We start from the raw sequence: 144,179 nt of genomic DNA, 5'->3' as shown, positions 1-144,179 counted from the left end.
CTTAGAAAGAAGCAAGAAGAAAAAGAGCAAAACAGATGAGCAATTGTCTCCAGCCTGGTCTTATAATGGGAATTGATTCATTAAATATTTCTGAGTATGGCAGAGTCATCTAAGTCAACAGGACTTCCTAGATGGCTTTCCTGACATGTAAATCATCGATGAGCAAAGAAACCTACAGTGGAGCTGAAATTTACCAGCATAGGACCTGGCCCAAACTGGGTTGGTTCTCTTCCAAGTGATAAACCCTGCCAAACGCTTAAACACCTGCTTCAGTTATCAGTACACATATTCCCTAAGACAACTGAGAAACCATTCCTTGGATAAACCAATAAGTAAAACCACATGCCAAATGTCCCCTCAGCAGAGACTGATAAAATAAAACATTTAAATAAATTTAACTGAATACTTCCAAATGGCACACCTGACAATGAAAGAATACACAGCAGTCGAAGTCATATAGAGAAAAGCAATATTGAGCAATTTTTCTATAATTCTAGAAAGCCAAACCTACATCTAACCTCACCCTCATCATCTATAGATAATATGACTTCCTACATTGAAGAAAAATAAAACAATAGCAACAACAACAAGAATAAACCTTGGAATTATACGGTGCAAGGAACTCGAAATAAGGAACACTGACTGTCCTCCCTTATTTATTTAGGTGCAAAATGAAGCTTGTTTCATTTACTTGTTATTTTCTTTTTTTCCCTTCAGTATATATTTAACACCTGTATGAAAGTCCCTGACTTAAGAGGTAGGGCTTAGCTAATGAGGTGTGTCAACACAATTGGAAACCCATTTCTAAATGAAAATTGCACTGTGCTGTGAGCACAAACTCTCCAGGTTGAAGAGAGCATTTATAAAGCAGCAGGGGTGGTAGCTGGTGCTTTCTCTGTGAGAAGGGCCTGTAGGGTTACCACAGATGGGGAAGAGAACGGCTGACCTAGAGTGATGGGCTAACATGGTAATTCTCCCCCAAATTAGTCATAGTTCTCCAGGTTACCTTGGTAGTCAGTAAAGGCAGATATAATCCCTCTCCTAATTGTAAACCAGCACCAGCCTAATTATATTCCCATTTACCCCAGATACTCTAAAATCATAGGGCTTTCTGTTTGCTAATTCCTCTTATTCATGGTTTTATGACTCCAGAGGAGGCTTCGGGGAGTATGAATTGAAAAACAGTGTGGTGAGTTAGTTCCACATAGACATTAACTATGAAAAAGTAATGGAATGGAGCAGAAAAAGGGATAGGAGGGAAAAAAGCGTCATATTTAGTTTAGACTCATTTTAATCAAGGCTGAACATAAGCCTGTTGCAAGGGGGGGGGGTCAAAGTCATAGATACAAGAGGACAAAGCAGAGTTATAACCATCACACCTGTAATCCTTATCTACTAGAGACATTCGTGATAAATTCTGCTCCCTTTGCCTTAGAATGTGTTTTATCTTTATCCTACGTGATATTTAAGATCTGTGTAATTGTATTTTTGTGTCAACTTATTGACATTAGCCTTGGGAGGAACTCACGCACCCAAGCTCCTGGGGTGATGCTGAGAAGTCTAACATCTTAGGAGCCGACAAGTAAGACAAAGGGAGAAGGTCGCAGTGGTGAATAAATTGATTCAAATCTTTCAAGATAATGTTATCTCCGTGTTCTTTTCCCAAATCTTCAACCCACATGGTATGTGTGGTTCTAGTCTGCGTTAGGGGAATGATGAAAATCAGATTACGTAACGGTATGCTAGAAGAAGGGAGTGTATGTGCATGCATGTGCATGGGTGTGTGCGTGCACATGAAGGAGAGAAAGAGATCAAGGTACAGAATACTTGATTGAAAATGAACACTCTTAAAACAGGCTTTATTCTTCTGTGGCTTTCTGATACAGGTTAAAACAGCAAAAGCTTTTTCAAGTTCTTGCAAAGATCACACAATCTTTGTCTCTTAAGTTTTCGAAAAAGGAGCTAATGGCACAAATATTATGGTACCACTATCATGAAAGACCAGGTATTATCTTAGTCTTTAGTTGCAGAAATGTTCATTGCTGGTTCCCCAGGTCAATACTAGTTTATAGGGTAGAGAAGGTGCAGGAATTAAAGTTGAACAGGACCAAAGGAGCAAATTCTCTAAAAGGGAAAATTTATGTATTTCCTGGAAAATGGGGGCATTTAAGGTGGAGACATATTACTCCTAGGCAATATGCCTCCAGTAGTTGATCCTCCACTGGTACAGGTCAAAGAATTTAATGGTCAGCAACCGCAGATGGTAAGGCTCACTTTGATACCAAAAGCATAGTCTGGCCCTCACAGCTTTGTAAGTAAGCTAAGACAGGGATGATGTTCCACCCCACAGCCTGAAAGAATTCCTTGTATAGAGTAAGTGCTCAACAGCATTTTTTGAATTGATAAAAGAAAATTCAATAGTTTTCCATGAAAATTCTGCTTTAAAGTAGACAGGTTGTTTGTGTTTTTGGTTTTTTGTTTCTTGGTGCTTTCTTAGTCGGGTCAGAAAACACTGAGAAATTGGATTTAAATTCTAAGGTTGCTTGGTAAATGTGGAGTCAGAGAAATGGAAATTGCATGGCCTCAAGAGATGATATTTTCATCAAGCTATGAAGACTAGTGAGTCATTCCTCTCCACTGAAGAGTTATGTTTGCCAATCTAATCATATATCTGTGTTCCCTAGTCATGTTACCCTCTCTTTTGAATGCCACGCTTTCCCTGCAGACACATTCATTTTTACCCTATTTTCCCCCAGATTTTATAAGAACTTTATGTTTGTATTTATTATCACAGGTTCCCCAATTTTATTTAGTCATCATTTTTTTCCTGTCTCTGGGATGTTCTCCCAATTAACTTGTGGATTTTTAACATCTAGCTTAGTACCTTTCTTTCCTCACCTACCCTGCTGACATTTCCAGGGACTTCAATATCTGATTCAATTTGATACAAGAACACCACAGGTAAGGCAATGGATTAAGTGCTGAGTGAACATAAATATTGATAAGATATGGTTCTTGATTTCATCATCTAGTATCAAATTCACATTGATGAGCCTGTTAGGCTGCTTTGAGACCACAGGGTAGAGTGGCCATGTGCACGGGCTCTGGAAGTAGACCGCTTGGATTCACACGCTGCCTTGACGTCTCCTAATTGTGTGATCTTTAATATCACATTGCTTCATCTACAAAAATAAGACAGTTGCTTCATCTACAAAAATAAGACAGTTAATAACAGCTTCCACTTTGTGGGGTTGTAGTGCGAGTTAAATGAGTTAAGATGGTTAAATTTCTTGGAACAATCCCTGGCAAGCAAATAAACAAAAACAATGTGCTTGTTATTATCATACACTGCTTTCTCAACTGTTCATGTTCATTTCTTTTTATCTACTCATAGGCACAGAGACACTTCGCATATTATCATCATGTGGTGCCTTTTTGTCACCTCATTTTCTGACTCTGTTAGTCATGGAGACATGAATGGGCAATAATACCTCCTTATGTTCATTCACTAAACAAATATTTATTGAAGACCTACACTGTGTAAGGCTCTTTTAACATTGGAGATGCAAAGAGAAACAAGATAGGAATAAGGCATCTGGCTTTATGAAGCTCTTAGAAAAGAGGCTTATACAAATGAAATAATAAAGAAACAAGATGATTACAAGAAATTGTGATATAAGAGCTATGAAGAAAATGAAAGGGGTATTGTGACTGCAAATCACAGTAGGGAGGTCATTTGTGAACACAAATTTGTGACACATAGTGAGCTAGGAGAGATATTTCAGGCCAATGAGACTAGTGAAAAGGCCCAAGAAAGAAAACAACAAAGACAGAAGCAAAAAAGGATTTTATGTTTTGAGAAATAAAATGAAATTTTATTTGCGGCTGTTACAGACTGAGGTGGGAGATATGATAGGAATCTATGAACGGGAGGCCTTGGAGACCATGGTTAGAAGTTTGAGTTTTACTCTAATCAAAACAGGAATCAATGAAGTGTTCTAAATGTGTCTCTGTTTTGAAAGAAGAACATTGTAGGGGGACAAAAATGAAAGTTAGAGTCCTATCAGGAACTCACTTAGCCATTGCCAATGCCATGTAGATGATGAAAGGTGGAAAATTTAAGGTATATTTTAGAAGTAAAGCAGACAGTACACCTTCCAAGTAAATGTTGGTGAGTAGCATAAAATGAGAAGCTGTCTTCTCAGTGAGCCAAAAAGTGAGGCAGATTGATGAGATTTCCATGGGGATGGGGGAGTAGGGTGCTTGGAACCAATCTGTTTATTTAAATTATAAAGTAAATGACTTAAGAGAAAAAAAATTGGATCCCAAATTTAAATTTACTTACAAATGATTATACATGATCTAAATGGCCTTTTCTAGACAAAATTATACAGCAGGTAATGTTTTTCTTTGGCATCACAATCCACACTTTAAAAATATTATTAATAATTTTTGAGAGCTTACTATAAACTAAGTACCCTTCATCCACTTTCTCATTTAATTCACACAACAGCTCTACAAGCATTTACCATAATTATGCCCAATCTTACAGATGCGGTGAAATTGGATCTCAGTGAAGTAATTTTTCCAAGGTGATAGAGCCAGGGAACACAGATAGGATCAAACACAGGTGACAGACACAAGAGCCTGAGCTCTTAACCACTAAACAGAACCACTATTTTACACCTCTGAGGGCATGGCATCCCCTAGTACTCTCTCCCTCCCTCCCACCTCAACCTCTCCTACACACACACACGCACACCTCTCTTTACAATAAAAAAATCTACCCTCAGGGAGAATCTATTACTCTCAGTCTCTCCAAACCCACTAATGACCTACTGAGTTTTGATGAATTACATCTTTCATTTCAATAGTAGAACCACTAATTCTGAAAATCAAGCTTGAGCAAGCCAGTACAAGAGATACTTCCTAAGACAGAGCCACCTTACTGATACCCCTGAACGCACATCAGAGCCAGCCCTGTGGATAAATGTGGCCTTAGCCAGGAAAGGATAAATGATAGATGATTTGGAATAAATAAATGACAGGAGTGTTAAAATGTTTTAGGGCAAGGGACATTCAAATAAATGCTATTGGATGATTTATTTTCCAAAAGGTATTATATTCACTGCTGAAACACACATACATGTCTGCCAGAAATGTGACCATAAAAAATCTATGTGTATAAAAATTTCACACTGTAGCAAGCTGACCTCAACCTTTTATTTACGAAAGCCTCCATCTTAACTCCAACTCCCTCCTAGGCTTTGACACCTGGATGTCTCTCAGCACCTCAAGCAGAATGTATTAAAAATTCAGTTCATTACCTTCTATCCAAACATTTAATATTTGAAAGCTCAGTTAATGCATCATTTCAGTAGTTGTCAATGCTATAATCTTCCAAGTTTTCATAATTGCCTTCCTTATCCTTACTCAGGCCTCCAATTCCAATCCAATGCAAAAGCAAATATGGAAATTTCGTCCCCCTAATTATTACTATCTCACACATCTACCCCTCTTTACCATCTGCAATGTGACTCATGTAGTTCAGGTCTTCAACATGTCTCAAGTACAATATCGTAGCCCAGGCTTTCTAAAATCAGAGTATAAGGCAAAGCATAAGTGCTAACGTTTGAGTGAGGGGAAAGGAAAAGTGAGAAAAGAAGAAAAAGCAAATATAGATGATCTGTTATTGAATTACCACAGCTTCTCAAAGAAATCCACCCAATTCCTCAGTTCCACAGGGCACTACTAGGAAGAATCTAACCCTTGGAGTTTTAACTTCCCTACACTTCCACCTGGTTGCTGGGTCCCTCTGGGTAGCCACTGGAGAAGGTGGAGCCCCCAGGTGCCAAATCAATATCTGTATATCATGTACCAGAGGCTATGTTGATCGGCTGCAGGAAAAAATCTACATACGGCAGAGCTGTTGCATTGGGGTTCCAAGTTGATGGCGATCTTGTCATAATCTATCAAGTTATTGCAGAGGCCAGGCAGGTGAATTGAGCAAGGATATAATGGAAACCAATATCCTTGCATTTTTCACCTGTTTAATGAAAGTTTTCATCTCTGCAATCTTTCCTGAATCAAAATGCATGTCGTGCGGAGTGGCAGGCGGGGTCTCTGGTCCCGCTCCCCACATAAGATCGCAGGACATGGTGAGGCCAAAAAGAAACACCCACGGTGCCATAGGTAGGGGAGTCATATCACTATATTCTCACCGGTGGCGTCTGCCTCTCTGCAATCTGCTCTTGCTAGCCCCCATCTTTTCTGCTAGCGTAGCCACAGCAGTTATATTAGTGGCCAATGGTTTACGGGTTACAGCTGACGGCCAACTAGCCACAGCTGATGGCCATCTGATCACAGTTGATGGCCATTTACTACCTGAAGCAGCACCTTTCTATGTGAGGCCAAGAGCCTACAAACTGCTTTTTGGGGCTTTGTCCCCACAATGCAATATTGCTTTTGATTCACTATGTTGTCCAAGGGGTGGAGGCAGTTACAGGGACTTCCATTTGGCCTTTCTATTATAATGGACCTTCCACAGGTCAGAGAACCAATGAGAGGATTCTGCTAGCAGCTAACCATATCTCTCCCAATTATACCTTCAGGGAATAGGGAAATAACCACAGGTTGGATCCATGGACTCACAGGACCTACCCTGAAGCCAGCAATACGTTTATCATCTGCCTTCCATAAGCCCCTCTTCTAACCAAAGGACAACAAGGCAACTTCACATCAAATCACAAACTTAATATTCTTGAATAAGTTTTGTTCTCTGGTAAATGGGCACATGACCTTTTCTGAAGGTTCAGAGAAGTATTTACTGGATATACCTGTGGTGGTGTTGTGGGGTCTTTCCTCACAGGGATTCAGCCTCCCTTTCAATCAGTGTGACCTATGTCTGCAAACTGACTTAGAACTGGAAACTGAATGAGGGGCTCCAGTTTTCCATTATAGCAACTACCTTTTACTTACCAGCTCTATTTTCATTTTTTAAAATTACATAAATTGAACAATACCATAGTTAGCTGTTTCTATATCTCCCTCTCAGGAATACCACGATTTATTGGTCTTTGCCACAGATTCCCGCAGGTAAACAAACCCTAATTGTCATAGATGATGTGCTACTTTTACTTCCTATTCTGTAATTAAATCCATCTTATCTTTGATAGTTAAGTGCTGTCACCTGGTCCTGACATTCTGGAATCTCAACATCATGACAGATAATAGGGTCTTTAATTCCCTGGCATATTTTACTGTCAACCCCAGCCTGCAGAAAACAGCCGCCAGAAAGTTTCTCTAAGATTTTGGTGTCCTCCTCTTCAGTGAATTCCTTATTGCCTCAGTGAAGAAAGATCCTCTTACTTGTAGCATAGGCCCTCTCAGGGTCCATAATCAAATAGTGAGTCATACTTAACAAAAGCACTCTAACTGTCCCACCTCCCTGAGCCTTCTCTCACTTTACTCACAATGCCAGGGGAGTTCTGGAATCTTTACCTAATCTATCCACTTACCCTAATCTTTCTTTTTTTTCCCCTAACCTACTGTCCTTCCCCTTTCCTATATTTAAGCGAAAGATATATTGTTCCTTCTACCTGGAATTCCTTCCCCTCACCAATCTGTCTATGTCTGATAGACTCCAACTCTTTGAGCAAGGACCCTAACAAGTGATAGCTTCTCAATAAAAACTTCTAAGACACCCAGGCAGAAGACATTTCTTCTTCCTCAGAACTTTGCATAAACAACACAGACTTTAGACCCAAGTTAAAATGACATGTACTCCGAAAATGCAGCTATACTGTGCAAACAGCACAGACCTGAGTGCTCTCGGCATCTGAATTCGTCCACTGGGTGCTTGAAAAACAGAAATTTATTGTCTGACAGTTCTGGAAAACAGAAGTTCCAAAACAAGATGTCGGCAGAGTTGGTTCCTTTTGAAAACTGTAAGGAAGAATCTGTGCCGTTCTTCTCCCCTTGTTTCTGGTGGTTTGCTTCCAATCTTTGGAATCCCTTGCCTGTAGAAGCATCACTCTGCATTCTGCCTTTCTCCTCACATGATGTTCTCCTTGTGTGTGCGTGTCTGTCTCTAAATTTCCAGTCATGTTGGATCAGGGGTCCATCCCACTGTAGTATCAACTTCTCTCATCTCAACTAACTACATCTGCAACAACCTTATTTCCAAATAAGGTGATCATCTAAAGTACTAAGAGTTAGAACTGCAGCATATTAATTTGGGGATGTGTGTGGGGGAGTCACACACATTTCAACCTGTAATCCCAGAATCCCAGTAACTTTGGGGAAGTCTCATAAATTTTCTGGGCCTCATTCTTACCAGAAAAAACGGGAATAATAATACAGATATAAAGCCTATGTTAACGGAAGATCAATAGCAATATTTTAAAGCTGCAAGATGGAATGGCAAAGAAAGAAAAGGGATCAAAACAAAAAGAAGCTTGTCTATTAGATGAGAGTGTCTGCAACTGAACACATCACTATTTTAGAGTAGGATCTGAGTTTACAGGTGGCCAGAGAAAAGATTAGAGTGTGAAATATATGAAGAGAACAGAGTAACGAGTTCTTCATTCATGAGGAGTTTTTCTTAAATGATGAGGAGAGAGAGAAAGAGCAAAAGCTAGAGCCAGAAAGAAAATTAGAGCATTTTATAAGATTGTTCTAGACCTCCTTTTCCACATCAGAAAAAATGTTCACCTCTTACAGGTATGAGAAGAACTCCCCGAGTGGTAAACCAGCTATAACTGGAAACATATTAGCAAAGGTAGACTAGCATCATTTATTTGAATGTATGTGCTGTTCTATTTCATATGCATGTTTCTTTTTATTTTGTTTATACTTATCTTTCATAATATAAGTATCTAATTCAGATTTTCTACCTATATCCACAAATATTCTGCTCCACTCCTAAATAATTTTCTTTAAAAGTATATAGCATTTCTTTATAAAACAATTTTATGCAAGTAGGGGACAAAAATCTTTATGGTCAAATTGTTGTCAGAAATTGTTGGCATTGAGAATACTTTGTATTCATCCATTGAAACTGTTGGAAAAAAATGTGCATTGGAATCTCAACAGAGGCATTTTGCATTATTCAAAATGTTTAAATGAGGCTGTCAATCTCATTATAAAATAAATAAAGAGGATATAATGGTTTTGCATAGTCACAGTTATTAATGCTTTTAGCAGAGACTTCCTAATCTTGATTTAAATATGTAGAACACACACGAGAGAGAGAGAGAGAGAGAGAGAGAGAGAGAGAGAGAGAGAGAGAGAGAGAGAGAGAGAATAAGAGAGTGAGAGAGAGAGAGAGATTCTTCAATCAGTCCTCCAGAAGATCACAACTCAACATCTCTCCTATACTTTATTTCTGCCTTGGATTTTTCAAGTTTCTCACTATCAATTCCAAAAAGCATTCAATTTTCTTCTTTGTGGCTGTTATTTATGATCTTACATTATGCTAGTTGCTGTAAGAGTAGTAAAATGAAAGGCAAAAAATTGAATGTAATAGGAATCTATTGTAATCAAGGAGGTTGAAAATATATATGTACATAAAAAATTATGAGATAGAAGACACCATAGAGAGAAGTAAATTACAGTGTATATTGAGGTGAGAAACAAATCTCACTGTGGATGGTCGTGAAGGAGAACCAGGAAGACCTTCCTAAAAGAGCAATATTAGAAAAGGGCTTTTAGCAATGAGCAGCATTTTTGAAAAAGACAGATAGACAATAAAGGAATCAGGTTTTACTAAAGCTGAATGTATTTGTGGAGCAGAGAGACAAAGTTATGTGTTTGAAACATACAAAAATGCCAATTTTGTAGGTTAAAATTGTATGTTGAGGCTAACTAGTATAAGATCTCAAAAGTCACAATAAGGAGTCTGGGTTTATTTTCTTTAAAAATTGGAGACCTTTGAGAGGAGGGAATAAAAGGCTACATTTTGAAGAAGATTGACTTGATATTTATGAGTTCAGGCTGAAAACAGGTATTGCCATTGGGAAGCTCTTGCAAAACTGGGTACCAACCAAATCCCCAAAGCTCTACCAGACTTTATACCATTCAACAACTCTCCTCTGCCCTGCTCCCGTACGTTTCTATTTATTCACCCCCCTTGACCAATTCCTTTGGCCTCATCTGCTATCCCTGTCTAGTCATGGGATTCTTGCCTTTCCATCTGCATAGGCAAAGCCCAGCTCAGCAGGGAGATGCGGTCAGTCAGTCTAAACTTGTAATAACAGCTTTTGTGGTGCTTACTCCCTTTTACTGTAATGTTTGTTTGCATGTCTCCCTCTTTCCCATCTGACCATGTTCTTCTAAAGGGCAGTAATAACACTTGATATGTGCCTTGGGCCTAGCAGGGCACCTGGCACATACCAGGTGCTTGATAAGTATTAGTTCAGTGAGTAAAACCCCCACCATATCAACTCAGGAACAAAAATACAGTGTGATTGTTCTGTTAAAATTTTCCCTGACCTCCTCCTACTCAATATTCAGAATAGCATGCAGTTAGGAAACCTATGGCTCAGGATATCTGGGAAAACAATCTAAGCTGGTTTATAATTATCTAAAATAAATTTAAAAATCCAATCCCTATGATATCGTTTCATAGAGCCATATATAATGCATCTTTGGAATTTTCCTTTGGGCCTGTCATGCACAATTCTGGTCACCTATAGGTGCTCAATAAATGTTTATTGATTGATTAGATAAGTATTTCAGAAATATTAATTACCAGTCACTCAGAAACATAATATTAATCTAACATGTAGTCATTGGACACCTACCATGTGTGACACTGTACTAGGTGCCAAGGAAGCCTTGGATGGTCTATAGACTGTGCCAGAATCCTAAAAGAAATTCCTATTGCATCAGCCTATTCATACCACTAGCCAAATAAAACTTGAAAATTGACCTAATGAGGTGAGCTAAAAGTCTCTTACGGCTCATAATTTTCCAAGGCTCATTATACAATTTCACATTAGCGTTTTCAGCTCTTTAGATCAAAAAGTGATAGACCCAAAACAAACTAAGAATATAAGCAATATTTAAACCACTGTAGGAAGACTCACCCACCTCAGCCAACTGAACCAGAAAGTCTAATTAGTGCTACAATCACTTCATACTGGAAAGCATTCACTGTACATTAGAACAATCTAAGTTAATCAACATTGTACATTAAACCTAGATCGTGTTCACTAGGAAGAAAATCATTTTTAATGGAAAGAATTCGGTTTTAATGTTTTATAATGGGTCATTTATTAGTATACAAGAGGGTCAGAAGAACTAATTAGAGACTATTTGAGCAAGTGTAAGTAATATGGTTTTCCCAGGTTGCCAATTGGAACTGCAAATCCCAGAGCAGAATACTTAGATGCAGATAGAGTATCAGATTTTACATGCTTGTGGGATTATGTGAGTGCCCCAAAGCTCAATTTAAATGCCAAGTTGTGAAAATTTGCTTCAGTAAAGCAAGTTTAAGTCACATTCGTCCTTTTGATTTTTATGGGATCTGAGCAGCTAAAAGCCCACTTAGTTTTTAAAAAATTAGCTCCATGGCATTCTTTTTTTTTTCCATTTTATGTACTTCAGTGTAAACATTAAAAAGTAAAATCTTTTCCCTTTTTCACAAGGTCCAGCATTCATGACAGTAATTACCTGAATTGCTTAATTCCCGCTATCTTCCTGTTTGCATGTAAGGCACTTTACCCAAATTCCTCAATGTGAGATTTCCTAACAGTTTCTTTTTTCAGCAGTTGTGAGGAAAGCTGTCTGAGGAGAGGGAGTAATTTTGGAATTTGATAGCAAGGCCCCTGAGGATATGAAAACTCCCTCAAAAAACATTGTACAATTGCCGTAGGCAAGTAAGGTATACCCAAGCTATGAACATCTGGCATGCAACTATTATTTACATAATGAACTCATTCTTTCCCACCCTCAGTATTTACCAGAGAGTCCTCTGCTCACTCCCTGGGGGAGTGCTCCAGAATTCAGCAGAGCCATCCTAAAACAATCTAGGTCAGCTGGTAGCCACCATGGCCTTCACTTCCTTGTTTCCCTCTGTAAGATCAGGCACACACTTTGCTCCTCACACTTATCTTTTATGACTTGTACTTTCGTTGTTTCCATCTAAGATTATATTTTTCTTTTCTGAATGTATGAATTTATCCCGTAAGCAACAACAAAAGTCTCTTCTTCTGCTTTTTCTTTTTTTACAATTACTTACCAATTACCTCTTTATTTTCTCTGTTTAATTTTTGAACAGAAATTACAGCCCATATTAAAAAAAAAAGTATAAAAATCAGGCTTATGATAAACTTATACAGAAGAAATATGTTTAAGTAAACCTCAAAAACAAATAAAGAACTAAAGCCAAAAATTCTCCCCCAGATTAATCTATAAAAACAATGGAATCTGCAAATAACATGGTAGAACATGACAATCTGATTCTGCAGGTAAAACAGATTAGCAAATAACAGGATTATCCAAGGTAATCTTCCATAAGAAAAATAGGAGATTTGTCCTATCTGACACCAACATTTTTATTAAAACTATAATAGGACAGTGTGGCATTCGCGTGGGGTTAGATTAACAGAATAATGAAAAAGATGGATACTTAAAATTATCTCACACAAATAATACGAAGCAAGAATTAGAGATCAATGGGTGGTGGGGGTTGGGGGAAGAGGGAAATAAGTTATTCAATCACTGGGACTGGGACAATTGGTTATCTATAAGGAAATTAATTAAATTTAATTATTAACCCATATCACATCCAAACATCAGTTACTACTTGTAGATTTAAGACAATATGAAAGGTAAAACTATAGAATTTCTTAAATAATAATAAAACCTGTACACCATAAAGTAAAAAATAGTATTATCACTACATTAAAACTAAAATCTTGCATTCATCAAAAGACATAAAGAGTTAAAAAGACAAATCACAGTGACAGGTTTTTACTATACATATTTTTAACAAAATGCAGAATCCATAAGAAAAAGAAAACTCAACAGAAAAATGAGCAAGAATGTGAATGGGCATTTCAGAGCAAAGGCAATACAAATAGCCTTAAGCATATAAAAAGATGCCTATCCTCATTGGTAATCAGAAAAATGCAAACTAAAACCACAGTGAAATATGAATAATTAATTGTGTGACAATTAAAATGATGATAAACGAAAAATTAAAATTCGATCAAAAACAAGGTAAGAGTGTCTAACACAGTGCTAGTGATAATTCAAATTGTTACAGCCACTTGGTAAAAAGTGTATCCTGACAATTCTGAGGAAAATTAAGAACTAAAATAAATTTTGAAAAACTACATAATGAGGTTTGATTAAGTTCTTGACCAACACCTTCTGTTTCTCCAGCCTGTATTTGTTGTTAATTGTGGAAGCTTTTTTTAGGGGCGAGGTGAGGAGTTGAAAGGGAGTGGTCATGTTTCCAGGGACAAATATGAGGGTATCTGTATGTGACATCCTCCTCTGTGTGTGTATGTCTGAAAACTTTCTCTGTATGTCTCCTCTAAGCATGAATCAGCACTGATTGATTTAAATACCTTTGTGTGTTTCAGCCACTTGCATGCTTTGAACTTAGGGCTTGAATAGGGTTGACAGAGGTAGCACTAATTAATTAATGCTACTTTATTTGCATACCTGGAGTAGGGTCTCTTTGATATTAATGCAGATTTATGTAAAAATAACCAAATTAATACTGCTGTGATGCTTCTTTAATGGGACCACAGATGAGTTCTAGATAGAAACAAGTTACAGTAAACGTCGCCTTTAGAAATTATTTTTCTTCAACCAGGGTTGATTTTGATGTGTCACAGAGTTATCGTTTTTAAAAAATTAGAAACCTCTTAAAATAAAATATGTGAGTTAAATGCTAAGGCAACAGATTTTTGTTGTTGTTTTTTTGGAACAAATCAGAGAGCAAAAAAAAGTTGAATTCTTTTCACTGAATCATAACTTAGCTTGAAATACAACCTAGAAATCTTTGTCGCCATCAACTTTTTTATAGCTAATCTGCTGAAGACTACAATCCGGCGCAAAGCAGATCACTCTTCTCTAGGTTTCCTAAAGGACTTTGATCAAGCTGGCTTCTTGTAGGTAGCAAGAAATCTATCAGGTGGTGTGAGGCTAGGACCCTCCTCCTCAACCCCCATACCACACCCACATCCTAAATCCAAATATTCCACTGCTTTTTATTACCTAGGCAACAAAGCAGGATTTACAGTAATACAAAACAAATATGAGGGTATCTGTATGTGACATCCTCCTCTGTGTGTGTATGTCTGAAAAGCTTCAAGGACCTCAGAAATATGCCTGGAGGATCATGAAAGCTTGGGGGGCTGGATCCTGTCAAATGGCATAAGGTCTCTCTCAGTTTTTGGCTCAACATTCCTTCCTACGCCCAATACTCACACACACACACACACACACACACACACACACACACACACACTTTGCTTACTCTGAGAACTTAATATTATTGACCAATTAATTTTAAACAAGAGGTGAAAAAAAGGCTTCCATAACATATAACTTTTTGGTATGATACATTTACATACTATTGACATGAACAGGCAAGATTGAGGTGCCCCAAATAATACTGAGTATAGAGAGATGCATTGGAAAAAACATTTAAAGGGCTTTATAGGTCAAGAGGGAGATATTAAAGGGATGTGACTGATCACTAAGTGGATAATAATACCAGCAGTAGCAGTAGTATCTTGAATTTATGTGGAACATTCTATTTAATGTCATTTGTGGTAATTTATTAATAATTGAATATAAAGTGTAACTTGATTTCTTATCTCTATAAAATACATGTTGAATTCATCCCTGATGTTCATCTACATTTTCCAACACAACTTCATTGATTTGTGTAGAACAGTCTTCTTAGCAAAAGAGACAGGGTAAAGAAATCAAAATTTAATTGTCACCATTTTCCAAAACACATTATAGACATTATTTCATTTAATCCCCACTACAATCACATGAGTATTATATTACTAATCCCAATTTATAAATGGGAAATCAGAGATTTAGAAAGGCAAATCACTTTTTTAATATTTCACAGCTAAAAGGTGGGAGAATCAGTATTTGAATGGACGTCCATCCGTTTCAAATCCCAGCAAGCTTTCTTTGCCCTGTGTTAAAATCCTCCCTAATGAATGTAGTAGGTAACTGTGAAGAGGTAGAATGGGAAAAAGTTCCTCTATGTCCACAATCTAATTTCAAGGATTACCTTAATGGAGAACTAACATCAAGCCTCATAGCAAAGCCTGCTAGTACCGTGTTTCCCTGAAAATAAGACCTAGCCGGACCATCAACTGTAAAGCATCTTTTGGAGCAGAAATTAATATAAGACCCGATATTATATTATATTATTTATATTATATTATATTTATTATATTATATTATATTACATTACATTACATTACATTACATTACATTACATTACATTACATTACATTATATTATATTATATTATATTATATTATATTATTATACCAGGTCTTATAGTAAAATAAGACCAGGCCTTATATTAATTTTTGCTCCAAAAGACACCTTAGAGCTGATGGTCCAGCTAGGTCTTATTTTCGGGGAAACACAGTGGTGAAAGCCTTTTGGGAAACTTCTTGGAATACCAATCCCTTTAGGTAGTTAGGCAACATGGCCTTGCCTCCTACTACTAAATCATGCACAGGCTAAGCCTTTCACTAAAATGCTGCTGATTGCAAGTGACTTCCGAAGCCAAACAAGCATTTTAGGTCTATTTAATAGATCAATACGGTAATTCGCTGCTGGGCCCCTGAAATCATTTGTTTGGACCTGATGTCTTTATAGTCAGAATGAGGTGTACACATTAGCATGTGCAGTGAATTACACAAATAACTTGCATTGAAAGATGTTAAACCAATTTAGATTGTGTGAAGGAGGTAGTATTTAACTCATTTCCAAGTGAGTGGGATTAAATGGGTCATTATAAAGGCAATGCCTTCAAGGACCATCACAAAGGAAAATAAACCAAAAGCCCAAAGGATATACTCTCTCATGTGTAGATGCTTCGAAATTCAACTGAGCAGAGGCTAGAAAGTAAACCTAATATAAGTTTTAGTGTTTTTCTTCTTCTTCTTCTTCTTCTTTTTAATCACTTTTATTTGACAGTGAAAGAATCTCCCAAAGGAAATAGTAGAGAACCTGTTGCTCAATTCACTTAAACTCAGTGGACAAAACACCAGAGGGGAACAATTTTGCCTTAACTCCCCAGAGGAACAGGGTCTATGTGGAACTAATAATAATTTTCCATCTCTAATTTTGATGACACTAAAACCAGAGTTATGTGCTTATTTGATCCAGTGTTGAATTGGATTCTAGCAACAACATTTCATACCAACTGAAGACTGTTAATTATGTGTGCTGGGACACCAGCCAAAAGACCATGACAATAGTCTGAAGGGGATAAAATAAAAAGTTTTAACACGCATCCTTCCATCAGAAACAGAGAATTGGCAGAAGGAAAATTTCATTACAGCTGAGGTGTGACTCATTTGTCAGGTGTGGAATAAAAGAAGATTCTCCATAAGAGAAACAAAAGAGAAACTTTAAAAAAAAAAAAAGATTTAACGGAAGTCCTTTGCTGACCAATGAATGACTTACATGTGCCCATCAGTGTGACGCTGATAACAGTAAAGTCATATAAACATTCATTCATGTATTCAATCATTCAACAAACAGTTGTTTTTGTAACCAAGTACTTTGCCAGATGCTGTCAATTTGAAGAGGAGTAAGACTCCATCCATGTCTGCAAGATGGAAGGGCAAACTGGGGAAAAGAGATATAAATGGTAATTATAATGTAATACCTCGAAGCACAGTGTTATAGAAGCATGGACAAAGAACACATCACCTATCATGGACTACAGCATGGGGACATCTTCCGAGAGGACAGGAAACCTGAAATAAATCTTGAAATATGAATAAAAGCCGAAGAGAAAGAATAGTATTCATGAAATAGACAGCACGGGCTAAGGAAAAGAAACTAAGGCCAGAGTTGTGCTGGGAGCTGCAAGTAGTTCAGTGCTGAAACAGAGCAAGTGCTGCAGGATGAAAACCAGGGGGAGGCCAGATTATGAGAGCAATGTTAGCCTTCTCAAGGAGCAAGTACTTCCTTTCAGAGAGTAACATGGTACATAGAGGACAATGGCGGCTGAATAGAGAAGGGATTGTAATATCAACAAAGTGAAGACAGGGTCATCAGTAGGAAGTCTCTTACAATTACTTATGGCAAGGGATGATGAGGGCCTGAAAAAGGAACACCCAGAGTAGAAAAGAGAAGACAATCTGTAAAAATATCTGAAGACAAAATGGGTCTAGCCTGATGAGTGTCTGGATGTGGAGGACAGTGAAAGAAAATAAATAGCTGAAACCTCAGAAGTTTAAATGAGAAAGGAGGAGGGAGGTCATAAAAGGTAACAACTCTGAGCCATGGGGCCAGGGCATAAGCTAAAAGAAAACATGATAAAGACATGTAGAAAGAGAGACTGAGTAACCCTGGTAAATCATCTCATTTCCCTGGGTTAATGTCCTAATTTGTACTTGGAGTACTAGTTTTGAGGCCATCTAATAACATATCCAGGTCTATTATATTTTTTTTTCTGGTTTATTGTTTTGTGTTTTTTTTACTAGAAAATATATATCTGTACGCTACAAATAAAAGTACCTAAGCACATTTTGGTTGATTGAATGTGACTCTAAATCTGCTAGAACTTACTGTGCCATGCCTTCTTTACAGTCCAATGCCAAGCTAGTTCTGTAATGCTCTCTTAGGCCCATCATTTCCTTCTCTTTTCTTTATTTCTCTATCAGTATCTCCAACAGATGGAGACACAACTGAAAGTTTCTATCAAATCTGATCATCCTGCAGCGCAATTCTGATCTGAATCAGCATTTTCGTTACATAAATCTCAATTTTCAGTTCAAACTACCAGTATATAAGGCATTACATTTCTTGCCATTTAGAATCTCTGATTCATCCAGAGTTGACCTGCATGTATGAATTAGGAAATGATAAAAATCAAAACATAATTTTGGTAGCTATTTGGACAGATGGAACATCAACATGGCCTTTCTATTCTAATTTTTACTAATCTTCCCTGACATATAATATTTTTATTCATTTAACAAGTATTCATTGAACATTATTTTGAGGCCTTTGGATGTTTCTGTCAGAGGAAAAAACAGCAAAAATTCCTGCTGTTATGGAACTTAATTCAACAAAAGGGAAATGTTCAATTAAATGTGTGTGTGTGTGTGTGTGTGTGTGTGTGTGTGTGTGTGTGGATGGATGGATGAATAGATAGATAGATAGATAGATAGATAGATAGATAGATAGATAGATAGATAGATAGATAGATGGATAGATAGATAGATAGAATAAAATAAAAAAAAACTTAGAGTAAGGGATATTGGACTGAGAAAGTTCCTGAGATGTGGGACTTGCAGGGTTAAAACCAGGGAAGTCCCAGGTAAACCAGGATAGGTTGGTCACCCTAGAGTATGGACTGAGGACACAGTAAAAATTTTAAAGAAGTTCAGTGTAGGTCTAATTGAGAAGATAGTATCTGAGCAAAGTCTTGATGGAGGTGGACATGAGGATATCTGGGGGGAAAGCATTCTAGACAGAGGAAAGAGCTTAGGAAAAGTGCCTACATTGGGGACACGTTTGGTATGTATGGACATAGTGAAAATAAATATCACAGATAGACTACACCTATAAGACAACAAAATTAAAAGAGTGAGGTTTGAGTCAGAAGAGCAGTGTTCAAATCCAGGATCTTCTACTTCTTAATACTCTGATACTGGACCTCCCCAAACTCTCTAGGGGAATAACTGTACATTATGAGATATATAAAAACAGTAGGTTTAAATGGTTAGTGAATGGATAAAATTGTATTATTTGTACTGAATCAGCAAACCAGAATTTGGACCCCAAATTCATTGTAGCTATTCTTTAATATCCCTTGAGTCATTTACACTTTGTCAATATAAATAAACCCAACATAAATCCAACATGAAATCAGTCAGTATAATTTTTCTTCTACGTATTTCTGCTTTTTGCCATAACAATAAAATGAGTGAGGAAATCATAAAACGTTTCATAAATATCTGGCATGATCAGAGTAACCCCAGCTTTACATAATCTGTACCAAAACTAAGTCAGCATTTCACACACACACACACACACACACACACACACACACACACACACACACCAGAAACTTGCATTTTCTAATTATTTTAGTTCTTGTTGACAGCTTATCTGAATAATTCAGTGAAAAAAATCTTTAGCTGTAGAGGGCTTTATATGAATTAGTTAGAACTATTGTTTCAGCAAACCACGCAATTATATTAAATTTCATACTCATTTTGCCTATTATGAGCAGCATTTACCTGTTCAGTTAGAGTGAATACTTCTAATAAAACCATATTTACAGAGCTCCAAATCTTTCCTCCCTGGTCATTTTCTACTCAAGGATATATTTTGGCCTAACATGGACCAAATCACAACAGAAGTCCCTTTCTTTTCATTTTTACCACATCCTAAGCAATTTCTCCAAGGACTTCCTCCGAGTTATCTGCAGATGGGAAAAGCAATTCACAATGCAATAAAATTTATAGCTCATAAAATTATGAATAAGCCAAACGTTAAAAAAGAAAAGTTAAACTAGGTTTAAAATGATTTTTATAATATCAACCACATGAGTTGACACAGAAAATGAATTGCAAATGTAAGGGAATGCAACAACTAAATGCTCTGTGCTCTCTGGTTGTTAAATGGAGACTGTCAGCACAGCACAAAAAAGATTCAGGAAATAGTCATTGATTTCTCTCGGTAGAGGTGGCCAAAGCAAGGCCCGAAGCAGATTTTTTTTTTTTTAAAGCAGATTAACTGGGTATGACTATAAGTACACAAGCCAAAAAAGGAGGTGTTTGGAAATTATGTGATAAAGTGAGTCAACCCAAATCTTCAATGTTTTTTGTTTGCTTGTTTGTTTTTTGTTTAAAAGAATAAGTATACAAGCAAATAATGAACTAAATAATCCAAAATTTACTTTCTCTCAGGAGTAGAAGTTTGTTTTTTTTTTTTTTTAAGGAAAATATTAGAATACTTAGCAATATTAGAATAACCTCAATTTTCCACTTCACTTACCTACTTACCATGGATACCCCTTGGAGACAATGACTTCAGAATCTAGAAGGGTGATTGATGAAAACAGATATTATAAATATCTAATCCAGAATTCTCGAGTCCTCCACAGAGTTGTGCTTTTGGTGATCTCCTTTCCTTACTATACACACTTCCCCTGATGACCTCATATATTCTATTGGCTCTAGTAATTATACATTGATGAATCCCAATCAACATCATTATGGCTCATAGTCTTGTTCCCCAGGCCTATATTTCTATCAATATCTGAATGTGTCCAAGTCACTTCAGTCATATGCCTAAATTCAAGCTAAATATCTAACCCCAATCTGTTTTTTCTTCTATAATCTCCATCCCAGTTAAACATCATTCATGAGAATGTGCGTGGGTACCTGGGGGAAGGGGAATGAAGTAACCTTTTATATATCCTTCTGGAGCCAATATCTTTGGCCCATTCCAACCAAATCAGCATATTAAGGCATCAATACCTATGACATGTCTACTGAATTTATTTCTTTCTGTCCATTTCCAGTATTACTTTCTCTCAGGCCCATTCCCACCCTTCTGTTTACTTTGCTCTATATAACTGGAGACTGACTTCTGGAAACTCTGTTTCTGAAACTCCCTTACCAAATGGCTTTTACTTCAATTTGATTTATGGGGCAGTGGAGTGGGAGAACATGTTAAATTGGAGGCTTGGAGTGGGGAGGGGGTTGGTTATTTCCAGCCACACAGCAACTCAAATATTCCATGTTTCTCAGTCTGCAAGGTTTTGCTCATACTGTTTATCTAAATAGAATTCGCTTTTTCACATTTTCAAAAACAAGGCAAATTCTCACTTTCTTTAGGGCCTGCTCAAGTATCATCTGAATGTCCTCCTCACCTCAGGGGAAATAATCCCTCCCTCTCATACAGATATCAAGCAGCATGTTCTGAGTGCTATCAAGACATCTTCAGTATAGCTCTTAATGTGCTAAAGAAATTGGTCCCTCATCAAAAATATCAATATCTTGTTTTTTATTAAATCACATGGATACATTTTATTTCTTATCTAACTTGACATTTGAATGCTCAGTTCTTCCTAAATCTACCAGGCAATTCCACCCCCACCGCCACTCCCATTTTCTTCCTATATTCTCAAATAAGCAACTCTTTCTCTATCTGAAATATTGAAATCCTACCAGATGTCTTGTTTTGCCTTTGTGTTACTCTCCCCACCCTCCTTGAATGGCTTCAACTACTCTTATGATTTCATATAGTATCAGTAAACCGATGACTCTTAATCTATAGCTCTGGTGTAGGTTTGTCTCGTCAACTTCAGATATGAATATTATGGACATCTCTTTCTGTATGTCCCACAGCCTTCTCAAAAGCAATATATCAAAACTTAGTTCATTCTCTCCGTTACCCTCATCAAGTTCCTCACTACCAACACCCTCTCCTAACATGGGTCTCAGGCAATAAATAGTGCTGTGAAATTTCTCCAGCCAGAAACCTGGGAGTCAAGATTGATTTGCCCTTCCCTATCACAGATATTTAAATCAGCCAGAAATTTTTGTAAACTTCCCTCTTTAATGACCCTCTAATCTGTACTGCTTTGTATCCTCATTAAGACACCCATAAACAGATTCTTATCACTTATCACCCAGATTACTTCTATACTTGCCAGTTTCTATGGCCTCCCGTCCATTTTCCCCAGTGTTGCTAGAAAAATCCTCCTCATTGCTCTCTAAAATATAGTTCTGACTCTAGCAGTCCACAGGTGGAAACTTTTGATGGCTTTCTACTGAGTTCAGAATAAAATCTAAACTATCATGACACAAGACTCTCCACAATTTTGCCCCATCTAACTCATCTCTCTCACCACTCCTTCTCTTTACACTGTGTTCTAGTACTAACAAAATATCTGCAGTTCTCAGATCTGTATTTGATTTCACATATCATTGCCTGTGGCCTACTTCTCCCTTTTCCTGGAATGTACCCTCTTTCCTTCATGGCCTGGATAATCCTTTGCTCCTCATCAAGATTTCACTCAGGCATTACCTCCTCCAGAAAGTCTTTTCTGTACAATCTCATTAAGGTACACTGTTGTCTCATAGTGCCCTGTGTGTGCTTCTATGGGTACAAACGTCACTGTTTTCTAATTATATATTTATTTCAGTCCCTACTACCAGACTATGAATTCCTTGAAATCCAAAATCTGTGTCTTTTTCTCTGGGTCCTCCCTATTTATCACAGTTTTCTAGCACACAACAAACAAATACTTCTTGAATGAATGCAGTAATCTTACAGTTTAGGTGTCTATATGGCATATCTAAAATATATAATATATTTAATGGAGGAAAGTTAAAGATCAGACCTTATTCACCTTTGAATCTCTTGTATCAAGCAGAGTGCCTGTCATACAACAAGTGCTCAATAAATGTTGAATTTTTATTGGTCCCAAATAGTCTAGATTGAGTTGATTTGGTGTCTGAGTTCACTGGAAAACCATGCCAGCCCTCTGTTCTCTCGTTCTATGCCAATCTGTCAAGTACGCTCATCTACCATTTGAGGACCTATATTGGGCAGAGCATTGTGAAAAGTTTAGAAAGACTGGTCTTTGTTCACTTACAATTTTACCATCTAAATATATAACATACATAGAGACACACACATAAATGTAACATCAGATGCCATCACATGGACAAGAGAGAAAGGATCTTACTAGCCCTATAAACACTTCTTCTGCCTTCCATGGATTCAGAGATAACATTGTCCCCATCTTATTATGCTGTTTTACAATACAAAAAATTTTCTAAAATCCAAGTCAAGAACCAGGAAATTAGTCACAAAAAGATAGCTTACTCTCTGATAACTCACTCTAATTTCCTCATTAGTGAAAATGACATCATCATAAAGAATATCTGCCAACAATCTGATATAAAAATGTACATGCATCATGAAAAATAATTACTGTTCAATTACTACTGAATTATAAAGCCTTCGTACAGGTGCAATAATGCAAGAAGAGCCTTGAAAGTATGAAAAACTGCTTAGCTTAGGTAATTACATGTGTTTGAATAAAGTCCCCAGAATAAAATTTGCAGAGTTTGAAGAAACAGTGAAATCAAAACCAAAGTGCTATTTATAACTATATATTCTTAAATTTTGTGTTTTTCCTCCAATATAAATTTTGAAAGGCCAGGGATAATTTTTTAACTCTTGGGTCCAAGGAGGGAGAACACAGTATCTCTTCCTCTGCTTTCTACCTTCCCCACCTCTCAAATTGGATCCACAGGGACAGTACTGCAAAGATAGAAATTTAGCCAAAACCATGGTAATTGCATCTTTTAAAATAGTTCAATCTTACTTACACTGTCTGCATAGTTTACATATATGAAAAGCAGAATTCATAGGAAGACAATTCTATTACTACTGTGAAAAGGATATAATTCTTGTAAATTTCCAGGGTCTTTAGCAAGGGAAATTAGAAGCAGAGAACTAGAAAGTGCCTTAAATGTCATCTAATGCAAAGCCCTTAGTTACTGTATAAGAAACCTGAGGTCCTAAATATTTATTAAGTTCATTGTACAAATTTGTGTAGATAATAGAACTAGGTCTAAAAGCATTTCTACAATATTATGGATTTGACTAAGCATAATAAGCTCTGTTGGTCCAGGTGAACTTCTAATTTTCAAGACACTCAAACTTAAAAGTTCTAAGACAGATTTTTACCCAACTACAATGTTATAGAAATAAAATTAGGCTGGCAGCAGAGGGGCATAAATATTACTGCAGCACGAGCTATTAACTAGTTAAGTTAGCTTAGACCAGTCACTTCAACTCTCAGACCTTCAGTTGCAAAACACTGTAAACTAAGGAATATGGCCAAAATGCCTTCTTTCAGATCTAAAATTGTATCATTTTGAAATTAATAGATAGTTGGTCTAAAATTATGAATTTTTTAAATCAAGTGCCATTTTTCTACCTGTGTATCCACCATCTTCAATGTTCTCTCCCTTTATGGTAAGATGCCTTCCTTAAGGAAGCCATCATTCCTTCAAACGGTGTCTGTTACCTTACGATCAAGTTCATATTCTAAGGAAATAATTGGTTTAAAAGTGGGGGCCTCAACATTCATCGATATTTTAAGTTTTTAAGGCTAGTGCTATACAGGTTAATTATTTCCACCTACACATCTTCCCTAACATTTGTGCAGGCAAAACCCAAATCTGAAATGAATGACAAGGAATTAGTTTTACCTTCACATCAACATAGAACATGTTCCAACTGCTTACAGTTTCCCTTTATGAAAATATAATCCAGTGTTAAAATCACAGCCAAACTGTTTAGTCTACTCTAAGAAATAAAAGTTCAAATTAAAATTGAAGTAGATTAGTATTTTGTAATTAATTTCAAAATAACTAAAATATCCATTTTGCTGTTTTAATAAAAACTCTAACTTTTTCTCCAAAAAAAAAAAAAAGTTTATTGTTCCACAGTTTATGTTTAGCACTCGCTGTAATCTCCTACAGCTTTGCATAGGAACAGCATAGAGTCCCCATAAATTCTCATGAAATCCGAATGATACTAACAGGGGTGATTAAATGGTAATGTTCTAAGCTGTCTTTTCGTTGATAACGCTTCCCATTGTCACACACAGTGTCATTGGAGGTTATGCTTCACCTCCACTCAAAGAAAGAACTCTTCCCCCATACACACAAAAGGGAATTTGATTTCCCTCTTTCATCACCTGTTGGATATGCCATAGGTGTCTCAGACTCAGTATGTCAAATAGTAATCTTCCTTTATCCCAGATCTGTTCCTTTGTACTGAATAAGCACAACTATCCACTGAGATGTCTCTGCTAGAAATGTGCACGTCATCCTTGAAGCCCTCCCTCACTTCCTCATGCCACACATCCAATTAGTCCTAAAAATTCTGTGTCCAATTTTCTACCAAATCCTGGTACTTCTTTTTTCCACAAATTTTTGCATAGATTATTATACTAGTACTCTAGGTGATGGTGGCAGTAAAATAAGTGGCTAAGGATTATTGAGTCTTGTCAAAAGCTCTTAACTGGTGCTCATACTTCTGATCTTGACTATAAAAAAAATAACTTGTTATGAAATATTTTAGTCCTTTATACCCTGCTTTAGTGTCGAAATTCATTCTATGTGGACAGGTCCAGCATATAAAAGAGGAATGATTTCAAGAACCAATCAAAATTCTGCCTTATGAAGCTATTTGTGATCTGTTTTATTTTTTTCTATTCAGCTTCATCACTCATTTCTCCCCACATCCATGAAGCTCCCTGATCTTGGCCTTCTAAATCTGCTCCTTGAACCAGTAAAAACAACTTGTTTAGGTGCTTCAAGAAGAAATTGTTCTGTATTTTGGGGAGCATGCTCTCTGTTAAGTACAGCCTTTGTGTTCCAAAAACAACACGGGCATTCCAATTAAAAAATAAAACTGTGTGAAGTTTGTATTCTAATTTGACATTAAATACTAAGACACCTGAAATCTTTCCCACGCTTTAACCCAGTAATATGTTTCTGAAAAACTAGCCTAACAATATAGTGTGAGCATGGGAGAAGCTTTATGCACAAATACTCATTCTTGCATTGTTAATAAAGGTGTTTTTTTCTTTTAAATGTGGGTTCATGGTCAAAAGCTAAAGAAAGACTCCTTATAAATGATCTGAGACTAATGTAACCAAAAGTGGAGGAATAATGCAGTGAATGATGTGTCTATTAATGTAACCATAAAAATTTATGTTTACAAAGAGTTCATAATGGCATGTTAACGTGCTTATAACATTACCTACCAAAAAGGTAGAAAATGTATTATACAGTAATGGTATACAACTATACAATTTAAATATTTAAAACCTACTAATAAAAAAGTAATGGACGGAAAACTATCAAAAGAAATGCTCCCCAAAATTTCACTATTTTTCTCTTTTGTATCTATTTTTAGATATTCTAAATAGTTTCTAATGTACATTCATCACTTCTATAATGGAGGAGCATTATTCTACATTATTGAGGGGTGTAAAGCAGGAAGGGAGAGGGACAGAGAATAAGTCTAGGGGTGAGGAGAGTTGTACAAAACTAAAGTATGCGTAAATTCCCACTCAAGCTCAAACTTGTTGATAAAGAGGATGATATTCAATGTTCCCTGCCAGTGTTATCCTCAAGTGGAGCTGGTATTTGTCCTTCAAGCTCACTCTGAGCTTAGTATTGAGAAACACCATTAAGAAAAAGGTGTCTACCCTATTGTTTCAACTCTACTTGGAAAATCCTGCTTTCTCCCTAATTCAGCTACTCCCAAACCACAGGTTCCCACCCATGTGGCCTGTTCTTGGGCAAAAGAGCCAAAGAATTCACAAATGAGCCAAAGAGTTCAGACATAACCATCATCAGGCCCTGGGAGGGTTCACTCCCTTTATCGTGAAATAACACTCCAGGAGTTCTTTGTTAGGCACTGGAGAAAGACTGTCCCTTGCATCTGGGTCAAACACTTAAGATTTCTGTAAGCCACAGAAACCAAATGAGGTTAACTTAATCAAATCAAAGTTGACTGGAAATTGAGTCCTTTACAGAAGGAAAAACAAATCCTATCTCATGGAGGATAACAAATAAGGAGTCACTGAGTTTTCCATCAGTCTCAGGGGCAATCACTTTTTGGGTACTGCCATCTGAATGACTCAGCTTCCACTATGTCCATTCTTGAGTCTTGCACTCATGATTAAGATTCCTGGGCAGAAAAACTAAAAGGACTGTCTTTGACCATGTGTTGATCTCCGTGATAGGAAGAAAAGAGATACCCTGATTAACAGCCCCACCAGGGCCTCATGTAATAGATGGGATTCTTTCCCCAAAGGCAGGATGACCACATGTTGGGGTTTGCCCTAGACAGTCCCAATTTATAGTTGTTTTTCAGGAATAACTATAAATAGGATCACTTTCACTCACAAAAGTGTCCAAGTTTGGATAATAAATTGCATTATCACTCTACACAAAGGAAAAATAGGGCATTGTTACCAAAGAGGGGGGAAGTGATGCTGAGCAGATGAAAATAGCTACCAGGACAATGAGACTATTAGCAGGGGTCAAAACAAAGTGTTTTGCTCCCAATCTTTCAGGTCAAAAGATAAGAATCAGAGTCAAAAGCCCTTATCAGTCTTTTGCTTCTGACTCCAACATGAAAACAACATTCTTATCCTCACTCTCTATGTCGAATTATGACTTTGACCCAATAGTTCCATTTCCTTGTCTTTGTATGTCCTTGCAGCTAAACCCCTAAATGTTAAAGTGTTCTCTTTTACTGCTGCTTTTTTAGCTTAATTGGTGCCCTCCTGCTTTCCAAAATAGAATGCTAACATCCATTCACCCAGTTGAAGGGTCAGGGTGAAACCAGATCCAATATTCCCCAAAGCATGTGTAGGATGATTGCTATACCCCTGCTGCTGACGAGCAACACAGCGTCAGATGGCGCCTTTTGATTCTGATTTCCTCCGAGAGGCGGCTCTACAAGCATGGGGTCAACTTAAAGGAAGAGGGTTTTTGTTTAATATGTTTGCCTTTCATTAGTGCACTTCAATTACTTTCTTGCAAACTCTGCTTCTTACCTAAATGTACTAGCACTTTTGTTACTTAATTAGCTTTCTTATCAGAATTCCAACCAAAAATAACAAGAAATGTAATAATGATAAGGTATCCTGCCCCCTGAAAACAGATTTCCTTTCACGCTTTATCTCTCGGTTCTGTTCTGCCTTGTTTAATTAAAGTATCAGAAAATATTAGACTCAAATTATTTCTTGATCTGGTGCTCAAATTCTCCTGTACAACTGCTTCTTGTGCCTCAGGATTTAAACCTTTGTCAGTGTGAGGCAGATGAGTTTCTACACATATGCAAGTGGATTCATGTAATTCAATATAATTTTGGAGGAAGAGCCTAATTTAGCCTCTAAGTAATTAGACAAATCAGATTTGGCTACTCTGGGCTATCATGACCATTTAAATACTCCTGTCTCCTCTCCTGTGCTCCTCTATCGTCAAAATGAACAACAGTAATGTGCAAAAAGCCTGATGAAACTTTAGCACGGAGTTGTGAAATTCAAAGCAAAGATCTTATTTATTTTTTTTATTAGAGGGGTAGGGGTAAAAAAAAAGAATCACCAAGTTCAAACCACTAACATAAGTTGTAGTCAAAGAGGGTAGTCATGTCTGTTATAGACTTGAAAATAACTGAGGAGGAAGTATCCTTACATCACAGCATCAAGAAGGAGAAAACTGGAAGACATACTGGTTACTTCAATTCATCATACTCAGTGAAAAAAATTCGGGTTGGAATCTGTTTGCTTCTGGTGGAGCTGTGTGAGAAGTTCACTTTCTTTGAAGTCATCTGCAATATGATCCCCTTTTCCACTGTCAGGCTTGGCTACTGCAATTACAAGGCAGCCATTCTGAACTTGTGTTTTATCGGAACTTCAATACTTACCCCTGTGTTTGCGGGATGGTTTGCTGATGTTTGTCTAGAAAGAAACACACTGGTATACATGTGCTTATTTCTACATTTACTAGGTGAGTGTCCTCCTCTTACTGGGTTGTTTTGCAAAGATTTTTGTTAGAATTTTTAGTTTATTATTACTTCTACCTTATCCTTAGCATAAAATGCAATAAATGAAGTAAGGATGTTTTTTCAATTTATTTCACTTCTGTATTATTTGAGGGATGCTAATAAATGTGTGTGTGTGTTAGAGCATGCTTTGAAATCTAGATTTTTGCACTGATTATAATTTAGAATACTTTACATTTCGGTCTTCTGTACTCCTTAGAATGACCTCGTTTCCCCCTTCCTACCCCAAGACCAAATTCATGACAAATGCTATGTGAAACATGAAATTCATTTGCTTCACAACTAAGATGAAATGTGCTAAAAAGGTTTTTGAAGTTCATGTAGAATACTTGAGGAATGTTTTCATCAAATAGTGGTCTTTTAATGTCATAATAATTAAAATTGCTTATGAAGACATGCTTTCTATATTGTGACCTATGACTATATGCTAAAAAATCAGTGAATTAAAACACTATACTGTGCTCCTTTACATAGAGAGTAATTAATATATCTAGAAAAGTTTGGGAATGAAGAGATTACAAGAAATGTTGGGGAAATACCAAAATTGATAAGGTAAGCAAGTCGATTAACAGTCTAGTATTTTAGACCAAAAAGTTCAAGTTGTTCTTCTAGGCAACAAAGAGTCACTGAAGATAATGAAAATATTTGGGAAATACTTTTCTTCAATAAACAGGATGGGCAATCACAGTGAGAGGTTAAACACAGAGGAGAAAATCTCAGGATGATGGTCTCGGCAATGGAGAAGTGTCAATCCAGGAGAGAACATATGAAAAACCATAAAAATTAGGCAACTAAATAAGGACACAAATATGATGGAGGAACAAAAATCAGCTCCAAGCTTCTGAGCTGAAGAACTCAGGAAAGTAGTGTGCTGTTCATCAATATGGAGAAGTACAAGAAAAATGCAGGTCTGGGGGGATAGACAGGGAGATACATGAGGAAGGGATGGGTATCAGATATTCAGCATACTCTGCAATTTCAGACACATGGTCAATTACCATTCCCTGAATCGATTAGAGTGTAATACAAGCTTGTAAGCTTCTTCACTGCTTCAATTCTTTGAAATAAAAACCAAGTCATTGCATGGCAAATATTCATTGAATACTCAACAAATATTTCTCATTGACTACTCTGTCCCAGGCATTGTTCTAGGATATGGGAATGCAACAGAGAAGAAAGTCCAAAGTGGTGAGAAAATAAGTAAATAGATGCTATGTCAGGTGTTAATGAGTGTCATGATGAAAAGTATGCTGGGTAAGGGGACAGGACGGACTAGAGAGTGACATGGTTGCTGTTCTGTATCAGGGGATGTTTTCTGATAAGGAGACATTTAAGAAAGGGCCTGAGTGATTTACTCTTTTTAACTTGGTAACAAGCCATATCAGTAGCACTTGGTAACTTCTTAACATGGTAATTTCTATTAGTCTAAAAACCTGTGTGAATCATCAGACTAGGACTGAAGTTCAAATTTTATAATTTGGCAAGCAAAACACCTAAGTCAAACTCCATGCCCATTCTTTTTTTCTTTTTTTTTTTTTAACTAAGAGTTATTTCCTTGTGTCTTCCACTTACAGCTGCCATCAATTTCCAACCAGTCACTACATATCAGAGGTTCTATCAAAAAATGTGTCTTCTGTCTGAATTGTTAAAACCTTAGCTCAAAAAGGCTTCTTAACCATCACATGGCCTATTTACTGATCTCAGCCATCAGTGTGACTCCAGTCCATACACCTTTCTACCAACAACATTTACTTCCTAAAAGACTAAATCTATATATACTGGCTCTCTTATTTAAAAAACAGAATTTAATTTCATACGTAAGAACCTTTACAATCTGTCCCAAATTTACCTCTCCAGACTTCTGTCTCAATACACAACTTCAACCACAGAAAATGTCTCCTTGCCTATTTCCCTACTTTTCTAATCTTACATATGCTCTTTTCTGTGCCTGAAATTGTTAACCTGCCTTTATTCTTTCACCCCATACCCAAGACTTGAAAACTCTTGTTTTTCCTTCAAGAACCATGTAGTGTTTACTGCTCACTTCTCTGGGCTCAACAACACACTGATCATACCTCTATGACTGTATTTACATCGAACTATAACTGTCCACCTGCATGTCTGCCCTCTCTTGCACTCATTAGCTCCTGGAGAGAAGAGCCTGCAGACTCCCACCACCTAATAGGGGACATGGCACATCCTGGCGCTTTATACAAGGCTATCAAGTCCGAGTGTGCTGATTACGCACTGCACAATAGCACACATCAAAAAGACACTTTTAAAATCAGAGATGTTATTGATTTGCATTTTCATTACATCAAGTTTAAGCAGATAGAAATAAAGTTTTGATCTAATGAAATTAGTATATTATGACATGTTCTCAAAAGACGGAAGTGAAGTGCCTTTGTAACTTACACAATGGTACCACTAAAAGTGTTGTCTTTAAATAAATGGTTGCTGCAAGAACTAACTCCTCCGCCCATCTGCTTTGGATAACCTTACCTTGCCAGGTATCACCCTTCCAGAGATGAGCACTGAGTAGCAGAGACAGTAATTTGTTTTATGTCTGGCTAACCCCAATAGGGAACACTACAAACTCAATAATTTAAAGGGCCTGTCCTCATGGTAAATCAATCTGTTACCAAATAACTATCGTGTGTGAAAACCACTGTAAGGGAGACAGAGACATTAGACAAATATTTTGCCTTTAAGGAGCTTGTAGTCTAATTGTAATCATATAAAAATTTATACCAAAAATATAAATGTTAAATTAATAAAATGGAGGACAAAAACTAACATGGAGAAGCCATTTTCTCTAATTAAACTGACAAAAAAAATTGATGATTTGACAACTTGACAGGAATTCCAAGAAAAGGGAGATTATATCTGAGTTACCCAGTAACACAGGGCAAATCACTTAACCTTACTGAACCTGTTTCTTTTTTGTTTTCTATTTTGTTCTCTCTTTCTTTCCTTTTTGGCAAAATCAGAATAAGAAAATCTATCCTTTGACATCACAAGTTTTTCCAAGAGGAAACAATGTAATACAGACTATAAAGAGCTTAGCAAAAGTGTGGAATTGAATCATAATTTCTATTAAACAAGGGAAGTCTCCAGGTGTGGTCCCTGCAGGGAATGCTCAATCCTCCATTATCACGACCTGTCCTCCCCTCCTTCAGCTGTGGACGGCATCACCCAGCTCACAACCCTCTCTCCAGCTTTCTTACCTTGGTGTGAAGCAAAGAAGGCTCCACCCCACTGCTTGAGAAATGGAAAAATAAGAAGGGCATTAAAAGGAGAATAGAAGTAGAAAAGGCTAAGAGAGGCTATGTTCTCCTTTAATTACAATAATATTATTCTTAAAACGTTTTATTTAACAGGCTTCTGAGATGTCTGAGATCATCACATTTTCTATCACTTGATTGATGGAAAAAAAATAAACCTTGTTAGTGGTTTTCTCTGGGGGGTGGAGGTGGGATTATAGGCATATTTAGTTTCTTACATGACATGTTTCTGAATTGTTTTAATTTTGTTAAAATGGGCATGATTTTCTTATACACAGCAAGAAAAAAGGATAATTCAGGCTTGAAGGGGAGGGAACTAGAACTCTGGATTAGTTAAAATACATACTGAAAAAAATTTCCACATTTAGAAAAATTATGCTACCTCCAGAAAGGCAGTGATTAACAAACATTTTAATAAGACAATCACAGAGTGATACTACTTTCTGAGGAAAACCCTTATGTGTGATGTGATTTGGCGATTCAATTGGATTATGCCATATTTATTCCCCTTTTTTCTTTGTCTATAGGCACTGCTTTGTTATCTATGGCTGCTTTTCCCTTGGAAGATTTCTATATAGGTACTCACCATAATAGAATACCAAAGAAGGAGCAGAACAGGCTGCTTTACGTAGCACTGTTGGCCATCTGCCTTGGCATGGGAGGAATAAGAGCCATCGTTTTCCCACTGGGTGCCTACAGCCTTCAGGAGTATGGATCACAGAATCAAATGTCTTTTTTTAACTGGTAAGTAGCACTGGTTAGGAGAGAAACAAGGTTGATGACATTCCTCTCCCTTTTGGGATTTCTCATTGTTTGCTCTCTGGCCCCATTTTGATGGTAGTAGTTCAGTCTTCTTTATTGATTGGGATGGGTAATGGACAACACGGCAATGCCTGTGACTGTGATTCAGTCACTAACTGTAGGAGCCTATGAGTCAGGTAAAGACCAACACAACTTATCAGCCCCTTCTCAAAATACATTGATAAATGTATCCTCCAAGTAAATAAGTGTGAAATGGCTTGTCATATTGAATAGAATGTGGCTTTGGAGCCAAATGGGCCTGGGTGGAAATCTCAACTCTCCTTAACACAAGCTACCTGACCTTGACCACGTCATTTATTCTCTATAAGCTTCAGTGTGATTATTTCTGAAAGGTTATAATAATGCCTCTTCTTGGAATTTATTACAGGCAATCAGATCTATATTGCTGGCAGAGAACCTGGCGATCAATTATTGGTAACTATTGATCTATTGGTAGATCTATTATTGGTAGTTATTATATTGGCAACTATTATTGGTAGTTATTATATTGGAGTAGATGAATTTGGCAGGGATTATACAATCACAGGGCAACGCAAAGAGAAAAAGAAAAGAATAGAAGAAGGGTTTTACAATTTGTTAAAACATCAACCAGCACCTGTTTCACATCCACTTTGGCCCCACCATCTGAAAGAGTTTATATTTCCAGAAAACCAAAGAACCTTTCTGTGAATCTTTGCCTCTCCCAATGAGTTCTTATACAGTTCTATGTGTTTTTAAGGAATCAATTTTTATTACCAAATACAAATTTTTAAAAAATTGAAATTTTGATATTAAGTTAGAGTATTTCAGCATTTAATAGAGAATTTTGTTGTTTTTATTGTTATTCATCAGTGATGTCAAACAGATCTGCGATACATTGTTGTTCCCTTTCCTGTGAAGTGGGTTGCCAATATTTTTCTAATATATTCTTTCCAACACTAGCAATGGATAATAGAGCAACAGATAACAGCAATACACAGAGAGCATCAGAGAAAAATGTTTAAAGAAAATTTATATTAAAATTATTAAATAAAAAAGTTTTAGAATAAATGTTATCTAGGTATATGCAGCTATCCAAGACAGTTCCTTTTTCTCTTTCCTTTCCTCTTTTTCTTCCTCCCGCCCCCACCCCTTCTCTGATTATATTAATATTACAAAGCACTCAGGCCTATTTTGGATTAAGTCCAAATGTCAGAGAATAATGCAGTTTCACCAAAGGTGGAAAGGACTCTACTTCTTTATAGCAAATTCTGCCTCCTTGACCTGCCCAAAGGAGAAAGAAAAATCCTTCTTTTTTATTCTATTCGGAAGTTTTAATCCTTAATTAGCAACATCATTTTGATTAAATAAGACTCTGGAGGATTAAGACTGGAGAGCAATCAGTTGTTCTGAAAGATAGCTCTGGAGAATTTATTGTACTGTGGTCTTAGTCATTCAGAGTTGTGTTTAATCAAAGTGACATTTCTCAGTGTTGATTACAAAGGAGACATTATATGAATGAAATATTTCCTTTGGGCAATGGAGGGGACTCCCAATGGGTTTGTGCTTTAGGACTTTGTAGAGGGGGAACAGGAGAGTAGTGAAAATGAATTTCTACACCTGTGAGGAGCCAGACCAAATTTAGGATAAACACATTTCTATTTGGTTACCTATTATTTCCTAACTTCATTAAAATCTTCAATAATAAGAACCATGCAGTATTTTTAAAACCTAAAGTTAAAGCACCTAGAAATGTGTATGAAGAATCAGGGTGTTATTCTTTAATGTGGAAAAGGATTATTTGAATGGTAAGCTCCTTAAAGGCTGAATCTGATTGCTTCTTTTCTTAGAAAAATATTCAGTATAAACCGTGAACTACATGAAAACTTTTATGAACAGCTGCTTATGGCAGTTTATAGAAATGAATGGTAACTCTATTCCTGTCCATACTGCAGGGGTTGGTGGCAAGACTGAAAGAGACCCTACTGTGCAGCCAGACAGCTGTCAGGATCCTGGCTCTGTCACCTAGGAGTTTTATGGTCTTCAGCAAGTGCCTTAACCTCTCAGAGCCTCAGGTCCTTCATCTACAAAATGGGAATATCTTGGAGGGCTGTTGTTTAGCCTATACATAAAGTATCTTAGCACATTACAGATACTCAAATTAGGATAGCTATTACTATTATTATTAAATGACAAGTAAGTCATCAGTTAAAATTATTGTCTAAATTCTGGAAAAGATGGTACCTATTTAACAGGAGGCTATCTTTAAAATAGGCAGCCCATTCACTTATAATCTACTTCTTCAAGTGAAAAATGCCTTTAGAAATTACGAACTTGGCTAATATAAGGAATTTCAGTAGTCTTTAAAAAACAACATACCTCTTGAAGGCCGCATCCAGTTCTATTTTCAGCACAGATGTCAGATGTTCAGTTACAGGACCTTTAATGAGATGTGTCATTGTACCTACTTAGATAATTAGATAAAGCTCCCCAATGATCATGTGAAATGCTGTAGACTGGAAGTTTCAGGCATTGAAAGCACCACTTCAAAGTAGAGCTGCCAAATGTAGGTGAGAAAACCACTCCCAGCCAACATTACCATCTGGTATTGGATCTTCCTCAACGATGTACCTCATTGAAAGACTAAAGCTAAACTCCCAGAAATCAAGAGGTATAATAATCTGCCAACATTCTCACTCCATTATCCAGATCAGAACCTGGCTCTTTCAGCATTTTCCAAAATCTGAGGTATACAATTAAGATTCACCACACTAGAGATCATCTAGGTAAATACACCTGTGCAGAATCTTTTCTGGAAGCCAAAATAAGGTGGATACTTAAAGTCTGTTCATGACCATAATTTTAAACTCTACCACAATTAACCTCAAACCTTTCTTCCACATTTCTCTACTTAATTCACCTGATAATTTACATCATATCTGCATATCATAGTCTGTTACTAACTAGTTACCAGAGTTAATTATATATGATTTAAGCGTTGAATAGAATATTGGTAAAGTACTTGAAAAAGTCTGGAGACTTATTCCATTCCAGAAATTTTGACTATCTAGTACTCAATTGACCTTATAAGATAGCTGTTTTATATTAAAATGTTCTGATTTTAATATTTATTTACTCAAATTGAATGTCTTTTATCTTAGCGAAATAGTTGAGGTAAAAATTAATTATCCCATAGCATTTTTCCAAAAGCTGTTTTAATATTCATTTGAGCATTGTTTGACAGTCTCACTCCCAACCTTTTAGATCACAATTTCCTGGGAACATTGCTAGGGAATGTACATTTTTAGCAACTGCTTCAGAATTTTGAAAACAGTTCCAGAGGCATAAAGAAAGGGGATTCCAAAGGTAATCTAGATATTACCTTTGAAGCAAATGGAACTAAATGATCATTGAAAATCTTTGATGACTCAGCAACTTTCCACCACACTTCAAAATCTACTTGATTGAGAAATTCTACATAATCCTTGAAAAAAGAAACAAAATATGAATCTACATGCATTCTGCAACAGTAAAGTTATAATTTATAAGGTACATTTCAGCCAACAAAATCAATGCAGTTCATGGATTAATCTCATTAATACTTATTAATACTCAAAATATCCTCTGAGTTGCATAACAAGGAACAGCTTTTAAATAGCCTTTTAAAAAAATCACTAGACCTTCCAAAATTCTATTTGCATGGGTTTGAGCCAAATTTAATAAATGCTTCCCACTCACCCTAATTGCAAGAGGCACCTCCTACTTTACCTCTGCCAAAATTGTAAGCCCTCAGGAAATACACTCAGAATTTCTCTCCAACATCTAACTAGAAAACAAAGAATAATTAGGGTGAAGAAAAGATAAATTCCTTTTACTTCTTACTGCTCTTGCTGCCTCCTCCTTTTTCTTAAGCTCTGCTTGGTAGCTTTTAAATTTGGTAGGTGAATGAGTAGGGACTTATTTTCATCAGTAAACATGAGCTGGTTCGAAGCTCTTCATCTCAGAAAGGAGAAAATGATATATACATAAACACGTGTTGAAACTGGTACGTTGGCAAAAGAATGGGGGACAGAGAGAAAGGGAATGAGAGCAAGTTAAAAGTATAAGAAAGACAGGGAGAGCAAGAAAAAGAGAGTGAAACATTCTCCCAAATTTCTTCATTGAAAATATACCTTTTACTTTAATTATGCTGTCTATTCACCAAAATCAATGATCTTCCTTTATTAAACTGCCTTTTATTTAACAATATTATTGAAAAAAATTATAGATAAAAAGTAAGAGCTGTAAAATTTTCATTTGCTCCTTTTTTCTCCAAATTCATGGCTGCCAGAGTATTTTTTGAGGTACTTCAATGAGCCAGTGGTTACACTAAAAGAAGCAATGATTGATAACAGCCATTCACCCAAGTGTTTCACTAACTCTTCTAAACAGCTCAATTTTATCCCACTGAAGAGCTACAAATCCCCTGATGAATTATCTAAGTCCTGTTCAATGCAGAATAAAACATTCACTCTGAACTCTTCAAATTGCCCACTAGTGCTATGAAGACCTGAAAGTCTGCCTCCTTTCTCTGATACTTTTCAGGTTAGGAAAGACCATTTGAAACCATTTCTCCTAAAGTAAGTCTAAAGCATGTCAAAATTGTTTGGACTCGGGAATGACAAAATATTTGAGTGAGTTTAACAATTATTACTAAATAAATTAAGGTAAATATTTAAAATAAATAACATCAAAAATATTGCTGAGTTTTGCAACAAGTTTTTTTTTTCTTATTTGTATTCAACATCATAGAATCATGAAGACAAAAAAAAATTTCCACTTATGTATACTCCTAGTTATTTGCAGTTCCCAGTCTGTATTTAAAAGCAGACTAAAGAAACATAGTTTTACTGCTGCTTTCAATTTTCCTTAATCACTGGTATTTGTTTTGCTTTAGTGCTTTGCTCCCTGACTTTCTGTGTGAAAGGTGCTTTATATATTCAATTTGCTAGTGAGCTATGAGATGAAAGGAGTCTTAATGGTGAGCTTGAAGACTGTAGATTTTTATTTCTTTTACTTTTTTTTACAATTGCTATATGTATAATTTCACCCTTAATTATCTATGGCTCCTCCTGTCTATGGATCAACAAAGACATGTATAAAACATGCCTGTACTGGGTAATTCTTTCAGAAAATTACACAATCAAATAGGTTGGGTGGCATTTGTTCAAATACATTTAGTGCTTTATGTGAAATCTCTTCCTATCAGTTGTTCCTATCAGTTATATGTAGTTAGCCTATAATTCTTTGGTTTCTAGCTACCTTTCACAAGATTTAAGTCTTGGACTAATTGTAATTTTCCTTGATCCTCTTTAGAGAATTCAGTTTACATCACCATGTGGTGTAGTGAAGAGTCACACAATGTCCTCCTGGATTTTCTCAGCAATACTTGACATTAAAAAAATAATTTTCTAAAGATGGAAGGAAATATAACCTTGCTTTCAGCTCCAGCTTCTCTCAGTTGCTACAGCCACAACTCAGATGTGCAATTTGCAACAGCAGGAAAGGAAGCCCCAAGGCTACGCATAGGGACTCTATTCTGTTGTCCTAGAAAATTCTCACTTTGTACCTCACCTATGTTGTAGTAAGTTTCTATTGGTGGATAGAAGCCTGACAATTAAGTTCACGAACTGGTTGCAACGATGTTGCTAAACTTTTTTGATATCAGAGGGATGATTCATTATTAATTTGTACCAACTGGACAAACAGTTAACCAAGTTTACTATTTGGAAGTGCTGAAAAGGCTGCGTGAAAAAGTTAGATGACCTGAACTTTTTGCCAACAATTCGTGGCTCTTGCATCACGACAATGCACCAGCTCACACAGCACTGTCTGTGAGGGAGTTTTTAGCCAGTAAACAAATAACTGTATTGGGACACCCTCCCTACTCACCTGATCTGGCCCCCAGTGACTTCTTTCTCTATCCCAAGATAAAGGAAATATTGAAAGAAAAACATTTTGATGACATTCAGGACATCAGGTTAATATGACAACAGCTCTGATAGCCATTCCAGAAAAAGAGCTCCAAAATTGCTTTGAAGGGTGGACTAGGCACTGGCGTTGGTGCATAGCTTCCCAAGGGGAGCACTTCGAAGGTGACCATAGTGACATTCAGCAATGAGGTCGTAGCATTTTTTCTAGGATGAGTTCGTGAACATAATTGTCCAACCTCATAATAAATCAGTTTCCTCTGTGTTTGATATTTGATTACTTTCCTAGGTCAATTATTGAAAATTTGGGTTTTTTAAAAATGTTGTTTGTTTGACTGACTGAATTTGTAAAAGAGGCATCATGTTATTAATCAATTAGTTATTTACTATCCATTTATTGTGGACCTAGAACTGTGCTAGGTCCCATGGAGGCAAAGAAGTAGAGATAAAGAATAAGGTGTTGCTGTCAGGGAGCTTGACAATCTATAAATGAGAAAATAAAACCGATAAAAGTGAAAATTGAAGAATGAATGTTTGGTTTAGAAGTTCAGGGAAGAGAAGTAGACTATTCAAGAGAGTACTGAATGAAGAAAAAGAGATTTGATAAGGGACTTTGAAAGTGAGAGAGGGCAAGCCAAAGAACATGAAAAGTCACACGGCGAAAAATAAGGATGAATGTTTATAAGACAGTGAGACTTGTCTAACTGGACGTGTCTCCTTCCCAAGTACGTATCACATATCTATTTAATTCTCTCCCTTTCCTTTACTACCACACTCGTCCAGTTCACACTTAGCTCTCATCCAGACTATTACAATAGCTGTGATCGGTTCTTACCAGGCCCTATCTATAAGTCATAGAGCCGACACAATAATCTTTTATTTCTCCATTTAAAACCAGATCATTTCAGTCCCCTGTTCAATTCCCTTCTAATGGTGTCCCAATGTGCTCTAAATAAAACTCAAATTCCCTGCTATGGACTTCAAGGACCTAAACTATCTGGATCACACTGAGCTGCTTGGCCTTCTCCTCTAACACTATCCCTGGCTCACAATGCTCCAACTTCACTGCACATTTTGTACCTGAAATCAAAAAGGGAGAAAAATGAAGGACAGTAAACATTTGTTTGGCACTGTACAGCTACAGTCTGTGTTCTTCTTTCAATCTTTACCAAAATCCTGTCCAGATGGTATGATCCCTATTTTAAAGATAAAGACCCAGAATTCCAGAGCCTAAAATCACAGATCACGTAATTGAGTTGTGATTCAAACGTATATCTTTTGACCACCATTCTAAAGAGAAAGTACAATATTCATAATTAATGATATAGAAAACATGGTAAGAGACATGAGTGAAAGGTATTTTCAAATGTTAAAGCCTGGATTAATGAGGAAATGGTGGTGTCATGAAGTCTATAACTGGAAAGACCTGGAAAGCAGTATAAAAAGGACACCTAGCCCAGTTAGCCTGTGCTTAGAGGCTGTACCAGAATGGCAGCTAGTACTCATGGCTGTGCAAAAACAGAGCTGTAAGATTTTGAATCAGTCAGCTCAGTTCTCCAATGCTTAGATTTTTTTCTCTGAAAAAGAGGGGGAACACTTTGTGACTTGGGTTAGGCAAAGATTTCTGAGATTCAACACTAAAAACTGTAAAAGACAAAAATTGATAATTGGATTTAATAAAAATTAAGAATCTCTGCTCTTCAAAAGACACTGTTAAAGGAATAAAAACACAAGCCACAGACTGAGAGAAAATATTTGCAAATTACATATTTGATAAAGGGCTTGTATCTAGAATATATAAAGAACTTTTAAAACTCAACAATAAGAAAATAAACAACTCCATTTTTTAAAATGGGCAAAAGATTCGAACAGAAATTTCACTAGAGAAGACATACAGATGGCCGAAAGCACATGAAAAGATGCTCCGTATCATTAGTAATTAGGGAAATGCAAAAATAAAACAACGTATCTACTAAAATAGCTAAAATTAAAGACTGATCATACCAAATGTTGCCCAAGATGTGGAGAGATTAGAATTCTCATATACAGGTGGTGGTAATGTAAAATGTTAAAACTGCTTGAAAATCATTTGGAAATTTCTTAAGATGTTAAATACACATCTACTATATCACCCTGCCATTTCACTCCTAAGTTTTTACCCAAGACAAATGGAAGTGTATGTCTATACAGAGACTTATACATGAATGTTCATAACAGCATTATTTGTAATAGCCACAAGCTGAGAAAAATGTCCATCAACAGATAAACGGATAAACAAATTGTGGTGTGTTTATATAAAGGAATACTCCTTGGCAATAAAAAAGAATCAACTACTGATAAACACAGCATGGATCTCAAAATAACTATGCTAAGTGAAAGAAGCCAAATAAAAAGAGTACACACTTGAAAATTACATTTTAAAAAAAAGTCTATCAATTGAAAATTAATCTAAGTGACCGAAAAAAGATCAGTGGTTGCCTGGAGATGGGAAGGGGGTGTCAGGAAGGAGGGATTACCAAGGGCATAAAGAAAAATTTTGGAGTAATGCTATGTACATTATCCCGAATGGGGTGATCATTCATGGGTGCACGCATACTCAAAACTTATCAAATTGCACACTTTAAATACATGCAGTTAATTGTATGCCAGTTACTTCTCGAGAAAGCTGCTTTAAAAAAGAAAAAAAAGCAATAGCAATAAAGACAGTAAGATATTGGCATAAGGATAGATTAGTGGAACAGAATAAAGAATCAGAAAAAAGAATCACATTTATATGGTCAATTGATTTTCAACCAAAATGCCCAAAAAATTCAATGGGAAAAGATCATCTTTTTAATAAATTGTGCTGAAATAACTATATATCACATAGAAAAAAATTACCCATAACATCCTACTGAAAAATTAATTCAAAGTGGATTATTGACCTTACATAAAATTTAAACCATAAAACTGCTAAATAAATAAATAAATAAATAACTTGTTGACAATACCTGCCCCACTTCAAACACTATTGAAAAACTGCCCCTCCCCCACATTGGCTCCATAGTTTCAGCAGCAAACAGGAAACTAATATTTTACACACGCACCCCCCCCAACACACATACACACTCTTGAGCAGAAGCAGGCCAGGGACACTCTACTACCACATCCTGAACAGTGTTGGGAGGGCCACCCGAGGAGCTGGTCTTCTGTTCCCTGCCCAGCAGAAATTGACAGTGCTCTAACCCATTGTCCTGGGTACTGTCAGCTGGGCACAGCAGGGAGCCAAGACTCCACCCCCAGTCAGCAAGTGGAATGAGGTGGGGAAAGGAGGCTGGTCTTTAATTAATTAACCATCTAATTCCATATTCTCATTTGCTCTCTCCTTCAGTTAAACGATGTGCAGGAAATGCCATAGGATGACCTCCAATGTGACCCCTGAGTGTGGGAATAATCTGTGATCTGACTCTGCCCAACAGAATGTGGCAAGATGACAGGATATCACCCACTGATTTTGTTATGTTATATGGCAAAGGTAAAGGTATTTTGCAATGTAATCAAGGTCTAATCAGTTACTTTTGAGTTAATCAAAGGGGAGATTATCCTGGGTGGGCCTGATCTAATCACTTTAAATTTTAGTGACACTGTGTTCTAAAACTTAGATTTATTAGTGTTTGCATAACTGAAACATTTACCAAAACTCATAAAACTATATATTTTAATGGGTACATTTTATCATATTTAATTTTACTTCAACACCTTTTTTAAGTTACTATGAAGACACCCTCCTCTGCAACGGGATTCTAGCAGCAGGATTTAGACCCGATGAAAGGCTGGGAGGTAGAGCTTATTTTCCCAGAACTTGCACATCACACTACTGAGATAGGTACTTATTTGTAATACACAAGGAGAAGACACTGAAAGTTTTATTCAAATGACACTTATTTCTTTGATTTAATGCATGGTCTCGGTATAACCTGAGTATTCCTGAGTTTTCCCCTACTTTGAAAAGTGGAATAAATAAGAAGATTCATTTCCTTAACCGTGTAAACTTTCCAGGTTCATTAGCTGTATTCAGTTGTCTGTGGCTGAGACCACATAGCCTGCAAGCCTAAACTATTTACTGCCAGGCCCTGCAAGGACAATATTTGTCAACGTCTGCTTTAGGTAAAAGAGAACACACTCTCTCTACATCTTCTCTAAATAGGAATGAAACGAAGATAATGGAACTGGTAAGACATAGCTGGTAAGTATAAACTTATTTAGAAATCTAATAAACAATATTTGCAAAGTGTAGTTCAGCTCACGTGCCACTATTTTATAACTTACATTTATGTAAAAGCATTAAAATTAGCAATTGTTATCTGAAATAACTCAATGGTACTTTTATTTTTGTCTCTCTGTGTACCTCAGGTTTTGTTGGATCATGAACCTAAATGCAACTGTTGTCTTGTTGGGAATAGCATACGTTCAGCACCTGGAGTCGTGGGCCCTGGTTTTACTTGTTTGTTTTATGTCTACACTTACGGCTCTGATAACTCTTCATATGATGCATTATAACCTGACTTATCAGCCTGAAAAATGTAAGTAAATCACATGTTACGTTAATTTTGGGGGTTTTCTGGCTTTCTTGACACAGCTCCTTCCTCCTTGATTCCTTATAACTTCTCTTTCAACTCATAGAATTTGTAGATGCTGCTAGTTATTACACTCGGGAGCAACAGAGTCTGCAAGAATATCAATAATCTCTATCTTCTTTTAGTTTTCCCTTGTTAGAAAAAAGTTTTAATAATGGAATATTTCAAACATAAACAAAAAGAGAAAAAAATCATATATGAAACCCATCTATCTATAGCTCTCAGCTTCAGCAATTAAGAACTTATCTCTACTCACTTTTTCCCATCCCCCATGGTAATTTTGAAGCAAAAACTGAATATTATAGCATTTCATTTGTGTGCGTGTGTATTACGTTCATGTTATATATGTTATATACATGTTTATATATATATACACTTTAAAACACATAATCACAATGTCATTACCTCACACACACACACACATACACACACAGAATTTCTTAACATCATCAAATACTTGGTCACTGTTAAAATCTAATTGTTTCCCTTAAAAAATTTTTTTGTTTTGTTTTGTTTTATGCTTTATTCAAATCAAATCCAAATAAGGCCCATATATTCCAAATGGGAGATGTATCTCTTAAATCATATATATTCCCCCTTCATTTCTGTCTCTCTTTTCAATTTTTCATAGAACATTTGCAATAGTCTGGATTTTGCTGATTAGATCCACCTGGTGTGATCCAACAGGTTTTTCTCTTTATTTCCTGTAAATCGTCTAACAAACCTAGGTACTTAACCAAATTCAGATTTTTTGGTCAGGGGGAATTCCTTCATAGATGATGTTATGTGTTTCAATGAAGAGACATAAAGTCTGATTACTCTGTTTTTGCAGTGTCAGCACCCACTGGTGATTTTTGCCTAAATCCATGACTTTATTGGGAGCTGCAGGATGGTGATGTTCTATATTTCTTTCTCTCTTATTAGCTGAAATAATTCCTCAACAACTACTTAATTACACAGAGGTACAGATTATGTAAGAAAAAAAATAAATGTCTAATTATTTCCCCATTTTTAGATTTTGGATTTAATACGTTGAGCTTCATTATCTTCCAAAGATGACCTATTAGTTTTCTTTATTATTATTAATTCATGGACATAAGAATTTCAACGTGTTTCTGTCCACTCCAATTACTGATGCTCACAGTGTTCTGTATTTGGGCCGTGATGTCCTCTCCACTTTAGTGTCTGTGTTCTTCAGACAAGCCTCTATTGTTTTGGGTTGCTCCCTGGCTTTCGGCTATGATAAGATAGTGTACGGTCATCATTTCCTTCCTTGAACTTTGAACCATCTCTTTCTCCAAAAACTGTGTTTCCTTTTTGTATATAAAGGAATGTAGACACTACAATCTTAGCACTAGGGATGCTCACTGCTCCTGAGTCTATCACGGTTGCTAGTCTTTCAGTGCACAAAGCTAGAAAATGTTCTTTTTCTTCTTTCTAAGATAACATACATTTTGGATTATACTAATACCCTAATCAAAACCAGTGCTACAGGATTTTTACTTAACCTTATTAAACTCAGATCTTCTACTTCTTCCCATGCCAAAAATCCCAGTTCTCAATGACAGCAGTGGATTTGCATATTTGCTTCATTTCAAAAGACACACTCAGTAATCTTAGATTAACACTACCACCAACAACATGATTGTTGGAAAGAGTGTTAAGATTCTTCTTGCAGTTTTTTTTTTTTTTTTAACGTCATAAACCCTGGGAATGTCCACTAAAATTATTATGGTTTAAAGTCAATTGGTATAGTTTCTCTTTGGTTATACCACTAAATTTATGTGTATAATTAAGTGCATTAGTTCCATTTTTCTTTATACTTCCAGGCATTTTAAAATTTTTAATTTGTTTTAAATCATGTAAAATTTATGTCCAAAACAAGGTCTATGTATTCCTACATCCCCTCCTATTCCATTAGCTGTCAATTTACCTATTTTAAAAAATTAACATTCATTTTTTTAATTTACAGAAATATTAAAATTGTATATGTGTGTGTGTGTCTCTGTGTATGTATATGTATTCCCCCTTCTTATATAAGCAGTAGCATATTATTCACACTTTTCTCACTCGCTTTTTTCAATTTAACATAACCTAGTGGTTGCTTCATAACTGTTTACAAAAATATGCCCCATTCCTTTTTATAGCTGCATAGTACTCCACTGTATGGTAAACCATTGTTTATTTTACCAGTCTTATGTTGATGCACATTTGGGTTGTTTCTTTACTTTTGCTGTTAAGTAGGTTCTAATGAATAGCTTGGTGTATATCTCTCTTTACATTATCCCCCAGCATATCTTTAGGATAGATCCTACAAGTTTGCTAAATCAAAAAGTAAATCCATAGATAATTTTGCTACATATTGCCAAATTCCCTTCTATAGTTGTTGGAACATGTTGTATGTTTTTCCCAAAATTGTATAAGAATGATTATTCCCACATAGTCTCTCCAACATCGTACATCGTCAAACTTTTGATTTTTGCCAATTTGAGGGAGGGAAATGATATCTCACTTAAGTATTATTTGATATTTCTCTTATTTTGAGAGAAGTTGAACATCTTTTCATTGCTGTGGAGTAATTTGAGTTTTGTTTTGTTTTGTTTTCAGTGATCTACCTGTTCATATATCTAGTCCATTTTTTTCTACGGGATTGTGGACTTTTTCCTTCAATTTTTAGAGAACCTTTCTGTCATCCCTGAATAGCAAAAAAGAAGAAAATGTAAAGTATAAACTTTTATTGAAAGATCACTGACATTTTTTGGAGTGTGTAATTATCAAATAATTCTGTTTTTTATGAATATATATATATATATATATATACACATATATATAATTTTTTAGATTCATATTTTCCAAATAACTATTTAGCATCCATTCATTTGTTTCCCAATCTCCTATTTGAAAATATATTCATCTGAATAAATATGATTTTTAAGTTATCTATGTAATCAACTTTGTGTATTGTCAACCCTATTATAGTAGTCCATAGTTACATTTTTAAAACTGGAATGAAAATGCAACTACTACAGTTAGTAGTAGTCCATATGTTACATTTTTTAACATATGATAAGGTAACCTTTCTTTGGACATTTACAAACAAAACAAATTTACTAGCTGCAAATAAAATTATAATAGAAAATGTCCTCTGGTGGTTTACTTTACGTAATACTTTATAAAATGAGTATTTTGGAGTTGTTTTTGTTTTTGTTTTTATTTTGTTCTGTTTCTATTTCCAAGTTATTAAGATCACCCAACTTGATGAAGTAAAACTCTGTCTTCCCTCTAGCAAAGTATATAATCTTTATTTTGGCTCCTTCCTCTCTGATGACTAAATTGGAAATTCCTCCAAGCTGTAATTCAAAGCCATAGGTGACCTTAAAGAAATGATTTTTTATATGCTACCTTTTATTTTAAGGTAACTTTTCAAATGTGGACCATGCATTCCATTATGTTTAGCTGTCAAGCACGGCCTTCATTTGCATTTTTTCCCACTGCTATAATTTTGAGAACTGGCAGGTGACCAAAGAAGAAAAAAATGTGCATCTACCATCTAGAGTGCAATGTAGGCTTTTTTATTATAATTAAGTAGCATAGATATTCATGATTAGATCAAGGTCAGAGGAGCAGAGCATCAGAGCCAAGGACTTAAAGGTACAAAGAATGGAAAATCGCTTTCCAAAGTTTCTTTTTTTAAATAGTAATGGTGACAGGCTTTAAGTTTTGCAATAAAAAATTTTAAGTAGCTCCTCTGTTGTATTTTAAAATGTACACACCTGGTGTGTTTGCACATTTAAACCGGAATTTGAAGTCTCAGTTGCATTGTCATTCCAGTTTTGTTTTTTTTTCCAACTTCCCATTTCTGCTCCTCGTGCAGAAAAGCAATTTGAGAATTATAATGACAATGGATTCTTTTAAAGGCTGAGTCTACATGACACCCCAAATTATTTGTATAGAAGGCACAAATTTTCTATTAAGTTTAAAGGATTAATCCGAGGAGGTGGCGTGATGTATAGGTGTAGTTTTCAACAAGATATCCTTCCTAACATTCAGTGATAACTGCGGTTTGATGGGACAGGGAGATCACTGTACTGTTCCTTTCCTGCCTTCTCTAACTAGCTTCTTGGCTTCCTCTCAGCCCAGCTGATCAATTTAGGTTTATTACTTCTTCCCTCTGACTTACAACCCATCTAGCACACTGTCCACTCTTCTTCCATCACCTTGGCTAAGTTTTCTCCTCTTAATTGATACAGAGCCCTAGGATTCATTCCAGGGACCCTGGCTCTTCCCTTCCCACCCTCTTTCCTTAAGTAATCTCTAGTTCCACAGTTTTTAATGCCAATTATACACCAAGCACTCGATTTCATACCATGTTTCCCCGAAAATAACACCTAGCTGAACAATCATCTCTAATGTGTCTTTTGGAGCAAAAATCAATATAAGACCCGATCTTATTTTACTATAAGACCGTGTATAATTTAATGTAATGTAATGTAATATAATATAATATAATATAATATAATATAATATAATATAATATAATATAATACCGGGTCTTATATTAATTTTTGCTCCAAAAGACGCATTAGTTTGTCTAGCTAGGTCTTATTTTCGGGGAAACACAGTAGTGACCTCTCTCCTTACCTCTCATATATCCAACTTCCTATTCAACGTTTTGACTTGGTTATCTAATACCGGTCTCAAACTTAACCTGACCAAAACTCAATTTTTGATTCTTCCAATTGCAAACTGACCCCTTTCTTGACTTTCCATATCAATGTAAGTCAACAATAACCAGTTATTTAAGGGAAACAAAAGTAGTCATCCCCAATCTTCTCATTTCTTCAACCCCTCCCCACATCAGAAAATCCTACTGATTGTTCAAAAACAAGTCCCATCCTATTCACTTCTCTTCGTTGCTACTACTAAGTACAAGTCACCACTACTTGCCTGTCTTCCAGCTTCCTCTCTTGTTCCCTAAAATCCAGTATCCATACAGCTACCAGAGCTCAGAGAATATTTTTTAAATTATACAGCATATATCGCTACTCTCTACAAAACTTAACAGTCTCCCATAACACTGAGGACAACATCCAAGTTCCTTCCTTTGCCCTGTGAAGTCTGACCCCTGAACAACTCTTGAACCTCATGGCCTTCCAATCTTCTTCTCACTAACTGAGCTACTGCCCCATTGGCCTTTACTATTCCCGAACGTCTCCTAGCTCATTTCTACCTCATGACATGCCTGGCATATGCTTCCTCCGGATCTCTTTGCCTATTCAATCCTCAGTTCAAATTTCAACTTTTTAAGTCTCCTCTACACCAAACCCTACCATGGGTCTCTATTTTATCAGTCCATTTTATTTTCATCATTGAATTTGCCTAATATTTTCTTGCTTGTTTAGTGTGACCCCCACCAGAAAGAAAACTCAGGGATTTGTAGGTCACGTTTATTGCTATATTCTCAAGGACTAGAAACATTGGTTTAGCATCAATTATGTGTACTCACAGTGCTAGCTAAAACTTTAGACCTCCTTCATGCTTATCCATTTTTTTGTTCTTAACCATTTTGTTTTTGTTGCTTCATATCCCACATCAGGTACAATTTTACTTGTTTAAATAAATTTATTTTTCGAAGTGTTTGTTGGTTTTAAGCCAGTGATACTCAAAGCCTAATCCATGGAGCAGCTTTGGTCAATAAGCTGTTTATTACAGGTATGCAGTAAAATAAATACAGACACAGAAAGAAAACATGTAAAAGTACTTATGGAAAGTTATATTTTATATCCGTTGAATCTAATAATAAAAAAATCAGGACTTATATTTTATATGTTTTTGTTTCTTATTTTATTCTTTTGGAATTTCATTTTTATTGTATTTCACAAATGTATTGACCATGATAGCTGAGAAATTAAAAAAAAAAAAAAAAACTTGTCTGTTAACCCCGCTAATTTAAGATGCATTAATCTAACCTTCAGAAATAATATGATAGTGATATTTAACTGTTTAATAAAATTGCAGGTATCAATTTATCATGTATAAGAACAGATCCAAATTTATCCTGCAACAAACAGTGATTTGTTTATACAAAAAAAAAAAAGAATAATGAGTTTAAAACGTCATATTCAATAAAATCCCTTAATTTGAAACATAGACAGAAAATTGAGGGGAATATCTTTAGAAATAGTATTCCATCCTGGAAATAGCTATCTGTTAATAATAAAGCCTTTTTGAAAGCATAGAGTAAGCTGGATCAATGCCAGTAATAACCTATATAGCAATGTTTTGCAAGAGTTGAGCAGAGAACAGGTTGATGAGCAACAGAGACAAGATAATAAGGAAATGTCAGAAAGTTAAGCCTCCTAGCCCAGACCTGTTCAAATTTGGTCTCTAGGCTGTTCATCAAGACATTCTCAGTTCTCATCTTACTAAAACCTTAAGTAAACTAATTGAAATAGCTAGGAAAGTCTCATAATAGAGCAGTTCTTCCTGCAATAATAAGGAGATGCTCCTATTACTTCTTTCCTAAGAGACACAAACCTTGGTCACTCATAGGTGTTTCTATCCCCTGGGCCTTCTCAGTCCCTGGGCCTCTTATTTGTGTCTGGAAATAGTGACTAAAAAGAGGCAATAGTTACTGTAGATATGAGCCCATCTCCTGTCAGCAATTATCCTAACGTACTTCCACCTGACCTCTACACACTTCACAGAGGCCACCAAAAAGCCACTGCTGTAATCATTCTTGGTCACTACCAATTTGGGCTGGATTTGATTCAGTGACTTAGAGGTGAAAGGCTCCATATCCAATTACTAGGCCCCCAGCTTCCTCAATTAATCAAAGAATGACATAATAGGTCTCTTACAACACTTAAAGGAAAGACCAGATCAAATCAATATAATCACTCTATAACCATAAAAAGAAAGATTAATAAATATTCTTTATTTCAATATAAAATCCAAAATTCTGTGGCATTTAAATGAACTTGTTTAGAATGCATTTCATCTTGAATTTTATAGGAAACTTGAACATAATCAAATGATGACCAAACTATACTTTGAGTTTCTTTAGAGTTTCTTTAAAGAAACTCAAAAAGATTTTCACATTTATTTTACCATTTATCCTGAAACTAGGGTTTAGTGTCTATGTAATTTGTGGAAGGATTATCTGGTCAAAGGGGTTCTATAAAAAAATTGTAACAATCATGATGGTACAACTGAACTGCTAACAAAACAGGGGTCTCTTATCTGTCACTGTATCAGGGAGTCCTAATGGAATCAAAGAAAAGCTGGAATCTGAAAGATCATAAAATAAGCAACAATGACTTTGTAAATCATTAGCAGTAAGTGACTGCAAACATCTACAGCAATAAAATGCTTCTGATGCTAAAGTGACAGCCATGTAAACCCAGAGGAAACTACTGGAAAAGTCAAAAACCAACTAATGCAATCTGAACTTTTAGTGACACTATCAACATGTATAAAGTCTTCTGGAGAGTTCAAAGTTTATGTCTGTAATTCATGGATAAAGTCAAAGCAGAGAACACATTTCCCTTCATCACCATGTCAAAATAAGAAACCACCCTCTACATGACAAGTAAAGTGAAGATTATTTATATAACATTTTATATTAAAAAACAGGACAAGTTCTTTGTGTCAAAGCTGTAAAGGAAAGTTCAGGTTGTCTTATTCATTAATGAGTAAAAGTTAGAGACTTCTGAGAGATTTTATAATTTTTACTTTGGTGTTTTGTCTTCTTTCTTCCCTTTTTAATAGTTCCTCTTGATCTTACCTTTTTCATTTTTTCTATCAGCTGTCAGGCACCACCTTGGGCTGGTCACCAGGAGGCCAGAACTCTTGTCAGAGCTTGTTCCTTTGAATTCAACGCCTTGGGTGCTAAAACATTCTCAGTCACTTTACTGTCCTTCATCCTTATAATTGTCGTCTTCCTGATTGACATCTTGGAAAACTGAAGAGCAATTCCTTTACTAATACCTAATATTTTCAATTACTTGCAGGTTGCACCCTCCTCACAACTTTTGGAGTGTTTGTTAATGCACTGAAAACATGCTGTCTGCAATATTGCCATCTTCGTGGAGATGTGACAAGCTGGTTAGACCAGGCCAAGGAAAAAAATGGTGGCAACTACAGTGAGCTCCAAGTGGAAGACACAAAATTTTTCTTGACCCTTCTCCCTCTTTTCATTTTTCAGCTCCTTTACAAAATGTGCATTATGCAGGTAAGGAAGGGTAATTAATACTACCCCCCAACAATAATAAAATAATTGCATCTGAACATTATAAGTAAATACTTATTTTCATCCCAACAAAAGCTCTTCCCAAACGTTTCATCAGGCAGTTATTCTATAAATGCTTCTAATCATTACAGGCTCGAATTTCAAGAGCTAAGTTGGGTCAGGCAGAGGCAAACCTCAGGAGAATCTGGGTATGCTGTTTCTCCTGTAGAACTATGAATGTCTGTCAGTAGGTGCAGATAATACTTTAGAGTGCATAGTTATAAGGCATAAAAGTAGCCCATGAAAATATGAGATCGATGAGCGATTACCCAACCTCTGTATCGCCAAAGGCTTTGCCTTCCTTCTTCAATAAGCCTTTCAAAACTGGTACTAACATGTAGCTAAATTGATTGATTTGAGGATCACCTCCACAGTACTCTTGAGTATAAGTACTAATGAGCAAGTGACTCTCTCCCCACCCACTCTTAGTTCCTTGGTGAATCATTCCTTATGCTATAGAGAAATCAGAGAAAAAACACCAAGTCCAAAGTATGCTTTATAAATATATGTGATTTAAAAAAAATTTTAATGTGATAATGCTCAAAGACTAACTTACTTATTAAGAAATATAATTTCTTCATATATTCTTCATATATCAAATGATTATAACAGTCTTTGAAGAAATTTGGTATTATCCTCGTTGTTATCCCCCAATTTAGAGTTTAGATGGCTAACGAGTAAGTTGTATTGATATATCATAGAACAAAAGAGCTGAAAAGAAACTTAGAGATTAACTTACTCACTACTTAATTTGTTGAAGAGGACATGAGGCTCAGAAAAATTAAGTGATTTTAGAGGGTAAGGGTAGGTCACACAGTTAACAGTAGTGAAAGGAAAAGCAGAATCTGCCTTTGGATTCTAGTAGAATGTTTGCTTCTCTAAACCTGGAGTCAGCAAATTACAGCCCACAGGCCAAACCTAGCCCACTGCCTTTTTTTGTATGTCCTGCAAAGTAAGAAGGTTTTTACACTTTTATATAGTTGAAAAAAATCAAAAGACAAGCAATTTTGTGGCTCATGAAAATTATATGAAGTTCAAAATTTGGTGTCCATAAAGTTTTATTGGCACACAGCCACTCTTACTTGTTTGTCATACTGTATCTACTTATACATGAAAACAGAAGAACTGAGTAGTTACAATAGCATCCATACATGGAAATATTTTCTATCTGGTCCTTTACAGAGAAGTTTGCTGACCTTTGCTCTAAATAAGGCAGGAAAGCTAGGCTGATTTAGCAGATTCAACCTTCCTCCTGACTCCACAATAATATCTGGCACAAAAACATAAAAATATTACCCACATATATAATTAATATCCTAAAAACATCTTAGAATGAACAAATTAATAATAAGTACAAAATTACTAAGTGGTCCATAGCTAGCCTTGAATCTTCTGTGCAAATAAGCACAAATTACTGATTCTTTGTCTTTATAATGCAGTGACATCTTATATTTCTTTTGACTGAACCTTCTCTGAAAAATGTCATATATTTTTTAATTTGACATAAATTACAATAATTTCTGATAAACTGATTTTTATGCATCTTACTAAATCTAGATGCCCAATTTATTGCAAAGAACAAAAATTAATCCTTATCGATCACTTCTATATGTCCTAGCTTTCAAAAAATGACTTCACAGTATCTAATTTAATCTCTACAGTAAGTCTACATGGCTATTATCATCCTAAAACTTAGCCTCAGAGATATTAAATGACTTGTACTTGCTGGCGATCACCCTGCTAATAATAGTATATGGCAGAGCAGCCATCCCAACTCAGGGCTGGCATCAACACCCATACTTTGCAATTGCCCACAATGCCTCTCTTGCAGCCGGATTAAAAATCCTGATACAGACTACATAGATTCCAAAATTATATACAGTCATGTTTGCCAGAAACTTTAAAGGAAATGGTGAAAAATGTACTTCTCAAGGGAGACAAAGAAAACTTCCATTGGGATAAGCTGGAATTAAATTTTTGCCTCCAGATGAAATAATCACTGGTATAAAGGCAATCAAAGTACCAAGAATGAAATATCATAGAATTCTATATTTTAAATTTAATAGCCATTACTGACCTTCAGTTCCAAGACATACATTTAAAATATGTTGATATTAAGGCCAATGATGTTGCCATTTGACATTACTGGTCATTCAAAGGTGAAAATGAATCTCTATTGACAGCAATTATTTCTGAATACTCAGAGGCTTGTGTGAAATAAAAGTATTTAAAATTTTAAAAGGGGATGATTTCAGAACTTGAGGCAGAAGCAGAAATGATTTCAAGCTTTCAAGACAGTGGAGCCTTTTCTTAGATTAGGCAATATATTAATATTGCTTCACTAAAGATTAATAGTACATTTGCCACATTATTAAGTTAACAGGTTTCCGTGTCTGTGATTCATGCCGATAATAACTTTATTCCTATTAACAATAATTCTCATTTGAAATCAGTAACAGAAACTTCCAAGTTGTGCTGGGAGCCTTTCAGTCTTATAGTAGTTCTGCTGCCAGCACTTTTTTGAAAAAACATTATTCATTCTCCTTTGATTGGGTGATACATGCTTAATTTTATTGAACTAGGGCAGAACTAGCTAATGTTCCCTTCGCTACCTCCATCTGTACCCAACCAAAACAATCCTAGTTTACAATGCCAAGAGTCAAATTAAAGATTGGAGATCAATTATTACCAAGACATATTTTATAGAGATAGGAAAAAACACCTCAGTGAAAATGTGGTTCATTCCTGGGTTTAAGCGGTTAACACAGCACTAGGCTCGTTTTACAATTGGTGGTCTCATTAACAGCTGTACTGACTTATGACTCTGCTTCTCCTACACCCTCTCAGATTACACAATTGATGATACAGAAGAGGTTAGTGAAGGTTTTAAACAAGAAGTTACCCTCTGGATGTTTGAGCAAGGCTGCTGTTCCGGCATGGTGGGAAGGCAGGAATCCTAATGTGGTTAGTGCATATACTGAAAGAAAAACTGGAGAGTTCATTCCTCAAAGGCAAGGCTCGGGTTGACTTTCTCTCTAAGACACTTAGGAGCTTGTGTGCCACTGGGAATTAAAGAAAAACTCTGTGCTGCTAATAATGATTATGATAAAGATGTGATCGTTTCCACAAAGTTCATAAACTAGAAAAGTGAGGAGAGGTCCTCTTTCCGGTGACGATGTGCTTTAGTTCTGATGTTATAACCTAACAAGAGGTTTGGAATGCATGAAGAGGCTCTAAGTTAGGCTTCGAGTATTGAGGTTATTTTAAAAACGAAGAAATTCTAACACAACATTGAAGGTTTGGGGTGGGGCAGAGGATATTTTATTTTCCATTTCTTATCTGCTACTTTATTATGCAAACCTTTTTCATGTAGTTCTCTTTTTGGTCCTCTAGTGCAATGCAATTAATTAAAAGGAGAGTTTAGACACAGATATGTCTTCTCTCCTTTTTCTCATGTTGTTTGGCTCATGTTATAAATGAGGTCAATCCAGGAAGCCCATAAAGATGATCTCCAACAAGTAACGTGTTTCCACCATGGGCCCCTCTTCTTCAGAAAAAATCTCATCACTAAACCAGATGCTTTTTAAAGGATATATTCTAGCCTAAAACTTATTTTCATCAGAGAAAAACAGACATCCTTAATACTTTCCACTGGTTTTTACATTATTGTTCAAAAATAAGTTAAATGCAAAGCTTAAGTCATTTGATATTTTATGTGTCATCCTAAGCACAAAATCAGGGCCACTTTTCACAGGAAAATTAAGAAGATAGACTAGATGACAAAAGATTCCTCCATAAAGAATCAATAGTGTTGTCAGTAGGCTAAATAGAGCTCCTACTGCCCTTTGTCAGCTCACAATTGGGACCTTGAAGACCCAGGGAACATCCAGCTTGTCTGTCACAGAATACATGCAACGGACAAGGCATCTGCAGCACCAAATATTCACCAAAATTAAACTCCTGTCTTAATGCATGATTCCTTTTCCCCTCAAATACCGATTCCTTCAGGATATTACCTGCAGATGATGAAATCCAACCTGAATTTGGATGGGTTTCTTCTGCCCATTGCAGTAATGAATGTCATCAGCATCCTGCCATTGTTAATTCTGGCTCCTTGATGGAATATTTCAGCACTTGCCTATTTCCCTCTAAGAGAGATGGACTATTTCTGTCAGCGTGCATTAGTAAGTACCAGTTACCATCTCAAGTGAATTGGTTGCAACTTTAAAAAAATAAAAGAAAAGAAAAGAAAAAGAAAACCACTCTGCTAACATCTAACCTAAATATATGCTCCAAAAAAAGTCTGATTTTGACAAATTGGGAAGACAGTGAATTTGAGAGTGATAACCTCCAGCTTCTCAAATCTCTATGCAGACATCAGTGTCCCATTTTCTTCCTATTCTTTATGCTTCCTCAGAAGATACACCTGAGATAAAGACATGATGAAACTTCCAGTATCATCAAATGGCCTATCCTCTTCAAGGAAGGTGGTCCTTACTCCTGAGTCAACACTGAATATGTTCTTAAAAATTAACACAGGTAACAAACCTAAAACATAATGCCAGGCTATACTTGGGAGGCATCAATTTCTAAACCACTGGCAAAATTTATTTAAAATTATTACTGTGATTCACAGCTCCACTATAGTACTTCTTCAAATAGTAAAGTACATAGCAATAATTTTCAAACATTTTTTCTAGCTCTGTTGAAATATAATTGACATTTAACATTATGTAATTTTAAGGTGTATAATGTGATGATTTGGTACACATATATATTGTGAAGTGTTTACTGCCATAAGGTTAACACATCCTTTACCTTACATAATTACCATTTTGTTGTTGTTGCTGCTGTTGTTGTTGTTAGGGTGAGGACATTAAAGTTCTACTCTCACTTTTTAGTAAAAAAAAAAAAACATTAAAGGTCTACTCTCACTTTTTTTACTCACTTTTTAGTAAAAAAAAAAAAATAGAGCATCTTACTCAGAACACAATTAATAAACCATAAAATAACTTTTCTCTGATTGACATGGGAGAGAAGGAGCTGAATTCTGATCACACTGTCCTCTACCAAGCGTGGCCCCTTGGGCACTGATGTGAAACAAGAGGACAGTGCTGGTACAATAAAACCAGGCTGACTCTACCAATCAGAGGTCTGGATCTCAGCCTATGCTCTGCCACTGAGGTGCTATTGGGAGACTTCGAAAAGCCACCTAATATTTGTTTTCTTCTAGTCCACTTGCTATTTTCATTGAGGGGCATACCTTAAAACAACTTTGGGTTCCTCCATTTTGTAAGACCTTTGGAATCACTAAGGATGACATCAGTGCCTGGAATATAGTCCTGACATAGAGGGAAAGCTCTATAAATGTTAGCGAGTATTGAGTGAATTATCATTTGCAAGGGAGGGGTCTAACTGTTTGGTGGGCATCAACAGAAAGCAAAGGGAGTTTGAAACTCTTGTGGAATATCATGTAATGGTAACATGATGTCTTATCATCTAGGTGAGAAATGATTCCATTGAAATAGTCAGGGGCAGGCATTTCGAAGAGTCTCTTTCCTTCGTGAACCTATTCTTATTATTAATTCCTCCTTTTTAGAGAACTGTGGAGACCATGTAGTCTTCTAGTGACCCATTATTATATGTTTTGCTATTTATCTGTTTATAGAAGTTACATTTTAGTGTGTGTGCTTCCTGTCATTTACCAAAGCCACAATCACTCCAGATCACATCACAGGGAAGATTTGTTTTGGGGAAGAACTCAAAGTGACTAAACTCACCCTAGTTTATTTTGTCATCTTCAGTTATAGAGGCCTTTACTACATAATCTTTTTTGATTTATTTCTAAAGCCAGTAATCCCGACATTATTTATTGTAATATGTTTAGGAAAACGATAAATATTAATAGGGTTTTGAAAATACTTAAATCTTAAAAAGTGCTTTTTTGTCTGCCAATGTGGAAATCCCAAAACCAGTACTTAGTGAATGTCCAGCATTATTTGAAAACTCAAGAGAAAAGACATTGTACATACCCTCAGTAAGCATATTATTAAAACAGAATGAATGCAGGATAAAAGGGAAGTAAATTTATATTGCAAAATGCCAAAAACTTCTCCAGTCTTGTACAGTAAGTACCATAATAATCCAGTCTGAGCTTCCAAATTACTTAATTACAAAAAATTCCTTAAATTGTACTACTTTAGGAAAATATGCTATTCAACATGGCTGAAAGAACACCATTAGAAATCCTTCCAGAGAATATAAAATCTTCAATTCATTTTACATATAAGACACTTTCTCTTGGACAATTCTCCAATCTTTCATATTTGAAATGATGTCTATTCTTAAAGAAAGGTATGATTTTTTTTCTGGATAGAGGAAAGTTAGACAGCATTATCTAATGTATTGTTTGATGTTAAAGAACTAAATATTCCCCTTCAATATTGGTAACAGACTTGTTGGGCAGCAAAAGGGAAAAACTATACTCATTTTAAAAAACTGAGCTATGTTCTCTGAGTATACAATACTGAATTTAGTTGTTTCTAAACCAGATTTCATTCATTTGTTCATTTACATACTTGTTCATTTTATTTGCATAATGTTTTGCTATGGGAATATAAAAAAGTATGATGATATGCATCTTTTTAACTAGATTTTGCTTAAGTTTCCCACATTCTGCTTAGGATTTTGGAAAACTACATTTTACCAGGACATGTTAGCACAAACTTAGAGTACTTTTTGGTAATAATTTACATAACTGAATGTAACTGAAAATTTCCTTTCACTTTGAACTCGAGTGTCTTGAAAATGTGAGTGATATGTAACTATATAAATTATGAACAAATATTTATGAGTTCTTAATTTGAACCATAGGCACCTTCATATACATATCCCATTAAATCTCAAACATAGTGCCATTTAAATTCATGTTTCCTAATTCTAAGACCATTGCTTATTATTATTATTATTATTATTATCATTATTATTATTCCACTCACCAGTTACACACAGTGGTAGATTACTGAAGTTAAATTATCAGTATTAATTCGGAATCGTTACTTCCAATAAGGCTCTGAAGTTAATGAAAAGATTCTTTGTCACCACCATGAACAGTTACTCCTTAGACTCCCCCACACCCTCCACATTCGGGCATTCCCTTCCAAGGACCACCCTGTTTAAGGAGATAGATGGTGCTGATACTGATGATGTACAGTGTTTGACATGGATAATCACAGCACACGCCAAGAGGCAGATTCGCACAAGGAAATCTCACTCAGCTGGTCAAACTCAAAATTTAATAAAGGAAAAAAGAAACGTATTTTTCTTAACTAGTTCACAAACAGTGCAACACAAGAGAGATTTATGATTCAAGATATGACACTCTTGAGTTTATCCCTAAAGAAATCAAGAAGTATATCACAGTACCAACTATAAAAAGTCTCCAAGTCTTCCAGAACTGTGAAAGGCGAAGGCTTCATGTGCTCAGAGTGTTTTCTCAAAACTGTATTTCCCTCATGTTACATAGAAGTGGATTTATCTATTTAAAAGTTAACCTTAATTACCTAAACTTTAGAATCAGTGATATCATTGTGATTTATCCATATTTCATAATTGGACATACTTCATTTTAGCCTTTATCGGTTCAAAAATGTTTACATCATGGGTATTTCCTTTCTTTAGCATTAATTAAAATCTTGCAGTATGTGGCATTTAGTAGTTAGTGCTGACACACACAAGTATTAATCTGACAAAAATTAGCCTAATTAAGATTGTTATTAAGCCTTACACAAAGCAGAAGTGTACAACACAGTAGGTAGCAATTATCTTGGCTTTTAAATGACATTTAAATTGAAATGCAGATGAAGTACATTCAAATATCTGCCAGACCTTCCTTTTTAAAATAAAAACGTGAAAATTTAAATTCTAACTCAAAGTTCTTTATGATATAGTTCCAATCAAGGTGTTGGTCCCTTTTTATATAACCAGTAATTTCTACTAGTTCTAATGATTGGCAGCGATACAAAGTTTCTTTTTTGGTTGGAACCAAAGTACTTCATAAATTAAAAACCGAGTCAGGGATCTAATTATTTCATTGAAAATAGGATTATTTTGGCAAAACTACTTTTTCTGTATTACAGTTTTAGAACTGACAAATTTTTCCAAGAAATATCATAGTGTATATCCATTGCAAAATGCCTGACAGGAGAAACTGTGTAAACACTAAAAGAAGTAATGTGTAAATATCTAGCCTGAATAACTCATTCAGTTGTTCATTTGTTTAATAAAAGCAAATTAATATTCTCAGTTTCTATTTTTAAAGTTGACATCAACATTGGAATTAAATTTGAGGTGAAGTAGAACATCTAGTACACTATTTAAAGCAATAATTGAGGCTCCATTCTCAGAAATTAAAACACAAACTGAAGCTGAATCTCCTGAAATGAGTTACAATAGTTTAAAGAGAAACAAAAGACAAAATACGGATAGCTCACTTCAAACAGAGGAACACACTACTAATCAGAGATACCATAAAAGTAAAACACAAAATAAAACAAAACATGCCATTCTAATAGCAAGTGAGAAATATCTTCCGCAAAGTCAGCAGATACATGTGACAATAATATTACAGCTGTCTGTATGAGAGAGATTTATGGATACCAGTATGTTCTCACATGAGAAAATTTCCTGTTCTGGGAATTTGCCAAAATCATGGATCCAAGGGCTATTTCTCAAGTATGCAACAGAATTCCATACTTATGGTTGTGTTACGTATCAGAGACTCATACATCAGACCACCCATAAAAATCCATAGCTTTCTCAGTGAGTAAATTTAGCCAATAACTGAAGAATCGTAACATATCTATTGTTTAGTATGAAATTTTGCTTCAGTATGAAATGGCAAGTGCAACCTTAATGTTTGAATAAATTCTGACTTTTATTTCATTGTGGTCAAATTTGGAAAATTATTACATAGTAAGATAATAAACTATAAGAGCTTCAAGAATCATATGGACTTGTCTACAACCATATAGCCAATATTAAAACATATATTATTTATCTAAATATAATATCTCCTTTGGAATCATGTGCTTTATCTTGAAAATACAGGTCTGCTAGAGGTTTAAAATGTGTACGTTCTGATAAACTGCACTCTGCTTTGGATGAGTTATGATCTCATAGAAGTTAAAAATAAAAATGGAGCAAATTAAATTTAGGTTGAAATCAAACTTTGTTTTGAATTTCAAAAAAGTCATTTTTCACTGGTACAAGAGTGCGGTAGCAAATAAAAAGCAAATGTAGTTACCTAGATTCTTCAGGTAAAATATGCATTGCCCTAAAATGTCTGGATAAATGAGTTAAATATTTGGGCTGTGCTTGAAATTCTCCAGAGAACTGTCTTTCGTGGGATTTTTCCTAGATGAGTTCTTAGAGTGCTCTATGCTCCAGTAGTACTTCTCAAAGTTCAAAGTGCACAGGAATCTTCGAGGGATCTTATTTAAATGCAGATCTGATTCAGTCCTCCTAGGGTGGAGCCTGAGATTCTGCCTGGTTAGCAAGCTTCCATGCGATAACCATGCTGCGGGTCAGGGGCTACACTTCAAGAACAGAGGGAGAGGCCAACAGATTATTTTCTCCCATTTCTTACCTGTATACAAGCAGCTGTGGGCCAGGTAAAAGATGTCACAATTTCTCTTCAGATTATTCCCTTGTACCTCTCACTCAACTCAAAATCAAACTAATTTTCTCCATGTCTACTGTGGGTCTTCTTTATACTGTCACTACCATCTTCCCAATGACGGGACTCACGGTCAGCACTGACATCTGCTTCCTCAATCCTTGCTTCAGATGCTACGTTTTTATCAGTGGAATCCATTGCAGCTTGTGCTTCTAGTCTCTATATTTTTTGGAAGTGGGTGCCCTACTTGTAACTGAAGCCCCCATCATATTTTACCTGGATTAGGTTTTAACTTCCTAACTATCTTCCAACCTCCAACATCTCTCCCATTCTATCAATCAGCACATGGCCTTCAGAGTAATAATTTTAAATGACAATCCTAATCATTTCACTTGTGTCTAATATCTTCAATGATTCCATTATCTTCAGAGTAATTTCAAAATTCCTTAAAAATATATGAAATGCCTCTTATGATCTGACCCCAATCTATCTTCTCTCCTGATTCCTAATCACTTGAGTTTCTCACCATTCTGAAAATTTGTCTGACACTTTGTCAACTGTATGCCTTTGCTCATGTGATTTGTGCTGCCTTCAGCTCTTCATATTGAAACCCTTTTCCTTTGAAGCATAAAATGATTTCTCTCACCTCTCCAACTAGAAATAAGTTCCTCTTATATTCCCCAACAGAATATGAGCCTGCAATGACTGAGAACAGATATTTTTCATCTTATATCAGACAACTGCACCTAGCATACTGCCTTGCTTATAGCAGGAATAGAATAAATATTAAATTGAAATGACATATTAGTACCCTTTCTGATGAGTCTATAATGTGACAAGTAATCTAGATAAATGCAATTATGGTTGAGTCTGATTTTAAAGATAGATAATAATGAAATTCATGTTTTTCATGTGAGCTGTTTACAAAACCAAAGTCTCTACTTCCCTGTGAATTGTCCTTAATGGAACTTTAAAATAGTAATAACTAAAGAATCCCTCAAATTTTCTATTATTCAGATTTCCTCCTTTTTCACGCCTTCCGTTTCTTGGGGACTTGGTAAAGACCAAGCTTTACGGATACATTTAAATGCTAAGATATAATCAAAAAATATACCTACCAGTTTCTCTATCAGCCAAAACAAACACTAAGCTATTTAAACATTAGATTGATTTTTCTGAGTTGAAAGATTTGCCTTATCTGAAATTTTATGCAAGTTAGCAAAATGTGACTATCTCTAAATTTCAAGTAAATTCCATCAAGCTAAAGTTTGCCTCTGCTCTAACGATGGGATTAAGTCCAGTAATGTGAATGCTAAATTGAGAAATGGAATGGTTGTGGTAAATATAAACTGTAACAAAACTAACAAAATCCCCACTCATTTTCAATAAAAACTTCCTAGAAAATCCCTTAAAAGTAAAAGGAAGAGAAGAACTGGACCAGTATCTGAATAATGGCTTCCATTTATATTCTTCACTTAGCTAATTCACCTTTAATATTTTTTTTCCTAAACAAAAGTTTCCAGTCTTTAATGCTCTAATAGCAGCTTTACTTTTTCTGTAAAGATTAGAGAATTCTCAGACAACTGAAGACTGATAATGCTTAAGGGTTATTTCAAAATCACTTTTAAAATGATGATTAAAACCTTATGAAGAGAGAATTTTATTTTAAATTTCTCCCATATCATTTTTGATTCCTATACATCTAAAAAAGTTATCAAGAATGACATATCTGAGGATAAAAGTTCAAACGTATTGCTTTATCTTTAATACTAATTGTTACTAATTGCTACCAGGAACTGTTATAATAATACCAGTACATTATTTTATTTAAATCTCATAGCCACCCTACAAAGAAAGCATCATTAACTCTATGTTAGAGTTGAGGAAAGTGATAATGAGGTTAAATAACTTGCCCGAGGCCAGGTAAGTCAGGAAACATGGAGTCAATGCAGCCACAGCCTACCAGAGCCTAAGCACAGTTAAAGGACACCTGGATAGCCTCAGGGCAAAAAATGTTGAGGAAACATTCCCTAGAGTGAATTGTAAGAAATACTATGGGCAATTACACTGATTTGGGCTTTTTCTTTAATTTTTTTCCTTCTTGCATTCTTTTCCTTCAGTTGCTGGAAGTCTTTCTTTCTCCTGCACTGTCTGTGATGGTTTCTGGCTTCTTTGAAACACAGGAAGTACTTTCCTCCAGCAGAACAGCCTCTTTCAGGCCAAGTTCTCCTTGTTTCCTCCATGCCCTGTTTCCACCTCATGCTTCAATACGTTTTACTTGGAGTGGCTAAAACACTGGTCAACTCAGCCTGTGAGTAACAACTGTATCACTTCATGTTAGAACATACTGAGTTTCTATACAGAACACCTTAAATGGGTGATGTGTTCTGTATTCACTCCCTGGAAATTTCCCACATTTCAGAACAAGCCTATTTATCACCCTCATTAAAAAATAATAATAATAATAATAATTTTTCTTCATTTCTCTACCACATACAGAACAATAATTAATTTTGAATGTAGATGGAATGAAAGATTTACTAACCTTGTTAAAGGAAGTAACCATTTGGTCAGATACAAAAGGAGAAAAAAAATTCTCCTAAAATTTAGAAGACAACTCCAATGTATTCAGATGAAAACTCTCCTCTTCTATCTTTCCTCTTTTCACTCATAGATGAAGTCACACACACACACTCCCTGCAAAGATGACATTTGTAATGTACTTTGAGAATCTACAAACATGCAAATGAAATGAAAACTTGGGGCAATTTTCCAGATGACTCAGTGTCTTTAAATTAAATTACAATAAATTGTGATTACTAGTGTTTCATAAGACACTTTCAAAATAACTTTATTAAATATCAAGGGTTTTCTGGCTTGTCTAGATTGCCGATATTAATTAAATTGGTCAATTTAAAATTCATCAAAATATTTCAGTGACTTATTGCAATACATAAAATGTGAAAGGGTGCTTTGAATTGTAAAACCAAGAATTACTCTTCTGGGAGGCAGTATAGCACAGTGGTTAATATCTGGTTTTATCTTCATGACATAATAGTTTTAATGTCAGACAGATCTAAGTTCAAACTCAGCTCTGCCACTGACTAGCTGTGTGTCCTTAGTCCAATTCTGCATTTCTGAGCCTTTCTCATCATCTATAAAATTGGGAAGGTTGCTGTAAGGACTAAATCAAATATTTTATGTAAAGGAAAAAGCAGACTGTCTAGTATGTAGACAGCACAGCTCTCAAGAATTAGCAGCTGTAATGTGTACTGTTGTATCATCGTCATCATCATCATCATCATCATCATCATCATCATCATCTTTCACATCAATTAATAGTGCCAAACTCTGACTCAGGACTCAAGCATAGCTCATTGTTCTTTCTACCAACCTTACCACAACTCAAACGCCAGGATACATGGTAGTGTGAGCAGAATCATGACTTTCTCACATGAGTTATCCCAGATTCCCCCATTCTTCTTATTTCTCATCCCTAATACAACAGCCAGTCTTAGTCTTTACTCTGAAATATCATCTAAATCTGGCTGTCTCACTGTCTCCCTTGCTATGTACCTCGTCTCTAGCCCAAATTCTATCAGAGCCTCCTAACTTGTCTCCCTCTTCCTCTCCTGCTCCATGAATCCATTCTCTTCAAAACAACTACCATGCTTTTCCTAATAAATAAATCCTATCATTTCCCTGCTTAGAATTCCACAGTAGGATTTTGGAGATAAATTCCTTAAATGGTGAATAAGACTACACATGCTTTGGACTCTGTGTACTACTCCAGCTACATTTTATAACATTCTTCCCTTTGACCATTTCACTAGAAATTTGAAAAGGATAAATGAATTGAGACAGTAATCCAGGGAAGACAAACAAGTGTCTCAGACCAGGGAAGTAGTAGAATAGGTAGTGAGAAATGTTCAAAGTTTGTTTATATTTTGAAGATAAAACCAACAGAAAGAGAGAGAGAGAGCGGGAGAGGAAGGGGGAGAGAGAAGTTAATGATGACAATAAAATTTATCACTTGAGCAACTGGAAGGATGAAGTTGAGCAACTGGAAGGATGAAGTTGCCATCTACAGTGTGACAAAGAGCTACAGGTGGAGCATTGGGAGAAGATCATGAGTTTAGTTTTGGACATTTTGAGAATGAGATGTCAAATAGAGATATTAAATAAGGAATGGATATCTAAGTCTGTAATTTGATATTCAAGTAGGGGATAAATGCACATTTGAGAGTCATAAGCATATCAATGGTATTTAAAGCAATGGTACTAGTTGAGATCACCAAGGGAGTTAGGGTAGGTAGAGAGTCAGTGTAGACAAAGAAGCGGATTTAAGAACTGAGTCCTGCAGTACTCCATCATTATGACATTCCAGAGATGAGAAATTTGTAAAGGAGATAGAAATGAAGTGACCACTGAGAAAAGAAGAAAACCAAGACAGCAATATCTTAAAAGTCAAATGAAGAAAAGGTATCAAGAAAGAGAGCAATTAACTGTGTCAAATACTGCTGATAGATCAAACAATATGAGGACTGAGAATTGACCATTGGATTAAGCAATTTGAAGGTTATTGGTGATTTTGACGAGAGCTTTTCCATGTGGGGTTTGGGGATGCACAAAAGTTTGATTAGAATAGGTTGAAGGGATAATGGGAAAAGAATTGGAGACCATTTGAAGAATTCTGCAGCAAAGTGGAACAAAGAAATGGAACAGTAGCTGACAAAGGAATGGGGTTAAAGGTGTTAGGGGTGGGGGACATTGGAGGGTTAAGGAAGGAAAAGTAATGCCACAGTATAGTGGGCACATTCAATAAAGAGGGGAAATTAATAGTATCAGGGAGAGGGGAAATACTGGAGGAAGAGAAGCTGAGATATAACTTACAAGTTGAGAATTTGACTTTAGATAGTTTCATGATAGTTCATCAATGCTAACAGTTTGGATGGCAGAGTATGTGGGTGCAGAAGATCATGGGTGTGGAAATTCTTGTCTAGCTCATTCAATTTTTTCAGTGAAGTAGGATCCCAGCCCATGAGCTGTGAGTGAGGATGGGGAGGACATCTTGGCAGTTTGAGAAGTCTGAAGAGGTGTGAAATTTGTCTAAGACATGGGGGAGTGAATGAACTAGGGGAATATAGAATGTTGTCAGGTAGCATTAGGAGATCACTTGAGGTTGGTGGGCAGGAATTTAAAATGAGTTGGCCAACGTGGTTATGGGTTTTTCTTCCGCTACATTAGGCTGTATGGATATAAGAACAGAGACTGCAGACAGTTAATTGTTTTGTCAGTCAAGTTCCAGAAAGCAAGAGATAGGCAAAGGAAGGAGAGTATGAACAAATATGATTATAACAACTGACTATGAAACTTAACTTGGGTAAAACGAATAGTGAGGATGGGAAGAGCATGAAAAAGGTGAAATAATGAAAGGAGCAATGGAGTGGAGGTCCTGGAGGAATACAAGCATTTGCGTGGTTGAGTATTAGAGAGCAAGCTGGGAAGATAGAAGGCAGTAGTCAAAGGGAGATGCACAAAGATGAGATTATGGAGTGATTACAATTATTGGTCTAAGGCGAGAGTTGGTAAACTTTTTCTGAAAAGTGTCAGATAGTAAATAGGTAGGTTTTGCACACCAGTCTGTTACAACCACTCAACTCTATCTTTGTGGTGTATAAACAGTCATAGACATATAATGAATGGGTGTGACTGTGTTCCAATAAAACTTTATTTATAAATAGATGTAAGGCTGAAACTTACCTGACCATAGTTTGTCAACCCCTGGTCTAGGGTACAAGGTTCAGTGTGTGACCATGGGTACGAATGGCTAAGGTAGAGTGGAGGACAGGACATTGGAGAAGAGGTCAAGGAAGTGAGAAACCAAGACTTGGCAGGATGGAAGGATGATCGATATGCATGTTCAAATTATCAAGAATTAAGGCAGGAGTGGCACTAGAGGGTGTGATGATAAAAGAGGAGGTGATGACTGAATAATAGAGGAAAATGGCCTAGAAACTGGCAGATGACAGCACAAAAGAGAAGTATTAAGGCATATAATCGGATAACAGATTCGAATCAGATGCTTTTTAGACATGAGAAAGGAATAATGAACTGAAAGTGATAATCAGATAAAGTTCCATTTTCTGGGACTGTGGTACTTCTCCTCCACATGTTCAAAATAACTTCTCACCAAGCACAATAAACACTTTTGAACTGCTTAAGAGCAACTGGAGTAATAGAAATTTCCAGCAGTGAGTCCCCAGTACCCAGTGCCTCAGGAAGGTGGTTATGGCCCCACAGTTTGTAGATTCTGAATATGCTGTGATGAGCATCTTTGCAAACACTAACCAGTCTCCACCTGGGGACACATTTCAGCTCTCATTGGCAAGAAGATCTGCTTTCACATGCACTTTGAATATTTTTTTTACTGTGTCTTCATAGTAAAATAAGAATTTTAGAGTAGTGGCAGACTTGTTGATAATATCTATACTATAATGTACTAAAAGGAGTATCATGAAGCCTAAAAAATCGAGTTGATGATCACTAAAGTTGAAAAAGATCAGAACATGCAAGAAGATGCATGAATATGGAGATCCAAAGACTTGAAAAGCTAAGTCCTATGAAAGGGAACCAGAGGCTTTCAAAACGACTAACATGACACCAAAGAGAGATTAACCAGCAGGCAGAGGCTGGCAAAGTGTGTTCATGAATTATATACCGCACCAGAAGTTCTAGCAAGAGAAAAGCACAGGATTAATAATTAACTAGCGAAGTAATAATGGGCTCATACGTTCTGCCTTTTCTCTGTGAAAGAAATCGGTCTACTTCGTCTTTCTGCCCATTGTTTGTCTCCTCATATTTATAGAGAGGAAAGTTCATAAGTCAAATCCTTTTTATAACTGTGAATCATTTCTTCTCAAAACCTCTTCAGTGTTTCCCTCGTACTCTCCTTTGGATCTTCCTGAAAAACCTTGCAGCTTGACTCCAGGCTTCTGCTGGTAATTTGCACTGCACAAGAAAGCCCTTGTCGCCAATATTTGAAGCCCGTCTCCACAGTATTCTATTTATCACTATCATCATCTGCATCTCCAATAAGTATTTGTGGTAGCAAGTGCCTGTTTGCACTGCCCTTCGTATTGTGCATATCTTTGCTCTCTGCCTTCCCAGAGTTTAAAATCCAGGAATCATGTAACAATGCCTTTACCCACCCTCATCCCCAGCACTCGGCACATTTCCTAGGATACATATAAGGACCCCTTTCAATGTTTATTGGAGGATAAATAAAAACTTGTGAAGGAAATACAGAAAGCAAAGCAGAAGGGTTAAACACAGGAAGGAACGTAAATATATTTACATTAGTAAGTTGGTTGAAAAGTGCTCGGCAGATACATTTACTGGGGTAAAGTATGACAGGCAAACTGGGGTGAAATTTTTCTGAAAGGGAAGGGAGGAGACAACATCTCTTTCTTCTTATAGAGAAGGAAATTAAAGGTTTAGTGTTTACAGTATGTCCGTTTTCAATCACCATTTTTCTTTTTTAAATGAGCTTTAATGTATATTTATGATCTCTCATTGTAGAAAAATATGCAAAATACAAAAGAGTAAGGAGAAGAAAAATTAAAACCCAATAATTCAACCACTCAAAGCTAAAACTGTTTCTGTTATTTAATGTGTTTTCTTGCAACTTTTTACCATGCATATACAAAATAGAGAAATTAGTATAATAAACTCCTGTGTACTTGTGTTCCAGCTTCAACAATTTTCAACTCACAGCCAAACTTGTTTCATCTCTGTCTTCATTGGCATGCCTCATCCCTCCTTGCTATATAATTTTGAAGCAAATCCCAGATATCATATTATAATAAATATCGTAAATATTTTAGCAAGTATGCCTAAGATTGCAATGCATATTTTAAAATAGTTATGTTACTATTGTATGTACAAAATCATACATACTTATTTTCATCTATTTCTGATATCAAAAAATTGTTTTAATTTAATTTTTCTATTTTATTGAGGTATAATTGATATATAACATATTTGTTTCAGGTATACAACCTACTGATTCAATATTTGTATACCCTGCAAAATGATCACCACAATAATTCTATTCACCATCAGTCACTACACAAGGTTACAAATTTTGGTGTTTTTTTTTTTTTTATGAGAACTTTTAAGATTTACTTTCTTGACAACTTTCAAATATGTACTACAAAATTACTGACTCTAGTCACCATGCTGTATATTACATACCCATTACTTATTTATTCTATAAGTGGAAGTTTGTGCCTCTTGATAGCCTTCACCTGTTCCACCCAGCTCTCCAACATCCCTATCCCCTCCTTTCCCCCCCACCCCCAAGCAACCAACATTCTGTTCTCTGTATCTATGAGCTTTGTTTTTCAGATTCCACATGTAGTGGAATCATACAGTATTTACCTTTCTCAGTTGGACTTATTTCACTTAGCATGATACCCTTAAGTTCCATCTATGTTGAAACAAATGGCAAAATTCCATTATTTTTTATGGCATACACACACACACACACACATACACACACACACACACACACACACATACAACACCACATTTTCTTCTTTATGCATTCATCCACTGATGGACACTTAAGTTGTTTCCATATATATCTTTTTGAGTTAGTGTTTTCATTTCCTTCAAATTAAATACCCAGAAGTTGAATTGCTGGGTTATAAGGTAGTTCTATTTTTAATTTTTTGAGGAACCTCCATACTGTTTTCCATGGTGATTGCACCAATTTACATTCCCACCAACAGTGCACTAGCGTTCCCTTTTCTCCACATCCTTCCCAACACTTGTTATTTCTTATCTTTTTGACAATAGCTAATCTAGCAGGTGTGAGGTGATATCACATTGTGGTTTTGATTTGCATTTCCCTTTTGATTAATGATGTTGAGCATGTTTTCATGTACCTGTTGGTCATTTATGTCTTCTTTAAAATGTCTAATGAGATCCTCTGCCCATTTTTTAACTGTATTGTTTGGAGGTTTTTTTGGTTGTTTTTTTGTTGTTGTTGTTGTTGTTTGCTATTGAGGTGTATGAGTTCTTTATATGTTTTGGTACTTAACCCTTTATCAGATATATGATTTGCAAATATTTTCTCCCATTCAGTAGTCTACTTTTTCATTTTGTTGGTTTTCTTTGCTGTGCAGAAGCTTTTTAGTTTGATAAAATGACACTTGTTTATTTTTGCTTTGGCTGCCCTTGCTTTTAGAGTTAGATCAAAAAATGATTGGCAAGACCAATTTTAATTGAAAAAAAAAATTCCCCCATGATTTTCTTTCAACTTCTTTCCACCATCATTACTATTACCCCGACAATGACTTGCGATGAAAAATGTAACTATTTTGGAGACCGAGTGCTTAAGCTATTGTCTCTAGGTACCCTCTCCTTAAATGGGATGATTTAAATGCACCTAAAGGGCTTTGCACAGTGTCTTGCACAAGTTAGAGCTATTTAATTTAGTAAAATTAATATTGTTAAAAATAATTAACATTATTTAGTTCCTACAAGTCAGCATTGTAATAAGCACGTTACATATATTATAGCAAGTAAGAATCACAATGCCTCTGTAAATGAGTAATGATGATTCCCATTTTATAGAGAAGGATATTGAGGCTTTAAAAGTTTAAATAACTTACCTCAATTCAGAGAGGTAGTAAATGGTTGACCTGGGGTTTTAGCACAATCTTGTCTAACTTCAGAGCCCATGCTCTTAACTTCCATGCTAATTTTATGTGTTAAAGTCGAGTTTTCCGAAGAGAACCTAATGGTTTACACAGAATCATAGAACTACAGACTATATTGATAGATTGTCATGATATCATCTAGGACAAGCCTCACTTCAATTCAAAATTCATAAGAAATATTCAAGTTGGGATGAAATTTGGGTGAATATATTGGGACACTCAACCACCAAGTGATCAAAATTTTCTGGTAATTGTACAGGATATATTTTGCCATATTTTATTCCTTGTAAATGTCTATAAATTTTAAGATCATAATATATCTTACTATAGTAATTTTAGCAAAGTCCAACCCAAATTTTAACTGTATCAGTAAATTTTCTTTGAGGTATCATCAAGACTAATTTGAATATATCTGTGAAACTATGTTAGAGAGAATGTTCCAAATTTTGATTTTCTCTTTTTCTCTCAGTCTCTGTAATATCATACAGATTTGTTCCAAGTACCATGAGAGGAAACTTTATGAATCTTTTGACACTGTTCATCGGATTTGGCTGTTTCACTGCGGCACTGCTGGTAGAGTTGGTATATCTCATCTCTGAAGGTAAAAATAGGTTTACGGTATGCTTATATATATTGATTTGATGACTAGAGAATTGGGAGACTAAACCTTAAAAAGAGGGGCTTTTCCAGTGTACTCTTTTTTTTTAATTGATCCACTTTTTGCAATTAAGATAGAATTAAGATAGGAAATAGACTCTGCTGTATTCATTAATTTCTGGGAATTGTTTTTCTTTTGATAGGAGGAGGTAATTACAGAATGTCACTACTAATGAGACCCTGCCTGCTGTCTTTCTTTAGTGTATTTTTAAACAAACTAGTCATTATATTCTTATTAGGTCTTTCAGTGAGGCCATATTCAATAATGCCTCATGGCTGGAATAGATGATCCTCAGAAAAGTAAGTCCTGTATAAATATGGGAGAATGAGGTATCTGGATGATCTTTTTTCCTTGTGATTTGCCAGAAATCTTGTCTATGCAACCAAAGAGAAACTGTGTGTTGAAAAACAAATGATTTTGGAAAAATTTCCCCATAGACGTTTTGGTCAGGCGATGCAACCAAACTGAAAAATTCACATGCAAACGTAAAAAGTGCTACTCTTACATGTGCTGGTAGAAAAATCAAACAGGATAACAATAATGATTAGCCTGTGAAATTCACAGTGAAATGTCTTTGGCTGTATTTTAAATCTAGAGGCTTTTTTCCCTTCTTTGTTCTAAGATGGTAATATAGTTTAAAACTTTTTAAAATTTACTTTTGCTTATTTTACGGAGAATACCACAAGCTTATTCCTCTCTACTTTCAAAAATAGTTATAGTTGTACACTTAAAATAATGTAAAGAAAGTGTTGGTTTATGTTCCCTTGAAACCAACAAATTTAATTTATTTACTTACGAACTACAAAAATTCAAGTTTTATGAATGAGAGACACCTTTTAACAGTAGATCTCCATTCTAGAAATATATCAAGGACCCACTCTGTTCCAGGTACCATATGGGCACTGAGGGTACCATGGAAAGCAGAATAAACACTTCCAAACACCCATAAAATTTCCAGGGTCTTAGGGAAGCAATAAAGTTAAGAGTGATAAATGCAATGGTAAGTATACTAGAGTTTTAGGGAACAAATCTACAACCATGATTGATTATTAACAAGATCGAGCCCTGCCTTTTTCTTAGTAAACTGAGCAAGTTAAGCAAAAACATGTATGGATACTTACTTTATGCCAGGCCCTGATCTACACTGAATTAAGTGAGATATAGTGCCAATTCTCAAAGGGCTCAAATCCAAGCTGTCAGAACTAACTGTGTGAACTGTGGCAAGTTGTTGACTTCTCTGGTTGATTAGATTCTTTATATGTAAACAAGGAACAAAGCATTGGTGTAAGGGTCTTATAAGATAGCCTGGAAAAGTTTTATCTATATCTCTACCTAAAATATCTTAGGTGTTGAACATGTTTCTTTTCTTCTCATTACTCAATGAAAATGTTTCTGAAGATTTGCTAAAAACCCAAAGTTCTACAATCAAACCCCATTTGACATAGTCTAGAGGAACTGCAAAGTCAAATATTATTACCAGTTTATTTTTCATATAAATCTAAATGTTTCACACGGGAGCGTAAAGCAACTTCCAAAGTAGGCCAAACCAGTGTCACTGGATAGGTTCTCCACAAGGTTGTTCCTCACATTAGACATCAGCCACAAGTTCGGATGTCCCCAGGACTGTCATCACTTTTGATAAGCTAACTATAAATTTGGAGGTCCCCCGCAGAATTCTTCGGGTTTTATAATTTGCTAGAATGCTCCATAGAACTCAGGAAAACAGAATACTTATGATTACAGCTTTCTGATAGCAAAAGAATATAAAACAAGCTGAAAGGAGAGGCACCTAGAACAAGCTCTCGGAAGGTTCCCAAAGTAAAAGTTCTGTCATCCTCAAAGATGCAGTACCTAACTGGCGCATGAGTGTGTGACAGTATGCGGAGTATGGCCACCGGGGAAACTCATCTGAGCATCAGGGTTTTTACTGAGGCTTTATTATGTGGTAGCATTGATTAAATCATTGGCTATTTGGTTGAACTTAATCCCCAGTATCTCTTCCCTCTCTAGAAATTGAGGTAATATCAAGTCTCAAAGTCTCAATCCTCTAATCACATGGTTTGTCTTCCTGGCTGTCCAGCCCCTATTCTGAATCATTTCTTTAGTATAAATCATCAGGTGGGGCTTAAAGAAGGCTCACCATGAATAACAAAAATATTCCAATCAGGAAATTCAAAGGGTTTAGAATGTTTACCGCCCAGGAACCAGGGACTAGGCCAAGCATTTCTTTATTACACACAACTGTTTCACTCAAAACCTAAATTTTTGAGAATTTGCATAGTATGGTGGAGCTATTACACACATGACTGCATTTACTACAACAACCTTATAAAGGTGATATTATGATCCTTGTTTTTTAAATGTAACAATTAAGGGGAAAGAAAAGAAAGTGAAGGGCTCCAGTCATCACCACTACTATCTGACTTCTCACTGTTCTGAAACCCATATCAACATTGATTTCAACACATCAAACATCTATTAGGGGTCACCCAAAGTAATGGCTTTTGAATAACATTTGTTACTTCTGCAATACAACTTCCTTCGATGGGGGTCTGCATATAAGATGTTATTAATAATATCCTAGATAAACTAAAAGATGGATCAACAAATTTTATATAATTCTAGCAGAGTTTGTTGCCCATGAAAGAAGGTTTACTAAGGACATATAATGAAGACATCTTTGTAAAATGAGATGGGCAGTGGGGCAGTCTCTAAACTTGTATTCAAGAGAGCACCATATAAATTAGCACTAATTAATTTAATATACTTCTTCTTTTAAGGTTTGTTTTTCTTTTCATAATAATACTGTGTTATATCAAATCATATCCCAATAAGCTAGAATCCTACAATTGGATGTTACCTTAGAGGTTGTCTAATCTAACACTGTACCAAAAATTAGTAGATGTACTAGCATCTTCTGGTACCTAGAAAAATTCTCTACTTTGAAATATAACTTGAGTCTGCCCATCTGTTGAGAACAATGTTCCACAAAACAAGTCTAATGTTCTCTCCACATAGCAACTCTTCAAATATTTGATAAATATTTGGAGAAATAATGTGGCAAAGTGTTAAGAGAGTAGGTTCTGGAGTTGAATCCAGGTAGTCTAACTATGTATCCTCAGTTTCCATACCAATAATGCCAATAAATAATCCATCATCTTGTTCCAAGGGTTAACTAATTAATGCACATGGTAAGCGCTCAATAAAGATTGCTGTCATAATTCCTTTCTATTTTATAGACAAACCACCCTGACTTTTTCACATTGCTTGATTACCAGACTTGTCACTCTAAAAGCTCCCTCCATCTATTAAACAAGCAATGATTTGTCAGTATCTTTCTTAAAATATGGTTTCCAGAATCAAACACAATACTCAAGATGGGCACAACCAGAATATATCACTTTTATCAACCTGGTCTCTCCATCTCTTGGTCTCTCGATTTCTCTCTTAGATTCTCTGTCTCTTTCTCTCTCTCTCTGAATTTGAGCAGAGATTATGTTGACTTTTTCAGTAGTTGCATCATATTTATGGTCAATTAAAACCTGAAGCTTTTTCTATTTTTAACAGCTGCTCTTTATTCAGTTCCACTCATTTTATTATAGTTTTTTTTTCTAATTAAATGCAGGAATTTATCTTAACCTTAATAAATGTGAGCCTATCATCCTAAATAACACATTTTTAAATCTTGATTCTGTCATCCATTGAATCTTCATTGTTTTACTAGCTTTGTGTCATCTGCAAATTTAGTAAGCAAGTACCTAGACTTCTTCCAGGTAATTGATAAATTGTTGAATTGGACAGGACCAAAAATAGAGCCTAGAGAAAATTCCTAAAGACCTCGCTGCAAGTTAATGACAATCAACTAATCCTTCCCTTTTCGATTTAATCAGTTCCCACTTCACTTAATAACTAGCATTCAGCCCACACACTTTTCCATCATTCCTTGAATGACATCACAGGACACACTGTCATATGTTTTTCTTGGAAGAAGATATGGCTGTGTTTATGACAGTCCCTTAAGCTATCAGTATAACATTCATCAAGAAAGGAAATGATGTTCATTTAGATGATTTGCTTCTAGTGACCCTATACTGACTTATCGTGACTAATTAGGGCCCTTAAAAAAAAGGGATCCTTTGACCTTACACCTGACTTCGGGTAAGTCACCATCATTGCTCTAAGATTGTTTATTCTTATTTCAAAAAGGAAATGCTACACTTCACTTTTCTCAAAGATGATAAGAAGATAAAATTAAATAAAGCACTTGAAAATTTTAATGTCAGAGATTATTTTAAATACAAATTAAGTCATATATTATAGTGTCCCATTTGGCTCAAAACAAGATCAGCCTATTTAGTCAAACAACCAGACCTTTTTTTTTTTTTTTTTTGACAGAGCCGACCATAATGAAACCAATGCTATCACTGTATCCTTAGGCACGCCACATGCCTCCTCATTCCATTTAGCATATAGGATATTTTAAACCTTTGAGGATTCGTGTATGTGAGTGTGTGTGTGAGTGTTAGTGTATGATTGGAAAAGATAATCAGCTATCACAGTCTCCCAGTCTCCAAGCTGCATTAGTCATTTTTAGCACCATGATGGAGGATGGTGTGAATGCGGTAAATTCAAAAGATTTCTCAAAACTTGACTGTGCAGACAGATAACTGTTAGAGTGACATTTTCAGTACAAGTGAGAAAACCGATCCTTCTGGGATCTCTAACTCTGAGTGCTTTAAAGGAGAAGATACAAGACTAAACCCATCCTCCTACACTAATCATTTCAGGAATAGTTTATCTAAAAGTAGCAATGCTAATATAAGGGAGTGAAGAAGTCAGTCAAACTGCTTATTTCAACTATATCCCATTAGCAACCAGATCATTTTCTCACACTCATGAGTTCGAAGTTAACTTTTGGTAAAAATAACAAAATAGCATTCAGTGAAAAATAACATCTTAGTTATGGACGTGCAGGTGATTGAAAGATCCAAAGCAAAATGAAAAAGGATAACTGGACAGAATCAAGAGGTCAAGGTATACATCTTCTTTCCCTGCTAGTCCTTCCTCCTCAGAATTCAGGAAAGGAACAAAGAATTTAGTTGTTTAATTCCCATCAAGATCATTTTAAATTAAAAATGGGATCTTTTAAAATTCTCATTTAAACATCTGTGATTAGTGAGGCCACTGACAGCCATGTCAGCATGAATCATTTAGTCACTCTTAAAACAGGAATTTGAAGTTGCTATAAACTTGAAAGAAGAAAATATTTATGCATCTGGAAAGGTATTCATCTGAATTTCACAGACTCATGCTTAATTTTTTCAAGAGATGTGTTACTTCAAATTCAGATCAAAGTCTCAAGTCCAACTTCACATGAGTTTTGAGATGACAGAATTTTAAACACAGAAGAGAAAAAGGACTGGCCTGCTACCCCATAATCTATCGTTAGCCAGCCCAAACTCTACTGCCTGTCAACTGGTTTAGTGCAAGAGTTTCTGTGGCTAACTAGGCAGGCTCCCAACAGTTCCCACAGGCAAGCCCTGCTTATGGTCCTCAGTGAGAATTAGACGCAGAGTCCTCCTTGTACAATGGAGTTATGGGTTTCGGAAACAATTTCTTCCACACCCTCAACCTTTGGCTCCACAGAAACCCTTGTTGCTGCTCAAAGGCTTTCGGGTTCATAACACTATCAGGGCAGAACCCAAAGTACGCTTTAGACTGTGGAAAGCAACTGTCCATTACTGCTGGCTCACAAGAGACAGAAAGGGCAAAACTTTGTGTCACATAAACCTGAGTTTAAATTCAACTCAGCTCTTAATGAGCTGTGAGATCTTGAGAACATTACCTAACTTCTCTGAGCCTCAGTTTCTCCTTCTCTAAAATGGTGTCACTAATAACTTCGGAGAATTCTAAGAGGACAAAAGAAACCAATGTAAAGCATCAGATAAATAGAGGTGCACACAAATGATTGTTGGTGTTGTTATTGTGATTTGTATGGGATCTCAACATTTTCCAGGTGGGTTAGCATTAGCATGGATATGACGTTCTGGTATGGACTTTAATAATTCTTCAGAAAAACAGTAAGTTCCATAAATGCAGAATTCAGTCATCCTATTCAACTTCAATTCCAGGTCTAGATAGGATTGAGATGAAATAAAGCAGTGCTCTGAGGTTCTTCTTGCACTCACGGACCCATGTCGTTAGTGGAGCTTCCTTTGCATGGCACACTTACAAGTCTAGATAGAGTTAGATACACATCCATATTCATACCAAGAGTGCCTGAAATTGGGACTGAAGTGAACACTAAGAGGGCTTAGTGAATATAGGAGGAAGTATTTATGACAGGAAGCACACACACACCAAAGCCTGGAAGCAGAGAATCACAAGGTGCATCAGGGGAACCCCGAGAAGATCAATCAGTCACCTGAAAATATTCTGCAAACATTTTCTGAAGAGAGAACCCAAGGGAGAATCACATGAAGTCAGTTTGAGGAGTCAGAAGCAAAACCACGTCGGATCGCTGGCTTTCAGGTATTTATTTAACTTGAATGTAATAAGAAATCATAAAGGCATCAGGCAAGTGACATGACCTATTTGTGTTTTATGATCACTGTGGATGCTACATAATTTGGAAGGGAAGAGAACGGTCAGGGAGAAGCAGGAAAAGTACAGCTGAAGTAATCCAGGCAAGTCTAGATAGCGATGAACTAGAGAGGAAGAGGCCGGTGGAGAGAAATGAATGGATATAAGCTTGATTTTTAAGGTAGAATCAATAGTGCTTAGTGATGGCTTTGACAGAGTCAGGAGGCAGTAGGATACAAGAGAGAGGAATGGTATCAAGGAGGAGTCCCAGATTCTGCCAAGAGCAACCAGTGGGCAAAGATTCCATTTTCTAAATGGAGAATACTAGAAGTCAAATAAATTGAAAAACTTGTCACCCATTCATTTTTAACACATTAAGTATGACATACCTGTGAGACATCCAAATAGAAATATCTGGAGCTCAGAAAAAAGATCTGGGTTAGATGTATAAATAAGAAACTCTCTGGCACAAAAATAGCATTTGAGCCCATAGATGTGAATGAAATTACCTAGTGTGAACATTAAAAATGAAGAGAAAAGGGAGCCCAGGATCTAGACCTAAAAAGTTTTAATATCAGATATTAGATGGAAGAAAAATGGCCTGCCAAAGAAAGAAGAGTAGCAGTCAGAGATGGGGGGTGGGGGGGAGGCGGAATTTACATCTACATACGTGTGTAGCTGAAGAAAAGAAAGGGTTATTTCAAGCAAGCAATGCTAAACTGTGTTAAATGCTACTGTGAAATCAGTAGAATGAAAAATGGAAAGTATTCATAGACTTAGCAACATTATGATCACTGATAACTTTAGCAAGAGTCATTTCAGTGGTGAGAAGGGAATGAACACCAGATTGGAGTAGGGTGAAGAATACCTAGTAAGTGAGGAAATAAAGGTATCACACTCAAACACTTCTTTTGAAGAACTAATGAACACCAAATTGGAGTAGGGTGAAGAATACCTAGTAAGTGAGGAAATAAAGGTATCACATTCAAACACTTCTTTTGAAGAACTTGGCACTAAAGATTTAAGAGATACAGTGGTGGCAGGATGGAGATGTGGAAGGATTTGCCAGGTTTAGCAAATAAAAATACAGGATGCCCAGTTAAATGTGAATTTCAGGGACACAGTGAATACTATTTTTAGTGTTAAGTATGTCCCATGAAAGAGTGTGGGCATATTACACACACAAAAAAATATATTTGTACAGTATTCAGGGCATGCTTATCCTAAAAATAAAAATTCATTGTTGTTCTGAAATTCAAATTTAACTGTGAGCTCTGTATTTTATCCGGGAAGCATCAGATGTGGGCTTAAGATACTTTTTATTTTGAGAGATCTTGAGCATATTTAACTGATGAAAGTATCAGGTATAGATGGAGAAGTTAAAAATGTAAGTGAAAGGGAAATTGACTTATCGAAAAATGAATGTATACTTTCCTCCTGCACTGAAACAGAGAAAAAGGAGATGGTGCTGGCAAAAGCGCATGTGTAGTCCTCGTTTTGGAAAGATGCTGGAGCCTCCTTTCAAGGTTCCCAATTTTCTTTATGAAGCAGCATGTCATTCATGAGAGCAAAAGTGGATTAGGATGAGAACGAGGAATAGGAAGAGCAGGGGGATATGAACTCACTACAAGAGCAAGAAAAGCTGGTTTAGAAAAGTGAAGACTTCTGGCAGTGTTGAAGACCCAGTTCATGTCAGTGCTCATGAAGTGATACCAAAAGACCTGAAGCATGATTTCATCCGGTGACATTCAGATGCTCAAGGTAGGCAGGAAGCTGCCTGGTAGAATTTAAAATGGTCTAAAGACTACAAGACACAGGAAGAAAGACACAAGCTCTACTCTTGAATTAAAGTAACCTGGGGTAAATCTAATAGGCTATTTCCTTCCAAATATACAAAAAAAAAAAAAAAAAGAGAGAGAGAGACAGAGAAGCTTTCTTCTCAAATTCTGAAATTAACAAGTCTATACCATTAGCTAATTAGAGTTACAAATGAGAGAACAGACTGTACAAACAAGCAGATATTGGGCAAAATCAGTTCCTGCTGTATCCATCATATGACTTCAGTATTTTACTATTTTAAATAGCTCCACAAAGAGATTGATTTATTAATTCAGTCCACAAACACATACTGGGTTCCTACTATGTGCAAGTACTGGCTAGATACTGAATTAATAATACCAAGGCTGATATTTAATTAACAAGAAGAACCTTGTAGAAATACTTGACACTCAAATATATATATCAGATATATTCCTTTGACTAATGCTATTACAATTACAGTTCATAGCTAATGGCATTATCGGGCTATTATCACAGAGCATTACCTCTCTTCTAAAACTCATTTCCATGATAATTCATTGAAATCATCATGAGAACACACTATCTTGATGGGTTTTTACCTCCCAATGCTCTTCAAGAGAATGAACTCACCCTTATAAGAAAGCTTGTTATCCCAAATATCACCCATGTCTGTTCTCTGCAGTTGAGGTGAAAAATGCAGAGCTATTTCTCTACAGTTTTGAAAGACACAGTGTCCCTTCTTTAAACAGCAACTTGCCTTCATCGTAATCCACAATTCCCAGGAAGTGGGAATGCAAATTAAAATCTCCATGCAGACACTGTTATGAGAGTAAAGTATTGAGCATGTGTAAATTTGGGGCCCAATCTCAGTTCACCCATTCATTCAACAGATATTTATTCTGTCTCCTTTTCATGACTTTAGGAAAACAGCCTAGACTCTCTGTGCCTCTGTTTCCTCGTCTGTAAATTGAAGGTAATAATTTCCGTATGTATTAGATAAATACGAAAAAATGTAGAGAAGTCAAAGTAGAATATAGTTGTTAGGTATTATTTCCTTCAGGTATCATGAAAATTAATGTGTTTTAAAAATTAACTTAGGTAGGAGAGCTATGAATCTCAAATGAAGCATTTAAATCAGGTTACTGAAAGGAGGAAGGAAAGAAATTAACATTTATTAAGTGTCAGCTACATGCAGACCTTGCTATATGCACTTCACAAAGATATTATTTCACTGAATCTTTACAAAAATTCTTTGGTGTTAGATATTTGTAGCCCCATCATATATAAGAGGAAAATAAGCTCAAAAATGTGTACAAGTTGCCTAAGTCATATAACAATAGTGGATTTCTGATACCAAAGCTCTTTTCATTGCACAGGGTTTTTTTCCCATCGCACAAAAGCAATTCCACCCTGGAGAAAAACTGTTACATCTTTTTAATTGCATACTTCATTCCCAAGCAAAGAGCACATAGTGAAATGATAGCTGTGTCTAAAATAAAATAAGGTATAAAATCCATTTTAGTTTTGTCCCAACAATTTTGGATGTTTACTGGATCACCAGCATTACAAAAAAAAAAAAAAAAAAAAAAAAAAGAGATCTAACAAAGTCTGAAGGAAATAATTGTTTGCTGTGCCCAACTATTTTTTGAAGAGATTCCAAAAGCCACATATTAAAAATTTCAAAGTTCCATTGCATTCAAAATAAAGCAATAATTAGTAAAAAGAGGAAATACTGGTTTTATTCAAAAAGAGACAGCAGAAATCTTCTTCGGATCAAAAGCAATATGCTTGCACTTAAAATAATGCTATGTATACTTGAGGTGAATATACTGAGTATACTGGAGTGAATCTTAGGGTTCAGAATCAACTGGTTATTGTTAGTTGGGGTATTATGACTTCCAAATAATATCTTAGGATAGTTTCATAGTAACGTCCATGTTATAGTATTGAGGCTGCCATCCAGAAGAGTTTGTTATGATGGAAAAACCACGCCTTTTTGTGTTGTTTTATAATAAATCAGAAATGATTTTTGGAAATCAATTTTTCCAAAAGTATGTTTGATTAAATGAATTTAAAATACTATTTTTCTGCTGTAAAGGCAATATATGATGAAATAAGTCCAAGCTATAAAGGAGGGGAGAAAAACACTTTGAAAAGCAATTATTGAATAAATTTTCTTTCAACATTTTTCTATTTGTGTGCATATGTGTATATTAAATTTTTATGCATGTATAAATTTTAAACAAAATTAGTATCTGAATAAAATTTGCTAAATGTTTAATAAACAAATTTGTATCAAGTACTCACTTTTTTCTTCCTTTAAATAGTATTATGAGCATATTTACATGTCATTTGAAATTCTTCAATAAAAAAGCGTGTTCACTTTATATAACTATACGACTTATTTCATTGTATGAATATATATTAATTTGCCTTTCCATTCTTAAGAAATGTTTAGGTTGTTTCCAATTTTTCAATACTATAAATATTACTAATTACGAATGTTCTTTTGTGTAATCTTATTGTCTCCTTAGAACAGAATCCTAGAAATGGGATTCGTCCTTCAATGAGGATAAATATTTTAAAGACTATTGAGAAGTATAGCAGATTGTTTTGTAAAAGGCTGCATCAATTATTCTATTAGGTTGGTGCAAAAGTAATTATGGTTTAAAAGGTTGAAAATAATTGCAAAAACAGCAATTACTTTCGCACCAACCTAATACTATTGTGGTAGAATAATAGTTGTGTCAGCATATTAGTATCAGCCATGAGCATATTTTGATCTTAGTCAATCTGATTGGCAAAAATTATATTCCATTGTTACTTTAATATGTAGTTTTTAGAATGGGAAATTGACATTTTTAACATTATAAACATTTTGGGTTTTTTTCCATTCATGGAATGCTTAATCATATTCTTTGCCTGTTTTGCTCTTGGTCTATTTGTATGGGGGATATTTTGTTTTTGTTTTTTTGTTTTTTGGGGGTTTATTTTGGTGTCTCTTTTTGGGGGTGTTGTTTTATTTTTAATGGCAGTTACTTACTTTTATAAATTTTAATTTTTTTCAATTACAATTGACACACAGTATTATACAGGTATTAGTATCAGGTATACAACATAGTGACTAGACATTTATGTAACTTATGGAGTGATCACCCAGATAAGTCTAGTACCCATCTAACACCATACATACATAATTACTAATATTATTATTGACTATATTCCCTATGATGCACTTTACATTCCTGTGACTGTTTTTATAGCTAATTTGTACTTCTTAATCCTTTCACTTTTTTAATCCATCCCCCCAACCCCGCTCCCATCTGGCAATCATCAATTTGTTTTCTGTATCTATGAGTTTATTTCTCTTTTGTTTGTTTATTTTTTTTAGACTCCACATATAAATGAAAATCATATGGTATTAGTTTTTCCGTGTCTGAAGTATTTCACTCAGCATAATACCTTTTAGGTCCATTCATGTTGTTGCAAATAGCAAGATTTCATTTTTATGGCTTAGTAATAGTCCATTGTGTGTGTGTATATATATATATATATATATATATATATATATATACCACCTCTCCTTTATCCATTTGTCTATTAATGGATAGGCATTTATGTTGCTTCCATATCTTGGCTATTGTAAATAATGCGGCAATGAACATAGGGGTGCATATATCTTTTTGAATTAGTGTTTTGGATTTCTTCAGATAAATATCCAGAAGTGGAATTGCTGGGTCATATGGTAGTTCTATTTTTAACTTTTGGAGGAACCTCTATACCATTTTCCCTAGTGGCTATACCAATTTACAATCCCATTAAGAGTGCACGAGGGTTCCCTTTTTCCCACATCTTTGCCATGTGTTTTTTCATATTGATTTACATGTTCCTTATTCTTTAGGGCTATTACCATTTAGTCATATTCATTGCTAATATTTTCCCAGTTTTAACTCAACATTTAATTTTATAGGTGAGTTTGTTTTAACTCACCTATATGCAGATATATGTAATCCAATCTACAACCTTTTTCATTGTGATTAATTTTATTACATTTATCTATGGTTCTGGAATTTTCAGAGTTTGATAATGCTTCAGATAACCAAGTATCACAGCGTAATGATATATATTGATATACATTTGATATATGCTGTGGAAAGTTTGTTAAACCATAAATATTGCACAACCATGGGAAAACTGGAATGAAATTAATCAGTTAATGATGTATATACTAATATAGTCTTAGTTCTTAGGTGATCTTAGGATTGTTTCAGGTCTGTCTTTCTGTCTTGTTCCTTTCAGCTGACTCTTGATTTTAACGTAGTATCACCCTCTTTTGAATTATTACAATTTGGTGATATATGTTACATATCAGGTATTAATAATCATACTTCTCCTTATGGTTATTCTTCATTTATAAAAATAATATTTCCTGTGGTTTATATCTCGAGATGAATTTTAGAATCATTTTATCAGTATTTCCCAAATCTTATTTTTGTTTTAATGAAATAAGTGAAACTTGTCAGTTAAGTTAGAATATATCAAGCTTTTACAGTATTTAGTGCTCCATCTATATATGTAACATATTTTTTTTTATTTACCCAATGTTTAAAAATTTAGTTCAATCACATATGTACCCTGAACATTTTCTTCATATGTACACTGAACGTTTCTGAACTTTTCTTGTTGGAATTATTGTAGACATTGTATACTCATTTTCTTTTTGCTGTTATGAATTGAATGATTTCCCCCTCATTATGTTACAGTAGGCAGAAAGAATAGGGCTGCGAGGAGAGGAGGGAGAAAGGAAAGGAGGAGGTGAGGGGAGACAAAGGAGGGAGGAGATGGGATCATCCTTAAGAAAAAGTGCAGCTACCATACTGGCTAGAACTAGGTTTTAGCAGCAGACAGTGCACCCAGAACACCATCTTGTCACTTTAGGTGAACTTTAGCTAATTATAATGTATTATAATACAATTATCATGGCATCGAAGAAAAATCTCCACCCTCTATGTCGCCATGACAGTGCCAACAAAAGCCAAATAAGGACAAAAATCCCTCCTCCTTATGGGAAGGAGTGGTCAGGGAGAACCCGCCTAGGAACGCCTATACCACCCTTCACCCCCAAGTCCTGAATATTTCTCACCCTAATTTTAGAAGTAATACATTCCTAAGCCTCTTTGTTCTTCCGGGCAGCTGGTTTTCTCTGGGCCTGCCCACTCACACCATCTTGTGAGTGTACTATCCTCTTAATAAACCTACCAATTGCTCGTATTAGTACGTATTTATATTCTTGACTTCCGTGAACACCAAGAACCCCTTTTTCCAGCAACAATTACAACTTACTGAAATAATTATACCTATTATATACGGATAGTATTAATGTTTATGTCTTCATCTTGCATCCAACTTCTTAAACTTCCTTAGTACATTTATGAGTATTTTAGCTGATCTTTCGAAGTTTACAGTACCATTATCTAATCTTAAATATATTTTTTTATCCATATTTCCAATATTAACTCCTATGTTTTGTGTCTTTCTCAGGACAGAACTTCTGGAACAATTTTAAGACCAGAAGACAGTCACATTTTATCTTGCTCATGATCTTAATGTGCATCTCTTATTTTTCTATTAAACATATTTGTAGGCTTATAAAGATAATTTTAAAGGATATTCTTTATTATGAGAAACTTTCTATTTCTTGGTTTCTAAGATTTAAACAAATCAGGTTAAATTTTATTGACTGCTTCTTAAACAGCTCTTGAGATCACCTTTTGATTTTCTTATGGCTCCTGACATTATAATATATTTAATTAGCAGGTTTTTCAATATTAAATCAGCTTTACCTACACAGAATAAATAATACTTGGTAGCATCAATACTTGATGATCCTTTTGCTATGCTCTGGAAAGATCTAGAGGAATTAAAATTAAAATTAAAATTAAAATCCATTAAAATTAAAAGGTGCATTCAGGACCTAATGTCTCTTTTGAAGATAATATTTTGTAACTTCTCCTATTTCTTGCCATTAAGAATTTTCATTTCTTCTTGGTTCAATTTTGGCAATTAATGTTTTCCTAGGTAATTATCCTATTTCTGTAAGATTTTTGACATTAATATAGCATACTTATCACTACACATTGTTATTTCCTCTGATTCTTTTGTTATGTATCCTGACTAGATTTGTCAGGTGCTTTTGTTGTTACATTTTTTTCTGTAATGAATAAGCTCTTAGAACTATTAAATCTAATATACTTTAATGTATTGATTTTCTGCTCTCATCTTTATTTCGTTTCAATTTAGTTTCCTTAGACTTGTTTTATATTTTCTATTTATTTTGTGTTCCATGCTTAGTTTATTTATTTTCAATCTGTGAAAAACACAAAATTCAACTGAGTAAATTTGAAGAGCTAATTGATTTTACTCAATGATTCATTAATCAGGCAGCATCCTATTTAGCTAGTAAAAAGGAGCTTTGGGAAGCTGTATAATATGGAAAACAGAAATGGGTGGGTCAAGAAAAGTTATTAGCAAAAAAAGAAAAAGATTACTTTAGGCCTTCTTTTGAGAGGAAGGGCAGACGTCTATAATGCTGCTTATCTAGTGCTGATCAGGAAATAGGAAATTTCAGATTGACTGGTTAAAGGTAACATTCTTGGGAGAATTTGAAATGGCAATAAAGTCTTGGTTTGCTGTCCTGGGGACAAGTGACTCCATTTGGGGCCTCTTGGTTTTTGTTGTTGTTGTGAATATTAATAGTTCCTTTAAAATGAAAACACATATGCCTTTAAATGTGCCTCAGAGTAGAATTTATATCTGTATCCCTAAATTTGTAAATTCAGTTTCCTCATTTTCTTTATTTCTAAATAAATTGTAATTGTGGATTTCATTTCCTCTTTGACCAACTGCAGTTGACCCTTGAACAACACAGGTTTGAACTACATGGTCCACTACACACAACTTTTTTTTCAATAGTTATAGTTGGTCCTTCATATGTGTGGGTTTTGCAGCCTTGGATTCAACAAACCAGGGATCAAAAACAGTATTTTCTATCCATGATAGGAAATCTGAGGGTGCAGAGAGCCAACTGTATGTATTATTTTATGCAATTTTATATAAGGGACTTGAATATCTGAGGATTGGGGTATGAACTTGGGTTCCTGGAACCAATACCCCTCAGATACAAAGGGCTACTGTAGCTAAGTTTTTGGAAAGCCAAAAGTTATACATGTATTTTCAACTGTGCAGGGGGTCCATGCCCCTAACCCCTACATTGTTCAAAGGTCAACTGCAGTTATTTAGGAGCAGTATCTTCAATTTCTAGGAGATTTGATTTGTTATTTATGTTATGTTATACCTCTATAAAGAGAGTATATTCTCTTTTGTATTAAACAAAGTAATCTTTATTAAACTACTATCAATCACATTATTCTAATTCCCTACATCATTTTATTTTTTGCCTATTCTATCAAAAACTAATCAAAGTGTGATATAATTATTCACAAGAATTGTTTCTTTATGTGTTTTTGTCCCTGCAATTCTAACAGATTTTGTTATCTTTCACTATTTAAGAGATGTTCATTGACTTTTCTTTAATTTGGATTTTGCTTTTTATCAATATAAAAAGATCCTCAATGTCCCTCCCTTCGACGTGGTTTTCCCTATGAATTCAACTTCGCTTAAAATTAGTATTTTCTGCTATCTTAATTTTGTCTTTGCCTTATCAATTCCTCATTTTGTTATTATTATTATTATAACGTTGTCATTTTGTGTTAGAGCTGTTTTTGGTAAGCAATAGTTATAACATATACTATAGTCATTTTTCCTTTCTCACTTTGGCCTTTTTTCTATTTACTCATTCTCTAAAGGAGATTTACTGAGAGGCATTATTTACCAACAGGAATGTGTGTGGATTCCCTTAGCGCTTGTTACTTTCCATATTTTTGCTAAACTCTTCTGTGAAAGTGCCTTCATTAAAACCCAAGTTACTGCAAGAAGCAGACTGCTGGGCTAAAGTGAGAACTTTATGCCATTTTTTAGTTTTCCAACACTCCAATCAGATGATATGATTGTAAGCTGTAATCTTAAGCACACATGATTATCAGGTGCTCCCCAGAATTCACAATCTTCTACAATGCTTTACTTCTGGGAGCTACACTTTTTGGATACAGTGTCCTCTGACTGTGGCATGCTCCCATTACTTCTTATTTCATGGTTTAGTTATCTCATGCACTCCCTGGTGTAGTTTAAAAGCAGAAGAACTTGTCACTGGGTACTGGTTAGAAGGGTACATGGAAGGGCTACTTCTCCTTCCCCAAACAGTAATTGTGCATTAGAGCGACAGCAGCTACTATTCTGTCTAGAACTAACCTTGATTTCTACGGTCGGGGCAAGTTCTGGTCACCTTCTATTCATCCTGTCAGTGAGGGAGGGATCCTCAACCCAAATAGTATAAGATGGCTCAAAACATCACACCTGACACTAAACAGATGAGACTGACAGCAGTCTTTTAGTCATATATACTCACAGCCCAAAGAAGGAAAGCATGCCATATGGGGCCATAGGGCAATTGCACTGGGGAATAGAGTGAACAAACAGGGTCTGTAGGGGCAGGCTTTGTGGTAACAAATGATGGGATGACCCCCTGGTTACTGCAGGAGGATGTTATGCTTGTTTGAATAATGTTTGAAGTCCAGTAGGGAAGTGCAAGCTGTTAGGTTGAGGACTGGGTAGAGTGCACCTAGTCTTGCTAATAGGGGAATTAGCCAGGTAGGGAGAATTTCCAGCTGGGTGGGAAGCATATCTGACCAGAGCAGGGAAACATGTGGTTACGACTTTAGGGCCCTGTGAGAATCAAAGACAGAAAGGCAGCACATGAAATTGTAAGCCTTACAATACAGGTCATAATATGGGACAGGAATAAAATATATTCCTCTTTCATATTAGCAACTTTGTGCTGTTTGTAGTATGCATGTGTAGGTCACCATATGTTTCTCAATTCAATTTCAAAAGCCTTAAATTTAGTGTAAATGACTCCAAGACTCTCACAATAGGTTAAATGTCAATCCTGGGATTTAGGTGGAAATGTCGTCTTAGGTATTTTAAAGGGTATTTGGGATAAGCTATTTCAAAGACTGCTATCCAGACATTTTTAAACTGTTAAGAAGATGTTAAGTCATAAAAGTGGTAGCTCCGTTAGCATTAGTGGGGGCTATAGCAGTAGTGCGGTTATTGTTACAGTAAGAAGATGAGTGTCGTACCGAGCAATGCTTCGCTTTACCTCTCTGTGCCTTCACTCTTTAATCTGTAAAACACAAGAACTAATCTAGATAATTTGATTGTCCTTTTGTTTCTAAAATGATCACTACAATTTAAGATAAATAGAAATATTTTATTTAGTATCTATAAGGTCTATAGATAATTACCTGTTTGCATGTCTCTCCTACTAAACTATGAGTTCCTTTTCTTGAACAATGTGGAGTGTCCATTCCTGGTACATGCAAATTTCTTAAAGGATTTTCAAATGAACAAATAAATCTAGCTGAACAAGAAACATTTGGGGGAGTTTTGAACAAGTCCAAATACTTTGTGAGTTTACATTATCTCAGTGGTCTCACACTCATTACTAACTAGCTGGTTGTACTATTATTTAACTAGGACTTACTGGGAGTATTAACAAATGGTCCAGGCTCTTTACATGGCACATTTTTTTCTCATGTTAACCTTTTTATCCACCCAAGCTGAGAGCTGGAGAAGTTGAGTTAGTTCTATTCTAGGGCTAAAACGTTCTCTTTATCTCCTTTTGCAAGGATGCTCCTGATTTCAATCAGCTACTAGAAGTATCAGATGAAAAATGGCACAAATGTGAATTATGACAATAAAAGTTTATAAGCTACTAAAATAAAGTTATAGTACCTAAGAGCTGAGTCAACTGGCAATGTTAAATCGAACATTTTACAACCAGTCCTGGGATAATGATAAAAAAAAAAAAAAAAGGCACACAGAATATGAAGAAATATCTGAGGAAATGCGACCAAGATCTAGCTTAGGCTATGTGATTTTGTATGAGCTACCACAAAAGTAGAGATGGGGAGGGGATAATCGCATGTTTATGGAGTACCTCCTCTGTGTTCAACTGTTCACATTTTTATCTCTTTTACTTCCCATAACAGCTCAGTGACAGAGGTGCTGTTGTCATTTTAGAGCAGAGAAATCGAGGCTAAAGTGGTCCAATTGGGCAAATGTCCAACAACGAAGCTCTTAGAAACAATGTTTAACGTCAAAAGTCTTCTGACTCCAAAGCCCATGGTCTTTCTATCTTATTCTATACCCAATGCTATCTCTTTGCATAGACAGATAATCTCTACATAAATAAAGCAAATTTTAAGTTTCTTAAAGAATCTCTCATTCCAACTTGATGTTAGTGTTTGTTCCATGCCATCAATACAGGTGATGATTTTACCATGAAGTTCACTATATAAATTAGCTACACAGAGAATGTTAAATTATAGCTAAATAAGGCAAAACTACAGGGCTAGAAGGAAGCCCAGCATTAGGAAGAAAGCTGAACTCTAAAAATGATATTTAAGAGGGACTATAAGAGTGCTATTGGGAGTTTGAATAGGTGATCTGGTGATCTTTCATTGTATTTTTTAAATAACTCCACTCACAAAATGTTTTGTGTTACTCATGAATTTCCATTGCCTTTCTCTAACCTTTCTATTCTAGTAAGACATCCTTCTGTCAGCCCACAGGCCCATAATACCAAGTCACAGTGCGTCTCATCTGTGCCCACCACACTACCCCCAGTGACAGACACAAGCACACTGGCATGCCCCGGAGGTTCTGGTGCTATCTCCTGACAGACTGGTATTTGCTGTCATTGCACAATTCCTCAGAAATATTATGTTTTACCTTTACAGATCTTACACAATTTAGATTCTTCTCCCTCATCTGACTTTGTTATAATATAAAGACAGTCTTTTCAATTACTTATTATGGACCAAAATTCATGCTGCAAGAAGAATTAATGTCATGTTAATTCTGAAGCTCCACATACCCTGTGCAAACTCCATACTCTAGCCAGAGAAACATGGTGATAAAATGGGATAATCAGATGACATGCAAAGTGCTGATGTGAAATGAAAAGGGCAGAAATATGATTGGGATATTAATTCAATAGAAATAAGAAAATAGGACTGTTTGAATAGATTTAGCAGGATGGTTTAGTTTTTCCTGAAAATACGTGTGATGTTATCTCACCTTACCTTGACTTTCACCCCAAATACTCTCATTCACATATAATCCAACGTTTCGTTTACATACACACACACACACACACACACACACACACACACACACACACACACACACACTAAGAGGGCTACAAAAGATCCAATAGCCAGACACAGAGGGAAACATTCAGTGAAACTGCTCCTAAATATCAGATGAAGGCATCACGTCAATATAGCAATAAAACCATAAATTTCTATTGTAATGGAACACAAATTAATAAAATGGGGAAGTAGAAGTTACAAAATAGCTTTAAACTCAATACCACATTTCATTTATAGGTCCAAGACTATAATGGACACAAGCTAATTTTCATGGTTGATCCATAATAATAGTCATTGAGAAGTTAAATGACAGAGGAGAAACAGCTTTAAATGGGAAGTGGCACAATTAATCACAGCTGTCATACTCATGCACTTGCTGACTATCAACCTTGAACAGAGCATTTAATTCAAATCCCATTTCAAAGTATGCACTGTCAAGGGAGAGGCCAAGAACCATTTTCTAGTTCAGGAAGCAACCACAGCCCACGTGCCAAAGATGGCACTGAAAATCAAGCCTATTAGCACATAGACTGTGCTGATCCCACACCCCTCTTCATAACCCACTGTAGGAGCTGCTCCTATAAAAAATAAAAAAATGCCAAAAACTTCGGCATCTGGCTGTTAAAAGATGATCAATTTCTGTTCTCATAATGCATAACATTTTTTGGAAATATTCTGCCCATTCAGAACTGCAATTGAATTTAAGTTCTCTCTGTGAAGAGAGATTTTTGCCTTTTAAGCAATCTTTTAAACATTCTATAATACTATATATCTATAATATATTTGTTAATACCATCCCATTGCTGTTTTAAAAGTTACATAAAAATAAGTGTCGCATATATATTTCATATAATGTACTAAATAATATCTCAAAACTCACTGAAAAAAAATTGAGGGTGTGTGGAAATAGAGATAGATATATACATACACATATACATATAATCATACATATGCATAGATATATATTTGGGTACGGAAAGAGGAAAGAGTTGCAGCACAGATCCAAAACACTAGTCAAATTTAGAAGCAAAATAAAACCAATTACCTTGAATCCTAAGTAGTTTTATATATACTCACTAGTAGTTTTATACATACCAGGTCCACATCAGAAGAAAGTGGGGATAACTTATTTTTAGAAGAATTAAACTAAAGGTATTGTTCCTCAGTTGAGAAGACTATCTTCACGTCAACCAAAGATTGCAAGGAATTTGACAAATAGGGTCTTTGGTATATAATAAGGTAACACTGGATTTATTTAAGTCGTCAAAATAATGTCTGGCCTCCACACATAGTATCTCACTAACCTTACAATTAGCATATGCAACAGACTACTTGGTCATGGCAAGTATTTTTCATTCATTCGATGTATATTTACTAAACAGTCCCTACATGCCAGGCACTGTGCTAGATACTAGAAATAGAAAAATGAATAAGACAAACATGTTTCCTGCAAATTAATAGGATAATCAGGGTTACTTTTACAGTCCACTTCTTCTGACGCCTATATTGTGTTGTGCAAATTGTTTTTCTGACCTTCAAAATATTTGGGGTGCTTTCCTTGTCATTTTACTGTTATTTACAGAATTAAATGAATTTTGACAATGAGTTTCAGATGAGCTTTTTGCTTTGTAGATATTACTGAAGCGAATAAAGCTCTATGAAATGTGGAATGATAAAATATTCACAGAAACTTACAACTCTGCAGTTGAATAACAATTACATTTGTTCCAAACAGGCAATTGGTTTCCAAACACATTAAACAAAGGCAATTTAGAAAGCTTCTTCTTTTTCTTGGCATCATTAACATTGTTGAACGTCCTGGGATTCTGGAGTATTTCACAAAGGTCAGTATGTGTGTGGTGGGAGGAACAATTCCTGAGTTCATGAAATACTGATCTCAGAACCATCACAGAGACAATGGGAATCCTGTATGCCATGACTGGACAAATTAGCATATGAGAGAAATTTAACAGATTATTCAGAGCAAGAAATTTCAATTTAGGCTTCACTTTTTTCATAGATCCTTATAATAAAACAGTGCTTTACTTGATTCTAAATCACGTTCTAAAGGAAGACTTTTTTTTTTTCTCCACTCTTTAGTACCACTTTAGACTTAGAAATAACCATATTGGTAATAAGAATGAATGAATCATTATCACTAAAAGCAAATATCATTAAACAAATAGCTAGAAATCTAATGATGCTTCAGATTTGGATTCCATTCAGGCCTTTAAATCAGCAGTGACCATTTCAAGGTCAATAACAAGCTGGGCAAAATGATTTAGCCAGTCACCTGAGACCATTCAGTGACTTAGTATGTTTTATCTACCATTCATCCATTGCAGTACACCTTTCTCTCTCACTGACATATACTGGATGGCTGTGTGCTTTTGAGCAAACTGTCTAACCTCTCTGAGCCTCTATTTTCACACACATAAAAATAAAGACAATAATACTAACCACTTGTGGGCTGTAGAGAGATGAACTTTGATAAAGGGACAAGCATGAGATCGGCCACATAGTGGGAATGAAGCAGATCTTCATTTTCCTCACTTCCCTCCATTCATTTATCAATTTAGTTGTATTTGTCACATCCATTGCCACTTCTCCTTTGCCTAAATCATTCTTTTATTCAGCTAATAAATTTCTTTTGGAACATCAGTCATGTGATAGTACTGCAGTCAACCAGAAGGATATAAACTCAGTCAGACAATAATGTATTGCGACACCTACGCTCCTGCTCTCATGAAGCTTATGATCTAGTATGAGAGAGGCAGAATTAACGACAGAATCAAAAGTCTTAATGGTTATCTGAACTATAAAATTTCTTACCTTCTAAAATGTGCAAATGATATAATTGACCCTCCACAATGTATAATTTCCCTGAAATGTTTATCTCATTCTTCTATTGAAAACCAAATTAGAAAATCAGACTCTTGCAGAAGAATCCAACTAGGATGTCCTCAGCTTTGTAGCAAAACAGAGTCAACAACAGAAACTGAGGCTGACGGCAGGGCCTCTCCCCACTCCGTTCATTGCCTCCAAACACATAAGTGGTGCCCTTTTGCCAATACTCACAAATTTGTACTGTTTCTCAAGTTTCACTTTTTCTCCCAGGGTAAGATTTGACCCTGTCTTTCATGCAGTAGTTTAAATGGCCATCTCTAAAGTAAGCCCAGTTGAATTCAGTTTCACAATGGAACGTCACACACGTCAGTGTGCTGTCTAACCTTGCTCAGCCTCAGTTTCTTCATTTGTAAGATAAAAACTGTAAGAATAGTATTGTGCCATAAAGTTGTTGTTAGGATGAGTAAATGCTCAAAAATGTTAGCAATAATAATAATAATGCCCTCAGATCTTGCTTTATGTTCCCTCCTTCTACCTTTTTATTCTTCTTCTAGATTCAGGCTGAGGTGTGGCCAAGATGACGACCATTACGAGCTAAGTTCAGGTAGAACTGGCACTGGAACCAGAATCTATTATCTCAGAGATTTATTCACTCCTTTCTTCATTCATCCATTCATTCCATCAACACACTAAGCATTGTTCCAGGCACTAGAGAAATAGAATTGAAGAAAGCAAACTACTAGTCTACATGGAGCTAACATCTAGTGCTCGAATGAAAATATTTAAGGGTGATTCTTTTTTGGTGATTGTCAGGCAAATACGTTACTATAAAGAAATGGGAGATGGTAGAGTGGGATGCAGAGAAGGAGGCAAGAATAAAATATACAAAGCACCAGAGATTGGAGAAACCAAAGATGAGAAGGGGCTAAGTACTATTATAGGGTTTATTTAGAAATAAATCTGATTTTTAGTAAATCTCCATCTCCTGTCTACTCTTTTCTCTTTTTCTGGATACTTTTTGAGGTAAGAGAAAAAGAGGGAGAGAAAGAGGATGAAACAAGCAGGAAGGGAAAAAATAAATGTTCCATGTGCTTAGCACTTCTGTGTCTTGGGCAGAATGGTGGACACATACAAATACCCTCGTGTAATCTCTACCCCCTCCCTGTTACATAGATACTATCACTGTACTTAAGAAAACTAAAGAATCTAGATAAGTACATAGCATGAGTTCACACATTCTCTAAAGCCAATACACTTTCTCCTATATGCTGCTGCTACTAATTGCCATAAAGGAGCCCGCTACCTGCTCTCTGACAACACCTTAATTCTAGTGGGTAGGGAGAAAACCAGTCTCTTCAGTTAAAGTCACTATACCCACCCTCACCTGTTAATCGGCCACTCCACAAGAAAAGAATGGATGCCACCTATCAGAAGAAAGGATAGTCTGGAAAATTTCCCTGCAGAGATTAAGCAGCTAGAACCAACTACATTAGAGCCATGGCACACATTGCCCACTGGGACAGTACGGGCCAAGCCAGAAGAGTGAAACAAGAAGGTGTATACAATTTAGGGCAGGAAGATCCGTGTCTGCAGTGAGGAGTATATGATTCTGATTTATTTCTATACTGATTATTATTGTCAAACACTAATAAACAATAAGTATGAGATGAAATAGGAGAAAATACAGGTGTCCCAGGGACAGTATTATTGAAACATATTACTTAGGAGTCAGATAGTGTTTGATGACAATACACATCCAACCACAATCCAATTTTTACCAAGTCCAAAGGTGTTTAGAGCCAGATAACAGTGGCTAATCTATCAAGAACAGGGAAGTCCCAAGTTATTCTTGTCCCCAAGATTTTGAGGACAGTGGATTAATTATGAAACAGCATCCTCACCGATATACAGGTGGCATTAAATCTATGTTAGCACAGGAGAGTACCCCACCACCAAGTTATATTAGAGTGATGTAATCCTGGTGGAAGTCCTAGAACCGAATGGACCCTGTCAGGGTTACTGGGATATCATGTAACTGGGTACAGTTAGGAATGATCCATGAACATCAGGCCAGACTTACCTTTCATTTGCACAAACAAAACAAAACAAAAACAGCCCCTTGACTCTGCATTAGAGTCCTCAATCAAATCTGAAAAGGGCAATGGTGAAATGTCGTACCTGAGGTTCTACAGGAGGTAGGTGAAGGAAGTAGACAGAAGAAAGGTCTTTTTCTTGCTGAAAAGTATTAGATAAAACCTCTATAGTGTGTAATATAAACACATATACCATACTGGATGCTAAAATAAGACATTGTGGATGTTTCTGGGAGGAGGTGGCAAATGGATGTCTGTTTTCATAACCCTACTGTTCCTCCCATGTTGTAAAACACATCTTATAAAATTGGTATCTATCATTATACTTATTTTGTCAATGATAATCTTTTGGGCATACCCTGCAACAATTATTGAAAGTGACATAAGTCTGAGACCAATGACCAGTTATTCACGTATATTCTTCTCGTACAGTTATTTTTTAGCAATATATTGAGAAGGGAAAGAAAGGAAAATTAGATTTAGAAAGCTTCACAAGTCAACAATAGATGTACGACCCGAGAGACTTATATGTATTTGATAAAACTGAGCTTACAACCCATATTCATTTGTTCAGTCAGCAAATCTATACTGGACGTCAGCTATGTACCACACATGGGCCAAAGCACTAGGAATACAGCAGTGAATAAACCAGTCCGAAATTCCTACCCTCCTGGAGCGTACTCAAAAGTGTTTAAGAAAATATTTTGTCTTCAGAGGCAGCATGCCGTAGAGGGAAAAGGCCAGGATTCCGAGTAGCAAGAGATTCTGATTCCAAACCCAGCCTCTGCTAACTACTTACTACTCATATGAACTCGAAGCAAGTCATCTAACCTCTCAGAACTTCAGTGAAATGGCATGAGTTCATCCTTCCGGGATTGTAGTGATAATTCAGTATATCTAGTGCCCTAACATGGTTGGTGCCTGCCACTTAGAAGATATTCAGGAAAGCCAGGAAGTTCTTGGGTCGGGGTGGACGGTACACATTCTAGAAATATATGCCTGGATTTCTTCTTTGACAATGTTGTTTTCCACATAATCTCAGTACCAAATTTACAAATCCCTAGTGTGTCTGATAAACCTTTCAGGAGTCTTAGCCGTCATGAAATCTGTAAAGTTGATAGGGTTTCAGACTTCAGTCTCTGGCTGTCCGACACATTGCAGGTTGTAAAAGCGCGCCATCTAAAGGTCCTTATGAGACACCGTCATATGCACTAAAACTCCTTTTGTTGTGTTATAAAGACTGTTCTGGTGAGGGGTGCTCTTAAATAATCATCACTGTTGTGCCAGTATCTATGGGCCCATAATAAAAGGTAGACAAGCACAGGAGGAAAGCAAATGATTTATCAAGTCATCTACATCTGGTCCTAAAAAAAAGCTTTCTTTCTTTCTTTTTTAGATATTGTAATCTAAATCATTTTAATGCCCAGAACATCAGTGGAAGTAATCTTGAAGAAACACTTCTCCTCCGTGAAAAGTCGCTGAAATTTTATGGCAGTACGCAGGAATTTTCTCCGAGTATTGATTTTTGGGAGACAACCCTATGAAACTATATTTGATTCCTCCTGTCTTATGAGCAAAGTATTCATTGTTTTCTCCAGCTGAATATTCGATGCATTTTAGTTGGAGCTAATATGTATGGGAGTGGCTTTATGAATACTGTCTGTATACTTTACTTACAAATTCTGACTCCCCTAGTAAACTATTATGCTTTTGCATTAATATGTTACACATTAGAATCAATACATTAGAGTTAATAAGGCAATTTCAAAGTCTAGGTGATTACTCTGTGACAAGTGACAGTTTCCTAAGCATCACAATTGTTTACAACTTTTTACAATGGTTCAGCTATTGAAAGCAACGTACATGATATCTTCTGAAGTTTTAGTGTGCCATTAGAATCAAAATAACCGTAGGTTATATTCTTCCTTTTAAGGTTATTTATTGAGCACTTATTATATGCCAGGCATTGTGATCATATACTATCTATTCTGAACAAATAATAAATCTACGCATGATTTTACTATATTTGATCTTGACATTACATTATCAAGATATGAACTGAGGAAATTTTCTCAGAATTAAAAAGCAATGCTACTAAAATAGAGGACCTTACCAAGGAGAGAATACCCACGTACTGAAGAAAGTGTATAAGCATTGTAAATTATGGAATTATGGAGATGAAAGGAATGAAGAAAAGCAAGGAAGATTAAATGAATGCTGAGAGGAGGGCAAGAGGTCAAATCAAATGGAGATGCTTAAAGGGATTCCCTAACCCAAGTGACATCTTTGGGTCACCACTGCTACCAATTCATACACACTGAGAAAACTGTCTTCCGAAAGAGATTCTTCCTATATAAACAAAGAAATGTTAAAACACACACACACACACACACACACACACACACACACACACACACTCGTCAAATGAAACTAATGTTCTGTATCTTTGTAGCAGTGCGTGTGAAAGTTTGGTTGCAGCCTTTACCCAAATCTTTTTTCAGCAATCAGTGGCCTTAACAAACACATCCAGAATATTCTTAAGTTCCCTAAAATTTGAACACAACTGCTTTCCAGGACAGTTCCTGCTGGATAGGATAGGTGGGTTTATCAGCTGATTGCAAATGATTCTGCAATTAAGCAACTCCCTTGTGTATACCTAAATCATTTTAGATCTGTAGAATAAAAGATGTAGTCACCTTGATTAGGTATGATATGCATTTTTAATTGCTAAAGAGCAGCTGTAAAGTACCAGGTGTTTCTCTTACTCAAACTAATTTTTTTGTTGTTCTTGTTTGCTTGTTTTGAGGACAAGTAAAAAGACTAGCTCTTACAGACATTATTTCTTGCCCTGTAACTTTTTCAAATCCTTTTTTTCAACATTTGTTCTCTGACAAAACAGTAAGGCCAACCCCTGATATACCTTAGACACGTTCTTTGCTGCAAAAGGTTAAATGCCAAGTTTGCAATTTGAGTTTAATGAACACCCAAAAGATCAAGGAACCTTTAAACACCTCACCTCAGTACACATGAGAAGCTCTAACAGTCTGTCTCACCATTGGAAAAAAGGTCTGTCTTATTTTGTTGCTGGTTTTTTTTTTTTTCCAAAACAATGTGCGTTCCTCTCCTTATTTCTACAGCATAATAGAAAAAGCTTCTCATTCACGTGTCCTTACAGATGAAGAGATCTACAGAATTATAAAGTTGACCCAAAGCAAACACCAAAAGAGCTTAGACTTCTCACACTGAGGTTGACACTCATGATTAGCTAAATTGCAGTAACTAAGTAACTACACAAGCTTCCACTCGGAACAGGATGCATTCACACAGCAGTTGCTTCTCTAGTGCCTAGCAACATTATCATTGAGCACCTGGAATAGTTTAGGCATTAAGTGTAATTGGTTTTGCTTTACATAAATCCGTAGCTTTGTAAATAAGCGGAGCATTTCAGCTTCTATATAACACCAATTAACTCAAAGGGATGCGTTGTTTGCAGAAGCCTGCTGGGTCTGTACTGCACTTCCCCAGTATTATGCTTAATGGCAGGCAAAGTTCTGCGTCCCTGCAGTGCTCCATTTATTCCCAGTCACTTGGTGCCAAGGGCCTATATCCAGCCACTCAGTTGCTCCATTTGTTAGTTGTGAAAGATGGGGAAAATGAAGTCTTTCCTAATAAGCACCTTCTGTGCTCTATTTCTGTCCATGACCAAGACCTGAAAGGCAAGTTGTGTGAGAATGTCCTCCGTGACGCGGCGAGCACAGGTCTGACCCCACCTGATTCTATTTACAACGGCCAGGGACATCTCTTGCCTCTTTTTTTCCTGTAACACTTCAATCCAATGCAGCCAAAAAGTCACTACACTGAACCCGTGTACAAAATTAAGAAAACCATATTCTTATTATATGAATTTGCTAGTGAAAATGTTGTCATCAGAGTGATGTTTTTAACAGTGCTTGGAAATCTGCTCCTGGAAATTGGTTAAATTTGTCCAAGCTCTTAGATATTTCCCCTTATCTCTTTACTTGGCTTAATCCCTTATCTCTCATCTCCCCTTCAGGTAATCTTGATTTATAGCATTCTTTCCGCCCTGGCCACCCTCTAATTCTCTTGGTTCCTGAAAGTGTTTTATCGACTATCAGATTAACAGCATCACCAAAAAAAACAGCTCATCGTTCCAAAAAGTTTTCTGTTAATATTGTGTAATTTACAAATTGAAGGAGGGAGAATCACCCCTTCTGAACATTATCAGGATTCCTTATTTTATGAGAACAGAGCGTCGGTGTCAGTACCCCAGACAGTCCAGCAATGAGCGTATACCATTTCCACTGTGAGAGAAGCCAGAGATAACGACCGGTCACCAGCTTAGGAGTAAAGCCTTCAAATAAAACTAACAGCCAAGCGATGATAGCACACAGGCTCTGCTAAGTCAGGTCTGCGTGTAGAGAACAGGGAAATTAGAGGAACCACTATTAATAACCACTCATGTCTATGTCACCTTTCACCGTTTACAAGTTGCTGTCACACATATCATCACATTTGATTAGTGCCACCCTTCTGGGAGGTAGGCACAGTTTGGCATGCCCATTTTGTAAATGAGAAAATTGCAGCTCCAGACAGTACCGATGTATCAAGAGTCACAGAGACAGTAGATGTCACAGACAGGACTTGAACCTTGGTCTGTCGCTAAAGTGCCAGCTCCTTCTACAAACGTCACTCAAAATGTCACTAACTGGATCATCCCCAACCACTTAGGCAAAATGCTTTCCATATCATCCGATAGGGAACAAGAATAAGAGGAAAGCCCAATTGGGGTCAGAGACTCTGACAAAATGGTTAACAAGAAACAAGCATTTTTCTAACATTTCTTCCCCTCCGTCAGTTTCCTCTGTGAGGCTACGCACTGTCATCCTGTGGAACTTAAGCTGTCAGAAACACCCCCCTGAAAACAGCACCCAGACTGATCATAGCTGGGGCTGGACGAGGGCCATCTCGGGCTCAGAAACACCCTTTTCTTCTTGTTTTCATCAAATAACCTGAATGTGCTACTGTTGATTTCAAACTGCCTTTAACAAGAACAATCTGAGGTAAACAAATTTACCTTCCAAAATATTATTAATAATTGGGAAGAATCCTGTAATACTTGCTAAGTGCAAGACACTGTTCTAAGTATTTTGGGGTATATTAGTATATCTAATCATCACAATAAGCCTATGAGCTAGGTATAACTCTTAACCCCATTTTAAAGATAAAAAACATGAAGCATAGAGTTAATAACTTTCCAAAGGTTATAAAAGCACTGTCGACAGAGTGAAAATTTGGACCCAGGTAGTCTGGCTACAAAATCCCGTCTAGCCCTCTCTACATAACTGTCTCTCAGTGTAGCTGTTGTCTACAATAGATTTTTGTATATTGTCAGGGGGCTTCCACAGAAGAAGACGATACCTTAGCCCAAGAGATTTCACTCTTTTTCTGTCCCAACACAGCAGAATATGACTCCTTCCACCAGTAATTGCTAGATTGAAATAACAGCAATTCTCACCATCTCCAGGTTGTGCCCCCTCCCTCCCCTTTCATGAATAATCACTGTTTCCTGCTTAAACCCAAAGGTATGACTAAAAAAGCAGAATTTCAGGTTCTATGGGAGTGTATGTATTTAAGAATTTTTGTATGGGTACTTTTCCAGTGTTTTTTAAATTACAACGTAAGCCATCTTTTCCTCAAATAAAACAGTCATCATTTTTAGATCATGATGGGACCCAGAGGTAACCAGGTTCTCCACTTCCTTATCATCTACACAGATATTCCCTAATTCCTCCAGGCTTCCTGTTCTCCAATGGATGTAAAATTGTCAAAGATAATCAAGGATAGTGATGACATGACTCAGTTTCCCTCTCTTTCTCTTCCTCTTTCTGTCTCTCACTCTACCCCCACCTCGTCCCCACCCCCTACTCTCTGGCTGTTGTCCCACTAAGGTTGTCTAGAATGGATGCTATTTGACAGCCAAGATCATGTCCCAAGGTGATACACTGTCACTAGTCCACTCAGAGACCTTACTAACTATTAAATAATAACAGCACCCAAACCCTAATCTATCATCCATCTTAGACAACTTTGAATCAATTTACTGGCTGGGAATCAGGTTGCTTCTTAAGCCTGCTAAACCACAAGTGACCAAATCTCATATAAATACAGTAATGAGTCAATAGCCGATGACAAGTGTCTATTAGCATGGTAGCAGCAAGTCAGGAGCACATTTAATGACATTTATGCAAAGAGCAAGGCATTAGTTCTACCAGGGAGAAAAGATGGAGGAAAATGGAATCAGTGAGAGGCAGAAATTTGGCAAAAATCAGGGGGAAGACACAACATCATCAAAGATACTACTAAAAAAGCATATATGTCATCATCCTGGACAGTTTTCATTTTCCCAATGCAATCTCTTGAAGCAAAATGATAAACAGAGTAGACAGGATATGCTAAATTTTAAAAATAAGAGAAAGAGCTACCAGAAATGCCAAAGAGAAAGTGTGAGCCTCAAAAACGAGAGCAGTGAGAGGCCATCTGGAAACACTGACTTCCCATTTTGGCATAATACATTGCACACAGTAGGTGCCTCAATTCATATGAATTGATTATAATCCCTCTGAGCATGCCAGAATGCTTTTTACCGTTTTCCCAAGCCTCTCTTACACAAGTTAAACCTTTCTGACCTGTTTCCATGGTGTCTCCAGAAATGCGGACTTTTGTTTCTCGGGCAGCTTGTGCAATTCTGCGTTTTTTCATTGCAGCTCACCGTGCCTGAAAGACAGGAACAAACAAGATGGACAAGTGTGACAGCGAATGAACCATTTTACTGCAATTAGAAGTTAACGGAGAATAAATTATCCTCTAGATCAAGCTGTCCAGAAGTAATTCTCATTAATAATAACACGTCAACAACAGTTCGCTTCCCACAACCACAGTGAGAGCTAGAAACTTTATCATTACTCTTGAAGCTGGAGTCACATCCCAGACAGCTAGCTCAGATGGCCACATGCAGCACAGAGAGGGTTTACATTACAAAGAAGCTTCAATGCATAACAGTCCATGAAGTTCACGGGCTAAATGAGCAGGTGAGAAAAAAAATCCTTCCAGCTTTGTCTTCTAATTTATGCTAAATTGTAAATGATTTTTCACATTAACGAGTTAAGTCTATCTAGAAAGATACTTTCCTCTCTTCTTGCCTCATTGAGGACATCTCTTTTACTACTTATTTCCTGCACATGACCACAAGGTTATAGAAGATTTGTGGTCCATGAAGGGAGAGATTTTCGTGGATCTGTATGTTTACACACACACACACACACACACACACACACACACCCCGAGAGAGAATTTCAGCCAGTAGTTGATGCTGGCTATCGGCTAGAAGCCTCTGTGTCTCTCCATATGGACTTCCTCATGTTGACTCTCTACACTGGCTACTTTGGGCTTCTTTGGAGTATGGTGGCTGGTATCGCAGGGCAAGTATCCCAAAAAAGAAATCCAGGCAGAAACCTATTGCTTCTTATGACCTAGCCTCACAGCTACATAGAATCACTTCTACTGCATTCTATTTGCTGAGGTAATGAGAAAGTATTATCTAGATTTGAAGAGAGGGGAAATGGGCTCCATCTCTTTATGAGAAGTAGCAAGATGCTAGAAATTCAGCTGGGACCAGAAATGTTGCTGTGGCGTTTTAAGTTTTAAGATGAATAGATATCTGTTAGATGAACAAAAGGCAGCGGCATGAGCATTTCAGGTACCATTAGGAAGTAACATAAGCAAAATAGCAAAGTGTGACATAGCACCGTGTATTTTGAGAACTGCAAGTCATTTGGACTTTTGACGGGAACAGTTGTTTGACTGGAGCAAAAAATTCAAGAGCAGAAAAATGTAACAGATTTGTGTTTCAAAAAGAACACTCAGTCAAAAAAGTAAAGGATAAATTGGTGAGGACTAGATAAGAGTTAGCCCAGGTTGGTGACTACCTGGAAGTGGATATTGGTAAAAGACAATGAGGTTTGAGTTTAGGGTGGCTGTACTGGGGATGGGGAAAAGAGGAAGGACTTAAGAGATTCAAAGAGTAATAGGAAGAAACCATTTATTGAATTTCCATTGTGCATTTAATCATCTTGTTTAATTTTCACAATAACTCTATGATCTTAGAATTATTATCTTTATTTTTTGTACACAAGAAAACTGAGACATAGAGAAATCAAGCTACTTGCCCACTTTCCCACAATTAGAACTAGGATTCACAGAGTCCAACAGTGAAGCCCACACATTTAATTACTAAGCTACATTGATTGGATGGGGTGGTGGCAAAGAAAAAAAAGGTCAGGATTATCACCAGGTTTTTGACTTAAGCAATTAAGTGACTATTAATGCAACTTAACTAAATACAGAGTTTTCTAAATTCATGTAGTCACACGATCTTTTACTCAGAGAACACTTCTCAGCACTGGTCTTCTTTGCTGTAAATTGGAAATGTTAGTAGGGTTGGAAATATATAGGCTTTGAAATCAGACAGGACTGGATTTGAATTAAATCTCCACTGGGTAGTAGCTGGGCAGCCATTTATGTGTTATTTAATCTCTCTGAGCCTTAGTTTCTACATCTGAAAAATAGGGTAAGAACATAGTCTTCACAGTACTTTATACATCAGCATACATAGTGCCTGTAGCAAAGACCCTCAGACACAAAGATGGTCAGTACAAATTAGTCACATTCTATGTTTTCCTCCTCTTCAATCAGCCAATATTTATTGAATATCATTTATACTCCCAAACCATTCACAGATATATATTAATTAATATTATATTCCTCATTCTTATTTCAGAAAAACTAAAACCATTCAATCTTTTCTACTTTACTCCAAATAAAATTTCTATACATTATCACCAAATCATCTTGATACTAGACCCTAAATTCTTTCAATTTGGGGGCTAGAAGAGTTAGAGAAACAGAAACATCATTTATCAGAACAAGAAGTTCCTATTGATTCATTATAACAAGTCTTTACTTCATGTAATTTGGAATTTTTCCAGATATACAATTAATAAATATCCTCTTCCTTGATACTCATAACTGAATTATAAATGGAGTTATAGAGGAGCCTCAGACAGATAATCATTATATAAAATAGAAAGAAACTGTGATAGTTAATTTTATGTGTCAACTTGACTGAACAACAGAGTGTCCAGATTAAATACCATTTCTAGGTGTGTCTATGAGAATGTTTCCAGATGAGATTAACATTTGAATCAGTGGACTCAGTAAAATAGAATGTCTAATATGGAAGAACATCATCCAGTCCACTAAGGGCCTGAACAGAACAAAAAGTGGAGGGAGGATTCATTCCCTCTCTACTACATACTGAGCTGGGACATTAGCCTCCCACCCTCAGACTGAGATTTATACCATTGCTCCCTGGGTTCTCAGGCCTTTGAACTTGGACTAGAATTACACCACTGGCATTCCTGAGTCTCCAACTTGTAAACAACAGGTCATCAGACTTCTCAGTCTCCATAATTATGTGAGCCAATTCTTCATAATAAATCTCCCTATGCATATCTTATTGGTTCTATTTCTCAGGAGAACCTCGACTAATACAGATTTTGGTACTCGGTGATTCTGGAGAACAGAATGTTAAGGATAAGTTTTCTGAATTTGTTCTTGAGTTTATGGAACTGGCTGTCTAATCTGATTAGATTTAAAAATGCTAAGGTGTTTGTTTCCAGTAGCAAAGAGAGGACTGATAGTCCATGGCATGACCTGGCAATAGAGATACACAAAACATCTGCACTAGATATGCCTAATCAACCACATATAAGAACCAAGAAGCTAAGTAACTCTGTATATGATACTTTTGGATACTTTAGAAAAGGTAATAAATATAATGACATTAACTCGTTGCTCCTAATGTTGTTGGACACAGTGGTGCAAAACAAAGACAAGCTCAAACATTTGATTTCCCAGTTTAATCACCACATAAATGACTTCAGAGTTTCGATGTGTGCCCTCAAGGAGACCCTTATATTCTGCAGCTACAGGGCTGAAATTGTTGAAAATCAAATGAAACATCCTGTGACTGGTTGTTGTACAATGCAAGTTGAACTCTTAGCCTCATGTGTCTACTACGTGTTTCCTCGAAAATAAGACCTAACCAGAAACTAAGCCCTAGCATGATTTTTCAGGATGACATCCCCTGAACATAAACCCTAATGCATCTTTTGGAGAAAACTTAATATAAGACCTGGTCTTATTTTCAGGGAAACACGGTATTAAAGTGAGGGCATTGATTGGGAAAGAATGGAATCCTATAAGTTGGGATGGCAATGTGTGGGAAGCTGGGGACATTGAACCTCTAAATTCTGAGTCTTTGCCAGAAGGAAAGATTCCCCTAATAACCCCCCACCCAGTGGAATCAGCCTCTCCACCCATAATAGTATCTACCTTTCCACCTAGGTTTGGGGAGTAGCCCCACCCTGCTTGAGGAAACTGTTATGGACTCCCTTGAGGCAGTTGCCATACAGGACAATGCTGGGTATCATTGGGACCCACCCCAACAACCCTCTTTGCTTCTAGACCTTTGCTTCTAAACTCAAGTGCCACCAGACCTCCAAAGGTGAGGTACAACATGTGACCCATGAGGAGATACATTACACTCCAGAAGAACTACCTGAGTTTTATAATTCATATAGGCAGAAAATCAGAAAACATGTGTGGGTATGTATACTAAAGATAAAGAATAATGATAAAAAGAATATAAAGTTGGATCAGGCAGAATTTAATGATATGGGTTATATATAACCCATATAACATAAGACCGGGTCTTATATAACATAAGACCGGGTCTTATATTAATTTTTGCTCCAAAAGACGCACTAGAGCTGATGGTCCTGCTAGGTCTTATTTTGAGGGAAACACAGTATGAGAAGTCAGTTTGCAAGGGAGCCCCAGCATCCTTGAAGAACTCTGTAATTACTATTCTCTGGAGGCCAAAACTTACAGTGGGACTGCAGTCACCGAATTGGGAAACCTAAATGCAATGGGAGTGATCAAATCCCAGGGTAGCAGGGGCCAAGTGGCAGCATTCAAATACCAAAGGCAGGGTGAGTATGGTTACCATAATGGACAGCAGAGTCAAAGCAGCAATCAGAATATCCTGATTCATGTAGTCCTATGGCATTGGCTAGTTGATCATGGTGTTCCTAAATGTGAAACGCTAGAATCTTACTTGAGCTGCATAAGCAGAAAAGTTCTAGGTCAAGAAATAAAAGTCTAACCTGAATCATAAAAACAGAGTCACAGGTCTTCAATCAATTCCCAGGCTTGAGCCAGTTTATAAACTCAGAACCATTTGAAAGAAGGGGAGTCCCCTTGAGAACGGATCTCAGTGCACTATAGAAATGTTATACTGTTAATTTCCCCCCAGCCTTCTCCAAAAAGGAGTTACTGCCTTTACCAGAGTACCTGTACATTGAGGAAGTGAAAATAATCAGACCATCTGGGGACTACAGGATACTGGCTCTGAACTGACTCTGATTCCAGGAAACCAAAAACATGACTGTGGCCCACAAATAAGAGTAGGGATTTATGGAGTATTAGCTCAGACCTATCTGACAGTGGATCCAGAGGGTCCCCAAACCCATCCTCTGGTTATTTTCTGAGTTCCAGAATGCATAATTAGAGTAGACATACTTAGCAACTCCCTGACCTATATAATGAGCATTATTATAATGGGATAGACAAAGTGGAAGCCACTAGAACTGTCTCTACATAGGAAAATAGTAAACAAAAAGCAATATTACATTCCTGGAGGTATTGCAGAAATTAGTGTCACGATTAAGGACTTGAAAGATGCAGGTGTGGTTATTCCCACCACATCCCCATTAAATTCTCCTACTTGGCCTGTGCAAAAGACAGAAATATCTATACAATAAAAAAACAACAAAGCACAAAGAAAGATGGCAAAAGAAGAAAACAAAGACAAAATAATACAAGACTAACAAAAAACAAATAACAAAATTACAATAAATCCTTCTCAATCAAAAATTACTTTAATTTAATTAAATTTCCCCAATCAAAAGACAGAGTGGCTGAATGGATTAAAAAAAAATCAACTATATGCTGTCTATGAGAAACTCACTTTAGGTTTAAGGACTCACATAGAGTGAAAGTGAAGGGATGAATTCCATCCAAATGGTAACCAAAACAGAGCAGGGCTGTCAAATCAGACGAAATAGACTTTAAGTCAAAAACTGTCACAAGAGACAAACAAAGTATGATATTACATAATGATAAAATGGTAGATTCAACAGGAAGATATAACAATTATATATGCATTCAACATAAAACCATATAAATATAGAAAGTAAACATTGACAGAACTGAAGGGAGAAACAGACAGCAATACAATAATCGTAGAATACTTTAATACCCTACTTCCAATAATGGATAGAACATCCAAACAGAAGATCAATTAAAAAACAAAGAACTTGAATAACACTGTAGAACAAATAGACCTATACAGAACATTACACCCAACAGCATCAAAATACACATTTTTCTTAAGCCTACATGCAACTTTTTTGAGGATAGTTCACAAGGTAGATCACAAAACAAGTCTTAACAAATTTAAGATTGAAATTATGCCACATATCTTTTCTGACCACAGTAGAATTAAATTAGATATTAATTGCTGAAGGAAAATTCACAAAATGTAAAAGTTAAACAATGGAACAACCATTAGGCCAAGTAAAAACAACAAAAAAATTAGAAAATACCTTGAGACAAATAAAAGTGAAAACAAAACATACTGAAATGTTTAGGATGCAGCAAAAGCAGTATTAAGAGGGAATTTGTAGCAATAAATGCCTACATGAAAAAAGAAGAAAGATCTCAAATAAATGATCTAACTTTACCACTCAAAGAGGTAGAAAAAGAAGAATAAACTAAGCTCAAAATTAGCAGAAGAAGGAAAGTAAAGATAAGAGCAGAAGCAAATGAAATGGAAGATGGAAAACAATAGAAAAAATCAATAAAAGTAAGACTTGGTTTCTTGAAAAGATAAACGAAAATGACACATCCTTAGCTAGGCTATGTAAGCTAAAAAGAGAGAAGACTCAAATAAACAAATTCAGACATGAAAAGAGAAATTACAACTGATACCACACAAATAGAAAGGAGCATAAGAGACTGCTACATACAACTGTAAGCCAACAAACTGGATAACCGATAAGAAATACACAACCTACAAAGACTAACTCATGCAGATAATAGAAAATCTAAAGAAACCAATAACTAGCATGGAGGTTGAATCAGTTATCAAAAATATCCCAATGAAGAGAAGCTCAGGACAAGAAGGCTTTACTGGAGAATTCCACCAAACGTTTAAGGGAAAATTAGCACCAGTGCTTCTCAAACGCTTTCAAATGCTTAAATAGGAGAAAATATCAAACTCATTTCGTGAGGCTGACACTACTTTGCTAACAAAGCCAGACAAAGATATTACAAAAAAAGAAAATTACAGGCCAATATTCCTGATAAATATCATGCAAAAATTCTTAACAAAATAATAGCAAACCAAATCCAACAGCACATTAAAAGGATCACCAAAACCAAGTGGGAGTTATCCCTGGGAGGCAAGTATAATTCAACATATGAAAATGAATTAATTTGACACACCACATTAACAGAACAAAGGACAAAAATCACATGATTATCTCAATAGATGCAGGAAAGGCATTTGACAAAATTTAACAATCTTTCATGATAAAAATTCTCAACAAATTAGTAATAGAAAGAAATTACCTCAACTCAATAAAGGCCACATATAAAAGGCCCACAGCTAACAATCAGTTCAATGGTGAAAAACTGAAAGCTTTTCCTCTAAGATTAGGAAAAGGCAAAGATAGAAATTCAAGATGGCAAAGCAGATAAACACTGTGCATGCTTCCTTCCATGAACACATTAAAATTACAACTAAATACTAGAACAATCAACCTGGAGAATCATCTGAAGTCTAGCTGAACGGAAGTTGTTATAACTAAGGCTATAAAGGAGAAGCCACGTTGAGACTGGTAAGAGAGGTGGAGATGCAAAAAGGGCTGGCTCAAACCTCCGTGTGGTGGTTGAGAATGAGGAGGGATTTCTGGGTCATGGAAGTTCCTCCCAGAGGAGCAAGTGAACCCAACCCCACACCACACTCCCCAGCCTTAGTACTGGCGCCAGGAAGAGAAGTCCCCACAACATCTGGCTGTGAACAACAGAGGGGATCCCGACCATCTGAGTTGGACAGAAGGCTCCAAGAAACCCAGATGTCCTCTTAAGGGACACACTCACAGACTCACTCATTTGCAGGCACTCACCCTGGGCTCCAGCAATGGGACACGTCAGAGTCATAGGAGGGACAGACTGAAGCATGTGGCTCCAGGGTGAGGGCTGGAGGACAGTTGCCATTTTCGCTGTGAGGGAGCCTCTTTCTGTGCAGCCAGCAGGGGGCACCATCTTTTCTGTGTTGAGCCCACCCCCACATGGGCAAATCTGAATCTGATTGGTCTGGTGAGCTCTGCTTCTCCATGGTACTAACTCACTAGAAACCTGCCCTGCCCTCCCCCAACACCAGAGGCACTTTCTCCTTGTGCAGCCAGCACTGGCCACATTGTACTTTTTCTTGGAAAATTATTGGAGTCCGCAGGCCCTGGGCCCTGGATAGGTAGCGACTGGCCTCGGTCTGCTCTGAGACTTGCTGAATAGCTCCAGGCTCAGCACCGGCACCAAAACAGAATCTACACTAACCTGGTGACCATAACTCTGCCCACTCTAGTGACTCCCCAAGATCCTGTCTCACTCAACTTGTGTACTACACGAGACTTTATCAGAGGCTGAAACTTAAGAGAGCAGGCAGGTGGCAGCAGGCCTCAGTGTATCGTGGCTTTTTGTGGAGCTACCCCAGACCCAGTACTGCTACAACATGGACGAAACTTGAGGACATCATTCTAAGTGAAACAAGCCAGAGACAGAAAGACAAATACTGCATGATTCCACTTATATGAGGTATCTGAAATAATCAAACTCATAGAATCAAAGAATGGAATGGTGATTACAGGGGCTGAGGAAAAGGGAAATGGGGAGTTACTAATCAGCATAAAGTTTCAGTTAAACAAAATGAATAAGGCTCTAGAGATCTGCTGTACAACATTGCACCGATAGTTAACAATACTGTCCTGTACACTTAAAAACGTGTTGAGGGTAGATCTCATGTTAAATTTTCTTACAACAGGAAAATAATTTTTTTAAAAACAAAGTTAAAAATCATATCAATCAATTGCAATACTTGGACTCATTTAGATCCTGATTCAATCAACAAAAGTAAAAAAAAAAATACAGAGTAAATTTGAATGTTGACAATATTTGATGATATTAAGAAATTATTGTTAATTTTTAGGTATAATAATGACATGGTGGTTTTCTAAAAGAATTCTTATCTTTTGGATATCCACATAGAAATGCTGATGCAAGATGTCTAGTATTTGCTTCAAGGTAATTTAGGATGACGAAAAGTGGTGGGAATTTAGATCAATCAAATTTTGCTATAAGTTGATAACTGTTGATTTAGGATTGGGTGCACAGGAGTTCATTAATCCATCCTCACTACTTTGTGTATATGTATTTAAAGTGTTCCATACTAAAAACTTTTGTTTAAAGTGTGCTTGTTATAAATGCTATTGGTATGTCAGTGACATATACAATTAGGTGCTTAATAGATGATTCTTAATAAGCCAGGTTTTTCATCTAATGTTTGGAAGATCCACTGCAAAACAAAGAAAAAGGAAATAAGAAAAAAATACCATATTGAATGTGTATGTTTGCTCCAGTGAAAGTTTCAGATTTCAAAATTATAGTTAAATAATCTACCCCAAATCTAATATTAAGGACTAACATCTTCTAACTCCCACCCTTCCTATTGGCTGACTGCCTCGTTGTGATGAACTCAAGTTAATAAAGAGCAAATATTGCATGTACATGATAAATTTTTGTCTTAACTCTGAGGATATATAACAACCCTCCATCATTTGTATCTGATAAAAGGAAGGCTTTTATGCCCAGAGGAAATTTCAGACTACTGGTATCTTCCTTGGATATTATTCTTCACCCCTAAAAATATTTAGCACCCATGTACAGCTGAATTGGATATGGATGAGGTTGAACAAGTAGAAATAAGCCCTCTTTCTTATCCCCACATGCCAATCATAAGTAGAATGACTTCTGTGCAAATCTAGTTAACTAGGTTAAAGATATGCGGGCTAGCAATGTAATGGGAAAATAAAGAGAAAAGGAAAGAAGGGAGGGAGGATAAGGGGAAGGGAAGAAGGAAAGAAAGAAGAGAAAAACTGACCCTTCTCAGCAGAATACAAAATATTTCAATTTAGTAAGTTTGGTGCAGCTGTTCTCATAAACCCATGAACAGTGGAGCCAACTGTCCATTAAAGATTTACCAGCCATTCCTAATCCTCACTGTGCAAAGTGTCCAATGGAGATTTCCCTGTACTAGTTGGTGAGGATTACTTTTCCTTTCAAAGTCATTTATGGTCACTGAGGAATCTGAACTGTAAGAAATGGATTATTGGTTATATAACCAGAAATTTACATATGGTTACAGACTTTGTCACATCTCAAGTTGTCCCAAAGCACTCTAATAGGACCTTAAATGTGTGCAAAAAAATTGTTTTTGACCAACTATCTGAAAAGTTAGATAAATTACATCCTAAAACCAGATCATCTCTCTAAGTTTGGGCTATGCAAGCAATGTTTACCTGGGAATAGTAACCTTTCCCTCTTAAGTCACTATCTCCAGATTTGTAAAGGTGCAGCCACGACTAGATTGATACTCCTCCCTCCCCGTCTTCTGAGATAACTGAACTAGCAAAGTCAGGGCTTTATTCACCAGTAACCCTCTGAAATGTCAAAATGGTTTGATTCAAATAGTTCAATTATCCATGTTCACATTATTTCAAAGATATGTATTGACTGCTGATATACCAAGCATAATACCTACTAATACAAAGGGGATGAAGACAGGAAAGACTCCTCATGGGCCACACGATCCAGAGAAGAATCAAGGGGTAGGTCTCGGCTAAACTCTAAAAGACGAGTATAATTTAACCAAACAACGTGGGACACTTGGCAGCCTCCTCAAGTGAATACATTGGTACAGGAAGTCCTTAGAGATCTAGAAGTACTCATTTGAGGCCTCTTAGAAAGGGCCTCATCCTCTTCTCTCCACTTCCATTTGAGGATTAGTTTCAAAGAGAGTGGAGAAAAGAATCAAATCCTTAGGTAATTTGGGGAATCCAAAAGAAGGGAAAACAGACTCCCTACTTCCGTTCTGGAACTCTGGGATATAGCATGTACATTCAGTTTAGATCAACAAATATTCATAGAGATCCTTGTGTCTCAGGCATATCTTTATAGGGCTTTTCTTTTATGCCACTAAAGCAAGGCAGCAGTAGAGCCAAATGACTTTACGAAATGTCTGGGGCAGAGGTCCCAAGAGTTCTCCAAGACCCCAGCACTTCAAAAGGTGTGGGAGATACACTGACCCTTCCCTTGTTCCCACCTTTTTGGTTTACAGAAGTTATTCTCTAAAAGAGAGAGGAGAATGAAAAGTAAGAGAGAGAATAAGTGCCCCAGTGGGCCCTGCAGGCATGATGAGGGGCACACAGCAAGAAGCACCATGGAGGACCAAATGGGTAAATTGCACATGTCAGGGGAGACCAGTGCAGGATGAGCAAAGACCAAGGAGTAAATACTATCTTTTCACTATTGCTGTGAGACTGTGAAAACCTTACAGTTTAGATTAGTTCCAGGAAAAAGGGGAAATTATGACTTGGTAGAATTTAAACCAGAACTAGAGGAAACTCAGAGTTGACTTAGATTTGTTGTTTATAAGAAAAGAGTAATAGTATTTTTGAATGTATATAAAATAAAGTTATATTTTTTACACAATCATGATATTTGAAAATACTGCAATACAAGTTGTGTGTGTGTGTGTGTGTGTGTGTGTGTTTACAAACATAACCAAATGTACTTGAATATTGGAACTTTCAGAATATCTACCTTGGGAGGTTCTATTTACGGTGTTGTCATTGTTCAAACTCTTTCTTAAGCCTTCGGCATCATTGTACAAACCATACAAGAAAATCAATTCCATTAGTTTATATTGATTCCTCATGTTTGATTACCAATTGTAAAAGAAAGAGAGTGGGGAAAAAAGAAGAAAAAATGATTCACTTAAATCATGGCTTTATTCACCAAACTTGGCACCTGCAGGCTTCTGGCAGTTTCCAAAATTAAACAAATACAGGTTTATTATCTCTGAATATATTCAAAGAATAAAGGCAATTCCAAAGATGTTTGAAGCAATGGCTATGGTTTTGTAATACATGTGTTGTCAAGGTGACTATTTTGAATGAAAATACTCATTTGGATGTATGAGTATATATGTGAAAAACAAAAACCAATCCAAAAACCAGCCACATTATAGTTATGGGTACTTAGGGCAGTGACAAACATCGCAACTTTGACTGAACTATCATTTTTTTCCTTGAAATCGTATGCTCTCTGTCACTGTCTCAATCTCCAGAATGCCTTCTATTTCTCCACATCTTGGAAAGAGCTTTTTCAAGGAAGCTGCAGCATCCATGCTATCAGATAAGAAGAGAGGAGAGCTTGAGGGAGTCTGGGTCCTGCAGCCTGTACTGTCTCTCTACAAGGATCTTTGCATTTTCACAAGCATTACTCTTAATCTCATTTTTCATTCCCATCTTGCAACTTTATGTCTTCATATTGATCTTAGTTCTGCTGCTTAGAGACACCAATGAGAAATGCTGAGAACATTCAATAAATAAAAAATATCCATCCACCGTGTACGTGATTCCTCTTTAGAAAATTGTGCAAGTAAAATAGTGTTTTTCTGCTCCCTGTTTGTTCTTGAGACCAAAGTCTATGCTGTGCATTTGGAATTGACTCCAGGGATGGGTGGAGGGTGTTCTAAATTTTAAATCTCAATCCTGGTTCTGAAGCCCAGTACTGCCTTAGAGAAGTTGCCTTCTATAATTATTGATTACCTGGCACATACTGCAATTGAAGTCACATCTACAAAGATCTCAGTTTAGATTGTAGCATTTGTGATTTTTCCTGAATAAGAAATACATTTATTTGCATTACTTCTACAAAATAAGTTGTTAAAAAATGAGAAAACACTCTTCTGTGGCATATATTTTGCTGGTTTGAATTTAGCCAGGCATCTTGGTATATCGGTACATATCTCATTCAAATGGTCTTTTGCTTTAAAAAAAAAATTGCAAACACCACCTGAGAGGTGAGTTTTTTATCACAAAGGTGAGCAAATTCAGAGATAAAAATTATTCCCTTCATCTCTGTACTACGGACAACTGAGGTAAATACCATTGAGTAGGATGAAAAGAATCCTAACGTAGGCATCAGGAGAGGTGGGTTCTAGTACTTGCTTCCCAAGCTATGTGGATTTGACTTCTCCAAACTCTCTTCTATTATCTGTGCCAATGAAGGGACTGACTGACATCTGATCTCCACTACCACTGATATTTTCAGAGCTTCATGCACAAAGTGTAAAACTATACTTTCGTAAGCACCTGGTTACACACTTCGCGGCAACTTTATCTGTCTCTCTTCCCTCATTTCCAGGTCTCTTGAGAACATTAAAAATATTTTGTCATGTGGAGTATTACTTGGCCATAAAGAAGAATGAAATCTTACCATTTGCAACGATATGGATGGACTTAGAGAACATTATGCTAAGTGAAATAAGACAGAGAAAGACAAATACCATATGATCTCACTTATCTGTGGACTCTAAAGTATAGAATAAATTAAACTAATCAGAAACAGTCTCAGATACAGAGAAAAACTGAGGGTGGCTAGATGGGTTGGGGGTGAGTATGACAGAGAACATGAAGGGATTAGAAAGCACAAATCGGTAACCACAAGATTGCCAAGAGGACACAAAAGACAATTTGGGGAATATAATCAATAATGTTGTAAAGATTTTGCAGAGCATCACATGGGCACTCATCTTATTAGGGAGACCACTTCACAGACAGTGTAGATGCCTGACCACTGAGCTGTACACCTGAGGCTGAAGCTAATAACAATGAATGTCAACTATAATTATATATATATATATATATATATATACATATATATATATATACATATATATACATATATATATACATATATATATACATATATATATACATATATATATATATATATGGTCACAGGATGTGGAGTACAGCATAGGGAATAGAGTCAGTGGAACTATAACAGCTATATACGATGTCAGAGGGGTAGTAGATTGGGGGAGGGGAGTTATCAGTTTGTGAAGGGTACACATGTCTAACTAGTACATGGTTTTGTACACCTGAAACTAATAAAAAGAAATATTTTGTCACGGAGATCAGAATACCGAGGAGTAGGCACTGAGAGGCTGCACTGGGAAGTAGTCTCAATTAGACTCAAGTTCTGGTGATGAAAACAGAAAACCAAAGCAAACAAAACAAATGACCTAATTTGACATGAGGAGAATATGAATTGCTGCCTAGGCGTTTTACAGGATAACAACTCTGCTCACACCCAGAATCTGGACACTTACATAAGAACCTTAGTTTAGGATTTCTGCCACAAATTCTTACTTTGTTTTTCCCAGGGCACCTTTTTTATTATTATTATTATTAGTTTCAGGTGTACAAAACAATGTAATAGTTAGACATTTACACCCCTAACAAAGTGATAACCCTCCTCCCCCAATCTCCTACCCCTCTGACATTGTATATAGCTGTTACGGTTCCACCGACTCTATTCCCTATGCTGTACTCAACATATATATATATACATATGTATATATGTGTGTATATATATATATATATATATATATATATATATATATATATAAAATTATAGTTGACATTCAGTATTATCCACCTTCAGCTTCAAGTGTACACTGCAGTGGTCAGGCATCTGCACTGTCCATAAAGATTTGATAGGGTATCCTAAGATACTTTTTAGGGGCTGGCCCGGTGGCTCAGGCGGTTGGAGCTCCGTGCTCCTGGCTCCGGGGGCTGCTGGTTCAGTTCCCGAATGGGCCAGTGGGCTCTCAACCACAGGGTTGCCAGTTCAGTTCCTCGAGTCCCGCGGGGGATGGTGGGTTGTGCCCCCTGGAACTAGCAACAGCAACTGGACCTGGGGCTGAGCTGCACCCTCCGCAGCTGAGACTGAAGGGACAACAACTTGACTTGGAAAAAAAGTCCTAGAAGTATGCACTGTTCCCCAATAAAGTCTTGTTCCCCTCCCCTAATAAAAATCTAAAAAAAAAAAAGGAAAAAAGAAAAAATCTTTAAAAAAAAAAAAAAGATACTTTTTAAATTAATCCTTAGAGTTGAGCCTAAGAAAAGTTAGTGACCTCCGCCCTAACCACTTATAAGTAATAGGTTCTTGCTACCCTGCTCTCTATCTCCTGCTCAGTCATGACCTGGGATGAAGGACTGCCCTTCCCCAGGTTCATTGCAGCTGCCAACCCCATCTCCATGCCACCCTGTTTCTGTGATCTTTAATAAATCTTGTGATTTTACTCCCTTTGAGTGAGCGTATTGAAACTACACCTGCAATGAAAACGACCCAGGGGTGTTCACTTCCCCAGAGTGGGAGCTCAGATGCTGAGGGAGCTATTGGCCAAGTCCGCGTGGGCAGCTTGTGTCTCCTCGTTCAAGCAGCTCATCATCTGCACATTCTCAGTTGTTTAATGCACCATCCACAGGCCGCCCAAGACACCTCAGGTAAAGACAAAGGCAATGTACTGGCTCATGCCATTGCAAAGTCTAGTTATGGACTGAATTGTATCACATCAAAATTCATATGTGTAAGCCCTAACCCCCAGTATCTCAGAATGTGAGTCTGTGTGGAGATGGGGCCTTTCAGGAGATGATTAAGGTTAAATGAGGTCCTATGGTCGACCCTAATCCAGTCTAGCTGGTGTCCTTGTAAGAAGAGAAAATGTGGACACACAGGAGAGACACCAGGGATGAGTATGCACTGAGGCACGGCCAGTGAAGAGGCAACAACAGGGCAGCTATCTGCAAGCCAAGGAGAAGCCTCAGAGGAAATCAACCTTAACAGCACTTTGATCTTGGACTTTTAGCCTCCATAACTGTGAGAAAATAAATTTCTGTTGTTTAAGTCACCCAGTCTGGTGTTTTGTTATAGCAGCCCCAGCAAACTAACACAAGTCCTTTGCAGGACTGAATAAATGATTTGCAGAATCCAGTGAAAAATGAAAATGTCATGCCTCTGCTTCAAAGTGCAGGAAAAAACTGCCACTAAAGATACTAAAACATTAGACTTCTTTCCTTCTTCTTGAGCCTTCCTCTGACTTGTCGTGGTGGTTTTGTTGTTCAGGTTTTTGGAGTGGTTTTTCTGTTTGGTTGGTTGGTGTGTTTTTTTATTTGTTTTGCTATTTAAATGATTCTAAGAAAGGAAAAAATTTAAATGTTAAATTATTACCCTGAATTTTACCATTCATCTCTATATTATGCAATGCCAGTTTTAAATACAAATGCGAGCGCACTTAACTCACATGCAGGATCACCGAAATCGCACAATTCGTATTTTGTAGCCTGTACTTGCATATGTATGTCATTCTTACCAGAACAATGGAAACACTGCAGAAACTCACTCAACTATTTTTATTTCACTTCTCGATGCATACATACTCTACCAGCACTTGCTACCCCAGATTTATTGATGAGTATGGAAGGACTGAATGGAAACGGCACTGAAGGTTGACCTTTCTTTCCCTTTTCACCTACGTCATAATTTTCAGTATAAATGGTTGACTAATACAGGGAAGTTACACACAAGTAAGAGAGGCTCTGACAGAGTGCTCTGGTCATTTGTGTTTCTTAGAATATCACTGACTTCTTTCTGCATTCAAAGCAAGTTCTGATTCAAAGGGAAAGCATGGCCTCTCAGAATGCCAACAACCCTGCTCACTCAGTCATAAACATGATGGGCTTACCCTGTACTCAATTTGAGTCTCACTGAACCTCTACATGTTCTGGGGTACACTGGGATTCTGTGCTTTTGGTTCATCATGAATGTTATATGCAAATGAGGTAAGAAGAAATGGCAGACATATATTACATGTACTCCTCTGTTCACAAGCATGCTTTATCGTCCCACTGAACTTCACTTACAAAACACAAGTCCAAACATAAAATGTAGTAAGATTTTCAAGACAGCAACAGCTGAACATTAAACCAAGTACAGTGTCCTTCTGAGCACAGGTCCTGTGCAACTGAGCAGGACATAAAGCCACGAAACCAGTCTGATATGATGCTATAGAAAGCTCATAATAGCATCAGAACTCAATGTCTCTTTTACCATTATCTGTCTCTACTCACCTCCATGTCCCAGGATATTCCATTTGGATGCTTCTTTTAGCATTTTCCTTTAGCATTACCATTATCAACACAAATTTACCATCAAATTATCCTGGACCCCAAAATGTCATTTCTATTTCTATCTTTTATATAAGAACTGCTTTCAAACACTGCAGTACCCACTACTGCAACTGTTTTAGCTCTGTTCTGTTCAGACTTCCCATGAGATTTCACTTCTAAGTAGTTTTCATCTGGGGGATAGAGAGGGGGTGGTCAGAGAGGAGCTTGGGTTGGAGGGCTGTTAGCGGTAAAAGAGGGAGAGTGAAAACAGGGAGTCATATTTCCAGTTATACACAAGGTCTATCCAACTCACCCCTGGACCTGGAATTGTTGGAGCATCTGCCCTACTCAAAGTCTCACCCTTGGGGGCCTTACAAGTTCTCATGGAAGAGTCTTCTCCACCCCATGTGGTGTACACGTCATCGTGTCTCACCCCCTCACACACACACACACACATACATACTCACTGAAAGAAAACACTCAAGAGGATCTTGCTGGCACAGCTACAGCATGTATCCACAGTGAGGCCACTTACTGTAAGAGTCCTGCTTTCCAGTATACCTGAGACCACCCCACCCAGGTAACACCATTAACAGATACCCTTGTTGGAGCCTCTAGGCGTCTTGACAGCTCCTGATATTATTACTTTGCTAGAGCCTCTTAGATTCTGTATTCTGAAGCCCCCAACTTGCTGAAGCCACACTTTTATTCCCTGCCAAACAGTTTGCCCATTTTGTGCTCTGTCCTGCCCCCATTACCAAAAGCAGAGGACACACGCACTTTTAGGTCTTGTGGAGATGTCAGTGGAAACAGGCAAATAGAAATAATAGGCACCATTATGTATTCAAAACCCTTTCAACTACCAAGGCCAGTAGTTAGAGCAAGCTTGGGTGCCTAGAACTCTCTTCTCTAAGAATTTCTTCCTTGGACAGAGAATACACAGAGTTGGCAGGTCTATTGTACAAATAGGCTCCTGGTGAGTGATCTCACTGGCTTGATTTTGCCAAAAGGAGACATGTCCAACTGTCTCCAGTGACAGCAGCTTAGACTCAAGGTTGGAACTCACTAGCAGTAATTTAATTCTGATGATGAATTTGGCCAGGAGAAAGTCTGAGCTTGAGACCTTGTTCAGAACTGGGAGTACAGGGATATAAATTACAGAAATGTTACTCTATTTCTCATAGAAATTTCTGTCATAAGAAGTTCTGGGGATTGAATTTGTGTTCTTGAAACATCATGGAGTCTAGTTTTACAGAAACTTAGCTCTTCATGGGAACTCAAATGTCATCTAGTACAATCCCTTATTCTTGGCATATGAAGAAAGTTTTTCGTGTTTTTTTTTTTCAGCTAGTGACTGACAAAGCTGGAACTAGAATCCAGACAATTCTTTCCTTTTTCTCCTCATGAAAAAAATCACAAGAACAACAGGGCAGAGATTACTGATATTCTCATAGCTTTGGCATCTGCCACATTTGTCCTGGAGAATGGAAAACTTGCTCTCATACAATCCACACCACTTCTTATTCTGTACTCTCATGAGAAATATAAGAGAGAAACTGTCAAAATCCTGCAAACTTCGATGGACATCTATTCCCTAGGTCTATATGACAAAACCAAAGTCTTATATCTCATTTTCTATAGCAAGCACCCTAGCTCTTCCAGTTTTTTTCCATTGATGTTCTTTCTCATCTGTGATTCATCAAAAAGGAATGTTCTCATCTACATGACTTTCTCATACTCACTCTATTTCCTGATAACTAAGATATAACTCTAGAAAGCTAATGAACTCACATCTCTTTAAATTTCACAGTTCTTGCTGATGCTGACCTCACTTTAAAATGTAGTTCTCCAGAGGGAAGAAAGAGTTTTCACAGAACAGAAAACAATAAAAGTTTAGGTCATTTTAATAATGGAGAAACTGAAGAAAAGTTAAGTAGGAGTCACACAAAGACACTCTAGGGACATGACTGGGACACATGTGATCCTATCCCCAGGCTACTAAACAGAACCTATATATTATTCAAAGAATAATCTTGCTGGCCCTCTGATCTCTATCTATAATTAAGTAGAGATCAGATTCTCTTTGAGAGGTGTGTGTGTGTGTGTGTGTGTGTGTGTGTGTCTGTGTGTGTGTCTGTGTGTGTCTGTGTGTGTATTTGGTTCACGGCATTTGGTCCAAATAAATATTTTCCTGATTGTTTATAACAAATGTAATGCTTCTTGAAAAATAATTTAGTAATCTCATTCAATTCTGCCTCCTTCTTTTTCATCCATGTGACAAAATGAGGACTGCAAGACTAGTCCCCTAGGTCACCACCATGAGTGAATTAGTTGTCAGCCTTTCTACCAAAACTGCCTCCTTGATTCTCAATTAGTGCTACTCATTATAAGGATCCCATTATCCAAGTGAGGAAATGTCTCCCCTGATAATCTATGCTATAGACAAAGAAATTTAAATCTGTCTGCCTATGAATCAAACATTCAAATTTTAAGTGAGCCTAACTAATATTTGACCTATGAGGGGGGTAAGTGGTAAAATTCAACTCGACAGAAGTGTACCCCATAGTACCAAACCATGAAGACCCAAAAAGAATGTTGGTAGGAATATCTCTATCCATAAATGAAGATTAGTTGCCACTGGCATCTGGCATAGCACTGACAGCAAACCCCTGCTATTGTAAAAGGAACAGCCCAGAAGGAAAGGAGTGGTGTCTCCCTTGCCCCCAGCTCTGCCCCTCTTCACTTAGTGCCCACCTTCCCCAGATCTGCTTCTAGTCTCCAGCTGAGCGTCTACTGACATTACCTCCAGGGCAGGTTTCTCACCCTCAACACTCCTGGCATTTTAGACTGGATAACTTTGTTGGAAGTGGCTATCTTCTGCATTGTAGGTTATTTTGCAGCATCTCGGGCCTCTACCCACTAGATTCCAGTAGCACCCACTAGTTGTGACAACCAAACATATTTCACGATATTGCCAAATGCCCCCAGAAAAGTAGGGGGCAAAGCTGCCCTGGGTTGAAAACCCACATCTGGGTCATAGAAAGTGGGTCAGGAAGCAGCCACAGGTACACTGGCTCTCAGAGGATGACTGGTAACCTTTTAAGTGGCTCAGTACTGTCACAGAATTCGGTTGGGAAAATCTTTTTACCTGGTTTCCACAAGTGCACCTAAGTAACTATAGGCAATATTTTACTTCCAAGACTCCCTCAAGCCCCAGAATTAATGTTCTAGGGCATTAATTCTTTTACGTCAACATGGGAATTTTTTTCTTGGGACTTTCCCAAGAAGCAAAGCAAAATCAAAACAAGAAGTTCAAATACATACATTTTCAAATACCAATTTACAAGATAGAGCTATCTTAAAATGACTGAAGTCCAGTCACAAAAATGGCAGGGCACAATTTAAGGGCTCACAAGCTCTACATTGTTTTTTGTTTTTTTTGTTTTTTAAATTCTGAATAACCTTATTCCATTGCTTCATTTTCTGTCTCTACCTGCATCCCCTTTCTTTCCAGAAAAGCACTGAATTGGAAGAGTAATGATAGCTAACTTTTATCTATCACTAAGTGCCAGGCACTGTTCTGAGCATTTTTCCATTTTCTTTTTTATAAATTATATTGGGGAACAGTATGTTTCTCCAGGGCCCATCAGCTCCAAGTCGTTGTCCTTCAATCTAGTTGTGGAGGGCGCAGCTCAACTCAAAGTCCAGTTGCTGTTTTCAATCTTTAGTTACAGGGGGCGTAGCCCACCATCCCATGTGGGAATTGAACTGGCAACCTTGTTCTTAAGAGATTGCGCTCTAACCAACTGAGCCATCCGACTGCCCCTGAGCACTTTTTTATATATTCACTCATGTCATCCTTACAATAATCTATGGGACAAGTACTATTATAATTCCCATTTTACAGATGAGGATACACAGCCACTTAGAGATTAAGTAACTTGCCCAAATTCACACAGCTAATAAGTGGCAGAACCAAGAGTCAAACCTAGACAAATGGATCCCAGAGTCCATGTTCTTGGCTCCTCTGCCCTCCAAACTACGTGTAGCCCACAGTCCTAACTAGACAATGGTGATATTTATCTAACTGTGAGAGAAAGCCTTCAAACATTTCCCAGGGTGTATGATAGCAGTAAATACTACAGACATCTCACCAACTTCATTTCCTCCCTGTCTTCTTTTCTCTCTGTTTCCTGGGCTCTACTGTTTCTTTTCCCTTGGGAGGAAGGTAAAGCTTTGTTTCCTCATAGCATCCAAGCTAGTCTCCAATGAATTCAAATGATTCAGGCATCATTTAAGCATTGTTTCTCAAAGTTTGACCCAGGAACCATCTGAGGATGAATCACCAGTAATGCTTATTAAAAATGAAGCTTCTTGAGTCCTACCATAAATCCACTGAATTAAAATTGCCAAGGAAGATGCCCAAGACTATTTTATACACAAGCACCTTAGATGATTCTGATCACATACAAAACTTTGCGCTCAATTTAAACTTCTGTGATTGGTTACCTCAGCTAGTTAGAGCTAATTAGGTTACAGTTTAATTCTCCTACCTTTTCGTCATTTACTCAGTGGTCTTTCAAACAACAAATAGCTAGACAACAGGGGTATGTTGGGAAACAGTCCGCATAGATAAAGTCAAGCTTATTACCCAAACTGGAAAACTAATATAAAGGGCATATTTTTTATTCACAATGGGCAATTATTTTTTTCCATTGGCATTTCTTGAATAAACATGCAATAACATAATCAAGACATAGTATTAGTTTCCAAAAAAGGGAAACCATCAGCGAGACATACCCCAGTTCTTGGTTAACTCATGATTATGTTATTGCATGTTTACTAATTCTGTCCAAAGATCTTAAAGGCAGCAGAGCCCGTAATTTGCCGCACAAGCATCTTGCATGGTTACACTGTGGATGGATTCTTTTTACAAAATATGATGAATAAAAGCTCTCAATGGGCAAGCCAATGCCAATTTACAAGAATTTTGTCTCACCCATGGACCCTGATTAGTATGATTTAATTCACTCAATTCTTGAACTACCAAACCTCTCGTCAGTTTAGAATCACTCTCAATCAAGCCAAAGCGGAGGAAAGCCTTTGAATCTTACCCTCATTTAGATCACACAGTATTTCTGAATGTGAATTAACTTTCATTTAAGCTGCCAATGTCAGAAGTACTATCTGATCTTTTTTTTTTCCTAACTATATAGAAACACTGGTGAGATTGTAGAGAATGCATAACCCAAAAAAGGAGTTGGCTTCCTCCTCTAAGAAATACTAATTAGTAGCCTGGTGGTCAATGCATGGAAGTGAGCACAGGCGTGCTCTCCCAGAAGATGGGATCCAACACTGTTTTCCCAGCAGGAACTGTGTGTGGAGACTGCTCCTCAGTTACAAGCAAGTTTTATGGTTTTTCCCTAAATGAAAACAAGTCTGGTGGTAGAATGGAATTAGAGAAACAAGACTTTATTTGGGAGCCTGATTGAAACCATCCAGAAAGGAAAATTTCTCAGTTTTCCATATTCTCTGTTTCAGATGATGGCTCCAGAACAAATGACCTAAATTCTACTGCACTTTGCCCTCTGAATTTGACTTCTACATAGCCATGTTATTGATGATACAAAATCAGTTTTCCTCAACTTTCTACAGCATTCTGTGCTTCAGCTTTTCATCAGTAAAGCAACTCATTTAATTTGCACTCTCCTTCCCTCTTTATAAAACCCTAAGAATTAACTGTCTGTAGCACTTTACTTTTAAGAGGGTTACATCTTCCAAGAGGTTTTTTTTTCGTTTTGTTTGTTTGTTTGTTTTTTCTGTTTTTTTTTTTTTTTTGGTGAAGTATTCAGTAGCTGTGCATAATTCTAATAGTTCTCCCCTCTGGACCATCTCCCTCCCTCTGAACAAAAGGAAGAGCTGATGTAGTTAAACGTATTTTTATTAACTCTGAGTATATCATAAAATATATTGTAAGTAAAACTAAATCTTTCTATTTTCCATTTTAACTAGACCAAAGATTTTTTAAGATATAAAATCCTTTTTTAATTGCCTCCCAAATTCCTAATATATTTGACATTTATTCTGTAACCACTATGTTCTAGGCTCTTTGATGTATATAAAATATTACTTCAGCTTCTCGACAAATCTGAGGACAGTACTATTATCCCTATTTTACAAGCAAGGGCCTGAGGTTCAGAAAAACAAAGTATGCTTGTCCAACATCGCAGAGCAAGTACATAATAGAAATAAGATTCAAATCCTGGCCTCCTAACTCTAAGTCCAATATTCACTCAATTGTACAATCACTATTACCTGGGTAGGGACAACTGCTTAGAATAAATGAGTGATCAAAATTCAGAGCTTTTACCATGCTAAAGAATCCCATATACTTTCGATCCTTCACTCCCATGAAGGAGTTTTTCATGTGTTTTGCCAGGTTGGCATGCTTCCATGTTCTCATTCTTCCCAACTCATACTTGTTTCGCCTGCAGAAATTATAACAGCCGTATCCTCCAACTAACTTCCTTTTTAGAGCTTTTTAGAAAAACTAGAATTGGAGAGGATTATAGAACTAAAGATGCAATGACACAGTGTGACATGACCCAAAGAATTCCTTCCACAGAACTCAGTCTCTGAGTCACCCATTTCTATCCCATCCTGTGGTTGCCAGGGGCAGGCAATGCTGCTAAGCACACCAGCACTTACACAGAATCTTTCTAAAAGTTCCCAGCAAAACGCATTGTTTTTATCACTGCCAGTTAAGTGACGCCTCAGCTGCATCTGAGGAAGAGTGGGGACATCCAGTGGCCACATAGGTTGATAACAACTTGAAATATCACTATAACGATATGTTATGATTTCATATAAACGCTTGTGTTGCAAAGAATCTTAAGACATTTTTGGTTTTGATAATTTTTAAATTATTGGAAATGGGATGCTTTGGTAACCAGCATACTTATATTTGGAGTTCAATTGGCAAGTGCATCTTCCCCAAAAATCATATTTTTGGATAACTGGGTCATACATAGTCCACTGCTCAAAATTATCTACCACATTAAACCAAAGTACATGATGATATTAACTTCTTTAAAAAAAAAACCCTCAATATAATAAACTGTTTGACTCGAGCCATTTATATGGATGACCTTCTGGCCCCAGGGTGTGCATAGTACACCAATGTTGAAGAAGTCGTCCGTTTGACAGTATGAAAAAAATGAAAAAGTTTGAGAGGTCAAGAGGTCTCATTGACCAGCTAGGCAATTTGGAAATTGAAATCTTTCAGTGAGGAAAAACCACATTCGCCTTCAATACAAAGCTCATGCTGACACTTCATCACCTAACGATTCCTCTAAAATATATTTCCTTTTTGAGGTCAGCCATCTCTGTTTTGTAGTTATATGTTATATGCTAGATGTTATATGCTAGAATTGCTATTAATAGCACAATGTTATATGCTAGAATTGCTTTGGAAAGACTGAGGATCAAGAGACCAGTGTTCCAGCTCTGACTCTACCACTCGTTAACCATCTGACCCCACATTAGTCAGCACACACTTGGAACTTGGCTTTCTCATCTGTAAAATGAGTAGATTATATGACCTCCAAGGGTCTGACATTATACAACATTCTCTCATCCCATTTCCTTGTTTGTAATTAATCTATTTGTCCAATATTATGAATGTACAAAACCATCTGACACCTTGATGTCTTTGCAGAAGATTCTCTCCTTCTAAATGAAAGAACCACAGAAGTTTCATTACCAGAAAGATCCTCTGTACTTAGAAAATTATACTCCAACACTTAGGCTAGATGATGTATGGCACAGAAATGGTTTGTGGGGTATCCTCCTCTAAACTCCCAAAGGACTTTATTATACGTCCTATCTTCTGTGAAATGCAGAAAAACGGAAGAGGATGAAATGAGAACCCAGGAATGCCGTGTCCTCACTCTTTGCTCTAAACAATAATTACAATGATTTCTGGGACAAGGGAGAGAAAAAAAAAATGAGCAGTGCTGCTGCTCACGCCATGGTTCTCAACCATTTGCCATAAAATGCATTTGAAGATCTTTCTTCTTTCTTTCCTGCCAACCCAGGGATAGGAGGCAGATCAGCAATGAGGGATATCACAGGAATTTGCTTTCTCTGTCTTAAGAAGAATCATTCCATTTCATGCCTGAAGTTTAACTTGATTATGCATTCATTAAAGACGAGTGATGGTGATGATTAAACAAAAACATCTTTAAAATGCAGAGTTCATTTCAGCCCATTTGGTTTTGTTACACACAAATTGGATTTGCATTGCATCCTGCACAGCAGGTACTCCACTTGAAATCAAAGACAGATGCTTTTATGGGATTAAAAAGAAAACCTAGAGGGAGGGGGAGAGGGCTAGAGATTGAGATATTTTGCATTTCAGTAATAATGGCTCCAAAATGAAATAGTGATCATATTGCCACTTTATCCATATAAGTGTTTGGGCTATAATTAAAAGGAAACAAGAACCCCCATCATAACTTGAATCATTGTCAAAGAAGAACATTTAATTTGCAGGGGGGAAAATGATTTTTCCCATAAATGTCTAATAATACCTTAGCATATTTGAAATTTAATCATAAGTGGCTTAGAATTAAACCATTTGAATTATTGTTGAAACATTTCAAGTGGTGACATTATATGCTTTGTTTGAAATTAGTCATTAATTCAAAAGTCTTCTCTGGAGCTGCTGTGAGTTTAACTCCTTCTCTGTAAACAGACGTCCCTGGTCTCACACTATGTAATTAATCTTAGAACATTCACATCGTTGGCTATTTACTCTCAGACTCTTGGTTAAATTACTCTGGACACTATAATTTCATAATTGATATCATCTGCTGTTTTAAAATGTTTATATCTTTGTCAGCTTATTGAACATCTGTTGGGAATATTAAGTAAAAATAAAGAGAGACAGAACCCCAGTGTGCTTCACCTTTGCATCACTTCCAAGAAACTTTGTACAGTGACTACAATCGTTTTGCAGAGTGTCTGACTCTATAACAGGGTTATATTAGCATTTCTCATCTACTTAATGATTGCATTTTATGGCAGACTGATTGCACTGATGGCCCCAATTATTGGCCTCTCTGTAGCTACGCTCTTGGCAATGTAAATTTGCAGATGTTGCCATGAAGAGGTAGAATCTATTTTCCCACTTCGTGAATCTGGGCAAGGCTTGTCATTTGCTTTGGTCAACAGGGTTTGGTGAAACAGATGATGTGCCAGTTCCAAGCCTAGTCTCTGGAGGCCATGCAAATTCTGCTCTTTCTCTTGAACCCATTTCTGCAATGAGAACAAGCCCAAGCTAGCCAGAAGAAAAATAAGAGCTCTGTGGCCCAGTCACCCACTAAGCGCTGCCAACATCCAACCCACTCTCTGATGCAGAGCTGACTAACCAAAAATGGAGCTGACCACAACCAAGACCAGAAGAACTGCCTGGCTGTCCAAGACAAAAATTCATCGATTTGGGGGAATAAGAGAGGGGTGCTTGGTTATACAGCAATGGGTAATGATATACACAGGATCAGATATTTAAGTCATATTTAATTTGGATTTTAAATGAAGAGTATGATTTCCAATGCTTAGCACAATGCTGATGTCATAGCATGTGTTTTATAAATATTTTTTCATTTAGAGTTGATTGGCAATCTATTTATTTTAGACTTTTAGTCAATATGTTCTAATAAACTCATAGCATATAACTATGCCCTCCATACTTTTGTAAATGCTTGGGGGAAAAATGGAAAAAAGCATTGTGTCCCACTCTATTTTTCACTGAGATTTTCACACATGAAAACTGACCCAGGAGTGTAGATAAAGGACTTGTTGGAGAGAAAAGCGAGCCTCATCTGCAAGTGTTTTAAGTGGCCTGAAAATTCATGTGATGTCATACTTAAATGACATGTGAAAATCTTTGTGGAAGAGAATTCCACATTCAAGTCTGGATGTCACTTTCCAATGATCTTCAAACCTCTGAAAATAAGGCTGTTTCCCAATATACTAAATCTACTGAAACAGAATTAGAAGAAATTTTAGAGATTATCTTGCCCAGTCTCCCACATCACACAGAAATCGACACCTCAATTTCCCAGAAAGGTAATAATTGTAATTAGTAGCTAACATTTAATGTACACTTACTAAGTGCTAGATCCTTTTCTAAGTACCATCTATGTATTAATTCTTCACAAAAATTTTATAAGTACAGTTCTAATGTTGGGAAAAATGAACTCAGAACGGTTAAGCAGCATGTTGAATGCCATGTAGCTAGTACATGACAGAGATGGACTTCAAACTCTAGAGTCTACTTTCTTAGCTATGAAATGGTTTCCCACTGTTAACTAGAGACGTTCCTTGACGACTGAGCTATCTTGTGGTGAAGTGAGTTCTCCCTGTGCCCTGAAATTCTCCAACAGAGGCAAAACATCCAAAAACCCATTAGAATACAATGGTTTAAGTCCACATCTTCCACTTCGTAATTTCTACCCATTGGCTTTGTTTTCAGCCTTGAGAGATGCTAAGAAAAATTCTGTTTTTCTTTTCTATGTAACAGACTTTCAAATATCTGAACTTTCTCTTTTCATTCATTCTTCATTCAACATAGTTTTCATATTCTTCACTAACCTGATCTGCCTCCTAATGAAATCTCTACAACCTCCCCATGCTGATCTTACCACTTCAGGGCAGTTTAGCCATCTCTGCTGTTTAAGATAGCACCTGGTTTTTATGTTATGGTTGGTTGGTTGGTTGGTTGGTTGAATGGTTAGGTGATTTTAAGTAGAAAAATCAACTCTGAAAACATGTCAAACATTGAATTACTAAAACTACAGATATTTTTGAAGCCATCGTAAAAACATGTTGCATATTTTTGTTCTTTACCTAAGTATAAGATTGTAGGTAGCGCTTAGGAAGGCACATGAGTCAAGTCCATTACCAGATTCAAAACAATCTCATTATTAGCCTATCATAAGTATCAGACCCCAGAAGATGGTACAAATCCATACTCCATTTTTCTGGGTGGGTGGCCTCAGAAAGGTGTCTAGCATCCCTTCTCACTGCTGGCCAACTCCCAAGTTTCTACCTCCATTTTGGTGGTACATAATTGTACCTGAAGTCATTATACCCATGTTCTTAGTATGGATATGACATCAGTGCATAGTAAAGAGTGTCTTTCAGATGTTTCAAAATGAAGCATTTAAGACCAACAAACCTTTCTCTCACTCCTATTGACCAGCTGTCATTGAAGAACTTAAAAGATTATTATACTAACAAAGTATCTTGTTTATTTTACCAAAGCCTTTGTCTATGAGCTTCTGGCACTCTAAAATGATCATAGTTTACATTTCTGTATTTCGTTCAAAGTCTCCTGATGACAACAGTATACTCTTACTGTTGTGAGTTGATTAAATATATTTGACCCATGGACAACACAGGTCTGAACTGTACAGGTACTCCTATACGCAGATTTTTTTTTCTGTAAATATACAGTCAGCTCTCCACATACCTGGGTTGCACATCTGTAGATTCAACCAACTGCAGATGGAAAATGTGTTGGTAGTCCACAGATGCATAGGGTTGACTGCATGCATTTCTATGCCATTTTACATAAGGGGTTTGAACATCTGTGGATTTGGTTATATGCAGGGATCTTGGAAACAATATCTCACAGACACCGAGCAATAACTGTAGTTAAGTTCTTGTGGAGTCAAACCTTTTATGTGGATTTTTGACTGTGTGGAGTTGGTGTCCTTAACCTTTGCATTGTTCAAGTGTGAACTATATTTATGTATGTATGTATGTATGTATGTATGTATGTATGTATGCATTTTTATTTTGTTACTATACACAAGACACTTGCCAAGTGTTATACACACACACACACACACACACACACACACATATTTATATAAGATCACATAGGTGTGTATAATTTTTTTCTCACAGCAATTACAGGAGGCAGGATTTTTTTTAATCAACTATATTGAGGTATAATTTTAAACAATAATATGCATTCATTTTAAGTGTAGAGTTTGATGAGTTTTGATAAGTGAATACATCGAAATCAAAATAACAGAACATTTCAAAATATTCCTTTGGACTGCTTTTAAGTTCAAAGCACTACCCCCTTTTCCCATTCAGGCAACCACTGATCTGATTTCCGTCACATGGATTACTTTTCCCTGTTCTAGAATTTCACTTAAATAGAATTACATAGTATATACTCTTTTGTGTCTGGTTTCTTTTTCTCAGTATTATATTTTGAGATTAATCAATATTGCTGTGTCAATATTTCATTCCTTCTTATTTCTGAGTACTATCCCATTGTGTGGTTATAACACAATTTGTTTATCTATTCACCTGTGAATAGATATTTGAATTGTTTCCAGTTTGGGGATGTTACAAAGGAAAAAAAAGCCACTAATTTGTATACATGTATTTTTCCAGAATGTTTTTATTTCTCTTGGATATATATCTAAAAGAAGAACTGTTGGGCATATGGTAAGGGTATATTTAACTTTGTAAGAAACTGTCAAACTGTTTTACCAAGTGATTTTACTATTTTACATCCCCACCTGCACAGTAAGAGTCTTTTTATTTCTGTTGCTCCACATCCTCACCAACACTAGGTGTTGTCAATCTTTTTCATTTTAACCATTCTAGTGGGTGTGAAGTAGTATTGATTTTGTTTTTAATTTGAATTTCTCTAATAACTAATGATGTTAAGTGTCTTTTTATGTATTTGCTAACTATTATAGATATTTATGAAAGTATCTGTTCAAATCTTTTGTTCATTTTGGAGAGTGGTTTGTCTTTTAGTAAGTTGTAAGAGTATTTGATCTAATCTGAATTTTAGTTCTTTGTTAGACTTTACAAATATTTTTCCTCAGTTTGTTGCTTTTCTTTTCATTTAGTCAATGGTGTCTTTTGAAGAGCAGAAGCTTTCAATTTTGATGCAGTCCAATTTATCAACTATTTTTTGTATGCTTTTTTCCTAAGAATTTTTATCCATTCCAATATTAATTTTTTTCTGTGTTTTTTTCTAGGTGTTTTATAGTTTTATATCTTGCCTTTACATCTATGATGCATCCCCAGTTTATTTTAGTATATGTTGCAAAGTACGGATAGAGATTCTTTTTTTCTTTTTTTCCCCCATATAGAGTGCCAGTTTAAAAAGAAATTCATTAAAAAGACTATCCTTTCCCCATTACACTGGCACCTTTGTTGAAAATCAACTGACAACGTATGTCTGTACTCTATTCTGTTCCATTGATTTCCATATTTACCATTATGCCAATATCACACTGCATTGATTACTATACTCTTATAGTAGGTCTTCACATCAGGTGGTATACATTTCACATCTTCAATTTTTCTTTTCAAAATTGTTTCCAGATCCTTTGCATTTCCTTATAAATTTTAGAATCAACTATAAACATCACACTCATATTAAGGTTTTTATTGGCATTGGACTGATTCTATATATCACTTTGTAAAGAATTACTCTTGACTATATTAAATATTCCAATTTATGAATATAATATACTCCTCCCCATATTTAGGTCTTCTTTAATTTCCCTTAAGGTTCTTTTGTTTCTCACTGTACAGGTCTTGCACATATTTCCATAAATTTTGTCTAAGTATTTCAGGAATTATTAACTACGTTTTTCAAATGAAACAACAAGATGATCAGAGCGGTTATGGAGTTCATCCAAAGTCACAGAGATAGCAAGTGGTTGGACTGTGATATGAATCCAGAAGTGATTGAATCCAAAGACCATATTCTTAACCACAAGGGCAGCAATTTTTAGAGCAAAGACAGGCAGAGGGAGATGAATCAATTAGAAAGATTTTTCAACTCAAACATGCCACCCATCTAAATGTTCTAATATCTCATCAGAGAGAGGATGAGTGGTGTGTTTCTGTTATAACTTGCTGGTTGAGAATTACTGAGTAAGGCTTTCTTGCGCAGGCATCAGTTTCAGCATGGTCAATTTTAGCTGGCTACCATGTGAAGCCCTTGCTACCTGGTTTCTTGAAACATCAGGCAAGGAGAGAAAGAGCCTCGCATGACGAGAGCCAGACAGATCTTACCTTACCAGAGAAAGCTTCATAAAGAAAAAAAATAGGTGTCGCTCCCACATTCTGGTCACACCTAAGCTTCCATTCCATGAATAAGCTTATAGTCTAGTCAGTAAAGATGAGACACACAAATTAATTTTGAATGCAAGTAATATTTTAAAGTTCAATATGTATTTAATTTGTTTTTCTTCCCCTATTCAACTACACCTATTCCCTTCTGTCTCTCCTTCCTCTAATAAGCTGAATATTTAATTTTGAAATATTAAGTTTGAATAATGGAGAAGAAAACAAATGGGATAATGTATTGTAGATTAGATATGCCATGTGCTATGTTTATAGAAAAGAGGATCACAGTCATGGGCAACATGCTGATGAGAGGTCATGCTCAGGAACTTCCCAACCTGCCACAGGGCTTATTGTGATGTGCTAGCCAGGCGATACACTAGACAGATCTAGCCATATGGAAAATAAATGGTTCAGTAGTGAAATCTGTGCGTATCTATCACAGAGGGGAGGAATGGCTAATGAGCTATTTGAACGGGAAGCAAACTTTTAATAGATAGTATTTATTATAATGTTAATAATTGCTAAAATTTACTTATCCAGTCCAGTAGGTACAAATACTGACTGCCCTTGGAGCCGCATGGAATGAAAAGGGAGAAGATCATGTTTATTTCTCTCAAGTTTTCACTTCATAAGGGAGGAAATACACGTGTGAAATAAGTATTAGGTTGGTGCAAAAGTAACTGAGGTCTAAAAGGATAAAACTTGCAAAAACCACAATTACTTTTGCACCACCCTAATAATTCAAGGTATCCTATAGCAATGTCTGTTTCCCCAAATCCACTCTGCAAGGCACCCTGACATCCTGGCACCCTGACACAAAGAGGTAGGCATCTTATTTGAAATAGCAGGGGACCTGGATTCACAGGAGCTGAGTCAACCTGGCCTAGACAAGTCACTTGATGTATCTAGATGTATGCTTTTTTCTATAAAATAGAATAATACATGCTTTATAAGTTTCTCATGAGCATTAACAAAGATAATGGAGAATGCGTGGTAAACTGTCAAAATACAGTTGTTGGTGGTGATGGTGGCAGCAGTAATAGTAATGGTACCATAATTATCATCTGTCACCTCGCCAACTGCCTCTTAGCCCCGCCTCAGCTCAGTTACTTCTGTCTTTGCATATCTTGAGCAACAAACATGATAGCCCTTTATCAATAAACTCATCCAGTTCCTTACATCCCTTTCAATGGAGTTCCAAATATTGTCAGAATAGCAGAAACAGATTGAGGTGTCTGAGAGGTGACTGCTGGGACCATCCATTGACCTTGGAGCAAGCTTACCTTGCTGTTAGTCGGACTTTGCACCCTGTGCTTTCACCTACAACTGCTTGGGGTCTGTGCTACTACCAAGTCACAACACTTCCAGTCCTCTTTTGTCTGCCTGTCTATACAGTGACTTCCATCTTGACCTCAGATTCTAATCATTGGTGTAGTTCCCCCACAAGGTATCTGGTATCCTGCCATGACTAGCACTCGATTTACCCATTCTGGAAAAGCTATGTTCCTTTCTCCTGATAGAGCCACTTCCCTTTAAATGTTTCACTATAATATAGAATATTTGAATCTTATTGTAATAATCACTAACATCTAAACAACATTAGATTAGAAAGCACTTTCATTCATCCACTTAATAACCTTATAAGAGACATATTTCATCTACACAGTGAGGAAATTGAGACTGGAAAAGGTCGAGTGAATTTCCCAGTATCATACTAGTGTATCAACCTAAAACTTAAACCCAGGTTTTCTGACTCCATCACCTATGGGTTTATTGTCCCCAAATTTCTATTTAGTCAAATAATCCCTTATTTGCCAACTTGATCAAAACATGTATTCATTTACTCACTCAACAAACATTTAGAGAGTAACGTTTTACTACAGGTATCTTTGTCCTCAAAGATGTTTACAGTCTAGCAAGAATAAAATTCTATAAACACAGGAACAGCATCTTAATCAGCTTGAGATTATCAACTCCTGACACAGTATCTGACACAAAACATGCTGATTGAATGAATTAATAAATGGTATATGAATGGATATATTAAAAATTAAATTACTTTTTAAAGCAAATGCTAATATAATGAGAAATTACTCTGAAGAGCACAAAGTACCATATAAATTTTAAGCAATATAACTGTATTCAATTTTAGGTGGAATTTTAATTTCAATTAGAATGCCAGAGTGAATTCTTAGATAATCTTAATAATGTCTTTTTTTATCCTATTTAACATTATTTCCTTCATATTCAACATGCCATCAATAGGAAGACTGTTTTAAGTCCCTGCTTCAAGAGTTCTTTAATCCTCTGACCTGATTGCAATCACTTCAGCAAATTCACCCACACCCTGATTCTGTCATTGCCAAAATTCCCATATGGAAGGGGAGGAGCCCTCTCAGAGGACTCGGCACAAATCCTTATTATAGCACTTATCACATTTTATTGTAATTATCTGTTGACATGTCTTTTTCTCCTCAAATCAATACCACTTGATAATTCACCTACTAAAAGTTTTCAAGATCTCAAAACACAACTCACAATTTTCTAAAGTACAATTTTCTCTTTTAAAAGTTTACCCAAAATAAAGTTCCTTTATAATTAGAAAATATTTAACAACGCTTCCACTGTTGAGTTCAGTTTTCGTAATACATGCCTTTCACTAAAGTGCTAAATCAACATGTAAAATCCTAAAATGAATATTCAATTTTTGAAATATACACAAGCTAAGAGAGTAGTTTTGAACTAGAAGGTCCTCTGCTTCCAGGTGATGGCAATGACACTCAGGATAATACATTTCATTTTAAACGGTTAGTCTATGCAGTTATTACCAAGTTACTGGCTGAAAGAAGTGTTGTGTGGCTAAGAATTTCATGAGGCAGAAGAAGTCACAGACCTATGCTGATTTTTTTATACAAGATAAATTTAAAGTAGCTTCTTTTAGTTTAAGAAAGATATTCAAAGATTAGGTAAAATCACTGTTGAATAACAGAGGGTCAAAGCTTCAAATTCATTTTCTTAGGTGGTAAATGTGCTTATCATTTTATGTGTTATTTGTGTACACACGCTCAGAGACTCCGAATTTTGTTAAAATCTGATCACTACCAATTCCTCAAAGAAAGAGAATTACTAGCAGAATTTTGGAAGCTCAACATCTGAAATAGCTGGACTAGCTCCTGGAGTGATCTGTTACTTGGCCACGGGAGGCCAAGGTTTTTCTCCTTTACATAAATAGGCCACAGCAGATGTTTAGAGTTTAGAGTTTATGCTGTGTACCAGCACCACCGCACATTTGGATTTGCTTCTGACTTCTGAGAGGGACAAGACCAGAACAATATTTGACTCTCATTTTGCAGCTAATAAGAACAGGAAATTAATTTTAAGTAAAACTAGAACAAAATGTATAAAAAGGATAATATGTAGCTTTCATTGTTTAATTATGTGCTACGTATATTCTATTCTTTATACAAATACTAACATCTATCCTTTCAATTCATTACTCCCCAAAATTACTTTCAAAAAATAATTCCAGACCCCGATGTTCAGAAGGTTAATTTTAGTGGTAAATGAACATTCATAGAAGGAAAAGACTCACAAACAAGTTAAAGAAAAAAATTGGAGAAGGAATATTCTGTCAAAAGAATTCCAGCCATATTGGCAATAACTCAGTGACAGTGGTTCCTCCGATAGTCTACTGTCGAAGGCAGAGTTGCTGGAAAATGACTGACACATTTCATCAAAGCTTCCACTCAACCGCCTTAGCCAACTGTCGCTGGTAAATGACTTAATCTTTGCTAAACTTTTATGCAGGAAAAGCGGAGTAGCTGAGATGCACCCACACATAGACCTGAAACTCTAATGAGATCATCTGACATTCTGATTGATATGAAATCTACATTGTGTTTTGACTTGCCTGCCACCATTGATATGGTGTATTTCCAGTTTGAAAGGTTCAAAAGTGATAGCTATTTTACAATACAGTAGCAGAGAACGAAGAAATGTGGAAATGAATGAGTTAATTGCCAGTTATTTGTTACAAGGTAAATTTTTAATCATATTTCATATGTATTTTTTTTTTCTTAGTGAAAGTAATTGGTTAGAAGGACAGAGGAACATAAATATTTTATGTAATCTCCTAAAAATAGTCGTGTGGGTTCTTTCATGAAGGTATGTTTACATACTTTAGGTTGAGGGAATTTGTTCATGAATGTTGAAATGCAAGATAATACCAGTTGCAACATCTGCCGAAGTCAATTGTGGATCAGCCATGGCCACCCTAAGAAACTCATAACTTTCTTACTAGGATATTGGCTGCTTTGTATTCTATGGTAAACCCACAATTCTCCAAAATGTTAGTGTGGCTCTGAGTTTTTCTGCTTAATGCTGATCTTTTCTACACACTTATATAGCCTTTGTGAGCAGGAGTAAGAACCAAAATACATTCTGGGTGCCTCAACTATACTGTATAGCTAAGTCAGATAAATCCTATTATAACATTTACATATGAGACGGCAGAGAGGTCCAGCATCTGCATTCCTGTGCGTTCCTCCATTTCCACCACTGCTTGAAAAAGACAAATTGCTATTACCAGGAGAATTAAGAGGAAAAATGTTTGACTTATGTTATCCAAAGCTTCTTTGCCAGGGGAAATCGGCCTAAGCTTGTTAGTCACCCAACATACTAAGGCTCTGTGATCTAAGGCAACAACCTCCAAATTACATTCTGCCAATCATTGTTTTCCCTTCCACCTCCAAAGAAGATGTCAGTCCATCTGTTTCTGATTCTTTACAATTAATTCTGCACACTGGGGTCTCTCTCTCTCTCTCTCTCTCTCTCTCTCTCTCTCTCTCTCTCTCTCTCTCTCTTTCTCTTCCTCCCTCCTTCTCTCAGAATATTAAAAACTGATTTTCTTTTAACTAGGAAACTTTACCTTCCCAGCAATCAAAGCTCAAATACAGATATACACAAGTTTCAGTCAAAACTCTTAATACGTAAAATTTGAATTGCTTCTAAATTTGGCAAAATGCCTTGCTTTCTCCAAATTCATAAGACAGATGAGACACAAAAGTGAGATAAATGATGCCTTCCTGCTATTTTAAATGCCATATTGATATAGTCATTACTCGTGCCAATAAAGCTCACTGTCATCTAATTTTAACCTGTTTCTGTGTTAATTATGCTTAATTTTTGTCATTTCTCTCTTCTGATATCTTATGTTCTTCATTTAATATAATCTAAGTTTGTGAAAAACTAAATCTTTCAAAACTTCTTACTAAGTACCGATGAGGTACAAAACATTATACTTTTTATCTTGGGTGGAGGTTGGAGAGTATAAAAATATAAACTAGATATTCTTGGCACATAATATGGGCTCAATAAAATGTGTGAAGAATGGAAAGGAGGAAGAAACAGACAGCAAGAGAGAAGGAAGGAGAAAAGATAAAAGCATCTAATAATTCATTCCACGTATGAAAATGTATACTCTATCCCACCAGTCGGCTATAATTTTTTCACAGCAGATGTTATTACCTGATACTGTCTTGATTAATTGTGTTTATTGCCTTTCTCCTTAACAAAAAAGTAAGGACCATAAAGCAACAAACTTGTCAGTCTGACACATAATTGTAAAAAAGTGTTTTTGCCTAGAACCTGGGAAATGCCGAAAAAAGGGTGGGGGTGAATCAAACTACAATGAATGAATCCCCTGACCTCAGCAGGGCAAGAACACTTTTCCGCTTTCTACATTCACCCCCAATGAACAGCCTTCCTTCTGGAATCTTTACTCCCACCACAGTAAGGAAGCCTGCTCTGAGTGTACCTTGCTCATCCAGGAATCAACTGCTATGTTGAAAAAAAAATTAGAAGCTGAATTTGCCCCCACTGAATGAAGAGTTTTCTAATGAGGTGCAGATTGAAAATTGCTTTCTTCTTTTTTTTTTTTATTGCCTACATGGTTTTTATTTGTCTTTTTTTAACTGAGGTAACATCAGTTTATAACATTATATAAGTTTCAGATGTACAACATTATAATTTGACGTCTGTGTATACTACAGTGTGCACACCACCATAGCAGCATTATTCACAATAGCCAAGATATGAAAACAGCCTAAGTGCCTATCAATGGATGAATGGATAAAAAAGAAATGGTGCACACACACACACACACACACACACACACACAGACACACACACACACTGGAATATTACTTGGCTATAAAAAAGATGAAATCTTGACATTTGGGACAACACAGATGGACTTTGAGGGTATTATGTGAAGTGAAATAAATAAGACAAAGACAAATTACCATATAATTTCACTCATATGTGGAATTTAAAAAATGAACAAATAAAACAAAACAAAAACTCACTGATGCAGACAGCAGATTAATGGTTTACCAGAAGGGTAGGATGGAGGGAGGGTGAAATGGGAAAAGGAGCTGAATTATAGAGATGGATGGAAACCAGACTTTTGGTGGTGAGCACTCTGCAATGTATACAAATGTCAAGTTATAAAGTTGATTGCTTTCCATTGGACTTCCCCTAGCAGGTTAGAGATATGACCCCTATAGCTCCTTTTTGGTCCTGTTTCCCCCACATACCCCTTCCTTTCATTTCACACTTATTGGGCTTTTCTTTCATTTAATTCTTCTCCACTTAGCCTACAAAAACGCCCACCAGCTCCCGTCTCAGGAATTCTTACAGCTACTTTCCTAGAATCTTATCTCCCTTATTTCCCACTATGCTATATGCTTTCTTTTTCATACACATTTGATTTACCACAAACAGTAATCTACTTCCTCCTGGGAAAAGTGTGGTTGCCTCAGCGAACACCCTGTTAAAATAATGGAAAGTTCATAGTTGATTATTGTACTTAATGACAGTTCAGATACTCATGAAAAATTCTTTACTCCTCTTTGCAATTAGGTGTAGCAATTAGGAAGCCGTGTATATCACTCTCCAGTTATCCTTTAAACGCCCTCCCATCTTTGATGGTGCTGTAATTGGCTCTTAATTTTATATTGCTTAGGTAGATTAAAAAGAGGCACCTTACCTTTAAGAGGTCTGGATGAGCAAGTTAAAAAAAAAGCTGATAAAGAAATTAAGAGCACACTGCCTGTCACCCCAAATGAATCTGGGGTCTCATAAGGACCAGTAAATAAATAGCTCCCAACTAAACTTGAGCTTGTGCCATCAGCAATGTTCCTGACTTTGCAAAGTCATTAATTACCACCTCATTTATAATCCCATGGTGAAGAATAACTATTATTGTTATTATTTATTTTTTCACTTAAATAAGATCCCATACCATCCCGAAAACTGTCATTTTGTAACAATATTGCTGTAGGGCAGGCCCCTACTAAGAAATGTAAGCCGTGCAATTCACACATCCTTGTGAATTCCAGGTTCCTGTGAACTCTGACAGGCTGTAATTACTGGCAGGCAGAGTTGGCTGTCAGTTACTAGTATGATTTCAGTGGGTAAAATGCTTCACAACGGAGATTTCTCCCTGTGTGGCCTCTAGCAGGTACCTGAAATTCCCCTATTAGACATTTATAGGTTTAGGTCAATGATTCTCAAGAAGATGGGAGGAGGGAGAGATGGAAGCCATGAAGAAGGAAGGGAATATGAGAATCTTCGTGTAGTTTAGGATACATTAATACTCCATTGTTTGGTTTTACAATTACGGGAACTAAATCTCTTGGTTTCATCATGCTTAGCTTAGAAAAGAAAGGAGAAAAGCACTGAAAGTTCCTGAGTTTTGTGATGTTAAATAATAATAGCTTAGGTGGAAGTTTGCCTTCTCCATGGTCCTTACAGTAAATGGAAATGTCTTAGTTGGAATTAGTTTATCTACTTACTTTCTGCAGCAGGACCAATCTACGATGATTTTGAAAAGTGGCATAACAGGATCAGATCTGCTCATGCCTAGAACCTTATGCCAACCTTTCTTTGGTCCCACTGGGTCCTATGGCTCATTCCACAGCCTTGGCAAACAGGCATGCAGGCTGTGCCCTGCACTCCTCCAGAGTACCATTCACATGTACTACAGTACATGGTGGCCCTGAATCCTCCTTCCTTCTACTGCCTCTCACCTCCTTTTTCCTCTCCTCCCTCCATTTCCACACAAGATTCCATGATTCATTGTTCTAACCACTCTCTGGCACACAACTTCCACTTTCTGGCCCCACTCCCTTTACTGTGGGCTCACTGGTTGTGCCAGTTACTATGTTATAGCCTTTCAGCTCCAAAGCCACCATCTCCACTCTGCTTTGTGATGCTGGAGCTGGATTTTGCAGACATCATTTCGTCTTTGCCTGCCGCTCCGGGATGGGTTCTGCCAATGGAGGGTGCTGGAGGGAGACTGCAAACCTGGAGGAGGAAGAAAGCACTTTTTCTTCTTCTGGTGTGGTGTTTTCCCCAGGATGCAAGCAGACTGGCCTGGCAGTGCCTCAGCAGTGTCCCTCACGGTGGCACAGTTCACCAGTGGGCAATGCTCTTTAGAACCAGCACCCACAGCAGCCATGTGCTCTCAAAGATTGGAATCGTAGTCACGTGTGGCCCTTTTCTACATTTCTAGATCCCATCCTTGTTCACATTTCCTTCAGCAGGAGACCTGAATCCACTCTGCTGTTGCTACCTCTGTGTACCTTAGAGTCAGTTCTCTTTTACCCCCTTTTGGTAGTTGGCCATCATTCACTCAAGTATTGTTGCTTATATCAAATGTTCCCTGCTCTAGTTCCTGGTGTGGTGTCTGTCTCCTGACTGGACCCTGACTGATACACCTGACTAAACCCCGGAGCTGATTAAACCAACTCTGTCCACTCTGCACCTAGAATTTCAAAGTTGAACAGACTGAAGAAAAACATTTAGTTCTTCTGTCTCACTCTAAATCCATAATCACAAATATCAAGCAACAATTCTTCATTTGCTGACTGCATTCATTCCCCTCATCTTCTAGATGACATTACATCTCTCCTCAACCCTCCAATAGCTCTCTCCCTGGCCTCACTCTTAGCTGATGATCCTGTTTCCTATGTCATTGATAAAGTAGAAGCTATCAGAAGAGAATGTCCACGCGCTTTTACTTTCATGTCTATCAACTTATGTGCATTCACGCATCCCCATTTATCCTACTTTCCTCTATTACGGTGGATGAACTGTCTGTGTTCCCATTTAAGATCAAGATCAGCACCTGAACACTAGATTTCATCTCCTCGGGCCACTCCAACAATTCTCTCTCCTTCTTATACATCTCGATATTTTCCTTTCTCTACTGGATCATTCAACAGAAAACCTGTTTTAATATTGATCATTTTAAAAAACCCATCTCATAGTCCCAAAGTCTCCCTCAAGTTCTTACTCAATTTCACCACTCCCTTTTATATTTGAAAAACTCTAAAATTTGTCCAAAGTTGGTCTTTACTTCCTCTTCACTCATTCTCTCTTCAGTTCACTTCAGTCCAGTGAAACAGTTCTGTCAAGGTCACCAGTGGTCTCCATATTGCTGGTCATTGTCAGTTTCAACTTCACCAAAATAGCAGCAATATCTCACATAGTTCACCATTTTTTCCTCCTTGAAATACTTTCTTCTCTTGTATTCAGGCAAATTTAATCCCTTAGTTCTCCCTCTACTTCTTTGGCCACCCCTTCTCAGTCTTCTTTGTTTGTTTCTCATCCTATGACTATATGAGCTTCAAAAAAAATATGAGGCCCCCAAACTCGCCCAAGCGAAAAGCAGACTGCAAAAGTGGCATGATCCCAGAACAGGATATTTCAGATATTTCCCTAGAGGAAAATGGACAGGAGATTCTGCCCAGAAAGCAGAACCAGGGGCTAATCAAGGAATTTCACTACCAGAGTATGGTATTTAAGCAACTCCCACCTACCAGAATTCATCATTGCATGTACCAGTGGCTGTTTTTTGTT

At 36.5% G+C, this 144,179-nt stretch overlaps 1 protein-coding gene across 1 annotated transcript; it reads left to right on the top strand.

The window, feature by feature from the left end:
* Positions 1 to 28,444: 28,444 nt before the first annotated feature.
* On the top strand, positions 28,445 to 98,060 carry SLC15A5 (solute carrier family 15 member 5; the record flags this gene model as incomplete). The annotated part of the gene is given in 12 exon segments (XM_081058213.1): positions 28,445 to 28,805; positions 32,672 to 32,888; positions 43,286 to 43,455; positions 51,522 to 51,752; positions 55,808 to 55,912; positions 55,915 to 55,983; positions 63,596 to 63,618; positions 63,620 to 63,651; positions 63,653 to 63,786; positions 71,673 to 71,804; positions 93,312 to 93,420; positions 97,913 to 98,060. Coding segments are annotated over 12 exon segments (1,731 nt in total).
* Positions 98,061 to 144,179: the final 46,119 nt, after the last annotated feature.

Source organism: Rhinolophus hipposideros, assembly GCF_964194185.1.
Source record: "Rhinolophus hipposideros genome assembly, chromosome: 9".
In the NCBI taxonomy this organism is placed as follows: Eukaryota; Metazoa; Chordata; class Mammalia; order Chiroptera; family Rhinolophidae; genus Rhinolophus; species Rhinolophus hipposideros.
Note: the sequence above shows the minus strand (reverse complement) of the source record. Positions and strands in the feature narration are given on the sequence as shown.